This window comes from Heptranchias perlo, chromosome 10, assembly GCF_035084215.1.
Source record: "Heptranchias perlo isolate sHepPer1 chromosome 10, sHepPer1.hap1, whole genome shotgun sequence".
Taxonomy (NCBI): domain Eukaryota; kingdom Metazoa; phylum Chordata; class Chondrichthyes; order Hexanchiformes; family Hexanchidae; genus Heptranchias; species Heptranchias perlo.
Window position 1 is genome coordinate 27,168,727 of NC_090334.1, and position 144,179 is coordinate 27,312,905.

The following is a 144,179-nucleotide window of genomic DNA, read 5'->3' on the forward strand; positions in this document are numbered from 1 at the left end:
GCTGCATGGTATGTGAGACAGCTCTAAAGACATCTGCAACAGTGGCCCTCACGTCAGAGTCCTTAAGGACAATCAGGCTTTTCCTAAATGTGCCAGAGTGAAATGGGCTATCTTTTCTAGCGTCAACAGGTTTGGGGAATCAGGTAGAGAGAAGCGTGAGGCAGGGTTTCGCTGTTCTCTGCTGTCATGCTTTTCAGTAGCCATAGTGAAAGTGCCCAGAAGTAGGAACATGGCTGGGATGGACACACCTGATGGTGCTATACCTCAGATAGGATACCAGAAAGCATACAGGCCCAGGATAGCCACACAGCAGAAAATCCACCTTGGCACTTAGTTCCTGTGAGGTGGTGGCCACTCCAATCCCAAGAGCACCTCCTATTGCAGCAGTATGACATCGCCATTTCCAGCATTAGCCATTTTCGTAGCTCTGCCTAGCCAATTTAGTATCAAATTATAGTCACATTTGTACTGTACATTCACACCTACTTAGATCTGAATTGACACAGTTAAGACATTTCAACCTCTCGTAAGATACCAGAAAGGAGCAAATTTCATTCTATTAGTCTTGGATGGATTTAAACTGATTTCCAGAGAGGAGGGTTTAATCACCGTGCCAGTTAATCACCATTATTGACATCATTGGAAAGTTGAAGGAAATAATCATATTCTGGGATTGTTTCCTTGCCTTTTGAAAGTATAGGAACATACTGTGGGACTCTTTGATGATTATTTGATGGTTGGCAGCTAGTCTCTGGGACAAAGCAATTGCAGGCAGGTGAAAATCACGACTAGGAAAGCACTTGTTCCAATTTGAGGTCAAGCAGAGGGAAATACTCGTCTCATCTTAGAAATCAGAAAGCAACCAAAATATGTAACACCGTCTTGATAGCCTGAATGAAATAACATTATTCCATTTTATAAAAGGATAACTTAGGAGAACCTCGCCAGATAATTGGTGAAACAATGGGCTTCATTTTAGCACCCGCTCTCGGGTGCGTTCCTGGTGGGGGGGCTCCGAAAATCGGGGAATCCCGGAGCGGTCGGGAGCCCGGCTCCAACCCACCCACTTCCGGGTTCCCCACAGACGCGCCGACGTGCGCGCGCAGCCCCCTCATGTGGGAATCCCACAGGCAATTAAAGCCGGCGGGGTGCCACTTGAAAGTATTTATTGTGCTATTTCAGGTCTTCAACTGACCTGATTAAGGGAATATGTGAGATGGGGTGGGATTTTATAGACAACTGGGACTGTTTCCCATACTGGGGGAAACACTCCTAGTTCAAATGGACGTGTTGCAGCTATCAGCATGTGGCAGCTGCAAAGGTCCATTTGACAGGTGGTGGGGGGCGACCCTCACTCATTGCAGGAGGCCACTCTGTCACTTGGGACAAAGTTTGGCCTCCACCACCCTCCTCCTGACAAGAAAATTCACCAACTTGCACACTTACCCCGGGGTCCAGAGACATGTACCTACCTTGCGGACCCCCTCAAATGTACATCTTCCGGATGGGGGCCGCCGTAGCTGCAGTCATGACCTCCTCAGAGGGCGAACAGCATCACCAGTCTCACCAGCCTCGCCGGCCACGCCGTCTACCTCTGACACGTGGAGCGCCACAACAGACTGCTGTGACACATCCACCTGCACAGCAGGAGGGAGGGCAACCGCAGAGAGAGATACGTCGCAGAGGGCACTACCCTCGCCACAGGGTCCACAGACCGAGGCTTAGCTTCCTGGACCTCTCTGAGCAGCAGTGCACACGGAGGCTCAGAGTCACTCAACATGTAGTCGTGAACATCTGCAGCCTCCTTCATGCTGAGCTGCTCCCGGTTGGCCCGAGCACCATCTTCTTACTTGTCGCTGTCAAAGTCACCATTGCCCTCAACAACTTCTCCTCCGCATCCTTCCAGGGTGCCACCGGGGACATCGCCGACATCTCTCAGTCGTCTGCACAAAAGAGCCCTGCAAATACACCTACACCCACTCTGCAGTGACACAATGGGTGGCATCAGTTGTGGGTCTTCATTGTGATCCTCAGGAAAGGGCATTATTGCACAAACCAGACAAGATTCGCAAAGACATGGCAGTAGTGGTGCCAATATAATATGTAATGTGAGTTGGTCAGAAATTAAATATAAGTAAAAACCATAACAAACCCTCAAACACCCTTGTGCATCACCTTCATGCTCACGACACGTTTGCCTTACGCTGCCTACTGCACATATGTGATGCATGCCCTGTGGCTGCAGCACAGGTAGTGGCATGTTGAGTGAGGCTGACCGTGAAAGAGATGCACGAGAGGGTGAGTATGAGATAGAGCCATGAGATTGTATGAGGATTGGGTTGAGTGGTAGTGGCGGGATGAGTACTGGCGAGGTGAGTAAGTGCAGGTAAGATGAGGATGAGGTTTGAGTGGGTATGAGGGGTGATGTGACAGAGTAGTGTTGGCAGTGCAGAAGGAGATGTGGGGTGGGGGCGGTGATGTGGCAGACGGAGTGTAGGGGAATGAGTAAGTGTACTCACTTTGGCTGACCTACTTAGGTCATTGGAGCGCCTCCTGCACTGTATGCAGGTGGGCAATATGTTGGTGGTGCAGGTGACCTCCTCTGCCACCTCGAGCCAGGCCTTCCTGGTGGCAGAGGCAGGCCGCTTCCTCCCGCCCGCCGGGGGGGGGGGGGAAGATCTCTGTCCTCCCACTCCTCCTCACCCCATCTAATGATACCTGGAGTGAGGCATCATTAAACTGGGAGCAGCCTTCCCCCTGGGCTGCTCCATGCTGTATTTTTTCCTATTTGTTGCAGCATCTGTCAGTGGAGGACTGCCCCTTTAAATAGAGCTGCTCCAGCTGACAGAGCTTACCGCGCATGCGCAGTCCACCCAACGCGCAGATCAGCAGTGGGGAACCCGGAAGACCAGGTAAGTGGATCCAATTAGGCTGCGATCGCGTGGGGGGCAGACTGATTTCGCCTGACGCATTACCCACGCACCCAATAGCCCCCCTGCCGCGAACCCGCAGCCCTGGTAACATCGAGCCATGTCTCTGAATCCACAAAAGTCTTTTTAGATTGAGAATATATATCTTGACCATGGCTCTATGTCAGGTGTCAGTGATGAAACGTCTCATTGACCTATGAACTATCCTAGGTGTTCTGTTATTCAAATTTCCCTTAAAGGGCATCAGTGTAATGTAAAAGTGGATGGTCCCTACCTACATTAAAATTGGAGTCTGAGGCCTGACAGCAGTTCTTGGAACTTGTTGAAATTGAGACTTTATCATAAAAGAATGTGGTCTTGCCCTGGAGCCCTACAACTGACATCAAGGCATTTGGAATTTCTAAGTTGAGTATGGTGTTAGGACCCAATATGAATGATGCAGTCTAGTTCTTCCCTAAGTACCAGCACTAGGCATCAGCGTAGAGACTGATTGTTTGGTATTTAATGCTTTCTTCAAGGCGCTTAGTTTTAAGATCCCTGAAAGGAGACAGATGCTTTGAGGACAATCTGAACTCAGAATCCAATAGAGCCCTCCATGGACATGTTTTCATTGGACAGATCTCTATGCCAGGATAAAAGATCCCATGGCACTATTCAAAGAGCAAGGGAGTTCTCCCAGTTTCCTGACCAATATTTATCCATCAACCAACATCACTAAAAAGAGATTGTCCAGTCACTATCTCATTGCTGTTTGTGGAACCTTGCTGTGCGCAATTTGGCTGCCTCATTTCTCTACATTACAATGGTGACTATATTTCGAAAAGTATTTTATTGGCGGTAAAGTGCTTTGGGACACTCTGAGGTCATGAAAGATGCTATATAAATGCAAATTCTTTAATAACAAAATCGCTGAAGTCCATTTCTTTGATCTCTCCTGAAAACAGTATCAGAACTGGCATAAATCATGGTTTAGTGGGAGGTAACATACTGTGTAACAATGTGCTGTAATACAGAGCAACAAAAAGTGACCTAATTTCTAGGAATTCCCATGCAGTGAATTCCTGTGCACTTGTGCACCTTCTAATGACCTGTGGAGGGAAAGTAACTATGAAAAGTGTATGAACCACAAACTGAAAAAATATTTTTTTTTAAGAACCAGAAACATTCTGATGGAGTAGAGGTTCAGGCTGAAGTTTCCTGGTATTCCCTTTTTAAAATCCAATTAAGGTTCTTTCTCTCTTCAATTCATTCTGCACTTAGGGGAAAAACACATTTGAGCAAATGTTTGGTAAATATCTGTCCACTGTCTACAAGTTCAATAATTTGAAAGCTTTCATTTCACAAAAGTGGCCTTTTTGATCTATACTGGTACAGTCTGGCTTTCTGCTGAATATACCTCCACAGTACAAATTGTGCCTTTATAGACCTGGCATCTTTGCATACTCTTCAAAACTCCAGGACTGCTTAAACTCCTATATGCAGAAGATCTGAAGTAAGTACTTGCCACATTTCTAATGCATGACAATGGGAAACAGACTAAAATACGAAGACAAGAGTACAAAAGGTTCATGGACAGAAAAGAAATAACTACCTTCACATGAAAACTCTGGTGATAGTCAAGGATCAAACAGATTTTTGAAAAACCCGTTAATATGAAGGGTATGCAAGAGCTACCTATCCATGGGTTCTTTATGTGTTGTATGCAAAGGTAGTCATCGGAGAAGTAGCTCAGTTTTAGAAGTGTTAAGGAAATCTCAATTCTGTCTTGGCTACTGATTTCTAATTTTAGAGACTGGAAAACTAATCGATGAACTCTTCCTTCTCGGTGCTGATGAAAGAAAATCACTAGGCAGGAACCAAATAAAATGAGAGGAAGAGCTATATTTGACAATACTGTATTTACAGGAATCCATATCTTTGGCACTAAGATTGGGAAAGAAGGAGAGATGAAGCAAAGATTGAGAAATTTTCAAAAATGCCCAAATGTTTGATACATGCAATGGCTAAACCCAATGCCATGTGTGTGGAAGGCATAAGCTGAAGAATAACAACATATCATTGCCATTTATTTCATCGGGATGTCTAAAGAATAGAAAGAAATACATCGAAAATGGCAACAAATAACATTGCTTAGATGTTCAGATGGTATGTAGTCAAAAAAATTACATTTGATGATAAGTCATTATGACAATTTATGGGAAAATATATAATAAGCTCTACTTTTCTTAAATTATTTTTATAGGTCGAGGTGCTCAAAATTGGAACCTCTCAGAAAAGTACCTAATATCTGTACTAAACTTGGACAGCACAGCTGGCACCACATTTTTAAAAAATGAACAAAATAGCAAACACATGTTTTTGAATTCAAATATTCTTGGAACAAAAAAAAACTTGAATAACCCTTTTCTTCTCATGCACTCAACCCCCACCCCATAAAAAATACTGAATAAGCAAGATCAGTAATGACCTCCTACATCAACGTGGAATACACACTTTAGAGATAGTCAACACCATTATTTAAAGGTATACCATGTGCGATGGATAGGCTAGTTATTAAATCATGAAAAACACAGGAATGCTATTTTTGAGGCTGAGTGAAGTGAACTTGTCTTTCATTTTGCAGTATCCAGGCTTCCAATTAGCTAACTTCAATTTTTATGACCATTAAAGAAAAGAACTTGTATTTATATATTGCCTTTCACAACCTCAGGACATCTCAAAGCACTTTATGGCCAATGAAGTACTTTTGAAGTGTAGTTACTGTTGTAAAGTAAGCTACCTGGCAGCACAGAAAGGTCTCCCCAATAACAATGTGATAATGACCAGATAATCTGTTTTTATTAGTGATGTTGGTTGAGGGATAAATATTGGCCAGGACACCAGCAAGAACTCCTTTGCTTTTCTTCAAATAGTGCCATGGGATCTTTTATGTTCACCAGAGGGCAGACGGTTTAACGTCTCATCTGAAAGACAGCACCTCTGACAGTGCAGCACTCCCTCCATACTACACCAAAGTGTCAGCTTAGATTTTGTGCTCAAGTCTCTGGAGTGGGACTTGAACCCACGACCTTCTGACTCAGAGGAAAGAGTGCTACCAACTAAGCCATGGTTTACAGGCATAACATGATGGTAAATAATCCACAGAGGATCCTATGTCATTGTAATTAATTTGGGAATTTTATGACTATTTACAGTTTAAAGCAACATTTTGTTTTATAAGTGATAAGTAGATAATTATATACACATAATGAGCAGGACCACACCATCAATTCTTAAGTACAGAAGGAAGATCTTAAGCCAGCCATGTGAGGCATCTTCAACATAAGAATATTTCATGTGATTGACCTTAAGAACAATATGAAATGAAAAAAAAGAAAAAATTGCGTTTATATCCCAAAGTGCTTTATAGCCAATGAAGTACTTTTGAAGTGTAGCCACTGTTGTACCATAGGAAACGCGGCAGCCAATTTGCCGCACAGCAAGGTCCCACAAACAGCAATGTGATAAATGATCAGATCGTCGTCACCAGAGAGAACTCCCCTGCTCGTCTTCAAAATAGCACCATGGGATCTTTTACATTCACCTGAGGCCTCGGTTTAACGTCTCATCAGAAAGTCGGCACCTCTGACAGTGCAGTACTTCTCAGTGCTGCACTGTAGTGTCAGCTTATTCAGAAAAGACCATTCCAAACCAGCCACTGACTATGCACACAGCAAAGTTTCTCTTTCTTCATAAACTGCCTCTATCTCCCAAAGGTTGTGTTTAATGCTCAACTCATTAGCATAAAACCCTGAACCCTTTCTTTCAATAGCACTTTATTCTTTATTTTTGCATTTTTTTCTCTAGACATGGTCTCCTACTCTTGATCAGCCATGAACGTTTGCTCATATACATTCCCCTTAATGCCATACCCTCCCCTCCAAATGTAGTTTAAGTGAATTGCAATTATGCTTTCATATTTTGTGGAAACAGCATAGCTCATCTGGTTATGTGGAACCACCCTTCCTGTATAATTTCCTTCACCCAGTAAGTCTTCCTAGTCATCTATAAATTAACTATTGGTAAAGCACTTTAGGCTAGCCTGAGGATGTTATAAGTTGCTATATAAAATGCAAATTCTTTATTTCTAGTCAGATCTCCCCTGTTCACAAGTTTACTGCCGCCCTTGAACTCTCTGCTTTATATTTACCGACCATACTTTGTATTTTAGTTCCTCAGACCTGTCGATTACATCATTTGTCTTTATATGTAATATCATTGATTCAACTTCCCTCCTCTTCATTAGTTTATCAGTCTTATATCCCTTACACTGAGCCCTTGAATGTGATATATAATCTTATTACCATCCTCATCTCACTTTTCAGTCCCCTTTGACAGGTCTATTACAGATCTGCATAATAGCAAATGCACTTCAAAGTGCTGTGATATGAGATGTGAACTGCCATATAAATGTAATTTCTTAAAAATCTAATTACATCCTGTCCTTCCACTGCTTGCATCATTTCATCTTTGTTATCACTACTTCATTTGCTGTTCTTACCTTCTTCTCATTTTGGGTATTAGTCTTCACAGTCCTCACTGACCATCTCCACCTAAGAATCCAGTACTATGCACCTGTTTAAGGTCTCCACAGCATTGCCCTCTAAGGATGTACTTGTTGCAGCCTCAAGCCGCTTCTGGTTATCTTACAAACCTTTCACTCTTAAATTCAGTTTTGTGATTCAGCTATGTTAAGCTCTTCCAGCTGTATGCATTTGCAAACAATTTCTGGGATTTCCTTAATTTGTATCCCTCTTTTTTGCACAAGTCTGATTATGCACATTCTCCATTCACTGCCGTGTAATCTTGGTTCTCAGAATTAATTATTTCAATTAGCTGATTCTCTTAAGCAAATACTTTCTTTTTTAGTTAATTCTTTTAATAGCGCTGCCACCAATGCAGCCCCAACCTTCATTGTTAGCACTGTAACTTAAAGGAGTAGCACTACTGCCTTAATAATAGCAGAGAACCACCTCAAGAGATGGTATTTCAATGCTCTCCTGAGGCACTTAGTATAAGGAAATGCTGTTTCACAACAGCCCATACACCCTAATATATACCTACTTCAGAAGCTAGTACCACTGGCAACAAATATAAATGCTGTTGGTGGCTGTTACTTTTGCTGGCCATTGACAGGCTGAGCATTCAGCCCTGTACAAGCTGATGCAGTTTTCTAGCGTTGGCGTGTAGAGACCTTCTGCAAACAGCCAGAACAAGAAGTCACAATTCAGGACTTTTAATTGATTATGCATGCCTTTGATGTTGCCATGGGTATCATACTAGCTGCTTATAATACCCTCTACCAACTAGCATACAAAATGTTGCTTGGATACAAGAATCAATTACAACAATATTCTTATTTGTTTGGTGCTATCCATAGAAAAGATAAAGGCCCTTCTGCTGACCTTTTGAACAGACATATGCTGCTAGGTATGAAGAGGAATGAGTTATGAGGAAAGTCAAGAAAATCTTGGACTCTTCATTCTGGAAAGGAGGGGAATGCCAAGGGATGCTTTAGAGAAATAGAAGATAAAAGTAGAAATGATTATTCCTGAGCACTGTTCAAGCTAAACCATAACTGCAGGACATGGGGAAATAGTTTCTGAAGTAGGTATATATTAGGGTGTATGGGCTGTTGTGAAGCAGCATTTCCTTATACAAAGAACACCTGGAATTAGTACAGGCACAAACTTGTGAGACATTCAAGAAGTGGTGACGGGGAGAGGGGTTTCAATGGAGGGATGAGCTAGATGGGCCAAAAGGTCTCCTGCAGCTGCACTTATTTTTGTGATAATTATTTGAAATTCTGACACTAGACTCAATGGAGAATGGACTGGTTCTCATGTTATATGAAGTACAGAGCATCAACAAACAATGCCTGTGTAGTTCATTAGTTCTGATGGAGGTTAGTTTTACAGCTTTAGTTTATAGAAAACCATTACCTGAAAGGCAGGTTCTGTAACTATGTCTAGTGTGAATATCCAGCTGAATGCTAAATGGAGATTACAGGGTCAAGTAAAAAAAATCACCCAAGAATGTTTATTTGGCACTGCATTGTCATATTAAAGCATGCATCTTCAAGATCAGAGATCATTGGCAAATCATTGATTCTTTTCAGAGAATGAAGCATTGCACAATTTGAAACCAAAATATTGGGTATTGTGTAATCTCAGTACAATACCATATTGTGAACAGGTAACACCTTAAACTGGGAATGGATTGCTTATGCATTAACATTTGTACACCAGCTTCAACATCACCTCATAAGTTATTTTGACTATATTGCAGACCTACGTTTAAGTCAAGTACAATATTTTAAAACAACTGCACCACAAATAGAAGAGAATATTTTTTTATTTCAAATTCTGCTCCGCTCAAGCTGTAAACATATACTTGTATGCTCAAAAAATAAATTTAGAGTACGTGAATAATTTCTTACCGTTTACATTTATGCTCTTAAATCAGCCGACAATGATCTCATTGGAATAATTACAGTATTAAGTCAAACCCAACAGGACTGGTAGTAAAAAGTTGAGACATTCAGACAACTTACATATGTATTTCACAATAAAGCACAGTAATCTTAATTTATAGAGTACAACTTGAAATATTCCTGTTCATTTTAAATTAAAAATATAAACTACAGTATGATATACTGTATTAAAAATTACAGTACAAACTAAAGGTGCTTACCAGGACTTCTGGAAGGACAAGAGATTTCAATGTAGTGAGAAATCTTTTTAAATAGAATCAGCATGACAAAACAATTCATTCTAGCCAGTCAACCTGCTATACGTTTGTTAGTACAATTTTGGACACTATTGAGAAGCAGTTGAATTTTTACAATGATTCATTACTTTAAAATCTTTAAATTTAAATTTCAAAAAGGAATTTCAATTTCCCATCATACCACTAAGTTAAATGTTAATAAAGTCTTATGAAGACTCAGTAGTAAATTTAGAAAAGCATCTTTTAAACAAGTTATAGTTATAAGAAAGCTACCAACACAAAATATGACAAAACTATTAGTTGACTAATATCACTCAAAGTAAAGGGCAAGAACTCAGCTTTATAGTTTACACTACACCATAACACATGGAAATACATAGTGATAGAAAATACCCAAGTACAAAAATTGTTCAGCTTTATACATTGGAAAGTAGTTACTTAATTTCAATTTCTATCAAATTCCAGCATGCCAAGTAATTATAACCTGAAAGTCAATGTTGAAGCTAACTTTAGGAGCTCAACTTGTGCAATTAGAAGCATCAAACAGCAGCAATGCAGAATGACAAGAGAATAATCTTTTCCACACATTTAAAGGTCTATGGCTTTAGTTGTGAGTTTTGCTGATGATATAGGGCACTTTGGTGAACCTTTGTAACGATTTTTTTCCTTTTCTGAAACTTTATGCAGCATGGAAGTACAAAAGGATTTTTCTGGAGTTACACATGACATTTTCTCAACAATTACACTATGCTTTGGCAGCACACAATTAACTGAATGGATTCTTGACATTTTCCCATTCGTCAAATCTTCAAAAACTGACTGGTTGATATTCTGATCAAAGGAATTCTTCTGCTGGCTGACTAAAGTCTCTCGCTTAAAGGCAGCAGAATGTTCTACGTGTGTTGCTGGTTTGGTTTTGCAAAATCCTTCAACAGGTAAATTATTTTGTTGTACATCATTTCTGTGCTTACTTTGCTTTGTACTTACATTTTGTGTGGATGCAACTGACTCTATGTCATGCTTTAAGCATGTTTTTGGATTAAAAGACAGAGCACTTTCTTGACTTACTGACTTAACCATTGGAGAGCCAATTGCAAGTTTACATGATCTGGTCCTATTTGCTATTGATTTGTTACTGCCATACAATAATGAATTCATCCTTTTAATAGACTGGCGAACTGGGGTACGCTTGAACTTTAAAGGTGATAGGACAGTTTTGTATTTTGGAGTATGATCATTTAATGAAAGACTATTAAACCGCCGAATATGTTCAACCACTTTTAAGTGACGACCACATTCAGTCTCTGTATCAACTTCTGCCGAAATCTTCCTCAAAGGAACATCCAAAGTAGGAATCTTTGAAGAGAATTCCACATCTGGAGATCCATCTGTAGACAATGAAACGTCATCCCTTTTATTTAAAGTAGGTTCCAATTTATTAGGCAAGAGTACAGACTGGTTCAATTTAAAGGGATGATGTCTACTATCTGTATCTGCAGATTTTGGCACAGTTAAATTCTCTACAGCAATACTATGTTCATCTTGTTCTTTCAATTGTTTGTAATTTGATGGCAGCTGATCAGGAGATGGCTGTCCTGTGAATGTAAATACTGTAACATACTTAAAGGGTGTTGTTTGCTTTTTGTTTAAATTACTATGATCCTCCACTGAAGGTGGAAAAGACATGTTTTTGTCCTGTAGAACCGCAAGTCCATTTATATCTTGCTGATCCAAATTACGAATGCAATTTAGATTATTGCCTATGCCGAGTGTTTTGCTCACGCCTGTTGAGCAGGGATCTATTTTGGCATTTTGAAGCTTTATTTCAGTAACTTGCTGGGATGGCAATTCAAAGCATGACCATTTTTGGTCTGATGGATCTTCAAATGGTTTATCAGGTTTCTGAGGGGTAGCCAAATTTTGAGTCTGCAAGAAAAGCAAGTCACCTTTACCCAAATCATTCACAGTGGAAGGTCTATGGTCTCCAATTAATGAACACAGGTCACTTCCTGATTCTGAAAATGCATTTTTAATTTTCAACACCGTTTCTCCAGTCACAGTGTTTGCATCCTCGCCTAAAGAATCTCTGCTCTTTCTACTATCACTTTTCTGAGCTACACTCTGGCTCTGCAAATCGCCTGGTATGGTGGGTGGTTTTCCAATGACTAGTGCAGGTTCTGATTGATAACTTCTGGAATTTAGGTAACACTCTAATGGGGTTCCCATATCCGCATGGCCACAAACTACTTGGGACTCTGTAGGACTGGCACCATTCCAAGACATTCGATGTGTGTCTTTATTGCACACTGGAGTAAGAAGATTTTCTTCTGATTTACTTATGCATTTCGAACCTGAAAGGAAACAAAGTGAATATAAAACCCAATTTTAACTTAAGATTTACTGGCACAAGGTGGAGCGTTGCAATGTTACTTAAAACTAATTTCAGCAAAAAAACACATACCTTTACATAGAACATGCATCTCAACTATTATGTAGTCCGGACCATGTGCTGTTTTAATGGCCTACTATACTGGAATCTGTATGGTATCATGTATTTATCAGAGCAATTTATTATTGTTTCTATTTGTGAAAGGTAATGCATTATAGCACACCATTAAGGAGATGAAACTAAGATAGGTATGAGACCAGGAGTTCCTTGTTTTGCTGAGTATTTTAAATACACTTCACCATTGAAGGAAAATTCACAATCCATTTGAGAACAATGGGGATTTCCCCTCTTGAAGGAATGAACCTGTTGATTTTCTCCCGAACCATGCATCGTGTTAGTGTAGGAGGATGGATGGACATTATATTCTCAGGCCTTTGCTTATTTGAGCTGACTACTAGGAGGTGCACCACAGCGGTTCAGGGAAAAGTCTCTATTTTGCTCTTCCCTGTGGAGAGGCACTAGCCATACATTCAAAAGCATGAGATAGGCAACTCAATAGCTTGAGAAAAATCAAGCCACTATTCTGGTAGCACATCTAAAAATCAAATAAAAACTAATTAAATACAATCTTTTGGTGTGAAGATGCCGGTGATGGACTGGGGTGTACAAATGTAAGGAATCTTACCACACCAGGTTATAGTCCAACAGTTTTATTTGAAAATCACAAGCTTTCGGAGGCTTTCTCCTTCGTCAGGTGTGTGTGGGATTCCTTGAAAGTTAGCGTATATATAGTCAGAGAACAATGCCTGGTGATTACAGATAATCTTTCCAACTGCCCGTTATCAAGGCAATCAAAGGAATTGAATAGTGTTCAGACAGAGAGACATTAGATACAAGACTACTGAATATACAAACGGCCAGAACCAAAGACAGAGAGAGAGAGAAACATCCGAAAGGAAGAGAGAGAGAATGACCAGTTGTATTAAAAACAGATAACTTTTTTATCGCTGGTGGGGTTACGTGTAGCGTGACATGAACCCAAGATCCCGGTTGAGGCCGTCCTCATGGGTGCGGAACTTGGCTATCAATTTCTGCTCAACGATTTTGCGTTGTCGTGTGTCTCGAAGGCCACCTTGGAGAACGCTTACCCGAAGATCGGTGGCTGAATGTCCTTGACTGCTGAAGTGTTCCCTCACTGGGAGGGAACCCTCCTGTCTGGCGATTGTTGCGCGGTGTCCATTCATCCGTTGTCGCAGTGTCTGCATGGTCTCGCCAATGTACCATGCTCCGGGGCATCCTTTCCTGCAACGTATGAGGTAGACAACGTTGGCCGAGTCACAGGAGTATGAAGCATGTACCTGGTGGGTGGTGTCCTCTTGTGTGATGGTGTTATCTGTGTCGATGATCTGGCATGTCTTGCAGAGGTTGCCATGGCAGGGTTGTGTGGTGTCGTGGACGCTGTTCTCCTGAAAGCTGGGTAATTTGCTGCGAACGATCGTCTGTTTGAGGTTGGGTGGCTGTTTGAAGGCGAGTAGTGGAGGAGTGGGGATGGCCTTAGCGAGGTGTTCGTCGTCATCGATGACATGTTGAAGGCTGCGGAGAACATGGCGTAGCTTCTCCGCTCCGGGGAAGTACTGGACGACGAAGGGTACTCTGTTGGTTGCGTCCCGTGTTTGTCTTCTGAGGAGGTCTATGCGATTTTTCGCTGTGGCCCGTCGGAACTGTCGATCGACGAGTCGAGCGTCATATCCCGTTCTTACGAGGGCGTCTTTCAGCGTCTGTAGGTGTCCATCGCGTTCCTCCTCGTCTGAGCAGATCCTGTGTATTCGCAGGGCCTGTCCATAGGGTATGGCCTCTTTGACGTGGTTAGGGTGGAAGCTGGAAAAGTGGAGCATCGTGAGGTTGTCTGTGGGCTTGCGGTAGAGTGAGGTGCTGAGGTGCCCGTCGTTGATGGAGATTCGTGTGTCCAAGAAAGAAACCGATTCTGAGGAGTAGTCCATGATGAGTTTGATGGTGGGATGGAACTTGTTGATGTTATCGTATAGTTTCTCCAGTGATTCTTCGCCGTGGGTCCATAGGAAGAAAATGTCGTCGATGTATATGGTGTATAGCGTTGGTTGGAGGTCCTGTGCAGTGAAGAAGTCGTGCTCGAACTTGTGCATGAAAATGTTGGCGTATTGGGGTGCGAATTTGGTCCCCATGGCTGTTCCGTGTGTTTAGGTAAAGAACTGGTTATCGAAGGTGAAGACATTGTGATCCAGGATGAAGCGGATGAGTTGTAGGATGGCGTCTGGAGATTGGCTGTTGTTGGTGTTGAGTACTGAGGCTGTTGCAGCGATGCCGTCATCGTGGGGGATACTGGTGTAGAGTGCAGAGATGTCCATCGTGGTGAGAAGTGTTCCTGGTTCAACTGGTCCGTGGGTGCTGAGTTTTTGTAGGAAGTCTGTAGTGTCCCGACAGAAGCTGGGGGTTCCCTGTACGATGGGTTTCAGGATGCCCTCGACGTATCCAGAGAGGTTCTCACACAGGGTTCCGTTGCCTGATACGATAGGACGTCCGGGTGTGTTGGCTTTGTGTATCTTTGGGAGGCAGTAGAAGTCTCCCACGCGGGGAGTACGTGGGATGAGAGCGCGTAGGATGCTTTGAAGGTCTGGGTCGACGGTCTTGATCAGTTTGTTGAGCTGGTGGGTGTGTTCTTTGGTCGGATCTGCGTGTAACCGTCTGTAGTGTTCCTGGTTGTCCAGTTGTCGGTAATCTTCTTTGCAATAGTCCGTTCTGTTCTGTATGACGATGGCTCCTCCTTTGTCCGCTGGTTTGATGACGATGTTGCAGAAATTGATAGCCAAGTTCCGCACCCATGAGGATGGCCTCAACCGGGGTCTTGGGTTCATGTCACGCTACATGTAACCCCACCAGCGGGGAAAAAAAGTTATCTGTTTTTAATACAACTGGTCATTCTCTCTCTTTCTCTTCCTTTCGGATGTTTCTCTCTCTCTCTCTCTGTCTTTGGTTCTGGCCGTTTGTATATTCAGTAGTCTTGTATCTAATGTCTCTCTGTCTGAACACTATTCAATTCCTTTGATTGCCTTGATAACGGGCAGTTGGAAAGATTATCTGTAATCACCAGGCATTGCTCTCTGACTATATATGCGCTAACTTTCAAGGAATCCCACACACACCTGACGAAGGAGAAAGCCTCCGAAAGCTTGTGATTTTCAAATAAAACTGTTGGGCTATAACCTGGTGTTGTAAGATTCCTTACATTTGTACAATCTTTTGGTACAGAGGATGTATACTCCTCAGATGATTTAATCTTAATTCCAAAATTGAAGGCAGGTAGTTCTTTGTTAGATTTCTTTTCTCTTTTACATTTTTCGTGAAACTATTGTGTGCATCAAAATGGCAGGTAACAGTACTGATAAACTGTAATGTTTTTTTCCATTTTTGACACCCAGGGAGTAATTTTAAACCCCAAGGATGGGTGGGAAGGTAAAAATTGTAAAAATGTAAAATCTGACCTCAACCCGCCCATTGCCGGTTTTAACGGAGGCCGGTCAGGTGAACAATCTGCTCTCAGGAGGCGGGTCGGTCAGTAAAATCTTTTAAGGAGGCTGTCTGCTTACATTTTAATAGCTTTTTTATTTTTAACTCCTGGGGGCCGGATTCCTGGGCCTTCTGATTCCTGCCAGGTAAGAGGAGGTGAGAAGGCCCGGATCAACAGGTAAGTGCCTTTATTGCACTGCTTGTGGGCCAGAAGGAGCAGGAATGTTTCCTCCAGGCCCAAGTTTACCTGCCCCAATCTGACACAACCGATCGGCTGACCCACCCACACCCCACACCAATGACCGGCCTCAAACACCACACCTCCACCACCCCCCATATCCCACTTACCTGGCATCCACTTCCCAGCTGCTTTCCCATCCAAACAGGCAGCCAGCCTGTCAATCTGGCTGCCTGTCGGGCGGGAAACCTGTTGAAAATATTTTTAAAATGCCCTGACGTCAAAATCATCACGACCCATACTTCCAGGTTTCCCGTTCTGAAATCCTCCCCCTGCCACCCCGGCTCTCTTCATGGCCCCGAGTAAATATCGGGGCCCCAGTGTCAGCATTAAGCACTTCCAGATCATTAGTCTGCCACACGTGGAGTAAAGTTTCCTCTATCTGTCCTAACCTCGACAGTGTACCACATCAATATGAATTTTTCCAGCTTCTCTGACCAAGTGGCAACTGAGTGCAAACTATGGAAACCTGTGGACAATTTTGTGTTCCAAACCCATACCTACTGGGAACTGGGTTGAAATTCCCAAACTCATTTCACATAGGATCCTTGTAGAAGACACCTCCATCTAATCAGTCTGGCTGAATTTGAATCCATCCCAATGATGAAAGGACAGATATTCTTAGCAACAGCACCATTCAGTGCTCCATTGTAGTATTCAACATTTCACAGCTGATACTGGGCAGAGTGTTCAGCATCAATCCAAACTTTCTTCATTATCCTTCAGTTACCACAGAATGAAGAGAATGAGAAATACTCCATTATCTCACTCCTGCAAAGAGGCTGAAGACATTGCAAATCTTTTGACAATAAAAGGTCCAACTCAAGGAGCAACAAATTTTCAACTAGGGATAAATGAACTGTGCAAAAATGCAGCACCTGGGGCTTTATACAATAAAGAGAGTACTTGTAGCATCACCTACCTACAATCTCATGATATTTTTATTTGTGTACTCAGCACATGACTTTCCTAGAACCTAGTGTGTGGAGGGTGAATGATGAAAATAAATGGTCAACTTTATTAACATTTACCCTTTGCATCTTTGTGCCTTACAACTGGGTTAAATGGAAGGTCTTCTGCTGAGAACCAATTGTAGCTGTGAACATCACGCTGATTTGCAAGTCGCCAGCCAATGTTTTCTGATCCATTTGGAGCTGGGCCTCCGGAAGACAATGTATTCTGTGCAAAAGCAAAACATGTGTATAATAAAGATTTAATTTGAAACAATGCATTATATACAACACACGGTTAAAACTACTGACTTGTGCACCAGCATAACTGATGTGTAATTTACATAAAAATAGTTACTGTTTCGTACTAGGATACAATGCAAATTTTGTGAAATTGAAAAGGACACTATGGGCCAGATTTTGCTGAAAAATAATGGCGTCTGAACGACGCACACTGTTATTAATGCGCAAATCGGCCGGCAACGCACAGTAGGCTCATGACTAAGGTCAGAGCATGTGGAGTTAGGGGACAAGTAGCAGAATGGATAGCAAGCTGGCTACAAAACAGAAATCAGAGAGTAGGGGTTAAAGGTAGTTACTCAGACTGGCAAAAGGTGGGTAGTGGTGTTCCACAAGGATCGGTGCTGGGACCATTGTTGTTCACTATTTACATAAACAATTTGGACTCGGGAATCGGAAGTACAATTTCAAAATTTGAGGACAACACCAAATTGGGGGGTATAGTTAATACTAAGGAGGAATTCGACAAAATAGAGGAAGACATTAATAAACTTGCAGAATGGGCGTGTAATTGGCAAATGAATTTTAATATAGATAAGTGTGAGGTGGTACATTTTGGTACGAAGAATAAGGAGGCCACATACTCTTTAGAAAATAAGAGTCTAAATGGGGTAGAGGAGCAGAGGGATCTGGGGATACAGATACACAAATCAGTAAAGGTAGTGTCGCAGGTTAATAAGGCCATAAAAAAAGCAAACCAACCTCCAGGGTTCATTTCTAGGGGCATAGAATTGAAAAGCAGAGAAGTTATGTTAAACTTGTATAAAACCTTGGTTAGACAACACTTGGAGTACTGTGAACAGTTCTGGTCTCCATATTATAAAAAGGATATAGAAGCATGGAGAAGGTGCAAAAAAGATTTACTAGGATGATACCAGAATTGAGAGATACCAGAATATGTTTCAGGAAAGACTGAACAGGCTGGGGCTCTTTAGAAAAGAGAAGACTGAGGGGTGACCTGATAGAGGTCTTTAAGATTATGAAAGGGTTTGATAGGGTAGATATAGAGAAGATGTTTCCAATTGTGGGGGAGACCAGAACTAGGGGCCATAAATATAAGATAGTCATTAATAAATCCAATAGGGATTCAGGGAAAACTTCTTTACCCAGAGAGTGGTTAGAATGTGGAACTCGCGACCACAAGGAGTAGTTGAGGCGACTAGCATAGATGCATTTAAAGGGAAGCTAGATAAACACATGAGGGAGAAAGGAATAGAAGGATATGTTGATAGGGGTTAGATGAAGTAGGGAGGAGGAGGCTCATGTGGAGCATAAACACCAGCATGGACCTGTTGGGCCAAATGGCCTGTTTCTGTGCTGTACATTCTATGTAGCTTGTAGTAAAGAACAGACACCCCGTGAATTGAAAATCACCACAAGTTGCTGGCCAATTTGCGCTGTTCCACCATTAGCTTCACGAAAATGACATCTCACACTTAACCTGTGATTTTCATGAAGTTGCTGCATTTGCTCATTAATTGCCCATTAAACTTGCCACAGAAAGTTAAGCCTAGTAATTAACAGCTAAGTACTCTTTTAACGACATGATAATTTTTAATGTCTGCCAATGAACCTCTCTGGCCCTGAAAGTGTGGAATCTCATTCCTTCAGGTTGTGAATTGTTTTAGATTTTAAAAAAGTCAACTTTTAAACTTTAAATTTTTTCCCCCTTACTTTTCCTTTCTGTCTCTTTTTTTTCTCTCTCTCTCGTAATCCAATCTTTCTTTCCCTCTCTGTACCTGATTTGACATTGAATTCACCCACTCTAATTCATTCTCCTTCTCAGTCCTTCCTCTGTTTATTTTTCAATCCTTTAATCTCATTGGTTAAGGAGATACCCTGTTTGTCCCGTTGTTCGTCAAGGTCCCAGATGCTCCGTTGCCCTCGCTGCACCGTTATCAGCTCGCACTTCCAGCAACTTTGTGGGCAATTTTTAAAAAAAAACCTAAACATGCAATTGTAAGTCTAACTAACAAGGCTTGCCGTAAGACTCCAACAAAATCTGGCCCCAATATATGTATAATTTATCTGATCCCTTGGTACTTCAATCTTTGTGTATTCTAAAAATTACCACCTTGCAATATGTATATTTGGAAATATGCCTATTTTTCATCAACCTTGGACTTCAGCATCAACAAAACCAAGTGGCTGATTAAAAGGAACAAAAGCAAATATCAATTGCATTTTAAAAATATAAAAGATGCAAGGACCATTAGCATTTTGATAGCAATTTTTTTGAATAGCAACGATAATCTGGAAATTTAAGATGCCTCAAAATCCCTAGCTACTTCTGCTCAATTACACTGACAGCTGGTAGAATCTTCACACTAACCAAGTTGATCTTAAACACTGGCAACCTCCCCACTGCCCCCCCGCCCCCCCCCCCCCCCCACCCAGCATTGTGCAGACAACAGAGCCAGATACAGGGTGTGCTTTTACTATATCATAAAACACATTTTCCTCAAACCAAAACTTTCACAGAAGAAACAATATTACAGAAACACAAAAACAGTCTTGCAACAGCATTTCCCTCAGAAATAAAATTCTGGGATCTATTACCCATTCAAGGTAATATCAGACATCTACTGTAATGTACTTCTGATATCAAATACCTATTGCAGGTCACCCAATTGTGGGGTAAATTTTAACATCCAGCCCGGAAGGGAGCAAGGGGGCGGGTGCAAAACCCGGAAGGTAAGTAGGCGGGTCACGATCTGCAATCGCAACCTTAATGAGGCCCATCAATTGCACTTCTGGTTTCGCACCTGGCAGCCAGCCTGATTGACAGGCGGCTGGCTGTCAGCCAGGAAGGCCTGCTGCAGCAGGCCGCAGGCGGGGATCAAAGGGAGGGAGGGATCATAGGCTGGGGGGGCCGAGAAGACGATCGGAGGTCGCTGGAGGTGGGGTGAAAGGTCGGAAGTAGGTGGGGAGGGGGAAGGCCGATCACAGGGGTCCTGTCAGCCAGGTGAGCTTGTTGGGCCTGAATGAAGTACTCCTGCTCCTCCGGGCCCACAAGCAGTGCAATAAAGGCACTCACCTCATGGATCTGGCCCTTCCCGCCTGCTTTCACCTGACGTGAATCGGAAGTGATGGGAAACCCGAACAGGTAAGTTTAAATTCATTTTATTATTCCAATACACAGAATATTAAGTAACTCAAGTATCTCAATGAGGTATATTGTCCTTTTAAGTATCGGCCCGCCGGCCTTAAGTGGGGGCAGGATTTCCTGTGTCTGCTCTCCACACACAGACAAATCTGCCTGGGTTAAACCCAGAAGCAGGCATGTTGGAGCCGGGATGCGGTTCCGCTCTGAAAATGGAGTATTTTTACTCCCAACCCGACCCCAACCCACCCGTTCTTGGGGGTTAAAATTTACCTCATGATGCCTGCAAGCCTAATTTAGTGTAGAGTATTTCCAACCAGATCATGAGTCCCAGACATACCCACTTCAATTGAGCAATCAGTTTTCAGTCAGGAACATAGATCTCAATATTAAAGCAAACATAAGAACATAAGAAATAGGAGCAGGAGTAGGTCATACGGCCTCTCGAGCCTACTCCACCATTCAATCAGATCATGGTTGATCTTCGACTTCAACTCCACTTTCCCGCCTGATCCCCATATCCCTTGATTCCCCTAGAGTCTAAAAATCGATCCATCTCAGCCTCCAATATATTCAATGACTCAGCATCCACAGCCCTCTGGGGTAGAGAATTCCAACGATTCACAACCCTCTACGTGAAGAAATTCCTCCTCACCTCAGTCTTGAATGGCCGATCCCTTATTCTGCGATTATGCTCCCTAGTTCTAGATTCCATAGCCAGGGGAAACAATCTCTCAGCGGTCTACCCTGTCAAACCCCATCATAATCTTATATGTTTCAATGAGATCCCTCTCATTCTTCTAAGCTCCAGAGAGTATAGGCACATTCTACTCCATCTCTCTTCATAGGACAACCCTCTCAGCCCAGGAATTAATCTAGTGAATTTTTGTTGCACCGCCTCTAAGGCATTAGATAAGGAGACCAAAACCAAAGCATTATACCAAGAAAATTTGGGTGCAAGGACAACACAAATTGCACCTTTTGCAACAAGCAACACTATAAATTAGCAGGATACTACTTTTTAAACTTGGACAGACTTTCATTTTACTTTATGAGGGATAGTGAAAAGAGCATTTTGGCACCAATAACAGAACAGGCTCCAATCAGGCTTCTCATTTAACCCAAGACAATATTCAGCGGTGTGTTTTTTTCAATGGTGTGTATATATATTTACAGGCATAGTCTTCAAATAATGGTAACAGTAACCTAAGTTATTATTAGAAGAATATGCACTCCACCCTCATGCAGGTTATGGTGTCTGCTTTTTAAAAAGAGATTTTTAAGTAGGATCCAAATAACGCTTTCTTCCCAAGGCAGCCATCTTTAACTTGTTTGACTACACTAGTTATTTTCTATATGGTTCAGCAATAAGACTGCTAAAAACTCCACTCCCCTATGATAGGAACAGATAAAAATCTTTTGTGTATACTCAATGCACAGAGTGGAGAGAAGGGGGAAAAAAGAGCAGGGGTAGAGGGAGACTGCAAGGAGCTAGTTCCATTGGGTTGCCCACGAATGTGGTCCTTTTGAAGTTAGTGCCTATTTGGTGAAATGGCGCTTCAATAATTCCAGGCGCTCTAACTAAAACATGTGGATGAAATGGAGACAGTTTGGCAGAAAGTAATAATTGGCCAATAGCAAGTACAGTGGATACCAAGAACAGGCATACAATGCTGGAAAAAAAAACTACTGGCATGTCAATTAGCACTTGAAACTGGACATGGACAGCAAACTAGAAAAATGAAAAGTGCTGCATGGAATGGTGGGTCATGTGGGAAAAACCAGACATAAGGCCCCGATATTAGGGGGCGGGGGGGCGATTGGGGACATGGAAGTGGGGACGCCACTCAAAGCACTCCCACATCTCACCCATTGTCCCCCTCTCAACCAGTACCCGCAATGCTGCCTCCTCTCCAGGTGGCCGAGTCTGCCCCTGCACAGGTGCAGGTGGAGCAGTCTTTGGAGGGGCCCTCATGGGCACCAAAACCCAGAGGGTGTGGGCCCAAAGCATCTAATCGGTCAGGGTATGAACAAGAGCAACCTGCCTCTGCCGCAGCCATAGGGGATGCACCACGTAGAAGTAGTCGGAAGCGAAAGGCGAAGGTTTTGTAAGCACGAAGGATATGCACAAGGGTGTTTGACAGTTGGTCATGTTTTTTATTTATAGTTGCTTTTTGGTAAACTCACATTAAATATTATTATTGTCACCACTACTGCCATATCTTGGCCATTCTGGACTGGCTTCTGTAATAAGGCCCTTTCATGAGGTTCACCATGAACACCGACACTTGATGCCACTCATTGGGTCACTCTACAGTGGGTGTATGTGTAGTTGCAGGACTGTTTTGTGCAGGGAGGGGTGGGAGGGGGGTGGTGCTGGTGTGGGCACTGCTCTATCCAGATGGTGTGAGGACTGGATTCTTCACACTGTCTGATGTTAGGAGAACCGTTCACATATCAGTGACTCCCTGGCCTCGCAAGCAACCGGGTAAGCCGCTGCTCTGCCCATGGGTTGCTCCTGCTCCTGCTTCTCCTCCTCAATGTGGGTGGCAGATGTGGATGGGGCCTCCTCAAGTGGCACCCCTCTCTGTTGTGCCATGTTGTGCAGGGCACAACACACAACTATAATGCGTCCCGCTCTGTCTGGTGCGTATTGAAGCTCTCCCCCAGAACGATCAAGGCACCTGAAGCACATCTTGAGCAGTCCTATAGCATGCTCAATTATCAACCTGGTGGTGATATGTCTGTCATTGTATCGATGCTGTTGCTCAGTGATGGGGTTCCTCAGAGGTGTCATCAGCCACATGTGCAGGGGGTATCCACTGTCCCTGAGGCGCCAGCCCTTAAGGGTGTTCGGTGCATGGAAGAGGGGTGGGATGTGGGATTCCCGGAGGATGAAGGAATCGTGGCAGCTGCCTGGGAATCTGGCGCACACGTGAAGGAACCTTTTGCGGTGATCACAATCGAGCTGAGTGTTGTTGGAGTGATAGACCTTCCTGTTGATGAACAGTCCTGGCTCGTGTGGAGGTGCTCGTATTGGTATATGGGTGCAAACGATTACACCTTGCACCCGTGGGAAGCCAGCCACAGCATGGAATCCCACTGCCCTCTCCGTCAGGCTGAGGTCATCCATGGGGAAGTTGACATACTGCGAGGCCCAGTGAAACAAGCAGTCGGTGACCTGCCTTATGCACTTGTGTGCAGACGACTGAGAGATGTCCCTGGTGGCACCCTGGAATGATCCGGAGGCGAAGAAGTTGAGGGCAGTGGTGACTTTGACAGCGACAGGTAAAGAGATGCTGCTCAGCGCAGCTGGGAGCAGCTTGGCATGGAGGAGGCTGCAGATGTCTGCGACTACCTGGCGGCTGACTCTGAGCCTCCGTATGCACTGCTCTTCAGAGAAGTCCAGGAAGCTGAGCCTCGGTCTGTAGACCCTGTGGTGAGGGTAGTGCCACCTGTGACATCGCGCTCTCTGTTGTTGCCCTCTGTGCTCTTGTGCAGGTGCTTGTGGCGCAGCACTGTGTTGTGGAGCTCCACGTGGCGGAGGTGGACGCTGTGCCTGGCGAGGTAGGTGATGTTGCTCGTCCTCTGATGTGGTGGTGAATGCAGCCATGGCGCCCCCCCATCCTAACGGTGTGAGTTTGAGGGGGTCCTCAAAAGTAGTTAAATATATTTGAACGGCAGAGTTTTGGGTGGAAAGTAAGAATTTTGAATGAAAACACAAAGATGTTGCAGCCAAAACTTTGTCTGAAGTGACAGAGTGCCCTGCTGCAATAAATGACGTTTTCTCCCTACCTGTCAAATAAGCATTTGCACCTCCCACTGGCTGCTGGCTGAAACACGTCTGTTGCAACAGGGAGTGTTTCCCACAGCAAGGGAAACATCCTGAGGATGCTTCAAAATCGCACGGCTGCCAAAATGTGGTGTCAATCAAGTATTTCAACTAGCTGACAAACAATGCAAAGTATCATCTGCTGGCTTTAATTGCCCGTGGGACTCCCGCATTCGGGAGGCGCTTGTGCACCCAGACGCGTCACTGGGGAACCTGGAAGTCGTCGGGTTGGAACCGGGCTCCGAACCCGCTCGGGATTTCAGCGATTTTTGGAGCCCCCCCCCCTCACCCGAAAATCGAGCCCCAAAAGTTCAAGGTATACCATTGTCAGGATTTTGTGTGTTTGCTACCCAAGTTTGCTTCTTATGGTACTTGTGAATTGAGCAGACATATACACATATAAATAGGTTACAAATTTTAAATGGTTAACACATCAACTTACTGGGTCTCTGGTTTTTCCAAGGCTAAACCTTGAACGTAAGGACTTGCGGACCATTTCTTTTCGATTAAGCTTGGGAGAAAAGCAACCAGGTTTTCCAGACTCCACCCTACAAGACAAATAAATCCTAAATGTTTCAAATGTTCATGGAATTTTGATGTATGTTGGGAAATAATGGGCCAAAAATCGCTCCTGAAATAATGGAGGAGCTCAATAGCGCTCTCAGCTTTTAGTAGTGAATTGAAGGATCAAGTTCCCGCGTTTGCACATGTGCAGTAAAACGCGGAAATCTTGAACTTGCTCCTAGTGGTTCGCCGGCGGTATGACAGCTTTGAATTAAAGGGACATCACATGCTGCAATCAGAGAAATCATTGAAAAAGTGCCAATTAGCTTATCTGCCCAGCTGGAAATTAACTAATTATAACACCAAACAGGTACGCTTAAAAATACCAGGTCTAAACTAAGTTTCAAAAGTCTTAAATTTTAGTTGTTTGGCAGTCACTAACTTTTAAAAATGTGGAGTCTCATATTGGTCCTTGTTTTCCAACAACGTTCACCTGAGGAAGGAGGAAGCCTCCGAAAGCTTGTGAATTTAAAATAAAATTGCTGGACTATAACTTGGTGTTGTAAAATTGTTTACAATTGTCAACCCCAGTCCATCACCGGCATCTCCACATCTTGTTTTACTAGTTCTTGGTCATTAAAAAAAAAATTTTAAATTAAAAAATTTAAATTTTTTTTTACTTTTCCCTTCTGTCGCTTTAATTTAATTCAATTATTTCTTTGGCTTTTTACAAAAAAAATTTAAATTTTTATTCTTTATCAAATTTTGTGGGTGTGTCTTCTCCTCACAGACGTTTCCAGCCGCGCGGCAACTCACGCTGCACAGAGGCTGGGTCGATAGCGCACATTTTGTTTAAAATTCAAATTCAAGCAATTGGACGTCACAGAGCCCACAGTGAGTATTTTTGTTAATTAAATTCGCAGGAGCTATGGTGAGCGTTGCCTCGCCGCTCTGCGCGATTTGTGGCCCAATGATTCTAGTCTTTTAACCTATTGGCAACAGCATTTTGTTTTCTCTTTCCTTGCCAACTTTTTCCTCTCCTTGCAAAGAATCTAACCACTTTCTGGAGCCAGTACCGTACTATTTGCTGATGGGGAGCATCAGCCAAACTTGACCCTGTCTTTACATGATATCCACACATGCACGCTTCCAGCAAGATTTGCTGGATGGCAATTAGAACCAGAAACACTGGATGATTTCTATCCCCCATCTCCAACCCAGGGCGTTGAGTGCAATTGGAGTGGCCCCATTACTGACTGGCTGAAATTAGCTCACAAACCTGGAACCTTCCTGGTTTGTATGGCTAAACTGCTTGCTCATTAGCTAAAGATTTTATTAGGGAAAAGCAATCTTTGAATGCATCCAATAAGACAAAACAAAATCCTTCAAGGTGCAAATACTAATGTGCAACATATTTACAGACTAAGCGTGTCATAGTTAAATTAATAAAAAAAAGAACACGTTGACATCTCAAAAAGATCTAACTGTACTGGAGATAATCTTGCAAGAGCTCAATTATAGTTGTATCAAAACAAACGCAGTGCTAGTTTTCACTAGCTAAATAATTAACACACCTGAGGCAATTTCCAAACTACAATACAAAACAAGAAACAGTAAAAGCATCCACAGCCATTTAAAAAAAATCAGAACATTAGATTATAATTTGAATAAATGCAAGGGATCTATTAACAATTGCACAACAACTTGCCTTTAATGTTAAAAAAAAGTCCCAAGGCACTTCACTGGTAGGCGTAAGGAAAACAGACACTGAACTGGGAAAGGAGAGAATAGGGGAGGTGACCATTAGCTCGGTCAAAGAGATGGGGTTTTGAGAAGGCTTTAAAAAGAAAGTGAGGTGGAGAGGTTTAGGGAGCGAATTCCAGAGAGTAGGAACCAGGTAACTTGAAGGCTCTGGTGGGGCAAAAGAAGTGTAGCAGCACAAAAGTCAGAGGAATTGAGCATTCAAGGAAGGGGTGTGGGGCGAGGGGACAAAAAGAGAATATAGGACTGGAGAAGATTGCAGAGATAGGGTTAAGATGTATCTTAGAGGTATTGGGGGATGGGGAGCCAATGTAGGTCATGAAGACAAAGCTTATGGGCAAATAGGACTTAATGTAGGAGGAGATACATGCAACAGAGCTTTGAACAAGTTGGAGGTTATGGAGGGTGAAGGATGGGCAGTCAGAAAGGATACCATTGTAGTGGGCAAGTGTGGAGGTGATGGAGGCACGTGTGTCTTAGCAGCGAAACAGTTGAGGTAGAGGTGGAGGCGTACAACATTAGAGGTGGAAGTAAGCCGGGGGGTGGGGGGCTGAACATTGTCTGAGGGTCAAACAGGACATCAAGGTTGTGAATGGTCTAGTTCAGTCTAAAACAATGGCCAGGAAAGAGGATGGAATTTACCTTGAGCTTGCTGTCGTCACTTATAAAAACTTATTTTTATAAGTGACGGCAACATCAGGGGAGCAAGGGAGAGTCAGGAAGCAGGTACGGGTACATAAGACTAGTCAAAAGGTAGCAGTGCTGCATGGGAGGCCTGGAAGCAGTTTTGGAGGCCAGGGGAAAGACAACAGCTTGGCACACTGGGAAATGTGTACAGTGCGGAATACCTGGAAGTGGAAATGGAGACTGGAGCAGAATCAACAATAAAATTAAAACCTAAAAATAAAAATGTTAAAACTGTAAAAAAATTTTAAATGGTTCACTGTAATTGAGGTCATTAGAATTTATAATAGGAAAGGTTGATAGGAAGTGCACAGAGACCAAAATTTAACATAAATAGGTATAGATAGATACAAACATATGGTGTTGTACATAGGCTTATTTTAGCATATTGGTAACAATAAACTATAGAAAAATTTCACTTAAGTCAGTGAATTCTAACGTTATGCAATTACATTTCTTACGCTAGTTATCACCTGAAATTGATCTTCACTTTGGTGTTAGACATGACCGAAAGGAAGGAGAAAATTTATAATTGTACTGCTGCCTATTTTTCGCAGTTTAAGTGGATACTCGGAGAGAATCGTGGGCCCAGAGCCCACAATTTTAAATTAGTGGATAGAAAATCGGGGCCGCAGTCACGCAATTTCCCAAGCAGCGCTTCCGGCAAGTGTAACTCTGCACTGGGAGTGACCGATTGGGGCATCAGTGCAAATATGACTACTTCATACCTACCAATATGGACTTACTAAAATTCTAGCAGCAACATTGATTATATAATGTGTGTATATGTACCTACTTACTGTGAAAGCATATACCTAACAGAAAGCTACAGAATTTGTGCTCTATTCGTTTTTTTCCTATTTGTTAATTTTAAATCAAATTTACTTATTGGTGCACATATTTTAGGAGTAAACCAGTTATGCACTGATCTGTTTTTTTTGTTGAACTGGCTAAATTACAAACTTTGAAAAATAAAAATCACATTGGTGGTTACTCATTCCTTAAGTCAAATATGTACAAAATAAAGCCATTAATAGATTAACTAAACCTCAAGAGTATTAACTTATTGAGGCAAATACAAGTATTTGACAAATACCTCTCTACTCTTTGGTTTTCTAGTCTTTTACTTTTCCGCCGATTTGCTGATGCAGTTGACTGAAACGTAACACTTCCAGCAGAGAGGGACAGAGGACCCTGCAAGGACTCCAGTGACACTTGAGGACTACCTTCAGCAAAAGTACATTGTGTCTTGTAACAAACTAAGCAAAAAAACACGTTATCACAAATTCATTTTAATTCAATCTATAATTTCTTCAAAAGCTTTATTAAGCTCATTAGGACAGAAAGATTTGGGGTTCAAGTTTCACAAGACCTTGAAAGCAGCAGCTCAAGTAGACAAGACCATAACAAAAGCTTACAGAATACTGGGCATCACGGCTAGAGGTACAGAATATAAAAATTGACATGCAACAGTGAATCTATTTAAAGCATAGTAAGTATAGAGTTGGAATACTGTGTATAGCTTTGGGCTCCACGCTACTGGACGGTTGAGGCGATAGAGAAGATACAGCACAGATTCACTAGGATGTTGCCTGAGGAAATACAAATACGAAGTCAATGTAAAATTGGGGCTGTTTTCATTAGAATGGAGATCACAGGGTGATTTGATAGATGTGTTTAAAATTACGAAGAGCTTGGACAGGGTGGATAGAAGCAGACTATTTCCAATGATTGAGGGGGCTAGAACAAGGGGACATAGATACAAGATTAACTGTAAGAGATTTAGGACAGAGCAGGAAAAATGTATTTAACAAAGGGTTGTGAGGCTGTGGAATTCACTATTGGAGTTAGTGATTGAAGCAGAGGCCATGTCAAGTTTTAATAGGTTAGATAGGTGGTTGAAGGAAAAGGGAATACAGGGCTATGGAAATAGGGCCGACACATGGGACTACTGTTCACGTAAAGGATAAATACCAACACAGATTGGTTGGACAAAATGGTCTGTTTCTGTGTTGCAATTTCTAGGTATTTCTATGTAACACGCAATTTTGCTTTTTTGAGAAGCTTTTTCTGAATCTAAAACAACTATAGTGCCACATAATCACACAAGTACAAGCTTAACTGTGGTAACAGAAATTCTATAATTTAGCCATTGACTCTAGTCAGAGAATAAAATGTATCTATAAGCTTGTCTCTGCTCTAATACTGTACTATCCAAAATCTTCTGCTTGTACAAATATCAACTTTAATTACCGACAATACAACCAAGATTTTCCGTCCCCTTCCCACCTTCACCATCATTTTGCACTGGAAATGGGAAGAACAGATGTAGGTGGTCACCTATGTAGCTTTCAATAAATCTCTCTTCAAAAATAACCCAATGTCTAATCATGGGAAGTCAGATTTTAATTTAAAGCAGATGTGGTGTAATTTATAATTCCCCGCTTATAGGTTGCCAGGAGAGAGAGTGGTCAAAATGTACTGATTGCATATTCAAAAACAATAAACAGTTTCTTCACTATATGACAATTTTCCACATATATTAAACACTGCATCACTGTAGATGATGGTTAAACTTGTACGGTTTACCTCTAATGTAATCTACTCCTATGCTGCTCTCCCTTTCCCCATGAAAAATCCAGATTAAGTTTTTGAACACCAAAAAGGCTTTCTATCTTGTGGGAGATATTTAAAATTTAATACAATTTCTCTCCGGTAGTCCCTGCAAGCAACAGTTCCTGCAGACCATCACATTAGCCCAGTGGTTTAAAAAGGCCCTAAACTGAGAAAACTTTCTTCGAGCTTGGGAATGAAACTCATGATGTAGACAGCATAACCATTTTTGTCAGTCTCTGCAGCTTCCTCCTGCTGTTGGAGAGCATGCCCTAATCCGTTGGACGGCAGACTTCTTTCTGGGACCCTGCTAGAATTTCTCAATTGTTCAGAGCATGAGCAAGAGCCACTGTCTTTTTTTTTGATGAGGGACAGGTTAGACGCTGGCACTGTTGGTTGCCTCCTTTATCTGGATTACCTTTTGTCAGAGAAAGGTTTCTGTATTGGAGAGCTGAAATAGTGGGTCTTAGGGAGAGTGGAAATTTCACTAAATTTTAAATTAAAATTTGCACTGTGCAAATCAATTCTGAAAATGTAAGCCGTGTGAACATAGGCAAGCTTGTTTACACACTTTTAATCAAAAACAAAACACCAAAACTAAAATCTTTGCAGTTTTAAGAACTATTCAGTCAGTCCTTAGGGCATAAGGTGAAAGTTTTCTCAAACTAGCAATAGTACTGAAAGCTTACATAGAGTGGAAGACAATGCACACCTGTCGTCTGTGATGGGGAGAAGAAAAGAGAAAGAACAAGGAAAATTGATAGTCTGCCTCCAATTGAAGTTGAATCAGATCAGTAAATTTTTTTTTATTTGTTCATGGGATGTGGGCGTCGCTGGCGAGGCCAGCATTTATTGCCCATCCCTACTTGAGTGCTTTTTTAATAGTGTTACAAGTGACTTTCCCTCAAAGATGTCATGGAAATTTCTATTTGTACATGGAGGATGAACAAATGAGGAACAACAACTTGCATTTATTTAGCGTCTTCAACGTAGTAAAACATTCCAAGGCGCTTCACCGGGGCGTTAGCAGACAAAATATGACACGGAGTCACATAAGGAGATGTTAGGACAGGTGACTAAAAGCTTGGTCAAAGAGTTAGATTTCAAGGAGGGTCTTAAAGGAGGAGAGGTAGAGAGGTGGAGAGGTTTAGGGAGGGAATTGCAGAGCTCAAAGCCTAGACAGCTGAAGGTACGGCCGCCAATGGTGGGGCGAAGGAAATCAGGGATGCACAAGGGGGCGGAATTGTTGGGGAATTATAATATTTCCTACAAATCAGAGGTTTTTGTTTTTTGAAAAAAAAAAGACACACTAAGTTGTTCATATTGCAGTACTCTCCCCTACGTTTGCTTTCTTTTTTAATGAAAAGTAAGACTTTACACCAAGTGATAAGTGCAGAAGCACATATTTTATAAATGAGAGTTGAAGGCTCTATTCATACCATCAGCCTTCTTGACTCCATCTGATGAAGGTGTAGAATTCTGGCTGAGAAAACCACTGGGTAACAATTCCAAAGCTATGTTGTGTCGGAGAGATCGCCTGTGAAGATTAATATATTTTTCAATTTCTGTGCATTTCAAAAGGTCTCTTCAATTTCCAAAGACCAAAACAAAATTGTCCACCCGTGACCTAAACTGACAATTAACAAACAACAAATAATAAAACTGCCAGTGTAGTTTATGTCATGTTACATGCAAAATTGGTTTCCATATCCTACAGACATAAAGGGTCCGATTTTCAAATCAAATTGTGGGTGCGTTGGGGGCTGCGAAAATCCCGAGCCGGCCCCAACCCGCCGACTTCCGGGATTCCCAGATGCGCCTGTGTGCGCGTGCGCTTCCGAATGCGGAAGTCCCGCTGACAAATGTACTCATTGAGGTACGTAAGGTACTTTATTTCTGACATAGTAGATAGTTAAAATGATTTTAAACCAGGCGTGAAGGGCCGGATCAGGCAAAAATAAACAAAATAAATTAAATAAAAAACCATTGCACAAAGTTAAAAAACAAAATAAACCTACCTTTCCACCGATGTCATCTACACCCCTCTGCTCCGATGTCCCCCTCAGCCCCCAATCTCCCCCTCCCCCGATCTCCCCCTCTCCCCTCCCCGATCTTCAACACCCTCCACGCGCTGTTCTAGCGCCGGATGACGTCTCTCTCTCTCTTTCTCTCCCGCCCCCGCTCGGCGTTGCAGCTTCTGTCGGCAGCCAGCCTGTCAATCAAGCTGGCTGCCGGGCACAAAACCCAGAAACAACTTTAATCACCATCAATTACATCGTGATCGCATCGGAAAAGGTAAGATTTTTTTTACTCGTGTTTGCTACTGAGTTACCAAGAGTTACTAGTTTAGTAGTAGCAGTCAATCTTTAATAGTTGTAATTCAACAGTGCGTAGGGCTACTCTCATGATGCAGGATACGATTTTACCTGGCAGATTTCACAAGATTTTGAAAAGGTCAAAATAATGTATTAATATTGCATTCAAATACTTTTCAGTCAAAATTTACATGCTTGAGGTTCTTATTTCAATAAGACATGGATAAAGTTTAAAAAAATACACACATTTCAAAAGAAATAAAACTACACTTCTCTAACGCAAGAAAGAATTTGCATTTACATAGCAACTTATTGCATCATCGATATCTAAAACGATTTACAGCTAGTTTACTTTTGGACAGTAGTTGCTATTGTTAGGTAGACAAAAAAATGAAGATGATTGCAAAAGTCTTCAATAAAAGCTTTCCAAGAATGCTTAATTTCAGACCAAGTCTGAGTAGTTTGAGTGGCTTCAAATTGAGCAGAGATTCTCAACTGAGTAACAAACTTCCTTTTTACCCTTTTTCAGAAAGCAAAATGTGGCTTCTGTTTAAATCAAAAAGTAGGCTGATTTTAATTAAATGCATACGGATCAAAGCATAGAATTCAAATGTTACAAACTATTTCACATCAAGCCATTCTATAGAATTCCTGACGGGAGCATAAAAATTTCCACAAATTGGAGACAGCAGTATGGGACAGAAATCATGCAGAGCGGCAAGGCAACGCTCACTGCAGCTCCTGCAAATTAAATTAATGAATATACTTACAGTGGGCCCTGTGGCGTCGAACTGTGTGATTTTGAACTTTAAAAAAATTGTACACTACCAACCCCGTGTGAGTTGATGCTCATGGAACAGTCTGTGAGAGTAGAAGACCCGCCCACAAACAGGCAAGCAGACTTCATTCATTTAAAGTTAGTATTCTGCATGTCATTGTAAATAAAAATTTTACATTTTTTTAATAAAAAGGCAAAGAAATAATTGATTTAAATTAAAAGAGACAGAAAAGGGAAAAGTAAAAAAAAATTAAATTTTTTTAATTTGATTTTTTTTTAATGACCAAAAACTATTAAAATAGGGTATAATATAAGATTGCACATTTTTAATAGTTAATTTTTAGTTGTTTGGCAGTCATTAAGACTAACCTCACTTTTAAAACTTAGTTTAGGCCTGGTATTTTTAAGCGTACCTGTTTGGTGGCGTAATTAGTTACTTTCCAACTGGGCAGATAAGCAAGTTGCCACTTTATCAGTGATTTTTCTGATTGCGATGGCCCTTTAATTCGAAGCTATCAAATCGAAGGCGAACCAATAGGAACAAGTTCACGATTTTCACGTTTTAGTGCACATGTGCAAACGTGGGAACTTGCTCCTTCCTCCTAAAAACGGAGAGCGCTATTGAGCTCCTCTGTTATTTCGGGAGCAATTTCTGGCCCTGTATTTAAAAATGCTGACCACTTGTGTAAACATCTGCTTTTAATGCCTATTACCCATTTTTGTTCAGATTGAATTGCTGCTTGATTAAATAGACCATGAAACAGCCAATTTGCAAATCTTTATATCTGCAGTTAGTAGAAATTCTTATCCAAACTTTCTTGGCAAACACATTCTTAATTTATCTAAAATATATACTGTAACATTTACTGTTAATACTTCAAAGCTTGTCTGAGCTTCTGTTGGTATGACTGCCAGAGCTCAGGTCTTATGAGTGTGGCACCAAGGAGCCCTAGTAAAATTGAAGTCAATGGGAATCAGGGGGAAAACTCTCCAGTGGCTGGAGTCATACCTAGCACAAAGGAAGATGGTAGTGGTTGTTGGAGGTCAATCATCTCAGCCCCAGGACATTGCTGCAGGAGTTCCTCAGGGCAGTGTCCTAGGCCTAACCATCTTCAGCTGCTTCATCAATGATCTTCCCTCCATCATAAGGTCAGAAATGGGGATGTTCGCTGATGATTGCACAGTGTTCAGTTCCATTCGCAACCCCTCAGGTAATGAAGCCCGTGCCCGCATGCAGCAAGACCTGGACAACATCCAGGCTGATAAGTGGCAAGTAACATTCGCGCCAGACAAGTGCCAGGCAATGACCATCTCCAACAAGAGAGAGTTTAACCACCTCCCCTTAACATTCAACGGCATTACCATTGCCGAATTCCCCATCATCAACATCCTGGGGGTCACCATTGACCAGAAACTTAACTGGGCCAGCCACATAAATACTGTGGCTACAAGAGCAGGTCAGAGGCTGGGTATTCTGTGGCGAGTGACTCACCTCCTGACTCCCCGAAGCCTTTCCACCATCTACAAGGCACAAGTCAGGAGTGCGATGGAATACTCTCCACTTGCCTGGATAAGTGCAGCTCCAACAACACTCAAGAAGCTCGACACCATCCAGGACAAAGCAGCCCACTAGATTGGCACCCCATCCACCACCCTAAACATTCACTCCCTCCCCTCCCCCCCCCCCGGCGCACTGTGGCTGCAGCGTGTACCATCCACAGGATGCACTGCAGCAACTTGCCAAGACTTCTTCGACAGCACCTCCCAAACCCGCGACCTCTATCACCTAGAAGGACAAGGGCAGCAGGCATATGAGAACAACACCACCTGCACGTTCACCTCCAAGTCACACACCATCCCAACTTGGAAATATATTGCGGTTCCTTCATCGTCGCTGGGTCAAAATCCTGGAACTCCCTACCTAACAGCACTGTGGGAGAACCTTCACCACACGGACTGCAGCGGTTCAAGAAGGTGGCTCACCACCATCTTCTCAAGGGCAATTAGGGATGGGCAATAAATGTTGGCCTTGTCAGCGACGTCCACATCCCATGAACGAATAAAAAAAGGTGTACATTCAAAGTGCACCAAATGATGCAAATTATTTTCTAATTAATTGTACTTGGTACATACCTTAGCAACAAATGGTAGTAGTTTGTAATATTTGAGGTCTATGATTTGATCAGTATACATTAGAGATGACATGTATATTGTGATTTAGCAGGAGCCACGTTTTGTTTTCTGAAACGATTATTAAGAGCATGTGCTTCTCAGTTGAGCTCTGCTCAATCTAAAGCTGAGGTAAATAGGCTACTCAGATTTGATCTGAATTCACAATGGACCAAAATAACCTTTGACAACAAGATCCACATTTTTGGCATTTTAATCTTAAACATCTATTATTTGAACTCCCTGATTAGGCAATACTTGAACATTTTTGAAACACACTACAAAGTCAATGGTTCTAAATTACAAAAACCAAGTAGTCATTCCTACAGCTCCCAATATTTATGGATTTTAACAAGAAATGACTATTTTGCCCAGTTTCCAATCCTTAATTCTTATAGTATGAAAAAACCTCGATTCAGAATCTTTCCACCTGAAATCAGCAAGGATGTTCAATTGAAAAATGTACCGTTTTTTGTTTGAAAATCCAAGGCTTTGTGAAGAATCTACTTGTATCTTCCGTTTCCATGTCGGAGTCATAATTATTGGAGTTCCCGAAGATGTTCCTAATCAAAAAATAAGGATATTGTTGCATATATGATACTCACAAACATTAAACGCTTAAAATTTCTCTAGAAGTTTTGTTGCTGTATTCCATCTCTTTTCCTAGATTATGTATGGCACAAAGAAAAAGTTTGATATGTTGTCCCATATATTTAACGGTTATGGAAAATCTAGTATGGAGTAGTTTATCCAAAGTACTAACATTTTACATTGAAAAAATGTTCACTACAATATTTGGTTAGATCTTGTCTTGAACGGAGACCGGCCAAGTTAGGTGTCCCCTCAATTCTGGGACACTCCACGATGGGAAGGCATCCAGAAGACTCCATTTAATATAACATGGACCTGCCACTTTGTTCTTTGCCTGACCCTATAGTACAATGCAACTGCTCTAGGACACTACTCATTATTGAATTCACAGGTTGCCCCAGCAGTGAGGAGGCTCCCAAACCTAATAGGTTTCCATTCAGGCAATAGTTACTTTTTAAAAAATAATAAAAGGGTTGGGGAAGGAGGAACAAAGTATATTGAACAAAAAAGTATCCCATCCAGACTTTCCTTCCCATTTAATATTTCAGATACGCCATCTGTAATGCTCTTGGGTTTTTACCGTAGACATTGGCCTTGGGTTCAGTGTCACCAACCATTCCCACAAACAGAATTCGTAGTCCCTTCAAACTAGAATGTGCCTTTAACTGCTCAATATGTGTGCACGATTTTAGAGAGACCCACGGGTCAAACAGAGAATTCCTGTCACGGTAGTTCAACTTACTGGATACAGTACTACTGCCACAAGATATCCTTAACTTTAGTATGCAGAAGTATAAACAACATCAGGCCATGGCTTAGGCTATAAACCACAAGACAGATTTATTGAACATTTAAGTGGTAGAAGAACTGTACTCAGTATAAACAATACATTTACAATAATTACAAACTTCACTATTCTCCTCAAACTGTCAAAAACAATAAAGACACTTCCATGCTAACCCTCGACGTAAAAACAACTCATGGAACACAGCTGTTTACTTTTTACATGGCTATCCTCTATCACAGAGCCTCTTTTTGGCCTCAATGCCCTAACTACCTTTCAGATTCCCTGCTGTATACGTGACCCAAGATTTGGCTCCAAATTCCTTTGATGATAGACCACAATAAAAAGATATTAAAATATATTTCTCATGACTACATTTAGCCGGTCAGCCACTCACAGGCTTCTAGACTCCAAGGATGTTTGCTCAAGACTTGCAATTGTATGCCTTTTCTTATTCCAGATAGCTATCAGGGACACTGCTGGAACAGAAGACACTAATTAACATATTAAATCACCTTTTGTCCCACGGGAACAACCTATTTTTGTCTTTGGCATATCAGATTTTAAATGTATACTCTCTGGAATTGTGCCTTGCTAGTCACTGTACACATGGAGTTAAAATTAAGTACTGTAATGTTGATTCATCAAGCTGCAATCTCAGATGAAAATGAAACTTTTTGCCAAATTATCAAAAATCATTGCCTTATTGCTAGTAATATTGAATTATAATTCATTGCGTACCTTTGGAAGATGCATCACTTTGGCTTCTAAACTAGATACCATCACAGTATTGTTAATAAGATTTCAACAAAGTAAATATTTAAAACATATGCCATTATATGGCATAAAATGACAACCAAGTCAGTCTACAGGTCTACTAGTAATTCATATCGCAGAGTTGAGTCTTTCAGATTAGACGTTAAATCGAGGCCCCATATGCCCTCTCAGGTGGATGTTAAAGATCCCTGTTTGAAGAAGAGCAGGGGAATTCTCCCAGTGTCCGGGCCAACATTTATCCCTCAATCAACACATAAAACAGATGATTCGGTCATTTATTGCATATTTTGTGGGAGCTTGCTGTGCACAAATTGGCTGCCGCGTTTCCTACATTACAACAGTGACTACACTTCAAAAGTACTTCATTGGCTGTAAAGTACTTTGGGATGCCCTGAGGTCATGAAAAGCACTATATAAATGCAGTCTTTCTTTTTTAATCATAATTCAAACTTTCATATTTTCTTTGCGTACGAATTTATCAGCATCCAAGTACACATGCAAGAAATTCCAACTGTCAGTAAGATATAACTAGAAACAGTGTACAAACATGCACAGCTTAGAAAACAGATTCTTCATTTGTTCAACTTCTGCTTGCAAATGAGTTGAGGGGAGAAAAGAGAAAAAAACACCAATGACGCATAAACCCACTGAGTTTCAATATCCACATCCAAAACTTTCATTTATACAGCATATTTAATGTTGAAAAATAGCCATGGTGCTTCAGAGGTGTAAGGAAAAAATTAATGCCGAGCCAAAGAGATATTAGGAGGGGTGACCAAAAGCATGGTTGAAGGGATAGGTTTAAAGAAAGGTCTCAAAGGAGGAGAGATGAAGAGGCAAGGGAGATAAGGGAGGGAATTCCAGAGCATGAGACCTAGGTGATCAAAGGCATGGCTGTCAATGGTGGGGTGAAAGGAGGGTTTGAAGAAAGGGATTGCACAGCTGGAGGAGTTATACCTCATCCAAGACTGATGTCAAAGCAGTTTGACCACATAGGGCCCGATTTTACCAGGGGTGCGGGTTCCCGGCGGGTAGGCCTGCGGGCGCGTTCATAACGCGCCCGGTGAAATTAGTGGGTTGCCCGCGCGATTGCAGCAGGCAACACACTAATTGGAGCCACTTACCTGCTCCTCCGGGTTCTGCGCTGCTGATCTGCGCGTCGGGCGGGCTGCGCATGCGCAGTAAGCTCTGTCAGCTGGAGGCGCTCTATTTAAAGGGGCAGTCCTCCACTGACAGATGCTGCAACAAACAGTAAAAATGACAGCATGGAGCAGCCCAGGGGGAAGGCTGCTCCCAGTTTAATGATGCCTCACCCCAGGTATCATTAGATGGGGTGAGGAGGAGGGGGAGGACAGAGATCTTCCCCCCAGCGGCCGGGAGGAAGCGGCCTGCCTCTGCCACCAAGAAGGCCTGGCCCGAGGTGGCAGAGGGGGTCAGCTGCGCCACCAACATATTTCCACCTGCATACAGTGCAGGAGGCGCACCAATGACCTCAGTAGGTCAGCCACAGTGAGAACACGTAGTCTTTCCCCTACACTCCGCCTGCCACAACACTGCCCCCACCCCACATCTCCTTCGGCACTGCCAACACTACTCTGTCACATCACCCCTCATACCCACTCAAACCTCATCCTCATCTTACCTGCACCTACTCACCTCGCCAGTACTCACCCCGCCATTACCACGCAACCCAATCCTCATACAATCTCATGGCTCTATCCCATACTCACCCTCTCGTGCATCTCTCTCACGGCCAGCCTCACTCAACCTGCCACCACCTGTGCTGCAGCCACAGGGCATGCATCACATATGTGCAGTAGGCAGCATAAGGTAAACGTGCCGTGAGCATGAAGGGGATGTACAAGGGTGTTTGAGGGTTTGTCATGGTTCGTACTTCTATTGAATTAAAGAACAACTCACATCACACATTATATTGGCTCCACTAGTGCCATGTCTTCGCGAATCCTGTCCGGTTTGTGCGATAATGCCCGCTCCTGGGTATCCCTATGAGGACCCACCACTGATGCCACCCAGTGTGTCACTGCAGAGTGGGTGTAGGTGTATTTGCAGGGCTCATCTGCGCAGACGACTGAGAGACACCGGGGATGTCCACGGTTGCAGCCTGGAAGGCTGTGGAGGTGCCCTCACGGGCAACGAAACACAGGGGGCGTCGGCCCAAAGCATCTACCAGGTCAGGGCATGAACAGGAGCAACCTGCCACCACCTCTGCTGGAGCCACAGGGGTAGCACCACGTAGGGGTACCAGGAAACGAAAACCCAAAGTTCCTTGAGCACACAGGGATTGCACCAGGGTGTTTGTCTATTTGATATCTTTTTATTTCCAGTCTTTGAATGGCAACACGAAATAAAGTCACTTTTTCTCACCAATGCTGCCACCTTTTGTCCATAATTCTGCGGCTTGTGCAATATGTCCCTTCCGTGCGCCTCATCATCACGACGAACACCCCGTCCCACCCATTGGACATAATACAGTGGGTGCAGGTGTACAGGCACCACTCTTCTGTGGAGGGAGCCTGTATGGACCCTCGTCTGCGCACGTTATGACATGTGAACGCCTCACACAGTGTGATGTTAGGAGAACCGTTGGCATATGAGTGCCTCCCCGGCCTGACGAGCACACAGGTGAGCCGGTGTTCGGGCCATGGGTCGTTCCTCCTCCTCTCGCTCGTACTCCTCCTCTTCCTCCTCCTCATCGTCGTCCTCAATGTGGGTGGCAGGTGTGCATGGGGCCTCCTCCAGCGGCACCCCTCTCTGTAGTGCCATGTTGTGCAGGGCACAGCAGACAACTATAATTCGTCCCACTCGGAGTGGCGTGTATTGGAGCGCTCCCCCGGAACGATCAAGGCACCTGAAGCGGATCTTGAGCAGCCCTATGGCCTGCTCAATTGTAGACCTGGTAGCAATGTGGCTGTCATTATATCGACGATGCGGCTCGGTAATGGGGTTCCTCAGAGGTGTCATAAGCCACGTGTGCAGGGGATATCCCTTGTCGCCGAGCAGCCAGCCGTTGCCGGTGTTGGGTGCGTGGAAGAGGGGCGGGACGGTGGACTCCTTGAGGACGAAGGCATCGTGGCAGCTGCCAGGGTATCTGGCGCACACGTGTAGGAATCTCTGGCGGTGGTCACATATGAACTGGGCGTTCATGGAGTGATACCCTTTCCTGTTGATGAACAGCCCTGGCTCATGTGGAGGTGCCCGTGGGTGCAATCGATTACACCCTGCACCCGTGGGAAGCCAGCCACATCATGGAATCCAACCGCCCTCTCCGTCTGGCTGCGCTCATCCATGGCGAAGTTGATGTAGGTCAAGGCCCTGCGGAACAGCCCATCGGTGACCTGCTTTATGCACTTGTGTGCAGACGACTGAGAGACCCCGGTGATGTCCTCCGTGGCACCCTGGAAGGATCCGGGGGCGAAGAAGTTGAGGGCAGTGGTGACTTTGACGGCGACGGGTAAGAAGATGCTGCTTGGTCCATCCGGGAACAGCTCGTCATTAAGGAGGCTGCAGATGTCGGCGACTACCTGGCGAGTGACTCTGAGCCTACGTATGCACTGCTGCTCAGAGAGGTCCATGAAGCTGAGCCTCGGTCTGTAGACCTTGTGCAGAGGGTAGTGCCTCCTGCAACGCATCTCTCTCTGTGGTTGCCCTCCATCCTGCTGTGCAGGTGGATGTGCCACAGCACCATGTTGTGGGGATGCACGTCTCTGAGGCGGATGGCGTGGACTGCGAGGCTGCTGATGCTGTTCGTCCTCCGAGGATGTCAACGCAGCACCCATCTGGCAGGTGTAGGTCTGCGGGGTTGTGCACAGTAGAAAAGTGTGTCCTCGCACAGGGGTTGCACTTCCACGCCGGTGAATCTTCTTGCTTGGAGGAGGGTGGTGGAGGGCAGGCGTTGCCCAATGTTACGGAGTGTCCTCCTGCGTTGGGGTAGGCTCTCCCCTCCCACCTGTGGAATGCACCTTGGCAGCTGCCACAGGCTGCTGGCTGCAACACGTCCGTTTGGAGTGAGACTGTTTCCCCCAGTATGTGAAACAGTCTGAGTTGAAGGTAAAATCCCACACTTCCTAATAAGACAGCTGAATCAGGTCATTTAATTACCTCAACAAGCAAAGTAAATACACTCAAGTGGCATCCCGCTGGCTTTAATTGCCTGCGGGATTCCCACCAGCGGGGGCTGCGCACGCACCCCCGCATGTCAGCGCGGAACCCGGAAGTGGCCGGGATCGAGGCGCGATCCGGTCACGCACCTGGATATCGGGATTTTCGAGGCCCCCCCGCCGAGAACGCACCGGAAACCTGGTGCTAAAATTGGGCCCATAGTGTAAGATAGTGTATAGTAGGAAAAATACAGAAGTCAGTATTAATATCTTTGTATTATAAGAATGCATTATGTGTGATAGAGACTAATACGTGGTTTAGATTAGGCCGTTAGCGTCAGGTTAATGCAATTTAGGAAACATCAGATGGTTTGTGTAAGAATTATAGCTATTTCGGAGACAACGGGCTCGATTTTAGCACCCGCGATCGGGTGCGTTGGTGGCAGGAGGGCTACGAAAATCGGGGATTCCCGGGGCGGGTCGGGAGCCTGGCTCCAACCCGCCCCATTTCCGGGTTCCTCACTGACGCGCTGACATGCATGTGGGACTCCCGCTGGCAATTAAAGCCGGCGGGGTGCCACTTAAAGTAATTGAACAGGTACTTCAGATTGTTTACAGAACTGATTGACCTGTTATTTTAGCAGGGATGGGATTTTGCAACTGACTGGGACTGTTACCCTACTGGGGGAAAGACTCCCAGTTCAAATGGACGTGTTGCAGCCATCAGCCTGTGGCAGCTGCAAAGGTCCATTTGACAGGTGGGAGGGGAGACCCTCACTCATTGCAGGAGGCCACTCTGTCACTTTGGACAAAGTTTGGCCTCCATCACCCTCCTCCTAACAATCAAATTCACCAACTTGCATACTTACCCCGGGGTCCGGAGACATGTACCTACCTTGCGGACCCCCTCAGATGTACATCTTCTGAATTGGGGCCGCCGTAGCTGCAGTCATGACCTCCTCAGAGGGTGAACAGCTTCACCAGCCTCGCCGTCCACCTCTGACATGTTGAGCTCCACAACACAGTGCTGTGACACATCCATCTGCACAGCAGGAGGGAGGGCAACCGCAGAGAGAGATGCGTCGCAGAGGGCACTACCCTCGCCACAGGATCCACAGACAGAGGCTCAGCTTCCTGGACCTCTCTGAGGAGCAGTGCACACGGAGGCTCAACGTCACTCGACATGTAGTCGTGGACATCTGCAGCCTCCTTCATGCCGAGCTGCTCCCGGTTGGCCTGAGCACCATCTTCTTACCTGTCGCTGTCAAAGTCACCACTGCCCTCAACAACGTCCAGGGTGCCACCGGGGACATCGCCGACGTCTCTCAGTCGTCTGCACAAAAGAGGCCTGCAAATACACCTACACCCACACCCACTCTGCAGTGACACAATGGGTGGCATCAGTTGTGGGTCTTCATTGTGATCCTCAGGAAAGGGCATTATTGCACAAGCCAGACAAGATTCGCAAAGACGTGGCAGTAGTGGTGCCAATATAATATGTAATGTGAGTTGATCAGAAATTAAATATAAGTAAAAACCATGACAAACCCTCAAACACCCTTGTGCATATCCCCTTCATGCTCACGACACGTTTGCCTTACGCTTCCTACTGCACATATGTGATGCATGCCCTGTGGCTGCAGCACAGGTAGTGGCAGGTTGAGTGAGGCTGACCGTGAAAGAGATGTATGAGAGGGTGAGTACGAGATAGAGCCATGAGATTGTATGAGGATTGGGTTGAATGGTAGTGGCGGGATGAGTACTGGCAAGGTAAGTGCAGGTAAGATGAGAATGAGCTTTGAGTGGGTGTGAGGAGTGATGTGACAGAGAAGTGTTGGCTGTGCAGAATGAGATGTGGGGTGGGGGCGGTGATGTGGCAGACGGAGTGTAGGGGAATGAGTAAGTGTACTCACTTTGGCTGACCTACTTAGGTCATTGCAGCGCCTCCTGCACTGTATGCAGGTGGGCGATATGTTGGTGGTGCAGGTGACCTCCTCTGCCATCTTGAGCCAAGCCTTCTTGGTGGCAGAGGCAGGCCGCTTCCTTCCGCCCGCCGGGTGGGGTGGGGGAGATCTCTGTCCTCCCCCTCCTCCTCACCCCATCCAATAAGAGCTGGAGTGAGGCATCATTAAATCTGGGAACAGCCTTCCCCCTGGGCTGCTCCATGCTGTAATTTTTCCTATTTCTTGCAGCATCAGTCAGTGGAGGACTGCACCTTTAAATAGAGCTCCTCCAGCTGACAGACCTTACTGCGCATGCTTAGCAGCGGGGAACCCGGAAGAACAGGTAAGTGGATCCAATCAGCCTGCGATTGCACGTGGGGCAGACTGATTTCACTGGGCGCGTTACCCACGCGCCCAATCGACCCTCCCGCCGTCATGGTAATATCGGCCCCAACGTGTCTAGGTTTCAGTTGTTATTATTCTGGCACAGTCAGATGTTTATAACCACGCAAAATTGTGATATCCTCTACATAAACGCCACCTACATTCAAGTGAGAATGGATTGAATGTGATGCGTCATCTACTGATGTAGTAGCATATGACAAAGATCACATGACAATCTCAGAATTGACAGGTTCACAGCAAGTCACCTGACATTGTCCATCTAGGAGTAAACAGGGTCACTCTCAGTAATTCTTTGGTGTTCCGTGCTGTGAACTCACCTGCGTTAGTTCACAGACCCTAATGAATCTCTTTCTCGTAAGTGTAGAGATGTATAATTTGCTTATACTTTGTCGATGTTAATAAAACCAACAAGTTGACTATCTCTGGTGTCCAAACCTATATAATTTTGATTAATCTGCTCGGTTGACCAAACACACGGAAGCAGTTGAGGAGCTATGAGACTGAATGTAGATGAGAAAGAAGAAGGAACTAAGGATAAATCCTTGGGGTACTCTGACGGTAACAGTGTCGGGGCAGGATGTAAGAATTCTGGGAATTCCACCTTTTCTCTGAGTATGTAAAACTTTGGCCATTGACCAAAATCCTAAGATGGAAGGATAGGTGAGAGGTCACCAGATGAATCAACAGCACACACAGTGGAATGTGAGAGAATTACTGCTTCAGACATGTTTCTGTTTTAATGCAAAACCTACAGCAGGTGGTCAACGATCAGCACTAATTTGAGAGGCAGTAGGCCATTGAGAGGCAACTGCTCCAGACCTCGGTTCTGATGCAAAACCAATCGACACCTAGGACGTGGGATGAAAAGGGAGCCTTGTGTGGCAAGTGCTCGACAATCGGAATGAATTCGTAGAACAATGGCCCATCGAGAGAAGCAACTGCAACATGATGAGAGACCATCAAAAGCCATCAAGGACTCTTAAGGACTTTGTAAGAACTGTTTAAACAGACATGAAGTGCCTCATGTAACGACGAAAACTATTGTAAGAGAGGGGTATATAAGTGGAAGCTCGAAACCCCTCTTTCTCTTGTTTTGCAATCTTGCTTTTGGTCTCTGGTTCTTGCTCTCTTGCTTCTTAGCTCTTTTCCAGCTCTCTCTCTCTCTCTCTTCCTCTTAATTCCTGCTCTTCTCTTTTTTTTTCACCCGAGCTCTCCAGGGAGGAGAGCAGCGTCCAGCGAAACCAACGATCCCTACGTGAGAGAACCGGTCAGCCAGACCTGCAAGTGCAAAGGATTGGTGAGCCTCGACCATACGTGTGTGTGTGTGTGATAGGTGTCTCCAGGGTCCCCACCAACCTCTTAGTTTAGTGGGATAAAGTACTATGGTGGGTGTGTGTAACTCAATGTACTGTGTAGGGCCGTTTTTATCGTTATTTTCTTCGTGTTGATGGTATACTAAAACCAACATTCCAATTCAATTCAAACACAGAGTTTGTGTGTCCTCTGTGCTATTCGGCTACGTGATCCATCACCGGGTGCGTTAGCAAAGTCCAGTTTTCTTGAACCCCCAATCCGTGAGGTATAAGTGTTCCTTGGCTAGACCGGGGACCAGATATCTGCACCGATCAATAGGGTGAGAACAACCCCAAAACACCCTACAGGAAGAGAAGCTATTCCTGGAGATATGTAAAAGTGGATGCAAGTGAGAGTTGTCCCACTGAACTGGAGAATGGGGATGGGTGATGTGGTCAATTGCGTGAAAAGCTACAGGGAGGACAAGAAGGGATAATGTACCACCGTCACAGTCACAGAGGATGTCATTCATTGATTAGGGTTGTTTCAATGCTGTGGCAAGGGCGGAAACCTAAATGTAGAGGTTCAAATGTAGCAGTGGGAAAGATGGGCATGGATTTGGGAGGAGACAATACGTTCAATTATTTGAGAGGAAAGGGAGATTGGGTATGGGTGGGATTGAGGATGAGGTGATGACAGCGGTTCTGAAAGAGGGGGGACAGTACCTGAAGACAGAGAGCCATTTATAATGTCAGCCAGCATGGGGGCAAGCTAGGGAATAGGGTCAAGGGTCTCATGGACAAGATAAGCTTGGAGAGGGCATATGGGGAAATGGGAGAAATACTGGAGAGATGCAGGTTCAGGGTTAGGGAAGGGGAAGCAGTAGAGGCAGCTGAACGGATGGTTTCAATCTTGGTGACAAAGTTCATGAGCTCTTCACATTTTTAAAAAATGTATTCACTCTCAGAATGTGGGCGTTGCTGGCAAGGCCAGCCACCCTATTTGTCCTGAGAAGGTGGTGGTGGGTCTTCTTCTTGAGCCACTGAATTCTTTGTGCTTTTGGTGCAACTGAGTAGCTTGCTAGGCCACTTCAGAGGGCAGTTAAGAGGCATTGACGTTGGTGTGGGACTGGAGTCATATATAGATCAGACCAGATAAGGATGGCAGGTTTCCAGTCCCAAAGAACATTAATGAGCCAGTTGTGTTTTGTATGTCAATCTGACAGCATCATGGTCACTTTTACTGATACCTGCCTTTTTTTCTTTTAATTTCGATTTAAAAAAAACTGAATGCAAATACTCAAACTATCATGGTGAGATTTGAACTCATATTCCCTGGATTATTAGTCCAGTAACATAGCCACTATGCTACCTTGCCCTGTTGTTGGATGTGAGGGTGGAGATGGCAAGGGATGGCATGTTGAAAGGAGACAGTTGGTAATACAGAAAACAAGCCAGGAGTAGTGGATGGTTTGGCACATACATTACACACACACAAACACAAAATACAAGAACATGATGAACTAAATCTAAAATGGCCAACATTAATTAGTTACCTTTCACATGATAATGGATAATTATTTGCAAAGTAATCCTCTTTGCAAAGGAAGGATCTCTGTTTAGGATCTCAAGAAAACAATACTTTATGTAATTGTGAAGTCTGTACCCTGTAGATATTCAGCAAATGTTATTTTATATAAAATGATTGAAAATAATGCAGATGATGGCTTTTGGCGTGAGAGTGCCCTTCAACGTTTCACTTCCTAAATATCACCCATGTGCAACTGGCCGTAGCCTCACTGCAATCTAGAGTTCTGTAAAGTCAAAATTTGTGGATGATTTGATAGTAATAGATTTTTAAATTAGAGTTGAAATGTCTCTGATTTAATATGAACAACTTAAATTCGCACCCAGTAAGAATGCTCAAGAGAAGGCACTAAACATTATGCCTTTTAGCATAAGAAGTTTGCAGCAGCCAATCTGGATTTCTTTGCAAGGAGCATTTTAAGTTACAAGGATGCATAATGTGGGGTTTAAGGCTAGATACTGTGGAGTTTTATTTGATTTACCTTGGGAGAAAACAGGGAACAATCTTTCCTCAGGAGATTAAGTGGATTAGATATAGTCCATAACAGAGCACATTGCAGAAGGTTTTTGAAGGAACAGGGTTTGATGGGCTGCATTGCCTTTTCTCCTTCTATGCTTTATGCCATTCTGCAACCTTAGATAGAGTTTGGGGGAAGGGAGAGAACAAAACATTCTGAAAAGTGTTCTTCGCCATATGATACATGTATTTTATGTTTGAATTGAAATATTAAAGAAACATTCATACATTGTCCCTGCTATTCTTCCAAAAATTGCCATGGGATCTTTTATGTCCACTTGTACTCCACAACATGCTATTCTGACAAGGGAATAAAATCCAACAACCAACAATCAAGATCAGCAATATCCACTCAGATCATCTTGGTGGACTGGGGCAAGGCGGGGAGAGAGAGGGGGATGGATGGTGAGTAACTCATGGAATATTTATGATCCCAGGTTTGGTTAGAACATGTTACCAATTTGCAATAGTTTGGTAGGCCTGAAAACACAAAAAACCCATTGCAATATTTCTTGTTCTACATACCTGATGTGTCAGGCTGAGGAGTAGCAGAAGGTGTTCGATTTGCTTTAAGTTTACTTAGTGCTCCACTAACTATATCTGAAATGCAAGATATAAAATAAAGTTAAAATCCACATCAATACTTCAACTCTATGCCACTCTGCCCATTTTTGTGTTTCCCCCTCCAATTATAACAATTCACATAAGTCAGTAAAAATATTTAAATGCATTTCCCAAAATTTAAAATGTATGCAATAGTTTTTAAAGTTAAGGGGTCAAAGTACTTTAAGATATTGGAAATTAATAAAAGAGGGGTTTTGAACATCTTACCACAATATTATTCAGTTTTAACCCTAAATAGTACTTCTGGCCTTTATTCCAGGATTTCAAATGCCCAGATAAGGAGTAAACATTTTGCAAAGATACCTACCTATATTAGCATTTAAAAATTCAATATTTATTCAATATAAACCATATTGAAACAGACACCTATGTCAAGAGTGCACACTGTTGAGGGAACTAGGTTAGCCACTGGTCTTTCACCTTAGGAGACCTCTGTTCAAATTCAGATCAGATTTGTGAGATGAAAGTTCACTTTTTGATGGCTATAAACATTGTACCCGAAATGGGTTTGGGCAGTCATAATCTAGTGCTTAGTTCTCATGGGCTCAAATCACAAATCTGCCCCTAACCTAGCACTCAAATTGATCAACTGAGACCAGAAAACTCTACTTATGTACCTAGTCAATATTTTTCTCCCTAGAGATTTCCCACTGAGATGTCCTTGAGGAAGTGGGTGTCATGGTGAGCAGTTTAACTCATTATAAAATGTATGATTGCATTGCCACCACTTTTCTGATGACATCAAGCATACGCGCACACCAAACCGTATCCAACAGAGGTTCCACCAATTGGATGTGAGGAACAGCAGGTGCCTCTCTGCAAGCCAAATCATGGTACGTAATGAATCCTTGATATAACAAGATTTTGTGCTCAAACCAGCAGTGCCTTCTAGCAGTTGTCATCACAAGTCTCAAAAATTTTCTCAATAGCCACATGACAGACATCTGCTTTCAATATGGTGGAAGCATCTACATGAGACAGCTTACAACGTGTCAGTTCTTTTGATGTTCAAGACACCCCAGTCCAATGCTGCCTTATTAGTCACCAATTGCTTAATAAAAGGTCTTCATGTGAAGTGCTTTAGCCAAGAGTCCCTTGTAAGGCCGACTCATGCTACATGGTGTTTAGTGGAAAGTCAGAGTACATCTGCCGCCATTTGTAGAAGGCGGGCACAAGGTCCAGTCATCTCTGTAACCCCATGAAAGTACTCCCATTCAACTCAAACACCTTCTCCATAGCCATTAAATAGCACCACAAATCAAATGAGGTGAATCAAATTTTTAAAGACAGGTTTCATCATCCACACTAGGAACATTTGAAAAAGCCACAGATCTGGATTAGCTAGCAGTAATTACATATTACTGTACATTTCTGTTGAATATAGAAAGTAGAGATCTAAAAAAGGAAATAAGAAGGGCATAGAGAGAGTATGAGAGTAGATTAGTGGCTAACATAAAAGGGAACCCAAAAGTCTTTTATAAACTTATATGCCTTCAAACTTAGATTTGATATTTTAACGAGAAATTATCAGAGATGCACCTAGAATTGTCCATTTCATGCCAAGCTTTAGAAAATAGGTGTAGAGTGCAGGCTTGTTTTTGGGGGGGCGGGGGGGACGTTTTATTTTAACACTTGAAATTCTCAAGTAATAGTGTAGTAAACAATGTGGAGGATGCTAACAGACTTCAGGAGGACATAGCCTGGTGAAATGGGCAGACGCACAGCAGATGAAATTTAATGCAGAGAAGGTGAAGTGATACATTTTGGTCGGAAGAATAAGGAGAGGCAACATAAACTAAATGGTACAATTTTTAAGGGGGTGCAGGAACAGAGAGACCTGGTGGTTTATGTACACAAATCTTTAAAGGTGGCAGGACAAGTTGAGAAGGCTGTTAAAAAAGCATTTGGGGATCCTTGGCTTTATTAATAGAGGTACAGAGTAGAAAAGCAAGGAAGTTATGTTAAACCTTTATAAAACACTGGTTAGGCCTCAGCTGGAGTATTGTATTCAATTCTGGGCACCACACTTTAGGAAGGATGTCAAGGCCTTAGAGAGGGTGCAGAAGCAATTTACTAGAATGGTACCAGGGATTAGGGACTTCAGTTACGTGGAGAGACTGGAGAAACCTAGGGTTGTTCGCCTTAGAGCAGAGAAGGTTAAGGGGAGATTTGATAGGTGTTCAAAATCATGAACAGTTTTGATAGAGTAAATAAGGAGAAACTGTTTCCAGTGGCTGAAGGGTTGCTAACCAGAAGGCACAGATTTAAGGTGATTGGCAAAATAACCAGAAGCGACATGAAGAAACATTTTTTTACGCAGCATGTTGTTATGATCTGGAATGCATTGCCTGAAAGGGTAGGGGAAGCAGATTCAATAGTAACTTTCAAAAGGGAATTAATTTATACTTGGAAGGGAAAAAATTTACAGGCTATGGGGAAAGAGCAGTGGAATGAGACTGATTTGATAGCTCTTTCAAAGAGCCGGCACTGGCATGATAGGTCGAATGACCTCCTTCTGTGCTGTACCATACTATATTACTATGATTTCCTATTAACAATTTATGTCCGAAATGTCATGTCGTCTAGTAAACATAATGTTTGATCAATGAGCAAAGTTCAATAATCATTTAAAATGATTGGCAAAAAGCCAGGGGCAAGATGAGAACCTTTTTTAAAACACAGCGAGTTATGATGATCTGGAATGCATTGCCTGAAAGCAGATTCAAAAGTAACTTTCAAAAGGAAATTGGATCTCTACTTAGGACAAAGTAAGCTGTGAGGAGGACACAAAGGGCTCAATTTTGCAGGATGGCAGGTAACTCGACTACGAAAATCTTACCGTTCCCACATGATCGCACGTTAATCGGCGGCCCTTTACGTGGCTTCCGGGTTTTCCGTCCAAAAGCTGCGCAGTGGGCGGACTGCGCACCCGCATGACAGGCTGTCAGCTGGAGCGGTCTATTTAAAGGGCCATTGCTCGAATGGCTTTTGCTACAGCAAACACAAAGAACACACAATATGGAGCAGCACAGGGGCAAGGCTGCTCCAAGATTTAATGATGCCTCTCTGCAGCAGCTACTGGCCAGGGTGAGGAGGAGGAGGGAAGTGTTTTACCCCGCGGACGGAAGAAAGTGCCCTGCCTCTGCCACCAAGAAGGCCTGGCTCGAGGTGGCAGAGGAGGTCATCAGCAGCAGCAACATCTCCCACACCTGGGTCCAGTACACGAAGCGCTTCAATGACCTAACTAGGTCAGCAAAAGTGAGTACACTTATTGATTCTCCTGCATTCCGTGTTCCACATCACCGTGCCCTCCTCCCCCCCAACTCATTCTGCACTGCCAAGACTACTCCATCACATCACTCCTCACACCCACTTAAGGCTCATCCTCAACTTACCTGCACTTCCTCAGAACTTCCTCACCTCCCCATTAGTCACCCACCACTACCACTCACCCTAATCCTCATCCAATTTGATGGCTCTGTCTCATACTCACTCTTTGCTGCATCTCTTTCACGGTCAGCCTCACCCAAACCAATGCATTCATCGGCAGACCACTTCACCATCACTCACTCACGCGTCTACACTTTCTCCCCTTCTAGGAGAAAAGAGCGCAAAATGCACGCGAGAGGGCAGGGACTGGAGGTGGGGGCCACAACAAATTGTGGTCCTAACAGACGCGAAGCAGGAGGCGCTGGAGATCAGCCGCACCCTCACGTGCCTGTCTGTCGGGGATGCCAAGACTGGCACCCCACATGCGTCTGGTGACACAACTTTAACATTCATCGCACACAACATGAACTGCTTGCCATTTGAACACCTCAGTATGCTCATCACAACATGACACTTCTGTAATGATGCTTAATATTGCCTTCTGTTCTCTTACAGGCCATTCAATGACTGCAGTGATAGCAGGGGGCAATTCCTCAGAGCAACTCCAGGCCTCGGTGGGTCCTTGTAGTCAGTTAGTTGGGTTGGCACCTGGTGAGTCACCACATACAAGTGAGCACAAGCAGACACTGATGGCAGGGGCAGCTGTGGAGAGACTGCGACAGTGGGTGCACTCCTTTTCAGGCTCTGCTCAGCTGGACGCAGATGCTGAATCCTGGGGGCCATCCTTTAAAAAGAGAATGATCGAGGGACAGCAGCACATTTGCGAGGTGCTGGAACAGGTGCCACGCGCACTCTCCACAATAGCGCAGAGGATGGAGGAGTCCAACTCCTGCATTAGTGAAATGGTGGCACAGGTACGGGAGGGAATCTCTGAGATAGTGTCGAGGGTAAGTGCGGGAATGTCTGTGATGGAGAGAAGGCTAGCCTCCGTTGAGCCTCAAGCACGGTTCACAAATGAGTCCATTCAGGTCCTGACAACGGCCATTTGGACTCAGGGTGAACAACATTCTGCCAACGTAAATAGGCTGACAGATACTTTAGAAGTGGCCTTACAAGGCATCACACATGTCCTCTAAACTGTTGTCCAGCAGGGTGGTAGGAGTGATGTGGGCGTGGCCCCAGAAGAGGGCGATAGGGGTCATGGAAGTGGGGACGCCACTCAAAGCGCTCCCACGTCTCACCCGTTACCCCCCTTTCAACCTGTACCCACAATGCTGTCTCCTCTCCTGGTTGCCAGGCCTGCCCCTGCACAGGTGCAGGTGGAGCAATCTTTGGAAGGGCCCTCACAGGCTCCAAAACCCAGAAAGCGTAGGCCCAAAGCATCTAAGCAGTCAGGGCATGAACATGAGTAACCTCCAACTACCTCTGCTGCAGCCACAGGGGATGCACTACATAGAAGTAGTAGGAAGAGAAAGGCTAAGGTTTTGTGATCACAAAGGGTATACATAAGGGTGTCTGACAGACTGTCATTTATATTTGGTTTTTGTGAAAGTCACATTAAATGTTATCATTCTCACCACTACTGCTACGTCTTGCCCATTCTTGACTGGCTTTTGTGATAGCGCCCTTTCATGTGTTTCACCATGAACGGCGACACTTGATGCCACCCATTGGGTCACATTACAGCGGGTGTATGTGTAGTTGCAGGACTGATTTGTGCAGGGTGGAGGGGGCTGGTGTTGGCACTGGTCTTTCCAAGTGGTATGAGGACTGGACTTTCTGATGTTAGGAGAACCGTTCATATGTCAGTGACTACCTGGTCTCACGAGCAGCCAGGTGAACCGCTGCTCTGGCCATGGGTTCGTCCTCCTCCTCCTCCTCAATGTGGATGGGGCCTCCTCGAGCTGCACACCTCTCTGTTGTGCCATGTTGTGCAGGACGCAACACACTACTATAATGCGTCCCTCTCTGTCTGGTGCGTATTGAAGCGCTCCTCCAGAACGATCAAGGCACCTGAAGCGCATCTTAAGCAGCCCTATAGCATGATCAATTGTAGACCTGTTGGCGATGTGGCTGTTGGTGTATTGACGCTGTTGCTCGGTGATGGGGTTCCTTAGAGGTGTCATGAGCCACGTGTGCAGGGGGTTTCCTTTGTCCCTGAGCAGCCAGCCCTTAAGGGTGTTCGGTGCTTGGAAGAGGGGCAGGACGTTGGATTCCCTCAGAATGAAGGAATCGTGGCAGCTGCCAGGGAATCTGGCGCACATATGAAGGAATCTTTTGCGGTGGTCACAAATGAGCTGAGTGTTGATGAACAGGCCTGGCTCGTGTGGAGGTGCTCGTATTGCTATATGGGTGCAATCCGTCTGGCTGAGGTCGTCCATGGGGAAGTTGACGTACTGCACAGCTCTGCGACCTGCCTCATGCACTTATATGCAGACGACTGAGAGACCCCAGTGATGTCCCTGATGGCACCCTGGAATGATCCGGAGGCGAAGAAGTTGAGGGCAGTGGTGACTTTGACAGAGACAGGTAAGGAGATGCCGCCAGGCCCAACCAGGAGCAGCTCGGCATGAAGGAGGTTGCAGATATCTTTGACCACCTGACAACTCACTCTGAGCCTCCTTATGCACTGCTCTTCAGAGAGGTCCAGGAAGCTGAGCCTCGGTCTCTAGACCCTCTGGCGAGGGTAATGCCTCCTGCGATGGCGCTCCCTCTGTTGTTGCCCTCTGTGCTCTTGTGCAGATTCCTGTCACGCAGCACTGTGTTTTGGAGCTCCAAGTGGCAGAGGTGCACGCCGTGCCTGGCGAGGATGGTGATGTTGCTCGTCCTCGGATGTATTGGTGAATGCAGCCATGACGCCCCCCATCCTGATGGTGTCAGTTTGAGGGGGTCCAAGAAGTTGGTAACAACGCATAAACAGAAGTATTGAGTGTAAACCAAGAATTTTCAGTCTAAACACAAAGATCTCCCAGCCAAAAGTTTGGCTGAGAAAAATAAGTGCCCCGCTGCAATAATTGACTTTTTATCCCCATCTGTAAAACAGGTATTTAAATGTCCAAATGGCTGCTGCCTGAAACACGTCTCCTTGAACATGGAGTGTTTTCCATAGCACAGGAAACATAAGAAATAGGAGCAGGAGTAGGCCAATCGGCCCCTCGAGCCTGCTCTGCCATTCAATAAGATCATGGCTGATCTGATCCTAACCTCAAATCTAAATTCATGTCCAATTTCCTGCCTGCTCCCCGTAACCCCCAATTCCCTTTACTTCTAGGAAACTGTCTATTTCTGTTTTAAATTTATTTAATGATGTAGCTTCCACAGCTTCCTGGGGCAGCAAATTCCACAGACCTACTACCCTCTGGGTGAAGAAGTTTCTCCTCATTTCAGTTTTGAAAGACCAGCCCCCTATTCCTAGTTTCACCCATCCTTGGGAACATCCTTACCGCATCCACCCGATCAAGCCCCTTCACAATCTTATATGTTTCAATAAGATCGCCTCTCATTCTTCTGAACTCCAATGAGTAGAGTCCCAATCTACTCAACCTCTCCTCATATGTCCACCCCCTCATCCCCGGGATTAACCGAGTGAACCTTCTTTGTACTGCCTCGAGAGCAAGTATGTCTTTTCTTAAGTATGGACACCATACTGATTCCATGCTGAGATTGAATTAAAATCACACCCCTACCTCAAACTCCACAAAATTAACGATTTAAACAAGATCAACAATGTCAATAAGTGGTTTAACTATCGTCCTGCCGGCTTTAATTGCCGACGGGACTTCCGGATTCGTGACACGAGCGTGCGCACATAGGTGCATCTGTGGCAACCCCAGAAGTCGGCGGGTTGGAGCCGGCTTCTGAACCCACTCAGGATTTTCCTGATTTTCGCAGCCTCCAAAATTTGATTTTAAAATCGGGGCCAAAGAGTCCGCAAAGGGATATAGACAGGTTAAGTGAGTGGGTAAGAAGGTGGCAGATGGACTATAATGTGGGGAAACGTGAGGTAGTTCACCTTGGTAGGAAGAATAAAAAACGGAATATTTTTTAAATGGTGAGAAACTATTAAATGTTGGGGTCCAGAGAGACTTGGGTGTCCTGGTACAATAAACACAAAAAGTTAGCATGCAGGTACAGCAAGCAATTAGGAAAGCAAATGGCATGTTGGCCTTTATTGCAAGGGGGTTGGAGTACAAGAGTAAGGAAGTCTTACTACAATTGTACAGGGCTTTGGTGCGACCTCACCTGGAGTACTGTGTACAGTTTTGGTCTCCTTATCCAAGGAAGCATATACTTGTCTTAGAGGCGGTGCAATGAAGGCTCACTAGATTGATTCCTGGGATGAAAGGGTCATCCTATGAGGAGAGGTTGAGTAGAATGAGCCTATACTCTCTGGAGTTTAGAAGAATGAAAGGTGATCTCATTGAATTATAGAAGATTCTGAGGGGGCTTGACAGTGTAGAGGCTGAGAGGTTGTTTCCCCTGGCTGGGGAGTCTAGAACTAGAGGGCGTAGTCACAGGATAAGGGATCGGCCATTTAAGACTAAGATGAGGAGGCATTTCTTCACTCAGAGGGTTGTGAATCTTTGGAATTCTCTACCCCAGAGGACTGTGGATGCTGAGTCGTTGACTATATTCAAGGCTGAGATAGATAAATGTTTGGACTCTAGGGGAATCAAGGGATATGGGGATTGGGTAGGAAAGTGGAGTTGAGGTTGAAGATCAGCCATGATCTGATTGAATGGTGGAGCAAACTCGAGGGGCCATATGGCCTGCTCCTGTTCCTATTTCTTATGTTCTTATGTACTTAAAAAGGAAAACTTTGCACGGTAATGGGAAGAGCAGGGGAGTGGGACTAATTGGTAGCTCTTTCAGAGAGCTGGCACAGGCACGATGGGCTGACTGGCCTCCTTCTGTGCTGTATGATTCTATGATAGGAACTGTTTTCCACAGATAAACCCTGTTTATGCAGGTGAATAAGTTTGGTAATCAAATTGAGATGAGCAGCAAGATTCTGAACTCACAAATTAGTGAGAGTGGGTCTGTGAGACAATGCAAGGGACACATTTGTTTTAATCATGGTCAGAGATGCAAATACACTGTTTCAGAAAGATCCTGATAAAGCAAAATGGAGCATAAATATAAAGAAACGTTATTTGTTCACTAGTTATAGCAGACAACATGGGATGGGCAATAAATGCTGGCCTCGCCAGCGATGCCCACATCCCATGAACGAATAAAAAAAAAAGCGGAAGTGTCCAATTACAAACTTATACAAAATAATATTTTAAAAAAGCTACAGAAATAGAATTCTACAAACCTCCAACACTCCATCGCTTTCGTCTCTTGCCCTCCCCCATTGTTGAACCATCTCCATCTTCCAAATTTTCTAATGAAGGTGTGCTAGATTCTACACAAACACCAAGCATTGCTGGAATCTTTTCCAAGACAAAATCTGGAACACGACCTTAATAGATGGGAATGATTATTAAAGACTTACTGAAACTTAAAGTTAGTACAAAAATGCATTATAGATGTTGCCATTGTTTGCCTACATTAGTATTTAATTTCAGCATAAGAGGGGGAAAAAAAAAATCATACACGATTTAGTCCCAATTAGGCTAACATGTCACTGCATTTCAAAACAAATTCACTCTGTGAAGCACTTTGAGATATTTCAATGTGTTTATGAGCAAATTTTAATATCACTCATCCAACATGCATTTATATAGCAACCTTAATGTACAAAAATGTCCCAAGGCAGTTCACAGAAGCGTAATCACACAAAAATAATTACTGAGCCAAATAAGTCATTAGGAGGGGCGACTAAAAGCTTGGCCAAAGAGGTGGATTTTAAGGAGGGTCATAAAGGAGGAGAGGGAGGTGGAGAGATGCAGGGAGGAAATTTCAGAACTTAGAGCTTAAAGGGCCAATGGTGGGGTGAAGGGATTTTGGGATGCACAAGAGGCCAGTGTTGGAGGAACGCAAAGTTCTCGGGCTGGAGGAGGTTAGGGATAAATAGGGGCGAGACGATTAAGGGATTTGAACACAAGGATGAAAATTTTAAACTTGAGGTGTTGGGGGACCAGAGCCAATGCAGGTCAGCAAGCACAGGCATGATGGGTGAGTGGGACCTGGTGCAGGATAGGATACGGGCAGCAGAGTTTTGGATGAACTGAAGTTTATGGAGGGTGGAGAATGGGAGGCCGGATGGGAGAGCACAGGAATAGTTAAGTCTGGAGGTAACAACAGCATGGATAAGGGTTTCGGCAGCAGATGAGCTAAGGCCAGGGCAGAGACAGACAATGTTACGGAGGTGGTCCTTATGATGGAGAGAACATGTGGTCGGAAACTCAGCTTGGAGTCAAATGGGTTGCGAACAGTCTGGTTCAACCAGAGATATTTGACCTGAAAAATCTATGATAAATTGACCTGATAGGTTGATTATACAACCATAACATTTCTAAGGATCTAAATGACTGAGAAAAACAGCCATTGAAGTGGGACAGGGGACAAAAAGTTAAAAGTACTTCCAATTTAAAAGATTTTGTTTCAGTAAGAAGCTGTAACCTCATGAAGGCATGATGTTTTTCAATACTTTACCGTAGCAACTTTAATATCCAAAGGACTAATTTTCCTCCTAACCTAAGACTCTTCCAAGTGACAACTTTCTTAACGGTGTGAAGTAGTACATGTCTCAAAACTATTCTTACATTGATTTTGCATAATGGGTGAAGTTCACATTTAAGTTTAGGTAACAGGAATTAATAGCTTGTACACAATACCTCCACAGACAGTGGATCTAACAAGCACAAGAATAGCATAAGTCTTAAGTTTAGAAGTGGAAGCGTTTAAAAACATCCCAACTTCAAAACTTATGACTATTACCATTACTTTAAATGATATTCCTGAAAGGGTAGAATAAATAAGATAAACACACTGTTAGAGACAATACATCTGGGGCTGCCAAACTTCCATAACTTTAAAAAAAAATTGTATCTAGCAAAAGTGCTGCAAGGGGTCAGGCTCTTTTATGTTACAGTTCAGATCCTGGGACAACAATGTCATAAGTGGGTTTATGCTTCCTTCAGCTCTACAGAAGCTAGGTAATGTTTTTGTTCCGGAGGTCAGAATAGGTCAGAAGTATAGCACTGTGGGAGAACCTTCACCACACGGACTGCAGCAGTTCAAGAAAGCGGCTCACCACCACCTTCTCATGGGCAATTAGGGATGGCCAATAAATGCCGGCCTCGCCAGTGACGCCCACATCCCATGAACGAATTTTTAAAAAATTGTTAAAGAAAACCTAGTAAAAGATGATGTTAGTGCATCAGCAGCAGCTGAATCTATTTCGCTACTATTAGTTCACAGTGATGGTTCCAAATTAACTACTGACATCTGTTATAGGCACCCGGGACAAGGATCCCATGGCGATGAGGTACTTTGGTCACAAAATGCTTAAGCATCCAGACTGGGACCATTTTGAGATGGACCAAAAGGATGGCATCTAAACAACATCATCACTCCAATTGTCCCCCTCGAGAGGAGGGCACCACTAATATAAAGCATTGGGTAACGTCTGTATTAAGGGGGATTTCAATTTTCCTAGCATTAAATGGTCTGATGGTGAACCATCTAGTGTATGGAAGATTAACTGAAACATCTGTTGATACCATCAATGATTGCTTTCTAACACTGCATGTTAATGAGGAGACCACGGGTAATCAAATTCTTGATCCAGTTTTTAGCAGTGACCCTAGTGCTGTATCAGGCCTCCATGCGGGGGAACACCTGGGCACCAGCGATCACAATATAATTAGATTTGATCTTATGAACCAAGCAATGGATGCTTACAATTTAATGCTGCCTCTTGATTTCAAGGGGGCTAGTTTTACAAAAATGGTTTAAGATTTGGAAAAAGTTAATTGGACAACCTTATTAGACAGGGCAATTAATGCTGAGGAGAAACAGATAGTCATTAAAACTATTCCAAAAGGAAAAAGAAGCCATGTATGTCCCATGGGTTAAAAAAGGGCACATGGCAAAACAAAACTAAAATTGCAAACTAAATATGTGCACGGACAAAATTAGACTTGAGCAAAAATACTTGTTCAGATTAAAAGGAATATAAATCACAAGAGAATAGACACAAATATTCTTTTGCACAATTAACAGAAACAAAAACAGCTATCAAAGCAGCCAAGAGATTAATGGAGAAGATAGTAGACAACTGCAGTAGTAATAGCAAGCTTTTTTTTGCTATATAAGGAGTCAGACGACCATTAAAGACTGCATAGGGCCATTGAAGGGCACCTTAGGACAGATTCAAATCGGCTCCCAAGGTATGGCAGTAGTGTTAAATGATTACTTCGCATTAGTCTTCGCTCCTGTGGACAATGCACAATTACCAGCTATAGGTTGCACTGTAAAATAGATCAAGCTGCTGGTCCAGATGCTATCCACCAGAGGGTGATTAAAGATACGAGGTAGAACATGTGCTTCGAACTATAATATAAATATAAAATTACATTTATTAGCTCCCATCAGCTCCTAGTGTGAAACAGACTTGAAACTAACACCTTTGCTACAATGAACCTATTACTTATTTCGGTTTTCCTGGTGAATCATTACTATTACAATGGGCCAGATTTTGTTGAAAAAATAACAGCGTCTGAACGACACACAAAGTTTTTAATGCACAAATTGGCCAGGAACTGGTGGTGAGGGAGAGATACCCCGTGAATTGCGAATCGCCACAAATGGCTGGCCGATTTACGCTGCTCCGCCGTTAGCTTCGCAAAAACGGCATCTTGCGCTTAACCTCCTCGTGATTTTCATGAAGTTGCTGCAGTTACACATTAATTGTCCATTAAGCTTGCCACAGAAAGTTAAATCTAGTAATTAACAGGATAAGTACCCTTTTAATGACATGATAATTGTTAACGACTGCCAATGAACCTCTCTGGCCCAGAAAGTAAACAATTATAAGTGTGGCATCTCATTCCTTCAAGCTGTGAATTGTTTTAGGAGATTTTAAAAATGTCATTTTTAAAAAACATTCTTACTTTTCCGTTGTCTTTTTTTCTCTCTTAATCCAATTTTTCTTTCCCTCTTTATTTTTCTTTCTGTACCTGATTTGACATTGAATTCACCCACTCTAATTCGCCCTCCTTCTGTTTATTTTTCAATCCTTAATTCTCAATGGTTAAGTAGATACATTATTTGTCCCGGTGTTCACCAAGATCCCAGATGCCCTCGCTGCACCATTATCAACTCGCACTTCCAGCAACTTTGTGGCAAAAAATTTTAAAACCTAAAAGTACACGAACAAGTCTAACTAACAGGGCACGCTGCGAGATGTCCTGCTCCAGCAAAATCTGAGCCATTATCAATTAGAGGACATAGGGCTAGACTTGGCCAGATATACTTAATTGCCCTATTTATTAATTCAAGTACTATAACTGGAGTACACAATATACAAAATATTAAGTGCTATAGAGAAGGTAAACCCATGTTATTACCTCAAAGTGCACTAAGAAAGTAGAACCAGAGGACATAAATGGAAATTAGTAAATTAACAGATTTACTTACACAGAGCGATAAATGTTCAGAATAATCTACCAAACAAAATATTGGGATTCAAAATACAATTCAATATCATAATGGGCAAGCTAATGTACTAGAGGAACAAGTTTCCATAGGTAAAATGGCCTTTTTATGCCTGACGTTATGTTCTCTCCTTCTTAAATAGATTTAAAACATATTGAAGAAACTTTGTAATGCCAAAGAGAGAATTTAAAATGTAGTCATGGAAACATAAACTTCGAAGAAGGTTAAGCTAATGCCGAAGAAGCAGCTTAGAAAAGGAGAGATGCATAGACAAGAGACAGTTCAAAATCTAGAGGGAGCCAGGGAACATTTGAACCAGAAACTATTAAACCCAATTCTATTATCAAAAAACTGTTTGCTGGTGATTTTTGTTCAAGCAAACTCAGTAGTAATTTGTTCCTCCAGTGAAACATGGAAGTAAAACAATCTGATGCAAGTTATTTTGGGTACATAAAGAGCATTTATGATATATAGCAATAGAAATAGTCAGCAGGATTCATAAGGTTCTTGGTAAGTAATTGTAAGTTGTATTTTTAATAACAAGCTGCATTCTGCAGTATTGCTTCGTCTGAAAATAGTGAGTATTATTGTAGAGGTGTTTACGGTCTGTCAGTACCTCAGCCAGACCATCTAAAAGGTTGGTACAGCTCCAAAATTTCATTCTTGCGTGCTTAGAAGCACCTGGCCTTTTGATCCAGAACTGTGGGACTGGAAGAAGTTTGCAAAAAAAAAATTGGCTTAATGGGAAATAAAAGCCATTCTGAATATAAATAGAATATGATTTATATGCAAAAGATCACTGACATCGCACTGGTAATGTCATTAGTTTAAAAAAAACATAAGAAAATCTTCGATATGGATTTCTTTTCCTTTTAAGAAAAGCAAGCATTGCATAGTTTTAATGAATCACTTGGTATTCTGCAGTTTATTTGTCATCACGTAGTACTTATATCATGCGAAGTTCATCAGCAAAGGGATACTTTTACTTGCCTGACCTGCTCACAAAAGCAACAGTCGATGAAATATGGTTTTTAACAAATATATCCAAGGTGAAAAAACTTGACACTAATACAAATACAACACAGTAGATTATACAAAATGGAATGCTGGTCAGATCACACTGCAACAGGACTCCTCTTAAAAACCAGAATTACAAAAAAAGTTATTAAGACAATTAAGTAATGGCGTGATTGTGTTTTAAAATCACCAACAAGCTAAATCACTAGCGCATATCATTTTTTTGTTGTTACTGAAAAGAGGCGTAAAAATTTGACCTGTCAAGTCTACAATATGATCAGATCACACTCGGTAAGCCCAGCATTGACTGCCTATATATAAAAATAATCTGCATTTATTTCCCTAGCCCTCAAGATAGATTTTAAAAATGTGGCCCCAGGACCAAAATGGACGTGCAGTGTAAAACAGGTACTTTTTATTGTTGCACATACAATTGTCTTGAGCAGGCGATAAATAGGAACGTTGAGTCATGGAGTAGGATGATGACAGCCACTCTGCTGAGTCCCTGATCTCATCTACACTACTATGGGGAAACAGCAGATACCACCTCCAAGCAGCCAATTCAGAATGGTAATGGTAGCAGACTGCCCTTAAAGTGGGGGAAAAAAGGGGAATAAGTAGCAAAAACACACACACACCATACATACCAATGTCTTCAAAATTGTCAATAAGTGTGTGCACAACTGCAGCTTGAAGGTGGAGCCGCTTCTCTGTTAACAGAGTTATTTTTTCACTTCCATCTCCTGAATGGAACAAATTGGGTGCAAACACCACAGCAAGGTTACTGGCATCCATTTTGTTATCTTCTGACCTAAATGGAAATAAAAACTAATCAATTCATCAAATAGGCTTTAAACAACTTTTGGAACCATCTTCTCATCTCTATACCTCTTCTCCCCCTTTCCATTTTACATTGTGTTTTCTGCGTGCCTTTAAATACCTGCGCAAGGCTCTATTTCTTGATTGTGGGTCCGAATTCATACCGATCTCTTAATACTTATAATTGCTCACTACAAGATATAGATAATCTGCACTGGGTGATGTGTCTTCAAATTTGCCTTCCCTCCTTAAAGAGAAGTGCATGCCCCTCAGCTAAGCAGAAGTCAGGAATTAATGTTGTGAACCGTGGAAGTCAACTGACCGCCTACTATATTGTGCTGCAGGACATCAATGCTACAACATATTTTAAGTATGCTGCGTAGTGAGCTCTCTTCCCGATATGAAGAGAAGGCTAAAACTGATCAGTCAGATTATGGAGCAAGTAGACTGTACATTGTAGGGATCTAGAAAGGAGCACACAGTAGTGGTTATGCTGCATGACTGCAAGGACGGCGGTGATGGTTTTAGTAAGTTCCACCATGCTGGGATGGGACAGACTCGATGGACTAGCTGGCCTTTCCTGTCCTTATTCATATCTTCATATGAATCAATTAACAGCTAACAGGCAATTTGAAGTTCCAGGAAATATACAATGGTTATAATTTGACGCAAACCATTGTTATTACTTATAAGGATGATTGATGTTGTAAGGGGCATTCTTTTCAGGATGGACATTTATGCATATTAAGTTAAAGCTTACTCATGCTTACTACCTATCCCTGCCTCTCTTGCAACATGAAACTGATCCATTATTAGTACAATAATAATACATAACAGAGGTGCAGGATAGGGACTTAGATAGGAGACACAAAATTCATTGGGAGAAGTCAAAAAATGGAAGTATGGAGCAAGTAGGGAGATACAACTTACGCCATTGTCTATTAATAGACTATAAGAATAAAACTCCTATATCCTGGTATTTGCAGGACAGGTGGCAACAGCCATTGCATAAGGGGGCCAGAATTCAACCTACAGCTTCAAGTATACTGGGGAATAAGAACATCTTGATGCTCAGTGCTAACATCAAGCACTCAGAGATAAGACCCTGATGCACATTAAAGCATTCTCTACTCGATCGCAACTTCAGGAAAGCACCCCTACTGTATCAATGAAACATCTGTATTTCCAATACCAATCATCCTTTAAGGGGTTTATAGTCAGCAGAATTACTAATCTGTTCGAAATCTAGAGTAGTTTTATGCTGTGGATTCACACTTACTAGGAACCAAATTAATTTCACTTTGGACCGTTACAAGTTGCAGAGAAAAACGAGACTTTCATCACAGTCAACTTAAATCTTTCAGGCATTTAAGGAAGGCATTTAGACATATTAAATTTGGCCGTCCAAACAAGCACCCATGTACTGTTTTTGCCACTCCATTATAGGAAGGATGTAAAAGTAATGAAAAAGTTGCTGCGCAGGTTTCACTAGTCTGTTAGCAAGACGGAGGGGATAGTTATAAAAAGACGTGTGAGAAGTTAGACCTACTTTCACAAGAGCCATGAAGGTTAAAGAGTTCCCTGATAGAGGGCTTCAAGATTATAAAAGGTTATGATAAGGTAAGTAATGATAGATTGTTTTCAGAAAAAATGATAACGAGGAAGCTCATGAATTAAAGGGGAAGCTAGAAAAAAGATTCTTCATATAGAAGAGAGTTAGAATAGTGAATTCTCTGTTACAAACTATTGTTGAAGCATAAATTCTTTTTAAAGGGAATTATACAGTTGCTTGAAAAAGAGAAATATTAAAATATATGGAGAGCAAGCAGGAGATGGGATTGAACTAGGTGGCTCATGTGGAGCCAAACATCACAGACTTGATGAGTCAAATGCCCTGCTTCTGTGCTGTAAGATTCTATGAGTCTAGTCCTCAGTTTAGAGGAGGAAGGCAGTGAAAATTGGAAGAATGAATATCCACCAGTGGATTGGAGTGTGTGGCTGCAGGTAAGTTATCATATCACAATATGGTCCTTAGAAAAACATTATAAAGTACTTTGTAGAGTGAACTTGAATCTATACCTCGTCCATGTTTTTTGACCTGGGAGTGTCCAAAATTAGAATTCCATTCCCTGGTATAAAAATATTAAATAAAAATCTGATAACTGATTCAGCTCTAACAGATACATTTTTAAATATAATGGAATCAAGAGGAGTTGGAAATGATAGGCAACAGGATGGGCAAAACACACAGAAACACGTTTTGCTGTGAACAAATGCACACTAAATATTTCTTAATATTTTATACTATGTACATTGACAACTACCTTGGTTCAAATGTCAGGTATTCAGCTTACCTAATACGCTACATAGCACTTCTATAATACACACCTGAGAGACACATTTTTAAGAAAATTCAGGAAGTAGTGTAGCGTATCTGCAGTTTTCTCGGGTAATAAATAGGATAGAAGAATTGTGGCAGAAGTCCTCTCATCATTTTGTAATTGTTGTGCCCTGAAGAAGGCTTCATGCAATTCCATCGGAAGCACAGGCTCAGGTAGCTCCCTAAAAAACAGTTTCACCAGCCCTGCCACATCACAAGGGGGTGCCACAGTAATGCATTTTTCACCTCGGTCCACTTTAGCCTGGGTAGACAAACAAACAATTACAAAGCTGCATACATGTTCTATTGCACTGGGTGGAGGGAGGAGGTCAACTGCATGGGAATGACACGACTACCAACTCCTCCCCACCAATCCCCCCCACCCAAAACAATTTCTATGTATTATATATCAAAATATTTATTTTTTCAAGAACCAACCAGTTACGGCGAGAATCGTAGAATAGAATGATACAGCAAAGAAAAGGGCCATTCGGCCCATCGTGCCTGTGTCGGGTCTCTGAAAGAGCAATCCAATTAATCCCACTCCCCCCCTGCTCTTTACCTATAGTCCTGTAAATTTTCCCCCTTACGTATTTATCCAATTCCCTTTTGAAAGTTATTACTGAATCTGCATCCACCCTCCTTTCAGGCAGTGCATTCCAGTTCATAACAACTTGTTGAGGTTTCCCCTCATGTCACCTCTAGTTCTTTTGCCAATTACCTTAAATTTGTGTTCTCTGGTTACCGACCCTCCTGCCACTGGAAACAGTTTCTCCCTAACTACTCTGTCAACACCCTTCATAATTTTGAACACCTATCAAATCTCCTCTTAACCTTCTCTGCGCCAAGGAGAACAATCTCCACGTAACTGAAGTCCCTCATCCCTGGTTCCATTCTAGTAAATCTCTTCTGCACCGTCTCTAAGGCCTTGGCATCCTTCCTAAAGTGCGGTGCCCAGAATTGGACACAGTACTCCAGCTGGGGCCTAACCAGTGTTTTATAAAGGTTTAGACATTTACCTGAGGAAGGAGGAAGCCTCCGAAAGCTTGTAAATTTCAAATAAAATCGTTGGACTATAACTTGGTGTTGTAAAATTGTTTACAATTGTCAACCCCAGTCCATCACCGGCATCTCCACATTATAAAGGTTTAGCATAAGTTCCTTGCTTTTGTATTCAATACCTCAATTTATAGAGCCAAGGATCCCATATGCTTTTTAATAGCCTTCTCAACTAGTCCTGCCACCTTCAAAGATTTGTGTACATACACCCCCAATTCTCTCTGTTCCTGCACTCCCTTTAAAATTGTACCATTTAACTTATATTGCCTCTCCTCATTCTTCCTACCAAAATGTATCACTTCACACTTCTCTGCGTTAAATTTCATCCGCCATGTGACTGCCCATTTCACTAGTCTGTCTATGTCCTCCTGAAGTCTATTACTGTCCTCCTCATAGTTTACTGCATTTCCGTGTTTCGTGTTATCTACAAACTTTGAAATTATGCCTTGTATACTCAAGTCCCAGCCATTAATATATATCAAAAAGAGCAGTGGTCCTAATACCGACCCCTGGGGAACACCACCGTATGCCTCCCTCCAGTCTGAAAAACAACCGTTCCCCATTACATTGCTTTCTGTCCCTTAGCCAATTTCGTATCCATGCTGCTACTGTCCCTTTAATCATGCGTGCTTAAACTTTGCCAACAAATCTATTATGTGGCACATTATCAAACGCCTTTTGAAAGTCCACATACACATCAACCGCACTACCCTCATCAATCCTCTCCGTTACTTCATCAAAGAATTCAATAAAGTTAGTCAAACACGATTTGCCTTTAACAAATCCATGCTGGCTTTCATTTATTAACCCATACTTTTCCAAGGGATTTTAAACAATTAAGAATCATTTTTTTAAATGCCATTTTCTCCGTACCTGAACATATAAGAAAACATTCAAAAAGAAAACTAAGTGCATACCTGTTATTTCATAAAAGCACCAGTTCCTTTATTACCAAAATAGCTGAGTATTAATATAACATTCTGAATTTTGAAAGTGACAAAAAATATTAGATTACCTACCTAGGTATGGTCTTATTCATTTTAAATACGGTCTATTAACATACAAATTAATTTACGTGGCATTCAATGAATGAATACATTTGAGTACGCTGTCCCTTTAAAACACTCGTATAATAGTAGGACCACCTTCCTGCGCTTAATAAAAAGATATCGATTCTTTGAGAATGTAACAAAGAAATTTGAACATAGAAAAAGCTACAAGTTACACCAGTTCATAAAAGAGAATCATAGAATGATACAGCACAGAAGGAGGCCATTCGGAACCAAGAAAATAAGAAGGGAACAAAGTGGACTTTAATATATGGACAACTGGACAACCAGGAACACTTCAGACGGTTACCCACAGACCCGACCAAAGAACACACCCACCAGCTCAACAAACTGATCAAGACCTTCGATCCAGACCTTCAAAGCATCCTACGCACTCTCATCCCACATTTGTCCACATACACATCAACCGCACTACCCTCATCAATCCTCTATTACTTCATCAAAGAATTCAATAAAGTTAGTCAAACACAATTTGCCTTTAACAAATCCATGCTGGCTTTCATTTATTAACCCATACTTTTCCAAGGGATTTTAAACAATTAAGAATCATTTTTTTAAATGCCATTTTCTCCGTACCTGAACATATAAGAAAACATTCAAAAAGAAAATAAGAAGGGAACAAAGTGGACTTTAATATATGGACAACTGGACAACCAGGAACACTACAGACGGTTACCCACAGACCCGACCAAAGAACACACCCACCAGCTCAACAAACTGATCAAGACCTTCGATCCAGACCTTCAAAGCATCCGACGCACTCTCATCCCACGTACTCCCCGCGTGGGAGACTTCTACTGCCTCCCAAAGATACACAAAGCCAACACACCCGGACGTCCTATCGTATCAGGCAACGGAACCCTGTGTGAGAACCTCTCTGGATACATCGAGGGCATCCTGAAACCCATCGTACAGGGAACCCTCAGCTTCTGTCGCGACACTACAGACTTCCTACAAAAACTCAGTACCCACGGACCAGTTGAACCAGGAACACTTCTCACCACGATGGACGTCTCGGCACTATACACCAGTATCCCCCACGATGACGGCATCGCTGCGACAGCATCAATACTCAACACCAACAACAGCCAATCTCCGGACGCCATCCTACAACTCATCCGCTTCATCCTGGATCACAATGTCTTCACCTTCAATAACCAGTTCTTTACCCAAACACACGGAACAGCCATGGGGACCAAATTCGCACCCCAATACGCCAACATTTTCATGCACAAGTTCGAGCAGGACTTCTTCACTGCACAAGACCTCCAACCAACACTATACACCAGATACATCGACGACATTTTCTTTCTATGGACCCACGGCAAAGAATCACTGAAGAGACTACACGATAACATCAACAAGTTCCATCCCACCATCAAGCTCACCATGGACTACTCCTCAGAATCAGTTTCTTTCTTGGACACACGAATCTCCATCAAAGACGGGCACCTCAGCACCTCACTCTACCGCAAGCCCACGGACAACCTCACGATGCTCCACTTTTCCAGCTTCCACCCTAACCACGTCAAAGAGGCCATCCCCTATGGACAGGCCCTGCGAATACACAGGGTCTGCTCAGACGAGGAGGAACGCGATGGACACCTACAGACGCTGAAAGACGCCCTAGTAAGAACGGGATATGACGCTCGACTCATCGATCGACAGTTCCGACGGGCCACAGCAAAAAATCACATAGACCTCCTCAGGAGACTAACACGGGACGCAACCAACAGAGTACCCTTTGTCATCCAGTACTTCCCCGGAGCGGAAAAACTACGCCATGTTCTCCGCAGCCTTCAACATGTCATCAATGACGACGAACACCTCGCTATGGCCATCCCCACACCTCCACTACTCGCCTTTAAACAGCCACCCAACCTCAAACAGACCATCGTTCGCAGCAAATTACCCAGCTTTCAAGAGAACAGCGTCCACGACACCACACAACCCTGCCGCGACCTCTGCAAGACATGCCAGATCATCGACACACATACCACCATCACACGAGAGGACACCACCCACCAGGTGCATGGTTCATACTCCTGTGACTCGGCCAACGTTGTCTACCTCATACGTTGCAGGAAAGGATGCCCCAGAGCATGGTACATTGGCGAGACCATGCAGACACTGCGACAACGGATGAACGGACACCGCGCAACAATCGCCAAACAGGAGGGTTCCCTCCCAGTCGGGGAACACTTCAGCAGTCAAGGACATTCAGCCACCGACCTTCGGGTAAGCATACTCCAAGGCGGTCTTCGAGACACACGACAACGCAAAATCGTCGAGCAGAAATTGATTGCCAAGTTCCGCACCCATGAGGACGGCCTCAACCGGGATCTTGAGTTCATGTCACGCTACACGTTACCCCACCAGTGAACAAATGTTATCTGTTTTTAATATAACGGGTCAGTTGCTGTCTTTTCTATGTTTCTACCTCTCTATCTCTGTTTTTTTTTGTTTGTTGTTGTTTGTTTTTTTTTGGTGATTTGTATATTCTGAGACCTGGCAGGTAACACCTGTCTGTCTGCACACTGATTGCCTTGGCAACGGGCAGTTGAAAAAACTGTCTGTAATCAACAAGCATTGTTCTGTGAATTATAAATGCGACTTCATTTCGAGGATTTCATTTCCACATCGTTCACCTGAGGAAGGAGGTAGCCTCCGAAAGCTTGTGAATTTAAAATAAAATTGCTGGACTATAACTTGGTGTTGTAAAATTGTTTACAATCGACTTTAATATAGGGGATGAAGGTCACATTTACAGTAGGCAAATTAATATTTATTTTAACCTTTATATATAAATTATACTGAAAACTGGAGAGGAGGGAGGGGGTAGAAGAGATATGATGATCTATTTCCTGATCCCAATTGACGTACAGCTCTTCCATATGTTAGCTCAAGCAGCGGCCATAGCAAAAGAACCAAAGGGGAGATGAAAAGAATTTGTTTTTACGCAGTGAGTTGTTATGATCTGGAATGCATTGTCTGAAGGGGTGATGGAAGCAGATTCAATAGTAACTTTCAAAAGGGAATTGGATAAATACTTGAAAAGGAAAATTTTGCAAGGCTATTGGGGAAGAGCAGGGGAGCGAGAGTAACTCGCTAGCTCTTTCAAAGAGCCAGCACAGTCACGATGGGTTAAATGGCTGCGTTTTCTGTGCTGTACGATTCTATGATAGCATAAGAATAAACTAACTTTCCCTGTAAAATAAAAAGAAAAAACACAATGCTTGAAATCTGAAAAAATATTATACAGCGGGGTCAGTAAGCATCAGTGAAGAGAAAAGATTGGTCATGGCGTTTCAGTTCTGTAACCCTTCTACCCAAAATTTAATAACCAGTATTTCTCTTTACAAATGTTGACTGACGTGCTGCCTCTTTCCAGCATATATTTCTAACTTTCCCTAGTTGCTCTGAAGCAGAAGGAGAATAGCAGAGAGAAATAAAAGTTTGCAGCCCAATTTCCTTACCTCAGCCAACCAATAGTGCTATCTAATCCTTTCTAAACACCCTCTTTGCTGACTGTTTACTGGTGTCAAGAGAGGGACTGCTTTAGCAACCTGTTCAAGTTCTATCATATCTGCTGAAATTTCTTATTTGGCTGAGATTTATTAAAAGCCATCCATTAGGTAGCCTTGGAGAGAAACTTTTTCATTCACCAAGTTCACTGCATTGGCAGAAAGTATTACTGGCCAAAGTTAACTTCTTTTGATCCTTCTGTGAGAGGCTTGCATTAAGTAACTTTGAGATCAAATTTAATTGAGAATGGAATCTCAAACTCAACAAAACTTAGATCTATTGCTGCACCACAAGAGAGTCATGGTGCAGTTCTTGTACATAATGGAGGTAGCTAAAAAGAACCTGATCAAAATGGGCCTAGGATTACCTGAATCTCAGAGTTAGTAACCCCAGGGGCTCGATTTTAAAAGGGTGGCGGTATGGCAGTGGGATGGGGGTCAATGGGCACGCAGCAAAACCGACTAATAAAAATTTACTGCTCCCCACGCGATTGCGACTTAATTGGTGCCCCCTTAACCTTGTTTCCGAGTTTGCTGTCCGAAAGCTGCGCAGTGGGCGGACTGCACACCCATATGACAGGCTGTGAGCTGGAGCGCCTAGATTTAAAGGGACATTGTTCCAATGGATTTTGCTGGAGCAAACAGCAAGAAGACCCAATGGAGCAGCAGAGGGCAAGGCTGCTCCAAGATTCAGCGATGCCTCACTTCAGCTACTGTTGACTGGGGTGAGGAGGAGGGAACTATTTTACCCTGCCTCTGCCACCAAGAATGCCTGGCTCGAGGTGGCAGAGAAGGTCACCAGCAGCAGCAACATATCCCGCACCTGGGTCCAGTGCAGTACACGTTTCAATGACCTAACTAGGTCAGCAAAAGTAAGAACACTTACTGATTCTCCTGCATTCCATGGTGCACATCAAACCCCGCCCCCCAAATTCATTCTGCACTGCCAAGACTACTCCATCACATCACTCCTCACACCCACTTAAGGCTCATCCTCAACTTACCTGCACTTCCTGAGAACATAAGAAATAGGAGCAGGAGTAGGCCATACGGCCTCTCGAGCCTGCTTCCCCCATTCAATCAGATCATGACTGATCTTCAAACTCAACTCCACTTTCTCGCCTGATCCCATATCCCTTGATTCCCCTAGAGTCCAAAAATCTATCCATCTCAGTCTTGAATATATTCAATGACTCAGAATCCACAGCCCTCTGTGTGAAGAAATTCCTCTTCATCTCAGTCTTGAATGGCCGACCTTGTTTCCTGCGATTATGCCTGCTTGTTCTAGACTCTCTAGTCAGGGGAAACAATCTCTCAGCATCTACCCTGTCAAGCCCCCTCAGGATCTTATAGGTTTCAATGAGATCACCTCTCCATCTTCTAAACTCCAGAGAGTATAGGCCCATTCTACTCAACCTCTCTTCAAAGACAACCATCTCATCCCTGGAACTAATCTAGTGAACCTTCATTGCACTGCCTCTAAGGCAAGTATATCCTTCCTTAGATAAGGAGACCTAAACTATATGCAGTACTCCAGGTGAGCATTTCCTCACCTCCCCATTTGTGACCCCATCACTACCACTCACGCCAATCCTGATCCATTGTGATGTCTCCATCTCATACTCACCCTCTGTTGCACCTCTTTCATAGTCAGCCTCACCCAAAGCAATTCATTCATCGGTTGGCCACTTCACCATCACTCACTCACATGTCTGTACTTTCTCCCCTTCTAGAAGGGAGCGCAAAATGCACGCGAGAGGGCAAGGACTGGAGGGGGGCTACAACAGTGGTCCTCACAGACGCGGAGGAGGTCCTGCAGATCGGCCGCATCCTCGGGTGCCTGTCTGTCGGGGACGCCGAGACTGGCACCTCACAAACATCTGGTGACACAACTTTAACATTCATCACACACAACATGAATTGATGTAAACAATGCTTGCCATTTGAACACCTCAGTATGCTCATCGCAACATGCCACATCTGTGATGATGCTTAATATTGCCTTCTGTTCTCTTACAGACCGTTAAATGACCACAGTTACAGCAGAGGGCGATTCCTGAGAGGACCTGCTGGCCTCTGAGGGCGCGCTGTCATATCTTAGTGAGCCATCCACCAACGCAGATACTCACACCTCAGTGGGTCGTAGTAGTTAGTTAGTTGGGTTGGCACCTGGTGAGTCACCACACACAAGTGAGCACGAGCAGACACTGGTGGCAGAGGCAGCTGTGGAGAGTCCGCGTCAGTGGGCGCATTCCTCTCCAGGTTCTGCTCAGCTGGATGCAGATGCTGAATCCCGGGGGCCATCCTTTAAAAGGAGAATGGTCGAGGGACAGCAGCACATTTGCGAGGTACTGGAACAGGTGCCACGCACACTCTCCACAATAGCGCAGAGGATGGAGGAGTCCAACTCCTGCATTAGTGGAATGGTGGCACAGGAACGGGAGGGAATCTCTGAGATAGTGTCGCAGGGATGTGAGCAACTGTCTGAGATAGTGTCGCAGCTAACTGCGGAAATGTCTGAGATAGTGTCGCAGGTAAGTACAGGAATGTCTGCGATGGAGAGAAGGCTAGACTCCGTTGAGCTTCAAGCAAGGCTCACAAATGAGTCCATTCAGGCCCTGACAACGGCCGTTCGGACTCACAGTGAACAACAGTCTGTCGCCTGAAACAGGCTAACAGAAACTTTACAACAGGGCTTCCAAGGCATCATACATGTCCTCCAAACTGTTCTCCAGCAGGGTGGTGGAAGTGATGTGGGCCTGGCTTAGGAGAGGGATGATGGCAAAAGGGGACATGGAAGTGGGGACGCCACTCAAAGCGATCCCACGTCTCACCTGTTGCCCCCTCTCAAACAGTACCCGCAATGCTGCTTCCTCTCCAGGTGGCCGAGTCAGCCCCTGCACAGGTTCAGGTGGAGCATTCTTTGGAGTGGCCCTCACGAGCTCTAAAACTCAGAGGGCGTAGGCCAAAAGCATCTAAGCTGTCCAGCCATAGACATGAGCAACCTGCTACCATCTCTGCTGCAGCCATAGGAGATGCACCCCACATGCAAGCAGTAGGAAGAGAATGGCTTAGGATTTGTGATCTCGAAGGGTATGCGCAAGGGTGTCCGACAGACTGACATGTTTTCCATTTATATTTGTTTTTTGTGAAAGTCACATTAAATGTTATCATTCTCACCACTACTGCCACGTCTTGCCCATTCTGGACTGGCTTTTGTGATAGCACCCTTTCATGTGCTTCACTATGAACGGTGACACTTGATGCCACTCAGTGGGTCACTTTACAGTGGGGTGTATATGTAGTGCAGGACTGTTTTGTGCAGGGGGCTGGGGTGCTGGTGTTGGCGGTGGTCTTTCCAGGTGGTCTGAGGACTGGACTCTTCTCACTTTCTGATCTTATGAGAACCGTTCACATATGAGTGACTCCCTGGCCTCATGAGCTGTCAGGTGAGCCACTGCTCTGCCCATGGGTTTGTCGTCCTCCTCCTGTTCCTCCTCAATGTGGATGGCAGATGTGGATGAGGGCATGGGGCCTCCTCAACCAGTATCGCTCTCTGTTGTGCCATGTTGCACAGGACACAACACACTATTATAGTGCATCCCACTCTCGCTGATGCGTATTGAAGCACTCCCCCAGAACGATTGAGGCACCGAAATCGCTTCTTCAGCAGCCCTATTGCACGTTCAATTATAGACCTGCTGGCGATGTGGCTGTTGTTGTACTGATGCTGTTGCTCGCTGATGGGGTTCCTCAGAGGTGTCATGAGCCACGTGTGCAAGGGGTATCCCTTGTCCCTGAGGAGCCAGCCTTTATGGGTGTTCGGTGCGTGGAAAAGGCTGGGATGTTGGATTCCCTCAGAATGAACAAATCGTGGCAGCTGCCAGGGAATCTGGTGCACACGTTAAGCAATCCTTTGTAGTGGTCACAAATGAGCTGAACGTTGATGGAGTGTTACCCCTTTCTGTTCAATCGATTGCACCCTGTACACATGTGAAGCCAGCCACAGAATGGAATCCCACTGCCCTCTCCGTCTGGCTGAGGTTGTCAATGGGAAGTTAAGATATTGCGAGGCCCTGGGAAACAAGCCGTCGATGACCTGCCTTGTGCACTTGTGTGCAGACAACTGAAAGACCCTGGCGATGTCCCCGGTGGCACCCTGGAATGATCCGGAGGCGAAGAAGTTGAGGGCAGTGGTCACTTTAACGGCGACGGGTAATGAGTTACCGCCAGGTCCAGCCAGCAGCAGCTCGACATGAAGAAGGCACAGGTATGGTAGCATAGTGGTTATGTTACTGGACTAGTAATCCCGAGGCCTGGACTAATAATCCGGAGTTATGTGTTCAAATCCTACCATGGCAGCTGGGAATTTAAATTCAATTAATTCAAATAAAATCTGGAATTAAAAAAAACTAGTGTCATTAATGCATGGGCATGAAACTACTGGATGATTGTAAAAATCCACCTGGTTCACTAATGCCCTTTAGAGAAGGAAACCTGCCATCCTTACCCGGTCTGGTCTATATGTGACTCCAGACCCACAGCAATGTGCTTGATTCTGAAATGGCCTAACGAACCACTCAGTTGTTAAAAATCTCGCTTAAAAAAAGTCATAATAAGAATAAAACCGGTCGGACCACTAGGCACCGGACACGACAAAGGCCTGCCAAGTCCTCCTCATGAACATCTGGGGACTTGTGCCAAAATTGGGAGAGCAGTCCCACAGACTAGTCAAGCAACAGCCTGACATAGCCATACTCACAGAATCATACCTTTCAGCCAACGTCCCAGACTCTTCCATCACCATCCCTAGGTATGTCCTGTCCCACCAGAGATGGTGGTACAGTGATATACAGTCAGGAGGGAGTGGCCCTGGGAGTCCTCAACATTGACTCTGGACCCATGAAATCTCATGGCATCAGGCCAAACATGGGCAAGGAAACCTCCTGCTGATTACCACCTACCGTTCTCCCTTAGCTGACGAATCAGTCCTCCTCTATGTTGAGAAGCACTGAGGGTAGCACGGGCATAGAATGTACACCGGGTGGAGGACTTCAATGTCCATCACCAATAGTGGCTGGGTAGCACCCCTACTGGCCAAGTCCTGAAGGACACAGCTGCCAGACTGGGCGTGCGGTAGGTGGTGAGCGAACCAACAAGAGGATGAAACCTACTTGACCTCATCCTCACCAATCCACGCTGTCGCAGATGCATCTGTCCATGACAGTATTGGTAGGAATGACCACTGCACAGTCCTCATGGAGATGAAGTCCCGTCTTCGCACTGAGGACACCATCCAAAGTGTTGTGTGGCACTAACACCGTGCTAAATGGGATAGATTCAGAACAGGTCTAGCAGCTCAAAACTGGGCATCCATGAGGCGCTGTGGGCCATCAGCAGCAGCAGAATTGTATTCCACCACAATCTGTAACCTCATGGCCCGGCATTTTCCTCACTCTACCATTACCAACAAGCCAGGGGATCAACCTGGGCTCAACGAGGAGTGTAGAAGAGCATGCCAGGAGCAGCAGCAGGCGTACCTAAAAATGAGGAGCCAACCTGGTGAAGCTACAACTCAGGACTACATGCATGCTAAACAACGGAAGCAACATGCTATAGCCAGAGCTAAGTGATTCCACAACCAATGGATCAAAGCTCTGCAGTCCTGCCACATCCAGTCGTGATTGGTGGACAATTAAACAACTAACGGGAGGAGGAGGCTCTGTAAACATCCCCATCCTCAATGATGGCAGAGTCCAGTACGTGAGTGAAAAAGACATGGCTGAAGTGTTTGTAACCATTTTCAGCCAATAGTGCTGAGTGGATGATCCATCTCGGCCTCTTCCAGATATCCCCACCATCACAGAAGCCAGAATCAGCCAATTCAATCCACGTTATATCAAGAAATGGCTGAGTGCACTGGATACAGCAAAGGCTATGGGCCCCGACACCATCCCGGCTGTAGTGCTGAAGACTTGTGCTCCAGAACTAGCCACGCCTCTAGCCAAACTGTTCCAGTACAGCTACAACACTGGCATCTACCCAACAATGTGGAAAATTGACCAGGTATGTCCTGTCCACAAAAAGCAGGACAAATCCAATCCGGCCAATTACCACCTCATCAGCCTACTCTCAATCATCAGCATAAGTGATGGAAGGTGTCGTCGATAGTGCTATCAAGCGGCACCTGCTCACCGATGCTCAGTTCCAGGGACCACTCAGCTCCAGACCTCATTACAGCCTTGGTCCAAACATGAACAAAAGAGCTGAATTCCAGAGGTGAGGTGAGAGTGACTGCCCTTGACGTCAAAGCAGCATTTGACCAAGTGTGGCACCAAGGAGCACTGGTAAAATTGAAGTCAATGGGAATCAGGGGGAAAGCTCTCCAGTGGCTGGAGTCATACCTAGCACAAAGGAAGATGGTAGTGGTTGTTGGAGGCCAATCATCTCAGCCCCAGGACATTGCTGCAGGAGTTCCTCAGGGCAGCATCTTAGGCCCAACCATCTTCAGCTGCTTCATCAATGACCTTCCCTCCATCATAAGGTCAGAAATGGGGATGTTCGCTGATGATTGCAGTGTTCAGTTCCATCCGCAACCCCTCAGCTAATAAAGCAGTCCCCTTGACATTCAACGGCATCAACATCGCCGAATCCCCCATCATCAACATCCTGGTGGGTCACCATTGACCAGAAACTTAATTGGACCAGCCATATAAATACTGTGGCTACAAGAACAGGTCAGAGGCTGGGTATTCTGCAGTGAGTGACTCACCTCCTGACTCCCCAAAGCCTTTCCACCATCTACAAGGCACAAGTCAGGAGTGTGATGGAATACTCTCCACTTGCCTGGATGAGTGCAGCTCCAACAACACTCAAGAAGCTCGACACCATCCACGACAAAGCAGCCCACTTGATTGGCACCCCATCCACCACCATAAACATTCACTCCCTTCACCACTGGCACACTGTGGCTGCAGTGTGTACCATCCACAGGATGCATTGCAGCAACTCGCCAAGGCTTCTTCGACAGCACCTCCCAAACCCGCGACCTCTACCACCTAGAAGGACAAGGGCAGCAGGCACATGGGAACAACACCACCTGCACGTTCCACTCCAAGTCACACACCATCCCGACTTGGAAATATATCGCCGTTCCTTCATCATCGCTGGGTTAAAATCCTGGAACTCCCTTCCTAACAGCACTGTGGGAGAACCGTCACCACACGGACTGCAGCGGTTCAAGAAGGCGGCTCACCTTCTCAGGGGCAATTAGGGATGGGCAATAAATGCTGGCCTCGCCAGCGACGCCCACATCCCATGAACGGCTGCAGATGTCTGCCGCCATCTGGCGACTCACTCTCAACCTCCGTAAGCACTGCTCCCCAGAGAGGTCCAGGAAGCTGAGTCTCAGTCTATAGACCCTCTGACGAGGGTAATACCTCCTGCGATGTCGCTCCCTCTGTTGTTCTCCTCTGTGTTCTTGTGCAGGTGCCTGTGGCGCAGCAGGGTGTTGTGGAGCTGCAAGTGGCAGAAGTGAACGCCGTGCCTGGCATTGATGGTGATGTTGCTTGTCCTCAGATGTACTGGTAAATGCAGCCATCGCGCTCCCCCCATCATGATGGTGTCAGTTTGAGGTGGTTCGAAAAGTTGGAAAATATGTGTCAACAGAACAATTCTGAATGGAAACCAAGAATTTTCAGTCTAAATACAAAGATATCCCAGCCAAAAGTTTGAGACACCATCTAGGACAAAGGAGCCCACTTGATTGGCACCCCATCCACCACCATAAACATTCACTCCCTTCACCACCAGCACACTGTGGTTGCAGTGTGTACCATCCACAGGATGCACTGCAGCAACTTGCCAAGGCTTCTTCGACAGCACCTCCCAAACCTGCGACCTCTACCACCTAGAAGGACATGGGCAGCAGGCACATGGGAACAACACCACCTGCACTTTCCCCTCCAAGTCACACACCATCACAAGTCTGAGTGCCCTGCCGCAATAACTCACCTTTTATCCCCTTCTGTCAAACAGGCATTTAAATGTCCAAATGACTGCTGGCTGAAACACAACTCATTCACCATGGCGTGTTTCACACAGCATGGGAAACATACTGAGGCAGCATTGCAATCGCTAGCCTTCACTCTTAATTAGATTCACGTACATTTCAAGTACTTCAGGTACTTGAATTGCTTGTTTAAATATCATCCCGCCGGCTTTAATTGCCAGTGGGACTTCTGGGTTCGGGAACAGCACACGCACCCAGATGACTCTGGGTCCTGCGCGTTCTTAAGCGCGTTGGAGCCAGGATTTCTGCCCGCTCCTGGAAATCGCGAATTTCTTCGCTCCCCTGCCCCCGCAGTTCCGTTTTAAAATCAAGTCCCAGGTGATCCATTTCTCGTCCTCCCAAATTGGATGGAAGAATATACAGTATTCATTTGTATATTGTGAACAAGTGAGGAAGAATGCGTGTCGTGGAAATAGAAATAAATATTGTACATGCATTTTAATGGTTCAAAATTCAAAAATGCACTTTAGTGTGTAAAATACATAATATATAAAACAATCTAATTTTCTGGAGACCCAACATAAATCAATAAATGAGGTTAAAATCTGTACAATGTCCAGCACTCCTGACTAGACTGGTTCCAGCTTTCTAGATTATTTGGATAGCCTGCTGAATAAGTCACTGTACTCTGCAATGTGGGAATAAACGCAGTATTTAGGATGTCAAAATCCAATAATGTAGGTGAAAATGGCCACTTCTGTGCTCGTGAAGGACTGAGAAAAATGGTGCTAGCCCCATCTCAATATAACTCAGGTGCAAGGTTAATATTTGATATTAAGCAGAAAAAAATTTTAATATTCATACCTTTAAAGCTTTAAGGCGAATCACAGATCCTGATTTTCTGAAGAGTCCCTCTGTGTGGATGTGCTTTTCTAAATAGTCACAGACATCAACTAGAAATCTGGAAAGTCAGACCATGACTGTTCATTACAAAACCATAACTATTAGAGTCGCTACATTTGGCATCTCTTTAATAACTTTGAATTATATTTCCAAGTCATAAATTTTTAAGTTAACACAAATACCACAATATATTTGTACAGGTTAATCTCTTTTAAAATCTAGTGTTAATTGCTATTAACTTTTAAGTAAGATCAACTGTTTAAATTCAACTTTAAACTTTAAATTTTTAAGTTTCTGTCAGGCTTAAGCAGAAACAAACAAGCAAGCTCGCCTACTGGAGAGCTGCTGTAGTTAGTTAATTGGTTAGCTAGATTAAACTGGTTCCTGAAACAGTAGCAGAGCAGGGCTGACTCATCTGAGTCATAAACAGTAGAAATACAGGGGCCTGTGAGTGCAACCGGCACTGAGTGATCAACTTGAGAGTTTGGTAAGTGTGGGAGTTTGGTGAAGTGGGGGAAGGAGGTGCTGCTTTGCCTTGCTTTTCCTAACTTTTTCCGCAGAACGGCGGCGGAACTGAGCAGCAGCGGACGGAGAACGGGGATAAAAGCAGCAGCAGACCTGCAACGAGAGAAAACTGCAGTGTGATATCACAGGTGAGACAGGTAAGTGATTGGTAGTGACTGTGGGCTAAGTTTTAAGTTAACATATAGCATATAATTAAATTTTAAAAACTAAATTTAATTTAATTAATCTAATAAATTAAACGAGGTAAATAATTTGATTAACACTAAATTAATTAATTATATAAATAAAATAATGGAAGAACAGAAGATGTGTTGCTGCTGCAATATGTGGGAGCTTGTGGACATTTTGTCCAGGGCGACTACATCTGCAGTAAGTGTCTGTGACTCGAGGAACTTCAGCTCCGAGTTGAGGAGCTGGAGTCCGAGCTGCGGACATTGCAAGACATCAGGGAGGGAGAAAGCTACCTGGACCTTTTGCTCCAGGATGCAGCCACACCCCTTAGATTAAATACTTTAGAATTGACACGTGGTCAGGGACAGGAGGACATGACTGCGAGTGAGGCAGGTACAGAGATCCAGGAGGTAGTATTGCAGGAGCCTCAGTCCCTGCGCTTGTCCAGTAGATTTGAGGTTCTTGCAACCCTTGTGGACAAGTGTGGGGACTGCGGGGAGGACGAGCAAACTGACCACGGCACCGTGGTACAGAAAGACGTTCAAGTGGGGGGAGTAAAAAGGAAGGCGGTTGTCGTAGGTGACGGTATAGTTAGGGGGATAGACGCTGTTCTCTGGAGCCAGGAGCATGAGTCCCGAAGGCTAGGTTCCCTACCCGGTGCCAGGGTTAAGGACATCTCCTCCGGGCTGGAGAAGAACTTAGAATGGGAGGGGGAGGATCCAGTTGTCGTGGTCCACGTAGGTACCAACGTTATAGGTAGGACTAAGAAAAAGGTTCTGCTGAGAGAGTTTGAGCTGCTAGGGACTAAATTAAAAAGCAGAACCACAAAGGTAATAATCTCTGGATGAATGCGTGGCTCAAAGATTGGTGTGGGAGAAGTGGGTTTCGATTCGTGGGGCACTGGCACCAGTACTGGGGAGAGAGAGCTGTTCCGTTGGGACAGACTAGACCTGAAACATGCTGGGTACAGAGTTCTAGTGAATCGAATAACTAGGGAGATAGATAGGGCTTTAAACTAAATATGGGGGGGGTCCCGGTGGAGAGAAATCTAGAATGCTAAAGAGAAAAGACAAAGAAGCAGTGCAGAAAAGTGATTGGGGTAAGGATAACCAGATTGTGTCAGGAAGGGACAGAGCGTACAAACAAAAGAGTGCACTAACAAATAGGGCCCAGGTAAGAAAAAATGGTAATAAGACATGTAGAGCCATAGCACAAAAAAATGTTAAGATGTCTAAAAATGTTAAAAAGACAAATCTAAAGGCACTGTATCTGAATGCACGAAGCATTCGTAATAAGGTAGACAAATTAGCAGCAGTAAACGGATATGATGTAATTGCAATTACAGAGACATGGCTGCAGGGTGACCAAGGCTGGGAACTGAATATCCAAGGGTATTCGATATTTAGGAAGGACAGGCAAAAAGGAAAAGGAGGTGGGGTGGCGTTGTTAGTAAAGGATGAAATCAGAGCAATGGTGAGAAAGGATATTGGCTCAGAAAATCAAGATGTAGAATCAGTCTGGGTGGAGTTAAGAAGCACCATGGGGCAGAAAACACTGGTGGGAGTTGTCTACAGGCCTCCAAACAGTAGTGGCAATGTAGAGCATAGGATCAAACAGAAAATTAGAGCTGCATGTAACAAGGGTACTACAGTAATCATGGGTGACTTTAATCTACATATAGACTGGCCAAACCAAATTAGCAATAATACTGTGGAGGATGAATTCCTGGAGTGTGCACGAGATGATTTTTAGACCAGTACGTTGAGGAGCCAACCAGGGAACAGGCTATCCTAGATTGGGTATTGTGCAATGAGAAGGGGTTAATTAACAATCTTGTTGTGCGGGGTCCTTTAGGGAAGGGTGACCATAACATGATAGAATTCTTCATTAAGATAGAAAGTGAAGTAGTCCAATCCGAAACTAGGGTCCTAAATCTAAACAAAGGAAACTATGAAGGTATGAGGAGTGAGTTGGCTATGGTAGATTGGGAAGCTTCATTAAAAAGCATGATGTTGGATAGGCAATGGCTAACATTTAAGGAACAAATGCATGAATTGTAGCAATCGTACATTCTTTTCTGGTGCAAAAACACAAAAGGAAAAGAAGCCCAACCATGGCTAACAAAAGAAATTAAGGATAGTATTAGATCCAAAGAAGAGTCATATAAAGTTGCCAGAAAAAGTAGCAAGCCTGAGGATTGGGAGCAGTTTAGAATTCAGCAAAAAAGGAACAAGAGATTGATTAAGAGAGGAAAAAAAATAGTAGAAAAGTAAACATGCAAGGAACATAAAAGCGGTCTCTAAAAGCTTCTATAAGTATGTAAAAAGAAAAAGATTAATGAAGACAAATGTAGGTCCCTTGCAATCAGAAACGGGAGAATTTGTAATGGGAACAAGGAAATGGCAGAGCAATTAAACAAATACTTTGGTTCTGTCTTCATGGAAGAGGACACAAATAACTTCCCAGAAATGCTAGGGAACCAATGGAATAGTGAGAAGGAGGAATTAAAGGAAATTAGTATTTGTAAAAAAATAGTGCTGGAGAAATTAATGGGACTGAAAGACGATAAATCCCCAGGGCCTGATAATCTGCATCCCAGAGTACTAAAAGAGGTAGACATGGAAATAGTGGATGCATTAGTTGTCATCTTCCAAAATTCTATAGATTATGTAACAGTTCCTACAAATTGGAGGGTGGCAAATGTAACCCCACTATTTAAAAAAGGGAGAGAGAAAACAGGGAACTACAGACCGGTTAGCCTACCATCAGTAGTAGGGAAAATGCTAGAGTCGATTATAAAGGATGTGATAACAAGACACTTAGAAAATATCAACGGGATTAGACAACGTCAACATGGATTTATGAAAGGGAAATCGTGTTTGACAAACCTACTGGAGTTTTTCGAGGATGTAACTGGTAGAATAGATAAGGGAGAACCAGTGGATGTAGTTTATTTGGATTTTCAGAAGGCCTTTGATAAAGTCCCGTATAAGAGGTTAGTGCGCAAAATTAAAGCACATGGGATTGGTGGTAATAGACTGGCATGGGTTGAAAATTGGTTAACAGACAGGAAACAGAGAGTAGGTCTAAATGGGTCTTTTTCGGGGTGGCAGGCAGTGACTAGTGGGGTACCGCAGGGATCAGCGCTTGGGCCCCAGCTATTCACAATATATATCAATGATTTGGATGAGGGAACCAAATGTAATATTTCCAAGTTTGCTGACGACACAAAACTAGGTGGGATTGTGAGTTGTGAGGAGGATGCAAAGAGGCTTCAAGGCAATTTAGAGAAGTTGAGTGAGTGGGCACATACATGGCAGATGCAGTATAATGTGGATAAATGTGAAGTTATCCATTTCAGAAGGAAGAACAGAAAGGCAAAGTATTATTTAAATAGTGATAGATTGGGAAATGTTGATGTATAATGGGACCTGGGTGTCCTTGTACACCAGTCACTGAAAGCAAACATGCAGGTGCAGCAAGCAGTTAGGAAGGTAAATGGTATGTTGGCTTTCATTACAAGAGGATTTGTGCACAGCAGCAAGGATGTCTTACTGCAGTTATACAGAGCCTTGGTGAGACCACACCTGGAGTATTGTGTGCAGGTTTGGTCTCCTTACCTAAGAAAGGATAAACGTGCCATTGAGAGAGTGCAGCGAATGTTCACCAGACTGATTCCTGGGATGGCAGGACTGTCGTTATGAGGAGAGATTGGGTCGACTTGGCCTGTATTCATTCGAGTTTAGAAGAATGAGAGGAAATCTCATTGAAATGTATAAAATTCTGTCAGGGCTAGACAGACTGGTTGCAGGGAGGATGTTTCCCCTGGCTGGGGATGGGGGGGGGAGGAGTCCAGAACGAGGGGTCACAGTCTCAGGATACGGGGTAGGACATTTAGGACGGAGATGAGGAGAAATCTCTTCACTCAGAGGGTGGTGAACCTGTGGAACTCTATACCACAGAAGGCTGTGGAGGCCAAGTCACTGAATATATTTAAGAAGGAGCTAGATAAGGTATCAAGGGGTATGGGGAGAGAGCGGGAATATAGTATTGAGATAGAGGATCAGCCATGATCATACTGAATGGCGGAGCATACTTGAAGGGCCGAATGGCCTACTCCTGCTCCTATTTTCTTTTCTTTTTATTTGTTCATGGGATGTCGGCGTCGCTGGCAAGGCCAACATTTATTGCCCATCCCTAATTGCCCTTGAGAAGGTGGTGGTGAGCCGCCTTCTTGAACCACTGCAGTCCATGTGGTGAAGGTTCTCCCACCGTGCTGTTAGGAAGGGAGTTCCAGGATTTTGACCCAGCAACGATGAAGGAACGGCGATATATTTCCAAGTCGGGATGGTGTGTGACTTGGAGTGGAACGTGCAGGTGGTGTTGTTCCCATGTGCCTGCTGCTCTTCTCCTTCTAGCTGGTAGAGGTAGTGGGTTTGGGAGGTGCTGTCGAAGGAGCCTTGGCGAGTTGCTGCAGTGCATCCTGTGGATGGTACACACTGCAGCCACAGTGCGCTGGTGGTGAAGGGAGTGAATGTTTAGGGTGGTGGATGGGGTGCCAATCAAGCAGGCTGCTTTTCCTGGATAGTGTCGAGCTTCTTGAGTGTTGTTGGAGCTGCACTCATCCACGCAAGTGGAGAGTATTCTATCACACTCCTGACTTGTGTCTTGTAGATGGTGGAAAGGCTTTGGGGAGTCAGGAGGTGAGTCACTCGCCGCAGAATACCCAGCCTCTGACCTGCTCTTGTAGCCACAGTATTTATGTGGCTGGTCCAGTTGAGTTTCTGGTCAATGGTGACCCCCAGGATGTTGATGGTGGGGGATTCAGTGATGGTAATGCCATTGAATGTCAAGGGGAGGTGATTGGACTCTCTCTTGTTGGAGATGGTCATTGCCTGGCACTTGTCTGGCGCGAATGTTACTTGCCACATATGATCCCAAGCCTGGATGTTGTCCAGGTCTTGCTGCATGCGGGCACGGACTGCTTCATTATCTGAGGGGTTGCGAATGGAACTGAACACTGTGCAATCATCAGTGAACATCCCCATTTCTGACCTTATGATGGAGGGAAGGTCATTGATTAAGTAGCTGAAGATGGTTGGGCCTAAGACACTGTCCTGCGGAACTCCTGCAGCAATGTCCTGGGGCTGAGATGATTGGCCTCCAACAACCTCTACCATCTTCCTTTGTGCTAGGTATGATGCCAGCCACTAGAGAGTTTTCCCCCTGATTCAACATTGACTTCAATTTTACTAGGGCTCCTTGGTGCCACACTTGGTCAAATGCTGCCTTGATGTCAAGGGCAGTCACTCTCACCTCACCTCTGGAATTCAGCTCTTTTGTCCATGTTTGGACCAAGGCTGTAATGAGGTCTGGAGCCGAGTGGTCCTGGCGGAACCCAAACTGGACATCGGTGAGCAGGTTATTGGTGAGTAAGTGCCGCTTGATAGCACTGTCGACGACACCTTCCATCACTTTGCTGATGATTGAGAGTAGACTGATGGGAGCGGTAATTGGCCAGATTGGATCTGTCCTGCTTTTTGTGGACAGGACATACCTGGGCAATTTTCCACATTGTCGGGTAGATGGCAGTGTTGTAGCTGTACCGGAACAGCTTGGCTAGAGGCACAGCTAGTTCTGGAGCACAAGTCTTCAGCACTACAACCGGGATGTTGTCGGGGCCCATAGCCTTTGCTGTATCCAGTGCACTCAGACTTTTCTTGATATCACGTGGAGTGAATCGAATTGGCTGAAGACTGGCTTCTGTGATGGTGTGGATATCGGGAGGAGGCCGAGATGGATCAACCACTCGGTACTTCTGGCTGAATATGGTTGCAAACACTTCAGCCTTGTCTTTTGCACTCACGTGCTGGACTCCGCCATCATTGAGGATGGGGATGTTTACAGAGCCTCCTCCTCCCGTTAGTTGTTTAATTGTCCACCACCATTCACGACTGGATGTGGCAGGACTGCAGAGCTTTGATCTTATCCATTGGTTGTGGAATCACTTAGCTCTGTCTGTAGCATGTTGCTTCCGCTGTTTAGCATGCATGTAGTCCTGAGTTGTAGCTTCACCGGGTTGGCACCTCATTTTGAGGTATGCCTGGTGCTGCTCCTGGCATGCTCTTCTACACTCCTCATTGAACCAGGGTTGATCCCCTGGCTTGTTGGTAATGGTAGAGTGAGGAATATGCCGGGCCATGAAGTTACAAATTGTGCTGGAATACAATTCTGCTGCTGCTGATGGTCCACTGCGCCTCATGGATGCCCAGTTTTGAGCTGCTAGATCTGTTCTGAATCTATCCCATTTAGCACGGTGGTAGTGCCACACAACATGTTGGATGGTGTCCTCAGTGCGAAGACGGGACTTTGTGTCCACGAGGACCTTGCGGTGGTCACTCCTACCAATACTGTCATGGACAGATGCATTTGCGACAGGTAGACTGGTGAGGACGAGGTCAAGTAAGTTTTTCCCTCGTGTTGGTTCGCTCACCACCTGCCGCAGGCCCAATCTGGCAGCTATGTCCTTCAGGACTTGGCCAGTTTGGTCAGTAGTGGTGCTACCCAGCCACTCTTGGTGATGGACATTGAAGTCCCCCACCAAGAGTACATTCTGTGCCCTTGCTACCCTCAGTGCTTCCTCCAAGTGGTGTTCAACATGGAGGAGGACTGATTCATCAGCTGAGGGAGGGCGGTAGATGGTAATCAGCAGGAGGTTTCCTTGCCCGTGTTTGACCTATTTTCTATGTTTCTATATTTAAATGAGCTTCAACAGAGTGAAAATGGTGCAACAGAACAAATTTCACTGAAATGCTCCCATTTCATAAAGAGACTATAATAAAACAGGTAATCAAATGTACCGGGTAAAGTTCAAGACTTGAATTCTGGTGTCATGCGAGCCACAGTTTATCTGAATACCCATTCAAACAGATCAATTAACCAAAGCACCCAACGTGACATTATGAAATAAAGTCCACTGGGATAATGTAAATAGTTTCCCACTAAGTCTGTCCAAAAGTATTCTGCCTTTGTAACCAAATAAAATGATATTTAATCAAACAGTATGTAGAGGCAGGAAAAACGCCAATATGCAGGTCAGCCAAAGTGATGCAGCTTATCTAATTAGCTTGTTGCATGAAGACAAGTGTTATTTTTGGGTTTTTTTTTTTAACCTTCTTATCCTGGATTATTTTGGGTCTCATATCTTAGATCAATCTCAAGGATAAGTACCAATTTCTCAAACTTCTGAGAAAATCTACACTTGCCTTCAAATTTAGGTGAGTTATCAGTAATGCACGCTAGTAAGTGAACAGCAAACTGTTTGGTAATGGCGTTTAGGTACTGTATTATCTTATGGTCAGTGACTTTATTCAGTAAGGAGCTGAGTCTTACAGACTAGAAGGTCTCGTGTTCAATTCCCAATTTGTGCTGAGTTAAATATTTCATCAGAATAATGGCAAAGTCCTACAATTAGTACTCTTTGAGTTAAGGGGATGAAAAACAACCAGAGTTTCCATTCTTGAACAATATCAAATGATCTCTGGGGGAGATGCATATAGACACAGCAGAGGACAAGATTAGGCTCGATGTCTCACAAAGTTAAATAGCCCACTGACACGCTATTGAGACTCACAAAATAAATAACACTTGGGCAAGGAATCCTAGTAATTACACCTTCAAGAGGAAAATGGGAAACTGATGAGAGAAAAATAGTTAAAAAGAGATAACACGTAATAAAGGCTAGCTGCTGTATCTTTCTGTTGTCTGCAAATCTTACTCATTTTCAGCTGAAAAAGATTTATATCTCTAAAAGTTACTTTTTAAAAAATATGTAATCACTGAATGCCAGCAAGAAAATGAAACTAAAGAAGACACAAATGTCATGTTTTAATTTCCTCAATCACAAAACACTCATCTACTCTGATTTTAGAGGCATGTGCACTGATGGCAGTATTTAAGCATTATTAGTCATCTATGTTTTACATTGTCAGGTAGGTGGAGCCAAGTTTTCAAATTAATCAACCACCGATGTACACTTCATTTATTAAATCCCTGGAAATTTAACTTAAGTATTTCACATTCCAAAGCAGCAAAATGAAACCATTCCTCACACAACAGAAATGTGATAGAGTTTGTGTGCCGTTTTATTTTTTTTTAGTTCAGCAGCCAATACATAAAAACATATTTAGGTAACCACTGGCACATGGATAATTGATCACTTGTGGCTGCAGTCTTTGCAAGTCACTCAGTCCAATGATGTGACGTATTTTTCAAAAACCCTCTACCAAGAATATATCTTCCATAAAAAATAGCTTAAATGAGATACTTAGACCAATAAATAGCTATTGTTTACAGCACTGTCCTGTTTTGTCTAAGCTATCTCCCTTATTCTATTATAGAACTTACAGCCAGTTTATAAGAACATAGTTAACTACTGTATTTACAATAACTTGTCTGTTTTCTGGATTTGCAACAGGGACAATAATTTGAGCCATGGCAAAACGTACCAGCATAACTCTCAATTGGCCACTTCAATTTCTCCAAAAACAATATATATTTTGTAAACAGAAATGATCATGTTCATGTCCAGTCAACTCCCGATAATTCAGTCATTTTTGCGCTATAATGATGTAAATTATCCAAGTGATGTAAGTAACAAAGTGGGAAATAGTGCTAAAAATGTTTTGAATTATCAGGTAATTTGAATTGAATAACTTTAAATCAAGAGTAGACCAAGGCATAAAAAGTAGGAAAATAGAATTAGCTTCATTCTAAAATATTCAACAGCAGTGATCTATTTTTGTTTTGAAATATTTTGAAAATACAAGCACAAAATCACAAACAAGTAAATATTTCACATTCTAGGCATTTCAACCATGTGAAAAATCAATTAAACCTCTTTTTCTACTTACTGAGGAACAGTGGCATGTTCAAGGACAGTGCATTGTGGCAGAGCATGCAGAGGGGTACCAAACACTGCATTGTATATTATCTTCTTGTCCTAAAAGCAATTCATAAAGAATGTATGAGTGCACAATTTGCATCAAGTTAGACGTAATAACATTATTACCAAAATAACCCAAGGACAGTGGAAGCACATCAATTTTTAAGAGATACTGCTTACCAAATTACAGTTCTGGTTAAATTCCAGCAGTATTCCTCCACACACTTAACTTGACCAAGCTTTAGCTCTGCCAACCTGTGCCTAAACTTTCTGGACTTGGGCAAGGGTCCCTACGGAGTAACAGTATGCAACCCCACAAGTGGGTGTAGCTTGATTTGAAGATTTAAACATCTTTACCAAAGTTGTATTTTATTCTGGTTTAAAAATTAATGAAGGCTGACTCAAAAACAAGTCTTCCATGGGCTCGCCCCTCCCTATCTCTGTAACCTCCTCCAGCCCTACAACTCTCCGAGATCTCTGTGCTCCTCCAATTCTGGCCTCTTGCGCATCCCTGATTTCCTTCGCTCCACCACTGGCAGCCATGCTTTCAGGTGCCTAGGCCCTAAGCTTTGGAATTCCATTCCTAAACCACTCCACCTCTCTCTTCTCCTTTAAGTCACTCCTTAAAACTTACCTCTTTGACCAAGCTTTTGGTCACCTGTCCTAATATCTCTATGTGGCTCAGTGTCAAATTTTGTCTGATGAAGCGCCTTGGGATATTTTACAACATTAAAGGCGCTATATAAATGCAAGTTGTTGTTGTTCCTATTGAAATTCCAATCACTAACAACCAAAACCGTTCAATATATTACCAATATTTTAAAAATTGAATCTACTTGAATTTAACTATTCAAATTCTTTTCTGCTTATTGGAAAGCACATTACTCTCACATGTGTTTTATATTACACACTAAATTAAAAACAAGATGTGCAATGATAGGGGTGAATGATGCAAAATATTTTCATAGGACCATTTCTCTCATAAAAAGAGAGGAAACTGGAGAGTCAGCAACTGCACCGAAAGAAAAAATCAGGCTTTCAAATTATTACTGTAAACATAAAACTGCATTAAACTGGTACTAAACGACCGTTGGACATGCAGATCATTGAATTTGCAGTACCACTTCACTTCCTGAAATTTAACTGGGCCATTTATTTTCAAAGTTTAGCAAGGTCAATCCAAATATTATCACGAGTTTAATACAGTTACAGAGCTGCCTGACTTCCTAAATGTTAAGTCTTCAAATGGGTTGTTCATTTTCAAGTATTAACAATTTAAATGAATGCCATAAACCCACTGCATTTTCACCACCTTACCACAGTACAATGCCGCTGGGACCAAATGCTTAACCACAAGCAAAAATTGGATCAGAAATTGCTCCCGAAATAACGGCGAAATAACGGAGTACCTCAACAGCACTCTCCATTTTTATGGCGAATCGAAGGAGCAAGTTCCCGCATTTGCAAATGCGCACTAAAACCTGGAAATCATGAGCTTGCTCCTATTGGTTCGCCAGCGATTTGACAGCTGCGAATTATAGGGCCATCACGCTTTACAAGCATTGAAATCACCAAAAAATTCCAAACATGCTCTTCCATCCTGCTGAAAAATACCAGTTCTAAACTAATTGTTAAAAGCGCCATAACTCTTAATGACTGCCAAATAACTAAAATTAAATTTTAAAAATGTGGAGTCTCATATTACTCCTTATTTTAATAGTTTTTGGTTATTAAAATAAATTTAAACATTTAAAAATTAACATTTATTTTTTACTTTCCCTTCTGGCTCTTTAATTTAATTCAATTATTTCTTTGGCTTTTTATTAAAAAAAATTTTGTTACAATGACTTCCAGAATACTAACTTTAAATGAATGAAGTCTGCTTGCCTGTTTGTGGCGGTGATTTCTCTTCCTGACAGAATTTGTGAGTGTGTCTTCTATTCTCATAGACATTTCCATGCAAATCAACTTACGCTGTTCAGAGGCGGATTTATAGCGCACAATTCTTTAAAAGTTCAAAATTACACAAGTCGACACCAGGACCCGCAGTAAGTACATTTGTAAATTTATTTTGCAGGAACTGCAACGATCATTGCTATGCCGCTGGGCGCATGTTCTGGCCCATTGTCTCTACGGCTCGACTGATGGCTCATTATGCAATTTGATTGCATTGTATGGTACTGAGCCAAAGAGAGCTTTAAGATCCCAGGTTTGATCCATGGGCTGTGCTAAATTTGCAGCGCACAATTGACCTCAGTATCCTCTAGCTTAATTAAGGAGGGTTATTCTGCATACACAAAATATTTTGATTAAAAAGTTACTTTGTAAATCAATTATGACTTATTGACAAGGACCTCCTCCCAAGCCTCAACATTCCCTGCATGTTTTTTTTAGCTTTTAAAACTAAATTTGTCAATAATAAGTAGGTTTCAAATCAGAGACCTGCAAGGAATTACTTTGATCTTCTTTTTAAGACAAATTCCTAAAAGCAACATCTACTGAAGAAACCCTTTGCTATTTTAAGTGCAACTTATCAACTTCCTCAAACATGAGGAAGTTTTTACCCAATCCTATAATGCTTTATGCAATACAAGATTCTCAAGAAGCCAATTCAAGAGCAGCAACCATTCAATATTATAAAAAGGTACAACCATGTTTAAACAGAAACAGCATCCTTATACACAAATTTAAAAAGGAAAACTGAATGTTGGAAATCTGAAATAAGGTTTTCCGCAGGGATACATGCAAAATATTAAACTATCTTTGTCTTTCAAATTGTGATCAACTTCTGTGCATTAGCAGTGTTATACAATCAGGTCTTATAGTACATCATTACAACACAACTAGTCATCAACACACTCATCTACCACAAACTTATGCTCCCTTCTTTGTTGGCAGACATCCTCGAGTACGAGGGCCACACTACTACAACAACACGTCAATCCAACTATAAATCTATATGGACCTAACAAATATATCACACTCCAAATATTCTGCCACTATTTTAATTCAGCAGCGTGGAAAGGGAAACAATTCACACCTACAGCACAAATGTTAAACATGTCAAAGGATCTAGTAAGGAAATACCAAGAAAAATGCAGCCTGAGAAAGGATAGACATCGTGGGTTCTGGAAGTGGGGGTCTGGAAGCAATGGACAATCCAAAAGAGGTAGAAATATGCTCACTGCTGCCACACTCCCACACAGCAGTTTCTATTTCCCTGCCTTGGGGTGTTCCACAACAACCATTTAAAGGAAATGTCATAAAAAGTAAAAGATTAAAAACTAAATTACCATGATTGCATGTATGTAGTAAATATATTTTCAAAACAAAAATGTTGTCCACATTTCTTCAGCTGATTCCCACCAAATCAGCAAGGTAAATCGCTGTATGGGATGTGTATGCTTTGAAGTTTTTTGGGATATAAGAGACTGTGTAAAATCTGCACATATGTTTTATCATAAATCACTCCATTTCCAGTGTTGATGATTGTGCAGTAATAAAATTTATGAGCAGAGTGATAGAAATTAAACCAATCTAAAAATAGGGTTTTTTAAAAAAACTAGGTACAGTTTTTAAAAAAAAACAAAATCTGCAGGACTGAATTTTAACTCAGCGTACTATTTTAAACAGACCAAAGTATACTCTTTTGGTTCTAGAGACTGAGCAAAGTGCTATCCCATCGGATCAACAAACGTTTCCCTTTTTGCAGGGAGGGCACCAAACATATTTTGAGTTTTGGTGGAATTATGGATTTGTGAATGCAACCTTCATGTAAGTTATCGTATATAAGCATTAAAAAATTTCACAACCTCAGGACGTCCCAAAGCTTTACAACCAATGAAGTACTTTTGAAGTTGTAATGTAGGAAACGCAGTAGCCAACTTGCACACAGCAAAGTCCCACAAACAGCAATGAAATAAATGACCAGATGATCTGTTTTAGTGGTGTTGGTTGAAGGATAAACTTTGGCCAGGACACCGGAGAGATTGCCCCTGCTCCTCTTCGAAATAGGGCCATGGGATCTTTTACGTCCTCTTGAGAAGGCAGACGGAGCCACGGTTTAGCATCTCATCCAAAAGATGGTACCTCCAACAGTGCAGCACTCCCTCAGTACTGCACTCAGCCTAGATTATGTGCACAAGTCCCTGGAGTGGGATATCAGCACATAACCTGACTCGGAGGCGAAAGTGCTACCACTGAGCCAGGGATGACACTTAATGGCTCTTGGTGACAACAAAAAATGAGCAATCTTGTATGTACCTTTTAGATGGCAATACAGAAGAATGAGTTCTATATTTATGGGAAAAATAACTACGATGTGGATTCATTTATACCAACCTAATTGTCTTAGAACTCGTTTGCATATACTGGGCTATGACATACACACATCAGGGAATTATATTGTCCAAAATATGGATACACAAAGCAGAACCAGTGTCACCTGAAGAAACTGGGTTCCTTAAATTTGGTACCATTAGCAGAATTGCTCATATTGCAATTACATTGTGAACAATCTGCTAAATTGCTATTCTGGAGCATAATTTAATGCATATTCATATTCCTTCTATCTCATTAGTCAAACTGTTGTAAATGTCGGCAACTGAGCATGCATTGACTTATATAAGAAATTTTTCAATTCATATACTACCATATTATCGATGTGCATCAGAACACACCACAAATTTTGGGAAAAAAATCATGAAAAATTCCTCTGATCTGTGACTTAATATGGGCAGCTGGTAGAGTCCCTCATCAGTTCATTTACTTCATGCTGTGACCCAAATACCAGCAGTCTGATTCAGCATGTGAAGTCAAATAAAAGAACCTAGTCCACCATCCAATTTGAAATCCAAATGAAGCTGGATCAAATTCCTAACATATTACACTTTACAAACAAATAAAATCCCCCAACCTCCTAAATGCAGTTGACGCTTATCTGAATTATTTGGACAAATACCTGTGACCAACTGAATATACAAATAACCACACATTAAACATGTATAGAAATAGATGTATATGACATTGTACAACAGGGAATGCTGGGAGCTCCATTTAACTTGGTTAAGCAGTCAATTTGGAAAATATTTGAAAAAAGGCTTACAAATATGCTGCATTTAGTCCTATGTCTTGAGCTTATCCTAAACCAAGGTAAACATTGTTATTTCATTCCAGTTTTCTGCTTTACCCCTGTCCAATATAAACACTGCAGCACATTGTAAAACTTATTCAAATCCCATATAAATCATGCTATTTATTTCAATTAAATGCAGACCTCGAGTCCAATGTTGACCCACAATTCAAGATATATTGTATTTAACTGAATTCACTCCCCAACATCCAGTATTTCACTCTGACTCTCTTCCCCCGGCCTGATATTGCTGGCAAAATAACGGTGAGGCTAATGGCGCTCACCGTTATTTATGCGTAAATGGTACAGCAACTGCAGGCAAGGGGCAGATGCGAGATTAAATACCAATATCCAAACGTTGCTGTCCGAGTTGCATCGCTCCACCGTTAGCTTTGCGAAAATGGCATTTCACTGTCTGCCTCATTGTTGCCATAAATTGAATGGTGTGAAGTTGCTGTATTTGCACGGTAGATACGAACTAAATGCACCACAGATATTTAGGACTAGTAATTAGCAGTGTAAGTACCCTTTTAATGACATGTTAATGACTGCCAATCACCCTCTCTGGCACCGAAAATTAACTATTACAAGAGTCTCATTCCTTCAGGTTGTGAATTGTTTTAGGAGATTTTTTAATTGTCAGATTGTAATTTTTTTTCTTACTTTTCCTTTGTCTCTTTTTCTCTCTATCTTAATCCAATCTATCTTTCCCTCTCTTTATTTCTCTTTCTGTATCTGATTTGACATTTAATTCACTCCCTTTGATTCACCCTCCTTCTCAGTGTTGATTTCCAAATCCTTAAATCTCATTAGTTAAGGAGGTACCCTGTTGGATGCCCTGTTTCCCTCGCTGCCCCGCTATCGGCTCGCACTTTCAACAACTTAGTGGGCAATTTTTTTTTGGAGCTGAAGGGTGCAGGGACAGGTCTAAATAACAGCAGAACCCGTTAGCTGCCCTGATACAGCGAAATCTGGTCCATTGTACTTCACTGATCCTCCCAGTCCGCATTAAATATTGTATTTCACTGCCCCCCACCCAATTCAATTTAAACATTGCATTTAACTCTGGATTTCTTCTTCCTCATCCTCCAAGTCCAATGTGAACATTGTGTGTGACTGAATTCAACCTCCACCACCCCAATGTAAACACTACTGTATTTAACTCTGGCCGCGATTTTTTTTGGCCCTTTCTCACCCGGCCGTGATCCCGGCCCAGCGCCCGGTTGTTGCCGTTGGCCTTGTTCCAGTGTTTCAGTTTGATCCCATAACATCTGAGCTGCTGCACCACGGCCAGCCTCAGCAGGTTCCTATCGGGCTTCATGTCGGCGCTGGAGGCTGTAACTGCGATCAATCGAGGACCAACTCCGGCTGGCCGGTCGGGCCCCTATCCCGATCCCCTCTCCTCGGTCGATTCCCTCCTATCCCCTTTCCTCGGTCGACCCCCCTATCCCCTCTCCTCGTCGATCTCCCCTATTCTCTCTCCTCGGTCGATCCCCCCTATCCTCGGTCGATCTCCCCTATTCTTGGTCGATCCCCCCCTCTCCTCGGTCAATCACCCCCCCCCCCTTATCCTCGGTCGATCACCCCCCCTCTCCTCGGTCGATCTCCCCTATTCTTGGTCGATCCCCCCCTCTCCTCGGTCAATCACCCCCCCCCTTATCCTCGGTCGATCACCCCCCCTCTCCTCGGTCGATCTCCCCTATTCTTGGTCGATCCCCCCTCTCTCCTCGGTCGATCACCCCCCCCTCTCCTCGGTCAATCACCCCCCCCTATCCTCGGTCGATCCCCCCCTATCCTCGGTCGATCACCCCCCCCCCCTTATCCTCGGTCGATCACCCCCCCCCTTATCCTCGGTCGATCACCCCCTATCCTCGGTCGATCCCCCCCTATCCTCGGTCGATCACCCCCTATCCTCGGTCGATCACCCCCCCCCCCTTATCCTCGGTCGATCACCCCCCCCCCTTATCCTCGGTCGATCACCCCCCCCCCCTTATCCTCGGTCGATCACCCCCCTATCCTCGGTCGATCCCCCCTTATCCTCGGTCGATCACCCCCTTATCCTCGGTCGATCCCCCCCCTATCCTCGGTCGATCACCCCCCTATCCTCGGTCGATCCCCCTATCTCCCGCTTCCTTCAGTCGCTCGCTCTCCACTCGAACGGTGCCGCTTCTCAAAGGCGCACTTCTCATTGGTCAAAGCCATTTCAAATATTGGGGTCTTGAGGCGCAAGGGCGGCCACGACGCTGCCTGAAGCGAAGCCGTTGAGCTCGAGCAGCCCTGCAGTGCAATGATGGACATGAACGGCCGATTAGGAGCGAGATTTATAATCAAAAAAGTGAATAATTGTAAACTTATTGAAACAAGATGGAGCTGTGTTGACGTTTCATGAGTGACGGGTAACCAAAATAGAATTGACAATCGTTCTGAGGGAACTATTAGTAAATTGGAAATAGATCAAAGTGGTGCCCAAATTCAAAAAAGGGAACTAAACAAACACAGGCAACTATACACCCATTAATCTCACTTCCATAATTTTTTTATGGATTGGAATTGATTATCAGGAATAAACTTGAGCATTTATATAACAACAACCTGGACAAGGAAGATCTCATCTGACCAAAAGCAAAATACTGGGGATGCTGGAAATCTGAAATAAAAATAGAAAATGCTGGAAAAGCTCAGCACGTGAGGCCGCATCTGTGGAGAAAGAAACAGTTAACGTTTCAGGTCGAAGACCTTTCGTCAGAACTGGAAGAAGTTAAAGATTTAAAGTTTTTAAGCAAGTACAGAGCCAGGGAAAGGTGGGGGCGGGGCGGTGGAAAGAACAAAAGGGAAGGTCTGTGATAGGGTAGAGGACAAGAGTGATTAAATAACAAAAGGGATGATGGTGCAAGACAAGGAGGGTGGTAATGGGAGAAGTTGAGAAACAAAAGATGGGTCTAGAGGAGCTGTAAATGGAAACAGCAGAACCATTACCAGCAGTTGCTGTCTGAAAAAATTGGACAGTGGTAATGATTTTAAGTTATTGAAATCAATGTTGAGTCCAGAAAGTTGTATAGTGCCTAAACGAAAAATAAGGTGCTGTTCCTCGAGCTTACACTGAGCATCATTGGAACAGTGTATGAGGCCGAGGACTGAGAAATCAGAGTGGGAGTGGGATGGGGAATTAAAATGGCAAGCGACCGGCAGGTCAGGGTCACGCTTGCAGACAGAGCGGAGGTGTTCAGCAAAGCGATCACCCAATCTGCATTTGGTCTCACCAATATAGGGGAGACCGCATTGTGAGCAGTGAATACAGTATTCTAAATTGAAAGAAGTACAAGTAAACCATTGTTTCACCTGGAAGGAGTGTTTGGGGCCCTGGTGGGAAGGGAGGAGGTGAAGGGGCAGGTGGTGCATCTCCTGCGCTCGCAAGGGAAGGTGCCATGGGGAGGAGAACGGTTTTTGGGGTGATGGAAGAGTGGACCAGGGTGTCGCGGAGAGAGCAGTCCCATCGGAATGCTGGGAGGGGAGGGGAAAATGTGTTTGGAGGTGGCGGAGGATGATATGTTGAATGTGGAGGCTGGTGGGGTGAAAGGTGAGGACAAGGGGGACCCTACCATGATTCTGGGAGGGAAGAGAAGGGGTGAGGACAGAAGTGCGGGAAATAGGACGGCCACAGTCGAGGGCCCTGTCAACTACAGTGGAGGGGAATCCTCGGTTGAGGAAAAAGGAAGACATATCGGAAGAACTGGTGTGGAAGTTGGCATCGTCAGAATAGATGCGACGGAGAAACTGGGAGAATGCAATAGAGTCCTTACAGGAGGTGGGTTGGGAGGAAATGTAATCAAGGATGCTGTGGGAATCAGTGGGCTTATAATAGATATTGGTTGACAGCCTATCCCCAGAAAGGGAGATAGAGAAGTCGAGGAAGGGAAGGGAGGAGTCGAAGATGGACCATGTGAAGACAAGGGAATGGTGGAAATTGGAAGCAAAGCTGATTAAATTTTCCAGTTCAGGTCGAGATCAGGAAGCAGCACTGATACAGTCATCAGTGTACCGGAAAAAAAGGTGAGGGAGGGGACCTGATTAGGACTGGAACAAGGAATGTTCCACGTATCCCACAAAAAGGCAGGCATAGCTGGGACCTATATGGGTTCCCATAGCAACACCTTTTATTTGGAGGAAGTGAGTGGAGTCAAAGGAGAAGTTTCTCAACGTAAGAACAAGTTCAGCCAGGCGGAGAAGGGTTGTGGTAGATGGGGACTGGTTGGGCCTCCGTTGTAGGAAGAAGCAGAGGCCCGCAGACCGACCTGGTGGGAGATGGAGGTGTAGAGGGACTGGACGTCCATAGTGAAAAGTTAGGCCCGGGGAACTGGAAACTTAAAGTTGTGGAGGGCCTCAGAAGAGTCCCGCATGTAGGTCGGAAGAGACTGGACAAGGGGAGAAAAAATAGAGTTGAGATAGGAGGAAATAAGTTCAGTGGGGCAAGAACAGGCTGAAACAATGGGTCTCCCAGGGCAGTCCTGTTTATGGATTGGAGACCGTGGGGAGAAGATCTCCAGAGGAGATGAGGTCAGCGACGGTCTGGGAAACTGGCTTGATGTTCGGTGGCGGGTTCATGGTCTAGGGGGAGGTACAAATGTAAGGAGTCGTACAACACCAGGTTATAGTCCAGCAGCTTTATTTGAAATCACAAGCTTTTGGAGCTTTCCTCCTTCCTCCTGACGAAGGAGGAAAGCTCCGAAAGCTTGTGATTTCAAATAAAGCTGTTGGACTATAACCTGGTGTTGTACGACTCCTTACATTTGTCCACCCCAGTCCATCACCGGCATCTCCACATTAGGGGGAGGTAGGAGGAGGTGTTGGAGAGTAACAGCCCTTCAACTGTGGCAAGCCCTATGGCATTGTGTACTTAGACTTCCAAAACCAATTTGCTAAAGTTCCACATGAAAGACTACTAGTTGGTCTCAAAGCTGTGGGGTTTCATGATAAAATTTAAGAATGGATAAGAAATGAGTTGATGAGTAGAAAGCGTGGATACAGGTTAGAGCAATAATGTTAGGGGAAGTACTCAATGGGGTGCCCCAGGATTCAGTGTTCAGACCAGTATTGTTTCTAGTTTACATCAATGACTTGGGATTCATAAACTCAGTGCAAATTAGTCAAATTTACAGTTGATACCAAACTAGGAAGGGCCATGGAATTGAAAGAAGCAGCCCAGAAATTACAGAATCAGTTCAACAATATATGAGTGGGCCAAACAATGGCAGATGAAATTTAATACACAAATGTAAAGCACTGTACACGGGAAGGGAAAATGGGTAATACAGATACTCCATGAATGATGTTTAAGTAGCTAAGGCTGAAGAGGAAAACAAGCTAGGAGCCTGAGTAGACTCTTATGCTAAACATATTCAACTAATGAAGAGCAGTAATCAACAAAGCCAATAGAATTTTGACCTACATAGCCAAAACAGTAGAGTACAAATCAAAGGAAGTGATGATCAAACTGTACAGTGCTCTGGTCAGAACGCATCTTGACTGCTGTGCCTAGTTCTGATTGATGAGAAACAAGGGAGACATTTAAGCACCGGAGGTAGTGCAGAGAAGAGTTGTGACGCTGTTCGCTAGTATTGGGGGTCAGTGTTATGAGGAAATATTGGAAAGACTTGGGCTTTTCAGAATGGAAAAGTCTGAGAGGTGTTCTTACAGAGGTATATGAGAGAGTAAATGGTATAGGAAAAGTTAATCTAGAATATTCATTTAAATTAAACTGTGGGAGCAGGACAAGGGGACAGCGGTGCACAACGGAGAGATCAGGTTGGGTTGTAGGGCTGGAGGAGGTTACAGAGATAGGAAGGGCAAGATCATTGAGGGATTTAAACACGACCATGAGAATTTTAAACTTGAAGTGTTGGTGGACCTGGAGCCGATGAAGATCAGCGAGGACAGGAGTTATGGGTGAGTAGGACTTGGTGCAAGATAGGATATGGGCAACAGAGCTTTGCATGAGATGAAATATACAGAGGGTGGAGGATGGGAGGCTGGCCATTGGACTAGTCAAGTCTAGGGGTGGCAAGGGCATGGATGACGGTTTTAGCAGTAGATGGGCTGAGGCGAGCAATGTTATGAAGGTGGAAGTAGGCGATCTTTGTCATGGAGAGGATGAGATCAGAAGCTCAGCTAGGGGTCGAATAGAACACTGAGGTTTCAAAGTCTGGTTCAGCATGAGACAGTGGCCGGAGAGGGGGCTGGAATCGATGGCAAGGGTATGGAGTTCATGGCGAAGACCAAAGATGATTGCTTTGGTCTTTCCAATATTTATCTGGAGGAACAATTAGATGCAGCAGTGGGGAGGAGGGGGCTGTAGAGTCGTTCTGGATAGATGAACTAAAATGGGATGAATAACCTTCTCGTCCATAAGTATCTTGTGAGTCTCAATCACCTTGAGTGGTACCTGACAGGCCTGATTACTGAATCACTCATTTTAAATTAAAATGAGTGTTTGTTATCTCTGTGGAAAAGTGCAATCTGTGCCCAGTAAATTTTTTAAAAATACAGTAGTAAAATTGATTTTCCAAATTTAGAGTCAGTTTTATCAATGATTTGCTTGCTTGTGATGTCAATAACTGGTGACACCTAATTAATAGAAGAGTAAAACATCAGCTTTGAGTCAATGCCATCTTTGTTACAAAAAAGAAAAAGGAGAGATAGTTACAGGTAAATATGTCTGGAACTGTCAACACAGCTTAAACTTTTTGTGACATTTCCTCCCCCAAGAAACTTAAAGGGATACTGTATTTATGAAACAATGTTTGACAAACTTGGTTTACAAATGTGCGGTGCAACCACATAAAATCTTGGTATTGAAAAGAAAATCATCATTTGTTGGTAGAAGCTTTCAGATTTTCCCTTCTGGACTTTCAGAAGGCGTATGATAAAGTGCCACATAATAGACTTGTTAACAAAATTGAAGCCCATGGAATTAAAGGGGCAGTGGCAGCGTGGATATGAAATTGGCTAAGGCAGAAAGCAGTGAGTAGTGCTGAACGATTGTTTATCAAACAGGAGGAAGTATACAGTGATGTCCACCAGGGGTCGATATTAGGACACTTTTTCAATATATATATATTAATTACCTGGATTTGGGTATAAAGGGCATAATTTCAAAGTTTGCAGATGACACAAAGCTTGGAAATGTAGTAAACAGTGGGAAGGATAGTACCATAGTTCATGAGGACATAGACTGGTGAAATGGGCAGACACATGGCAAATGAAATTTAATGCAGAGAAGTGTGAAGTGATGCAATTTGGAAGGAAAAATGAGGAGAGGTACAATTTTAAAGAGGGTGCAGGAACAGAGGGACCTGGGGGTGCACATACACAAATCATTGAAGGTGGCAGAACAAGTTGAGAAGGCTGTTACAAAAGCACATGAGATCCTGGGCTTTATTAACAGAGGCATAGAGTACAAAAACAAGGAAGTTTTGCTAAACCTTTATAAAACACTGGTTAGACCTCAGCTACAGTATTGTGTCCAATTCTAGGCACCACACTTTAGCAAGGATGTCAAGGCTTTGGAGAGAATATTGAAGAGATTTACCAGCATGGTACCAGGGATGAGGGACTTCAATTATGTGGAGAGACTGGAGAAGCTGGTAATGTTCTCCTTAGAGTGGCAGGTGAGAAGATTGGTCAGAATATAAAAAACAGCAAAGAATGACTAAAAGAATAATAAGGAGGGAGAAATTAGAGTACGAGAGAAAGCTAGCTAGAAATATAAAAACAGATAGTAAGAGTTTCTACAGGTATTTAAAAAGGAAAAGAGTAAGTAAAGGAAAAGAGTATGTAAGATAAGTTGGTCCTCTAGAGAGTGAGTCTGGGGAATTAATAATGGAGAATAAGGAAATGGCGGATGAATTGAACAGATATTTTGCGTCCATCTTCACTGTAGAGGATACAAATAACATGCCAGAAATAATTGTGAATCAAGAGGTGAAAGGGAGGGAGGAACTTAAAACATCTACAATCACCAGGAAAAGGGTTTTGAAAAAATTATTAGAACTAAAAGCTGACAAGTCCCCAGGTCCTGACGGACTTCATCCTAGGTTCTTAAAAGAAGTGGCTGCAGAGATAATAGATGCATTGGTATTAATTTTCCAAAATTCCCTAGATTCTGGAAAGGTCCCATCAGATTGGAAAATAGCAAATGTAACTCCTCTATTCAAGAAAGGAGGGAGACAGAAAGCAGGAAACTACAGGCCAGTTAGCTTAACATCTGTCATAGGGAAAATGCTAGAATCTATTATTAAGGAGGTTATAGCAGGGCAGAGTCAACACGGCTTTGTGAAAGGGAAATTGTGTTTGATTAATTTATTAGAGTTCTTTGAGGAAGTAACAAGCAACGTAGATAAAGGGGATCCTGTGGATGTGGTGTACTTGGATTTTCAGAAGGCTTTGCACAAGATGCCACATCAAAGGCTACTACACATAATAAGAGCTCATGGTGTAGGGGGTAACATATTAGCATGGATAAAGGATTGGTTAGCTAACAGGAAACAGAGAGTAGGCATAAATGGGTCATTTTCAGGTTGGCAAGATGTAATGAGTGGAGTGCCACAGGGATCAGTGCTTGGGCCTCAATTATTTACAATCTATATCAATGACTTGGATGAAGGGACCAAATGTATGGTTGTTAAATTTGCTGATGACACAAAGGTAGGTAGGAAAGTAAGTTGTGAAGAGGACCTAAGGAGTCTGCAAAGGGATTATAGATAGGCTAAGTGAGCGGGCAAAAATTTGGCAGATGGAGTATAATGTGGGAAAATGTGAACTTGTCCACTTTGGCAGGAGGAATAGAAAAGCAGTATATTATTTAAATAGAGATTGCAGAACTCTGAGGTACAGAGGGATCTAGGTGTCCTAGTACATGAATCACAAAAAGTTAGTATGCAGGTACAGCAAGTGATTAGGAAGGCAAATAGAATGTTGTCATTTATTGCAAGGGGAATGGAATATAAAAGTAGAGATGTTTTGCTACAGTTGTACAGGGCATTGGTGAGACCGCATCTAGAATACTGTGTGCAGTTTTGATCTCCTTATTTAAGAAAGGACATAATTGCTTTGGAAGCGGTTCAGAGAAGGATCACTCAACTGATTCCTGGGATGAGGGGGGTTGGTTATCTTATGAGGAAAGGTTGGACAAGTTCGGCCTGTATACATTGGAGTTTAGAAGAATGAGAGGTGATCTTATTGAAACATATAAGATCCTGAGGGGACTAGAAGGGGTAGATGCTGAGGGGATGTTTCCCCTTGTGGGAGAGACTAGAACTAGGGGCCACAGTTTAAAAATAAGGGGTCTCCCATTTAAGATGGAGATGAGGAGAATTTTTTTCTCTCAGAGGGTGGTGAGGCTCCCTTCCCCAGAGAGCGGTGGAGGCAGGGTCATTGAATATTTTTAAGGCTGAGTTAGATAGATTCCTGATTAACAAGGAAGTCAAAGGTTAAAGTAGGTAGATGGGAAAGTAGGGTTGAGGTCACAATCAGATCAGCCACGATCTTATCAAATGGCGGAGCAGGTTTGAGGGGCTGAATGGCCTACTCCTGCTCTTAATTCGTATGTTCGTAGAACAGAGAATGTTAAGGGGAGATTTAATAGAGGTGTTTAAAATTATATGGGGTTTTGATAGAGTAGATAGGGAGAAACTGTCTCCATTGGCAGGAGGGTCGGTAACCAGAGGATACAGATTTAAGATAATTGGCAAAAAATTCAGGGGGGAAATGAGAATTCTTTTTACGCAGCGAGTTGTTAGGATCTGGAATGCACTGCCTGAAAGGGTAGTGGAAGCAGATTCAATAGTAACTTTCAAAAGGGAATTGGATATATACTCGAAAAGGAGAAATTTGCAGGGCTATGGGGAAAGAGCAGGGGAGTGGGACTAATTGAATAACTCTTTCAAAGAGCCGGCAACAACAACAACTTGCATTTAGAGAGCGCCTTCGATGTAGTAAAACGTAACTAGGCGCTTTACAGGAGTGTTATCAAACAAAATTTGTCACGAGCTATATAAGGAGATATTAGGACAAGTCAGTCAAAGTGGTAGGTTTTAAGGAGTGTCTTAAAGGAGGAGAGGTAGAAAGATGGAGAGGTTCAGGGAGGGAATTCCGGAGCCTAGACAGCTGAAGGCACCGCCGCCATTGGTGGAGTGATGAAAATCGGGGATATGCAAGATGCCAGAATTGGAGAAGCACAGAGATCTCGGAGGGTTGTAGGACATTAGAGATGGGGGGGGGGGGGAGGCCATAGAGGGATTTGGAAACAAGTATGAGAATTTTAAAATCAAGCCTTTGCCAGACCAGGAGCAATGTAGGTCTGTGAGCGTAAGGGTGGTGGGTGAATGGGACTTGGTGCCAGTTAAGATACAGGCAGAAGAGTTTTGGATGAGCTCAAGTTTACAGAGGGGCAAGATAGGAGGTTGGCCAAGGGAGCATTGGAATAGTCGAGTCTAGGGGTAACAAAAGAAAGGATGAGGGCTTCAGCAGCAGAGAGCTGTTAGTTTCAAAGGGAGGTAATCCACCTTTATTAGTAGAACTGATCAATTGCTTTCAGATTTTGAAATAATATTGCATGCAAGATGGAAAACAACTGGTTACATGTTATTGTTGTAATCACCATAGGAGCATCAAACCATACAAAATTCCATTAGGCTTTGTGTTAGGCATTGGGTAAGTGTCACAAACAAACATCTCAAAAGATTGCCAACAGACTGCTGTTTACACCTTATCCACTTGAACGCTGGAAATAATAAATATTCTGATTACCAAATTGTTGAGAAGAAGTCTGATTTCTTCAACCGCCTCCATTTCAAAGAAAGCCAAGAGTATATTTGGATAGCTATCTGATGATGGTCAGTTCCCTGTTAGCCTGCCAATTTTCAAATTGCAGCAGTGGGAAAGGCTCCATGGAGCTGAAGCTCTCATGTTGATCAAAGATTCAGTTAAAAGATTTTGAAAGGAGACTAGAATTTTGAACTATTTTCAGGCTACGTGGGTTTCTGCAGCTTAACATTGTAGTAAACGGGTAATTTTTAGTCCTGCGGCACGCTAACCCACGCATGACGCAAATAAGATCGTAAGTTTCAAGTCATCGGAGATGTGGATTTGCTTGTGGAAATTGTATTTTTTGCTATGAACTCTAGAGCGTGGAGAAAGCTTGGATTGCAACTTAATTTTAATGTGACATTATTATAACAACCACGAAACATGGCTCTTCTCTCTCCCCAAAAGGGTTGTCAGAAATATCTGAAGCAAGCTTTAAATGCACAGCAGCAGTACATAACAAAAGCAAAGTGAAAATACATTCCATTTTCATTTGGCACTTAAGCCATTTTGATATATTTATTATATATTAAAAATGCTGAGTGAGTCGCAACATTTAATTCCAAAATGCATTGAAAACACCTATGTCAGGCTCCGTTTATGGTAAAATCCATTGTAAAAGTGTCAACATTTGGATGGAGCACCAGTTACACCCGTAGGTGGCATGTGATAGGTATTTTAACATGGTAAATGCCTGTCATATAAGATTAGCTGCATAACCCATTACTGGTAATGTATATTTGTTTGAAAGTCAGCATGCAATTGCACTAAAAAGGCACTGAGAGGCAGTGCAAAAATCCTACAGCTTTTATCACAGTGCATCAGAGTTAGGATGGAAGATAAAAATCTGATCCGCTGAAACAAACTTTGATACAAATATATCTGCGAAAAATTAATCCTTACCTTTGCTTGAAAGTGAAATGAAACACAATTTAACCTGTCCTACTAACCTGCTGCCCAGCTGTTTACATGTTCTCAGATCCCTCTGGCCCCGATGATAAATTTTACTTGAGCCCTGTAGTCAATTTTGACTATACAATGTTCGAGACTGGCACCATAATGGTTAATAGCCATATGACTTTATTTAGTACCAGTAAGAATTAATACATTACAGTATTTAAGCAGTAGTTTACAAAGCACAATTGAGAATTATATTACCCCGTTGTCCTTTGGGTAGAGGCCGCGACTTCGTCCCACGTTCCCTCATGTACGTACTCTCGTTCTCGCTTACCCGCTTGGTACCTTCTTTTCTGTCCTCTACAACAAGCATGAGTTTTGGGCTCTTCTTTATAGTAGAAATGATGCCTAGTGATTGACAGGCATTAACCCATTCAGGTTATTTTCCCTTATCCCTTAATTGCTCAGTGGGCCAATGGGGGCCTGCCAACAGTGGACCCTGGGCTGGTGATGTTCACATACCCAAGAGACCCTTCTAAGTTGGAGACCTTTAATCTCTCTTTGTTTAACTTGGTTGCAGACCCTGCAGTTGATAAATCACCCTATAGGCTCCGAAAGTGACAAGACATACCTAGTTTCAGCATTCCAGGGTGTCGGAAGCAGTGGGGGGTTACCCATATGTTCTTCCCTTAGTTTGTAACAACAAGATTCTAATGGCTTTTATTGCCTGCAGTTGCAATAAGTTAATTTAAAAGCATTCCATGTTGCAGTACAGAACCTTCAACTAAAGTTTTAATTAATTAACCCTTTTTGAGCCGAGTTCCCCTAAAAACTTTTAAAACCTAAAACCTATATTTTCTTATACCCCCAATCAGTTCTCACAGATACCTGGTTATGGATTTCAAGTTTCGGTTGCAGATATTCCCTCGGATTATTTAATGAAAAGGTCAGCAATTCGATCTTCCAGATTGCTAAGAAAGATAAATGACCTTCTGTCAGTGCTTCAAATCACACACAAGTTTCTCAGTATCATTAAGGAATGCATTATGAAGTTAGCACCTTTCAGGTTTGATCAAAAACTGACCAAAAGGGTTGTACCATTGGCTATTTCAAAGTAACCGAAATGAATCTCAAGTTTTAGTTCCATCAGTAATACATTTTGGATTCCAGGGAGTTTGTACTATGTTACAGTTATATAAAGCTCTGGTTAGACTCCATTTAGAGTACTGGATTCAGTTCTAGGCACCACACCTCAGGAAGGATATATTGGCCTTGGAGGGGGTGCACCACAGATTCACCAGAATGATACCAGGGCTAAAAGTGTTAAATTCTGAGGATAGGTTGCATAGGCTAGGCTTATACTCCCTTGAATATAGGTGACCTAATTGAGGTGTTTATGATGATTAAAGGATTTGACAGGGAGAAACTATTTCCTCTGGTGGAGGAGTCCAGAACAAGGGGGCATAACTTTAAAATTAGAGCTAGGCCGTTCAGGGGTGATGTCAGGAAGCACTCCTTCACACAATGGGTAGTGGAAATCATAGAATCATAGAAATTTACGATTCAGAAGGAGACCATTCAGCCCATCGTGTTTGTGCCGGACGAAAAAGAGCTATCGAGCCTAATCCCACTTTCCAGCTCTTGGTCCGTAGCCTTGTAGGTTACGGCACTTCACGTGCATATCCAAGTACTTTTTAAATGTGATGAGGGTTTCTGCCTCTCCCACCCTTTCAGGCAGTGAGTTCCAGACACCCACCACCCTCTGGGTGCAAAAATTCTCCTCAACTCCCCTCTAATCCTTCTACCAATTACTTTGAATCTATGCCCCATGGTTATTGACCTGTCTGCTAAGGGAAATGGGTCCTTCCTATCCACTCTATCTAGGCCTCTCATAATTTTATACACCTCAATTAAATCTTCCCTCAGCCTCCTCTGTTCCAAGGAAAACAACCCCAGCTTACCCAATCTTTCCTCATAGCTAAAATTCTCCAGTCATGGCAACATTCTCGTACATCTCCTCTATACCCTCTCTAGTGCAATCACATCTTGTGGTGACCAGAACTATACGCAGTACTCTAACTGCGGCCTAACTAGTGTTTTATACAGTTCTAGCATAACCTCCCCGCTCTTATATTCTGTGCCTCGGCTAATAAAGGAAAGGATCCCGTATGTCTTCTTGACCACCTTATCTACTTGTCCTGCTATCTTCAGAGATCTGTGGACATGCACTCCAAGGTCCCTCTGTTCCTTTACACATCTCAGTATCCTACCATTTATTGTGTATTCTCTTGCCTTGTTTGCCCTCCCCAAATGCATTATCTCACACTTCTCTGGATTGAATTCCATTTGCCATTTTTCTGCCCACCTGACCAGTCCATTGATACCTTTCTGCAGGCTACAGCTTTCTTCCTCACTATCAACCACACAGCTAATTTTTGTATCATCTGCAAACTTCTTATTCATGCCCCCTTCATTTAAGTCTAAATCATTGACATATACCACAAAAAGCAAGGGACCTAGTACTGAGCCCTGCGGAACGCCACTGGAAACTGCCTTCCAGTCACAAAAACACCCATCGATCATTACCCTTTGCTTTTTGCCACTGAGCCAATTTTGGATCCAACTTGCCATTTTCCCTTGGATCCCATAGGCTTTTACTTTTCTGACCAGTCTGCAATGTGGGACCTTGTCAAAAGTCTTGCTAAAATCAAACTACATCAAACGCGCTACCCTCATCGACCCTCCTTGTTACCTCCTCAAAAACCTGGAACTCTCTCCCCCAAAAAGCTGCTGAGGCTATGTCAACTGTTGAGGAAATGAAAATTTCATACTGAGATTGATAGATTTTTGTTAGGCAAGGGTATTATGGGTTACGGAACCAAAGTGGGTAAATGGAGATAAGATACAGCATAGCCATGATCTAACTGAATCGTGGAACAAGCTCAGGGAGCTGAATGGCCTATTCCTGTAGCTATGAAGTAATATTGTCACTGTTTAATTTCACCTTGGCATTATATCAAGCTAATCTAGTGCCTTAAAGTATGGCCTATCATCTTTTCTGTGAAACCTCATACAAGATTATTTAGCACAGAAGTGGAATTCAAGACCACAAGCAGATTACAACCCACTAGAACATAATGAAATGTAATAATAACAACAACAACTTGCATTTACATAGCGCCTTTAACATAGTAAACCGTCCCAAGGCACTTCACAGGAGCATTATCAAACAAAATTTGGCATCGAGCCACATAGGGAGGTATTAGGACTGGTGACCAAAAGCTTGGTCAAAGCGGTAGGTTTTAAGGAGTGTCTTAAAGGAGGATAGAGAGGCCGAGAGGTTTAGGGAGGGAATTCCAGAGTTAGGGCCTAGGCAGCTGAAGGCACGGCCGCCAATGGTGGAACGATTAAAATCGGGGATACACAAGAGGCAAGAATTGGAGGAGCGCAGAGATCTCGAAGGGTTGTAGGGCTGGGGGAGGTTACAGAGATAGGGAGGGGCAAGGCCATGGAGGAATTTGAAAACAAGGATGAGAATTTTAAAATCGAGGCATTCCCAGACCGGGAGCCAATGTAGGTCAGCGAGCATAGGGGTGATGGGAGAACGGGACTTGGTGCGATTTCGGATACGGGCAACAGAATTTTGGATGAGCTCAAGTTTATGGAGGATGGAAGATGGGAAGCCAGCCAGGAGATCATTAGAATAGTCCAGTCTGGAGGTAACAAAGGCATGGATGAGGGTTTCAGCAGCAGATGAGCTGAGGCGGGGCGGAGAAGGGTGATGTTTCGGAGGCGGAAGTAGGTGGTCTTGGTGATGGAGCGGATACGTGGTTGGAAGCTCATCTCAGAGTCAAATAGAATGCCAAGGTTGTGAACGGTCTGGTTCAGCCGCAGACAGTGGTCAGGGAGAGGGATGAAATCAGTGGCTAGGGAACGGAGTTTGCAGCAGGGACCAAAGACAATGGCTTTGGTCTTTCCAGTATTTAGTTGGAGGAAATTTTTGCTCATGCAGTATTGGATGTCGGACAAGCAATGTGACTAATGAGAGACAGTGGAGGGGTCGAGGGAGGTCATTGTGAGGTAGAGCTGGGTGTCGTCAGCGTACATGTAGAATCTGACATGTTTTCGGATGATGTTGCCGCGGGGTAGCATACAGATGAGAAATAGGAGTGGGCCAAGGATAGATCTTTGGAGGACTCCAGAGGTAACAGTGCGGGAATGGGAAGAGAAGCCATTGCAGGTGATTCTCTGGCTACGACTGGATAGATAAGAATGGAACCAGGTGCGCACAGTCCCACCCAGCTGGACAACAGAGGAGAGGCGTTGGAGGAGAATGTGTGGTCAACCGTGTCAAAGGCTGCAAACAGGTCGAGAAGGATGAGGAGAGATAGTTTACCATCATCACAGTCACATAGGATGTCATTTGTGACTTTGATAAGGGTCATTTCAGTACTGTGGCAGGGGAGGAAACCTGATTGGAGGGATTCAAACATGGAGTTGCAGGAAAGGTGGGCATGGATTTGGGAGGTGACAACATGTTCAAGGACTTTGGAGAGGAAAGGGAGGTTGGAGATGGAGCGGTAGTTTGCAAGGACAGAGGGGTCAAGGGTGGGTTTTTTGTGGAGGGTTGTGATGATGGCAGATTTGAAGGGTAGGGGGACAGTACCTGAGGAGAGGGAACCGTTAACAATATCAGCTAACATGGGGGCCAGGATGGGAAGTTGGGTGGTCAGCAGTTAAGTGGGAATAGGGTCGTGGGAGCAGGAGGTGGGTCTCATGGTCAAGATGAGCTCGGAGAGGGCATGAGGGGAGATAGGAGAGAAACTAGAGAAAGATGCGAGTTCAGGGATATGGCAGGGGGAACCGTAGGGGAAATTTGGCTTGGTGGGCTATGGGAAGGGAGGGAAGTAGCAGAGGCAGCTGAACAGATGGTCTCAATCTTAGAGACAAAGAAGTCCATGAACTCCTCGCATTTTTTGTTGGAGGTGAGGGTGGAGGGGTCAGGGGCAAAGGGTTTAAGAAGACGGTTTGTAGTGCAGAAGAGAAGCCGGGGGCTATCTTTGCATTCGAGGATGATCCTGGAGTGGTGAGCAGTTTTGGCAGAGAAGAGCAGGACCCGATAGTGCTTTATGTGGCCCAGCCAGATCTGGCGATGAATGGCTAAACCGCCATAAACGTTCAAGTCTGCGTCCTTTGGACTTAAGGGAGCGGAGATGAGGGTCAAACCAGGGGGAACCATCAGGGTGAGAGAGAGTAATAGTTTTAATGGGGACAAGGGCATCAAAGGTGGAGGTGAGGGTGTGATTGAGCGGATTGGTAGTTGCAGAAATGTCATGGTGAATGGAGGGCCAAAGACTAGACAGTTGGGAATTTGAAAGTGACGTTGTAAGTGACCTGGAGGGGAATTTTTCCAGGGCCGGACACAGAAGGAAGTGGAGTTGGGAGGAGGAAGGGGGATGTGGGTGGAGAAGGATACAAGGAAGTGATCAGAGATGGCCTTATCCATGATTGACACAGTGGGAGTAAAGAGGCCATGTGAGATGGCAAGGTCGAGGGGGTGGCCGTGAATATGGGTAGGGGAGTTTATGTGGAAGGAGAGAATAAGAGAGGATAAAAGGGCAGTGAACTCAAAGGAGAGAGAGCATAATGAGATAACCTGATGAGCGGTAGTTACTTTAAAGAACTTTTCCAATTTTGTCTAGGTAGTAGTAGCTCTAGTTTCATTCCTAGGACACTTTGCATGATATTCTGCATTTGTACATACCCAGAGTTATTAGGGTAGATTTTCTGTTTGGTTTCACCTGATAATTGGGTATAAAATGATGTAACAAGATCGAAAAGGCACTAAGATCTGTCACAAGCTTATTAGTAATGAGATGACCAAACTAGACTTTTAATAAATCTGGCAGACTTGTTATTCAAAGCTTTTAACTTGTCAGCCATACACGGTGTATTACCTAAGCACACATTGTTGACTTTATGTCAATTTTGGACATTGAGTGTAATGTAAACTTATATCAAATAGAACTCAGCTGAGTTACTGTGATATACTGAAAGTACCTTTGTAACCTCAGCTAATTCCATCAGTTAATAACTTCTACTTAAGTAACTTGCATACTCTTAATGTTTAATATTAAATTGCTGCTAATCATGTTGTCAGATGGAAAACAGCATCAATGAGATAAATGACCAGATCATTTAGTGATGTTGGTTGAGGGATAAATGTGGGCCAGGTAATCCCTCCGCTGTTCTTCAAGCAGTCCCATGGGATCCTTTATGTCTATTTGAGAGAGCAGACAGGGCCTCAGTTTACAGTTTCACCCAAAAGACAGCACATCTGACACTGCAGCACTTGCTCAGAACTGCACTGAAGTACCAGCCTATTATGTGCTCAAGTCTCTGGAGTGGGGCTTGAACCCATGATCTTATGCCTACAGAGGCAGGAGTGCTGCCACTGAGCCAAGAATGCTGTGTGTTAATAAAGAAATGTTAGTTAATGATTTAATTGTCTAACTTTCTCTGATGACATTGGCAGAAAGAGGGTAAGTTATTCACTCAGTAGTGCATTGGACCTCTGAAGAGTGGTTGGTTACGTAAATGTAAGACGGTCCAAGTGAGCCAAATTTAGACATCATCTAATCGCTAGACATGGATGGTAAATCTGTAGACAGGGGTTCTTTAATGAGGAGTTAATGTGAAGGGGTTAAGGATTTGTCTGGTCCTGTTTAAGGTAATATACTTTATAAGGCATATGGGTTTACTGACCACAGCATTCTTCGTCTTATAACAAGCTTTCTGTGCAATCAGCCCTCCATTGGTTAAATTTACCATCGCTGGACACCACTTTGTGCTGATCAGAAAAGCCCAACAGTACTCTCCCAAGATGCTGACAAGGTATTTTAGAGATTTAAGTGAGAATTCTTGATTCAGGTGTTGTAGAAGATAGACTTCAGCTCCACATATATTTGATAGATTTTCCTAATTTCAAGCATCAATATGAATTTGTAGTATACGCTCCTCCAGATTTGATGCCCATAGGGGTATGTGATTGGGCTGTTCTTTCTCTTTAATATTTGCCCTGGCAATAGATCATCTGACAGTAGCATAAGGTCCTGTGACTGGTTGGAGCCTATGGGTATCTACTTGCCTTTATGCAGATAATATTTTCCTGAATATTTTTCAAACCCCAGCTATAATAATTTGAATTGTTAGCAAATAAAATTTAATGTACAACATGGCTACGAGGTCAACTGAATGAAAGAAGTGGAGGCCCTGACATTTCCTGTCAGAATCACAATGCTGGAAGATTGTTAAGCAACTGCTCTTAAGCTTTAATGACATTCTGGTCAGAACAATATACCCATCTAAGCTAATTTTATTTTTAAAGCAATTTTTCTAATTATGCATAATGGCACCACATAAAAAAATCACAAGCAAGTATACATTTAGGTGGAAGGTCTGAATAGTAAAATAGAAAAATAATAGATGGCATTGATTAATGCAATGCCGTGCTCTTTGATTTCAGACAATTACTGCTGGAGTGCCTTTGTCTCACTTGCAGCTTGGCTTTGATCTAATTGTTGGGTTTAAAGGTCTTGGAACATATTCATACCTTATTGTTGCAATACTTAAACCACTTTGGTAGGGAGGATAGAAAAGCAGAATATTTTTCAAAAGGTGAGAGACTAAGAATGTTGGTAGTCAGAGGGACTTGGGTGACCTTGTACATGAATCACAGAAAGTTAACATGCAATGGAAGAAAAAAAAGAAGGTGGGGGGGTGGCAGAATTGATTAAGGAGAATATTGCAGTGCTGGAGAGAGAGGATGTCCTTGAGGGATCAAGGACAGAATCTATTTGGTTAGAGTTAAAAAACAATAGAAGTGCCATTACACTACGGGGTGTATTCTATAGGCCACCAACTAGTGGGAAGGATATAGAGGAGCAAATTTGCAGGGAAATTACAGAGAGGTGCAAGAACTATAGAGTAATGATAAAGGGGGACTTCAACTATCCTAATATAGACTGGAATAGTAATAGTGTAAAGAGCAAAGAGGGGAGGAATTTCTGAAGTGTGTTAAGGAGAACTTTCTTGATCAGTACGTTTCTGGCTCTGAGATTTTACTCTCAGTTGCCGGTAATTGACCTGACTCCAATTTGGTAAAAAGGTGCTTTAATGAACTTCCCAAAAGAACCAACACACGAAGTGTTGGGGCAGTGGTTTACAATACAGAGCAAGAGATCATATCACCCGTTCCGCACTGGGTAGAGTTGTGTCTGTCTAGGAGTCTTGAAGAAAGTGCGCTTTCCACCCTGCCTGGGGTACCTTCGTCTTCTGTTTACTTCTCATGTCTTCTGCCCTGCCTGGGGTGACATTGGAACCCTTGTCCTCAGTCCTACTCTGCCTGGAGCTACCTTTGTTGATCCAGATCGTTCGTTGAATTGTCGAATAACTGGCTGGCTTCCAATGCCACCAGTCCCACTCCTACTAAATCTCTACAACCTGATATCAGTGTGAGGTGCTCTTTTTATGTCACTTTTGGGGCTGGGCTCAAGGTCAGCTATTGACAAGGGTCCTTGCCCTATTAGGGTCTCCCAAAAAGGCGAGGTGTCCAATGGTGCCTCGAGTTCTTTGTCTTGAAGAGAAAAAGGGGTCAGCCTCCCTGTTATCTCCCACCTTTCAGGGAACTACAAAAGCAGCTTGTGTCCCACCTGTGGCCTCAACCAATCATGACTTTACACAGTGGCTTGAGGCTGTTTTTGCCTCACCTTATCAGATCTTTCCCCTGTGTCAAGGCTGGGAATCCATGGTGCCCCCGGCCTCCCCTGACTCCCTCAGATTCCAGACCAGGTCCTCCCTTCACTCCTTCAAATTCCAAGCCAGGTTTTATGGGCCGGCCTTGTAAGGCTCCATTGTTTATGGTATCCAGTATCTGGTAAGAGTCCCAGCTTCAATCGAGTCAAAAATCTTTCAGCCTATATCATGAGCAAGCAAGAGGGTGGAATGCGAAGCCTGGGTGCTTTTCTTGCAAGCTGCTGTAATCCGAGAGCCGCCTGCCCAGATATCAGTCTTGCTTGATTCATACATCCAGCACCAGAGTATTTAATTACATACAATCATATAAAAGAAAAAGATACATGTGCGGACATCATTATAGCTATCTCACTTGCCCACTGCACTATGAGCAAGAGTACAATTTTACAGGCCCAATGAGGAAGGAGGCATAGCTAGATCTAGTTCTGGGGAATGAAATGGGTCAAGTGGAGCAAGTGTCAGTGGGGGAACATTTAGAGATCAGTGGTTTAGATTAGTTATAGAAAAGGACAAGAAGCAATCTAGAGTAAAAATACTTAATTGGAGGAGGGCCAATTTCAGTGTGTTGAGAACGGATCTGGCCCGGGTAAATTGGAATCAAAGATTGGCAGGCAAAACTGTAATCGAACAATGGGCGGCCTTTAAAGAGGAGATAGTTCGGGTACAGTCTAGGTACATTCTCACGAGGGAGAAAGGTAGGGCAACCAAAGCCAGAGCTCCCTGGATGACAAAAGAGATAAAGAGTAAGATGAAGCAGAAAAAGGGGGCCTATGACAGATGTCATGTTGATAATACAAGTGAGAACCAGGCTGAATATAGACAGTACAGAGGAGAAGTGAAAAAGGAAATTAGAAGGGCAAAGAAAGAGTATGAGAATAGACTGGCGGCTAACATAAAAGGGAATCCAAAAGTCTTCTATAGGCATATAAATAGTGAGCAGGTAGTAAGAGGAGGGATGGGGCTGATTAGGGATTAAAAAGGAGATCTACGCATGGAGGCAGAGGGCATGGCTGAGGTACTAAATGAGTACTTTGCAATTGCCTTTACCATGGAATAAGATGCTGCCTAAGTCACAGTAAAAAAGGAGGTAGTTGAAATACTGGATGGGCTAAAAATTGATAAAGAGGAGGTACTAGAAAGACTGGCTGTACTTAAAGTAGATAAGTCACACAGTCTGGATGGGATGCATCCTAGGTTGCTGAGGGAAGTAAGGGTGGAAATTGCAGAGGTACTGTCCATAATCTTCCAATCCTCCTTAAATATGTGGGAGGTGCCAGAGGACTGGAGAATTGCAAATGTTACCCCCTTGTTCAAAAAAGGGTGTAAGGATAAACCCGGCAACTATAGGCCAGTCAGTTAAACCTCGGTGGTGGGGAAGATTTTGGAAATGATAATCCAGGACAAAATTAATAGTCACTTGGACAAGTATGGATTTATAAAGGAAAGCCAGCACGGATTTTTTAAAGGAAAATCATGTTTAACTAACTTGATTGAGTTTTTTGATGAGATAACAGAGAGGGTTGATGAGGGCAAGGCGGTTGAAGTTTTGTATGTGGACTTTCAAAAGGCATTTGATAAAATGCCACATAATAGGCTTGTCAGCAAAATTGAAGCCCATGGAAAAATAGGGGCAGTGCCAGCATGGATACGAAATTGGCAAAGTGACAGGAAACAGAACGTAGTGGTGAACGGTTGTTTTTCGGACTGGAGGAAGGTATATAGTGCTGTTCCCCAGGGGTCGGTACTAGGACCACTGCTTTTGTTGATATATATCAATGACTTGGACTTGGGTGTACAGGGCACAATTTCAAAATTAGCAGACTTTCGGAAGGATGTGAAGGCCTTTGAGACGGTGAGGGTAAGATTTACTAGAATGGTTCAAGGGATGAGGGACTTCAGTTACGTGGATAGACGGGAGAAGCTGGGGTTGTTCTCTTTAGAGCAGAGAAGGTTGAGAGGAGATTTGATAGAAGTGTTCAAATTTATGAAGGATTTAGATAAAGTAAATAAAGACAAGTTGTTCCCAGTTGTGGAAGGGTCGAGAACCAGAGGACACAGATTTAAGGTGATTGGCAAAAGAACCAAAGGCGACATGAGGAAAAACTTTTTTACGCAGCAAGTAGTTATGATCTGGAATGTGCTGCCTGAAAGGATGGTGGAAGCAGATTCAATTGTGGCTTTCAAAAAGGAATTGGATAAATACTTGAAGGGAAAAAATTTAAACGGCTATGGGGAAAGAGGGTGGAATGGGACTAACTGGATTGCCCTTACAAAGAGCTGTCACAGGCTCAATGGGCCAAATGTCCTCCTTTTGTGCTGTAACCGTTCTATGATTCTATGATTCTAGGTATAGCAAGCAATTAGGAAGGCAAGTAGTATGTTAGTCTTTATTGCAAGGGGGTTGGAGTATAAGAGTAAGGAGGTCTTGCTGCAATTATATAAGGCGCTGGTGAGACGCTCCTGGAGTACTGTGTACAGTTTTAGTCTCCTTACCTAAGGAAGGATACACTTGCCTTAGAGGGGGTGCAACGAAGGTTCACTATATTAATTGTATTATGTGATTTATGTCAATTAGTGTTAATTGTATTTAGGTGGTGCGTGTCAATTGGGGACTCTGTTGTATCCTTTTTATATGAGAGCTTTTCTAGGGTGTGGCGTGTGTGTAAGGGGTATCTCTATGAATAAAGGCTTAGAAGCAACTAAAGCACAGGCTCTAGTATTCTGCCCTTCACCACTTGGCTATCCAATTTATAACACACTAGATTGAATCCTGGGATGAGAGGGTTGTCCTATGAGGAGAGGTTGAGTAGAATGGGCCTATATTCTCTGGAGTTTAGAAGAATGAGAGGTGATTTCACTGAATGTATAAAATTCTTAGAGGGCTTGACAGGGTAGATGATGAGAGGCTGTTTCCCCTGGCTGGAGAGTCTAGAACTAGGGGGTCATTGTCTCAAGAAAAGGGGTCGGCCATTTAGATCAGAGATGAGGAAAAATTTCTTCAGTCAGGGGGTTGTGAATCTTTGGAATTCCCTACCCCAGAGGGCTGTGGATGCTCAGTCATTGAGTATATTCAAGACTGAGATCGATAGATTTTTGGACACTAAGGAAATCAAGGGATATGGGGATCGAGCGGGAAAGTTGAATGGCAGAGCAGGCACGAGGGGCCGTGTGGCCTACTCCTGCTCCTATTTCTTATGTTCTTATGTAAACGTAGATGTTTACTTACTCTCAACATGAAAATGTTCTTTTTTTTGAAAAGGCTGGTATCTATGAATCTGTCTTGGAATATACTGCACTGGCGAAGGAAAAATATATATTTATTAAAACTCACTGATCAGATATATTCCTCACAATAAAAATCAGTTATGATATAAGATGTCCTACATCAACCCAAAGAATGAACATTAGCAGAAGCAAACAAATCCAAGTATTATTAAGAAAAACCTGACATAATTATTGAGTTTTATCAAGTTAATATTTTCAGCTAAAGAATGGTCTTAACAACTTTTCAGTGTTTGGATACCTCCCCGAATGGAGCAAATAACATCTGTTTTGTCTATCTGGATTATATAATGATATATTCCTCTGCTTTCCAGAAATTTTGAAGGTTCTGGGCAAAATCCTGGAATAGCTGAAACAACATAAGTTAGAGAAATGCCAATTTGGCAAGAAAATATGAATTCCTATAACATACTGTGCATTATATAAATTATGTAAACGTAGAATGTTTCACAGTAGATTATAACTGGATACGTTTATGGCTATTGTGATTTATTTCGGAATTTTATAGAAATAATTTTAAATATTATTTAGATTGTAAAGGAAAAATAAATGTTGCAATTTCATACTTGAAATTTAGGATGACATGTATCTGGTTGCAAGAAGGACTGGAGGTTCCAGGTCAGAACAGAATTAGAATTCTGCAGCACAGAAAGAGGCAATTTTGGCAATTGTGTTCATGTTGACTCTCTGAAAGAGCTATTCATTAGGTCGCATTGCCCTGCCCTTTCCTCAAATGGTTTTAAATTATTTATCCAGTGCCCTTTTGGCGCAGGAGTGCTCCTCTTGGTTCCACAAAAATGCTTCAGCCAGCTGTCAGTCCATCCTATCGCCCCTCTGGAATCAGGATCATCCATCCTCACGCTTGACCTGCCGGCAGGCTCAGCATGGGAGGCAGCCATCTCCCTGTCTTCCCATGACCAAAGAGCTGCAGTGGTTTGGCACCTTCAGCTCCCTGGCTAAATTCAAGTAAGGCCTGAAGTTCAAGGTGGTTCGGGCCTCCAGATGCCGGCTTCAGGAGGGTAGCGTGGCTGCTCGCCGGACTTTGTGCCCGTTTTGGGCAGAAATGAAAAATTCCACACATCCCCCGCCTCCTATTATCTTTCTCTTTCACATACTGACTGACCTTGCATTACCAGCATTCTCTGCTTGTTTCAGATTTGTAGCATTTACAGTTTTTCTTTTTATCTCCAGCTTTTCCCTATTCTGGTCCCAAAATGAGGAACTCATTACCTGCTAAACAGAGTAAAAAGATCATTAGTTTATTTCAAACCTGTGCTTTGCACCTATCAGAAATGACCAATTCTCATTATAACAGATATTCTGTTCTTATTCTGAAATAAACATCTTGATTCATATGTATTTTATTTTTAGTATCTAGTTACTGTTAAGTTCCTCTGATGGCTTAGTGGGTAACAGCAACACTTAGTGTGTTACTGAGCCATATAGACTAAAATATTCCAGGTTTGTGTTGAGTCAACTGATCTCAGCTGGGGCAGAACCTCAAATGCTACTGGAGGCATCCTAGTTATCAATTTGGGCAACTTACTGTACACTCTCATCAACAAATTCAAACTATAGAAATGAATTATGTTAATACTTTGTTATTTACAGAACATATTGGCACCAACTAGAAGTATTAACATTCATTTAACGGAGTTTGCTTAAAAAGAATGGTTAGAGAAAGAGGCATTTGCAGAAGAAACGCCTACTAGTATCTAAGGGTGCCAATATCAAACTATATTAATGCAGCTCCCTTGTCCAAATCTCACTTTTTGCTCACAATTATACCCATACATTTCCTAAATTGCAAATTGATATTCTTGGCTGGATTCTTAGTTTCAGCACTAAGGAGAGATAAGGTGCTAAGCTAAAATGATACCAAGGATAAGACAGACTGTTCAATCCGGAGGCATAGCCGGGGCAATAAAAAGAGTGAATCAAAAATAATAAATAGATACACATATTGTACCAAATTAATGTATAACCAAAACTTTGCATTCACTCTGCATTGTTACAGCAATAGATTAATGTTCCATCATTCATAGAGATCTTTTGGAGGTGTCTGATGGAAAGTCCAGACAAAGAAACTAATTGCAGCAAGCTGCTTGTATCAGTGATTATTTCAGTGCTGCAGTGCTCTCTTATATTCAGTAGGATTACCAGCAGCAATATTTCAACAGTAGGTTGCAGTCTCCAGCACTCGGGATAAATGTTCACAGGTGGTGTCGGAACATAGGAACACAGGAACAGGAGTAGGCTATTTAGCCCCTTGAGCCTGTTCCGCCATTCAATGAGATCATGGCTGATTTGTGACCTAACTCCGTGTACCCGCCTTAGCCCTATATCCCATAATACCTTTGGTTAACAAAAATCTATCAATCCCAGATTTAAAATTAACAATTGAGCTAACATTGACTGCCGTTTGCAGAAGAGAGTTCCAAACTTCTACCACTCTTTGCGTGTAGAAGTGTTTCCTAACATCACTCCTGAAAGTCCTGGCTCTAATTTTTAGGCTATGTCCCCTAGTCCTAGACTCCCCAACCAGCGGAAATAGTTTCTCTCTATCTACCCTATCAGTTCCACTTAATATCTTGAAAACTTCGATCAAATCACCCCTTAATCTTCTAAATCTCAAGGAATACAACCCTAGTTTGTGTACTTGCGCCTCGTAATTTAATCATTGGAGTCTAGGTATCATTCTAGTAAATCTACATTGCACTCCCTCCAAGGCCAATATATCCTTCCTAAGGTGCAGTGCCCAGAACTGAACACAGTATTCCAAATGTGGTCTAACCAGGGCTTTGTATAGCTGTAGCAAAACTTCTACCCCCTAGTATTCTAGTCCTCTAGGTATAAAGGTGAGCATTCCATTAGCCTTTTTGATTATTTTCTGTAGCTGTCCATGAAATTTTAATTATCTACATACACGGACCCCTGAGTCTCTTTGGACCTCCACTGTTTCAAGCTTTTCACCACTTACAAAGTACTCTGATCTTTCCTTTTTAGGTCCAAAGTGGATGACATGACACTTGCCTACATTGAAATCCATTTGCCACAGTTTTGTCCATTCACTTAATCTACTAATATCTCTCTATAATTTTATGCTTCCATCTACACTGCTTACAATGCTGCCTATCTTTATGTCATCAGCAAACTTGGATATGTGGCTCTCTATCCCGCCATCTAAATCGTTAATAAATACAGCGAATAGTTGAGGCCCCAACACAGATCTCCGTAGGACACCACTAGTCACATCCTGCCAATTTGAGTATCTGTCCATTATCCCGACTCTCTGTCTCCTGCCGCTCAGCCAATTTCCTAACCAGGTCAATAATTTACCCTCAATTCCATGAGCTTCAACTTTAGCTAACAGGGTCTTATGAGAGGCTTAATCGAATGCCTTCTGGAAGTCCATATAAACAACATCCATAGACATTCCCCTGTCCACTACTTTAGTCACCACTTCAAAAAATTCAATCAGGTTCATCAGCCATGACCTACCCTTTACAAATCCATGCTGGCTCTCTCTGATCAGCTGAAAATTTTCATATTCTTATTAATATCAAGAATAAGTCTTTGATTGCTTGTGACAACAGAAACTTTGTACCTGTGGCTAAAACTATTCTGCGTAAGTCTGCTGGCGAGGAGTGAATGCAGCAGAATAATTCAAAACTGTTAATAATACTGTTCAAGTTTAACTTAGGAACTTCTTCCACATGTCAGTTCAACACAGCACATAATAAGAACTCTGACACTATGCACAGGAACTGATGATATTTCTGATCATGGGATCCTAGTGCACAAAAGATTAATTGGGCATCAGGTGCCCTAAAAAGAGGTAGAAACAACAGGTTTGTCTGTTCAGCACCCTTTTCGTGCTAATGATAACAGTGCATAAGTTTTCTGCAGACAATAAATATTAAATGTAGTTGCACCTGTTCCCTCACCATGTTATCATATCTCCCAGTATTTTAGGTCTTAATTTCCATTAAAATAGCTGAGATAGTAGACAGCCAACCGGATCTCAGACCTCTCCTCTGCCATCTCTGCTTCGTAACAAGTCACTTGAAGGGCACAAGTATGATATGACTTGACCTTTTCCCGCTGCCTCTCTTCTACAGTTTAGCTGAAATTGAAAACTCCCTATGTGGGGAGTTGCACCCCCATGGTACAGGATGTCCGTACTCCACCATATTACACCACCAAGTCATCAAGTAAGTCTGCAAATTGATACTATGTAATCTGCTATTCAGCAGTCCCAAAGTATCAGTTTGATTTTCTTCCACTTCTAAATAAAGAAATCATGTTGATGGGTTCATACGCATAATGGTGCTGATAAAATTAGCATTACTTTAGCAGCACAATTCCAGAATCCCATTTTGTGACAAAACTTCAGAACTCAGCTGCCAGAAATGAAAGGGTAAATTCTTGAAGGAAAGAGAAACTTTTATGAGAAAGGAAGAGGTCAAATGAAAAACTGCTAATAATTGAAATCTGAAAGAAAAAGACAGTTTATTGGTTTGGATAGGTATCTCATTCAGCATTAACCTGCCTTTTCTCTAGATGTTGTGGGATCGGTTGTGTATTTGGAGCTGTTTCTGTTTTTATAAGATAATTAAGAATTATTCCAAAATTAAATTTTGAAATTAACAGTTTGTGCTCATACTTCCAGATTAAACTCTCACCAATTGGCTGTGACTCTGAGTAAATTCTTATGATGGTGCTAAGTTTTCACAGTTGCAAAGTTGTCTATTAAATAACGCTTATCTTAATTTAGCTAAAATCCCTATTCTTATAAAATGAATTTTAGCACATCCTATACTTACATGTTGTAAGGTACTTGCCCCATCCCAATGATCGGTGTGACTCCAATATGGTACAATGGTGTTTTATTAAGTTTTACACAATGGTCAGCACTTATACGTGCCTAAGCAGTAGTTAACAGTACAGAACGAGAATTATATCACCCGTTCTGTGCTGGGTAGAGTTCGTGCCCACTTTGTAGGAGTCTTGAAGGAAAGTTCAACCCCGCCTGGGGTCTCTTCTGTTCAGATCCGGATCCTGTTCTTGTTTGGCCGCTGCTGCCTGGTTCCCCTCCAGGGTCAGCTCATGCTCCTGTCCTGGTTCTCTACAGTCTAACTCTTGCAATGAGGCTCTCTAATGCCACTTTTGAGGGCGGGCACAGGCTGGTATTGACACAGGTCATCACCCTATCAGGGTCTTTCCAAAGGGCGAGGTGACCAGTAAGACATCTTGTACCTTCTTGACAAAGGGAGAAGAGTCAGCCTACTCCTTATCTCTACCTTTCGTGGGCAGAGGATGATTGAGTGGTCCCCAAGACGCCATATCCCAGAGTTGGCCAATCGTCAGCTTACAACTTCAGAAAGGGGTTGCCTCTCCATCCTATCTCGTTGTGCTTCTCCCAAGGCTGGAGTTAGCAACTTTGGGCCTATTATCTCACATTCTATGTCTGTTCTCAAGTTATTAATTCTAAGGTCCCATTATCATGTTAAGGTTGACCTTTGGCAGTTTGGACAGCTACCTCATCTTGTGGCTACAACTGCATAACCGTGTTAGTGCGGCTACAACTACTGCCACATTAGCAATTTCACTATTCTGTTAACTACGTTAGAAGCAAAATGCTTTGTTTCTCATATGTACACTCAATGGCTTTGTAAAACTTACAAAACACACTTGTGTAAGTTAGCTACTATATACTGTCTGATTAATACAAAAGACGATCATATAGAAACAGTAACGGTTGCATATCAAAGATACATGTGGTACATTGGGTCAAAATATATATAAGGATACAGCAATACTTCCCATCTGCTAACAGCCATCTATGCATGATTAATAAAAGGGTGACTATATAACATACACATGTGATACAGGCTTGACATGTAGCGGTATAGTCTTTCAGTCCCCACCTTGAGGGGGAGGAGTCGTCTCTGACCCCTCACTTTGTTTCCCTTATAAACTGAGCCACTTCTAAATGACCGGTGCAGTGTTCAAGCTTTTTCAATATGTTTGTAACCAGCTGAGATACATACATCAAATAAACAATCATCACGAGCTGAAGTATTACTAGAACGTGTGAGGCAATACGAACCCAAGGGTGAGTAGATGTATTGAGACCTAAATCCCACCAATGGGAGTTGTCTCCAAGTTATCAATTTTGCCATCTAGCCTCGAGTTGTCTTGTTCAAGTAGGTAGAAATGTTTCAAGGAGGTATTCAAGCACAACACTAACTGACTGAAGTCCTCAGACAACAGGGGAATGTCATACCTAAAACGGGCCACGTAGTTGTGCAGCTCGGCCTTAAGGGTGTCATTTATGGTCACGTTTATCTGTGTATGGGTTTTGACATTGAGCAAGACATGCTAATTCCATAATCTTATTCCCAAAAACTATCACCTGTTGGGAACTTCCGTTATTACCTGTCCCACCACACCTGCACTGTATGCATACCCCGGTGCCTGCCTTAATCAGGTGTGTTTTAATGGACATCTGGGTGACACTGCATCTTCTGAGAAATAACCCTTCCCGGGTGTGCAAGCTAGAAATGGTATAGGAGCCTGTCTAGTTCCCTTTGTTTACCCCGACTCCCTCCACCCTTGGCTTACAGTCCTGTTACTTAGTGTAGTTGATGGTCTCCACACTCCAAACAGGAGTCACCACCATAACCACCTCATGATGGATTCGTATTGCTCCTTTTCACATTATTTTACCTATAAAACACAAGCGTAGCATCTGGTCAACATGTGTCTGTAATATCTGATCGTATCATGAGCGTACTATTCCTTAACTGATTTAAACTGATTAATGTTGTACCACTAATTTATTCTGAACAACAAAAGCAAAGCTCACCCGGGTGACGTTCAGGGCATTGTTGTATTCTGGCGCCAGCGCAGTTGTTCCAGACTGTCGCACCTTAGTCGCGCTATTTCTCTACAACAAGCATGAGTTTTGGGCTTATCTTTATATTAGATTAACTAGATGCAGGGAGGATGTTCCCGATGGCTGGGGAGTCCAGAACCAGGGGTCACAGTCTCAGGATATGGGGTATGCCATTTAGAACCGAGATGAGGACAAATTTCTTCACTCAGAGGGTGGTGAACCTGTGGAATTCTCTACCACAGAAGGCAGTGGAGGCCAAGTCATTAGACATATTCAAGAAGGAGGTAGATATGTTTCTTAATGCTAAAGGGATCAAGGGATATGGGGAAAAAGCGGGAACAGGAAACTGAGTTAGACGATCAGCCATGATCATTTTGAATGGCGGAGCAGGCCCGAAGGGCCGAATGGTCTACTCTTGCTCCTGTTTTCTATGTTTCTATATTAGAAATGATACCTGATGATCGACAGGCATTAACCCATTCAGGTTACTTTCCCCTATCTCTAGTTAGAGTGGGCCAATGGAGGGCTGTCAACAGTGGGCCCTGGGCTGGTGATGTTCACATGGGTTACCTCCTTCCAAGTTGGAGACCTTTAACCTTTCTTTGTTCAACTTTCTTGCAGACCCTGCAGTTTTCGTACCAGTATGAAGCATGTATCCATTCCTGTTCCCAGACATAGGCTTCTGTGAGTTACTGTATTAGTCAAGGTCTCTCTTGACAGCTGCGTGCCCTATCTCTGTTGCTGTCTTTTCCCAGACTGTTATGTTCAAGGAACTTACAAAGAAACCTTATGCTTATGAATGCATTACAGAGGTATCTGAAAGCATGTGCAACTACATTAATGATTATATGGTTCAAGCTACTGAAAGCTATCTTGATCAAGTTTAAATCACACATCGATTGTTTGACCAAACTGCCTACACAATTGTCTTAACATACTAACGATTCAGAAATATTGTGGTTATGTGTACATCGAGTGCAGTAGAAACAAAGATAACTGCGATTAAATATAAGTAAATGAAAAGTATAAATGTACACCCAATAACAGAGGGTCTCATTTCTCTTCAATGTATTATTTTAGACTAAGCTACCATCAACTCTATTTGTGGGTAGAGTGTATAACAATTAAAATTATGTATATTACTTTGCCTTCACAATCTCTGAGATTAAATAAGTGATAAACATCTCAGAGTTTGTATGGAGATTTTTTCAGACATTAATGTCTTACAGACAAAAACTTTGTGACTAATTTTGGATAAACAATCATCACTGTAGGTATGCTTAACTGCACTGTTCTGATCTGTCCAGTAAGCGGTGTGTTTGCGATGGTTATTTCTCTATTAAAATTGGAGCTTTTAAAGCACCATTTTCTTGTTCCATTGACATGATGCCAATTTCCACATCCCTTATGACCTTAACAGCCTTTACTTCAATCCTTGCAGAGATAATACAGCCCACATCCACCAATTAACCCCGATAGCAGTTAATAGCGCTAACAGAATTTACGTAGGATTACGATTACATAGATCTGGGTTACAGTATATTTTAAGCATACATACAATTCTAACAGGACAAAATTCCTTTGCTTGTCATAGCTTAATAACACAGGAATTTGTAAGTGAAAACCTCTTTCCCATGATATGTGAAAAGTATATAGTAAGTTTCCAATTTAAAAATCTTACATTCTTAGGTGGAAAAGAGATTGGTTGATGTGAAAGTAATAAATTACTTTTAGAGAGTGCACTCATTTATCTTTAATTTTAAATACTTAAAGCCTTCCTCAATAGCTTGGTGGAAAAATGTACTGTCTGGTGTGCTACTGCGGCACACAGACCAGGAAAGTCCCCACATCAGCAGGCTGTGCTGTGTTAACCAATCTCAGCTGGGGAAACAATTAAGGAGTTATAATTGGCTCAGAGCCCCTGAGCTATGTAGAGGGGAAAAAATTCAGCCTTGATTATTATTTAGTGAGGCCCTGAAGGGCTACTGGCACCCATAGAATTGTACTTCAGTAAGAATCAGCTGCAGGAGATGATGGAGGAGAAAAAGGGAAGACATTTTAAAGCAAAATCCTTACAATCTTTTCTACAACATTCATGCATATATTTGAAGTATGAAGTGCACCAGTAAAGAAATCTAATTCGCACAATGAAATGGTATCAACTCTTTCTAAATGTTATTAGCAATACTATAACAAACTTGAAACTCTTCACCTACATATTATTAGTATAATTAATTGTATTTTGTGTACATCAAAACTTGCTAACTACTTAACATTCTACTACACGTAAAGCATGCAACAAATAATGTTCAAATAACTGACATTTCTATTATTTATATTAGTGGGGATACTTCAAGTTTAATGCTGTGGTGATAACACAAAGGTCGTTTCATGTGGGTAGTTAAAACCGTGTGAAGATTTCAGGTCAGGGCAGGGGGAGCAGAGAAGAGGAGGGGGAAGGGGAAAGGAAGGAAGGGGGAGGGGAGTGGGTGAGAGGAGAGGGGGAGAGAGAGTGAAGGGGTAGAGAGGGTGAGGGGAGGGAGAGAGGGTGAGGGGGGAGATGGTGAGGAGGGGTTATAGGTGGAGATGGAGGGGGTGAAAGTGGAGTCAGATGGGGATAGGAGGACAGGGAGGTCTTTGATGTAAGAGGAGAGGGAGCGAGAAGAAGGGACAGCCAGGAAACATGCTCATGTGGGGAGGAGGTTAGGGAACAAAAGGCTGCTCCATTGAGGTGTATTGCTATTCACTCCAATGCTACGCAGATGGGGTCCAACCACATATTGCAAAATGAGGGAAGGCATTCACAAAATGCTACACAGAGGGCTGGGAAAGCCATGCCAGGTATCCTATCTACAAAATGCAATGGAGAGATGATAAGTCAAATTTCAGGAGGACTGTCAAGCTGAAGTGCCGCAGGGCCATCGAGTGAAAATTCTGAAGGGCCTTCAGGCTGAAGTTCAGGAGGGTTGTCAGGCAGAAATGTAGCAGCGCCAGCAGGTCGAAGTGCAGCAGCGTCATGATTCAGCTAGCGTGTTTGTGGGGTTGATAAATTTTTTGGTTGGTAGGATGGACAGGAGGGCCAGGGAGAAGACAACAAAATAATGATTAAAATAATAAGTAAGTAAAAAAAGCTTACCTTTACTCATCTTTACTACGGTGCCCATCGTGTTCCAGCAAATGCATTGGGACAGTGCTGCTCAATGACAAATGTTAGGAATTGCAGAGCAGATTCAAATAAACAGATTCTTAGTGATTGGCAGTTGCGCAAATTGGCTGCCGTGTTTCCTATATTACAACAATGACTACACTTCAAAAGTACTTAATTGGGTGTAAAGCGCTTTGGGATGTCCTGAGGTCATGAAAGGCACCATATAAATGCAAGTCTTTCTTCCTTTGATCCAGCTTTGTGTATAATAACCTTTTCTCCTACTTCAGCCAATTTCCAATCCATTTCAAAAGCACTTCACCTACTGTGCCTTCCAACTGCCTGGAAAAACTTTGCTGACATTGAAATAAACAACATCCATGGAATTCCCCTGTCCAATTGGTTTGATATCTCCAGGAGTTTCAGCAGGCTAAAGCTAAAGGATAGCTTTATCCTTCCCATACAGCTATGCTGGCTTCCCCTTATAACTCCATATTTCACCAGGTGGTTCGTGATTCATTCTTTTTACCTACAATGGATGTCAGGCTAACTGACGTGTAGTTCCCAGGGATATCTCTCTGCCCCTTTTTATAGATTTGCGTCAAATTCTTTTTCTCCAATCGCGAAGCACAGCTCCCATTTCCAAAGATTCATTAAAGATGCCCGACAGAACATATCCAATTTCATTAGTTATTTGCTTAAGTAACTAATGAAATTAGCTTTTGAGAAATTGAGCTTCGAGGAAATATAAAAGGATGTTTTAAGAACGTAAAAAATAGGAGCAGGAGTAGGCCAATACGGCCACTTGAGCCTGCTTCGCCATTCAATAAGATCATGGCTGATCTTCGACCTCAACTCCACTTCCCCCTATCCCCATATCCCTTGATTCCCTTAGAGTCTAAAATTCCAATGATCTCAGCCTTTAAAATACTCAATGACTGAGCATCTACAGCCCTTTGGGGTAGACAATTCCAAAGATTCACAACACTCTGAGTGAAGAAATTTCTCCTCATCTCAGTCCTAAATGGCCGACCCCCTATCCTGAGAGTATGCCCCCTAGTTCTAGACTCCCCAGCCAGGGGAAACAGCCTCTCAGCATCTACCCTGTCAAGCCCTCTCAGAATCTTATATGTTCCAATGAGATCACCTCTCATTCTTCTAAACTCCAGGGAGTATAGGCCCATTCGACTCAACCTCTCCTCGTAAGACAACTCTCTCATCTCAGGAATCAATCTAGTGAACCTTCGATACACCGGCTCTAAGGCAAATATATCCTTCCTTAGGTAAGGAGACCAAAATTGTACAAAGTACTCCAGGTGTGGCCTCACCAAAGCCCTGTACAATTGCAGCAAGACTTCCTTAATTTTGTACTCCAACTCCCTTGCAGTAAAGTCCAACGTACCATTTGCATTCTGCACTGCTTGCTGTACCTGAATGTTAACTTTTTGTGTTTCGTGTACAAGGACACCCAAATCCCAATAAAAACCAGCATTTAATAGTTTCTCACTATTAAAAAATATTCTGCTTTTCTATTGTTCCTACCAAAGTGAATAACCACACATTTCCCCACATTATAGTCTATCTGCCACCAACTTGCCCACTCACTTAACCTGTATATATCCCTTTGCAGACTCTTTGTATCCTCCTCACAGCTTGCTTTCCCACCTAGCTTTGTATCGTCAGCAAACTTGGATACATTACACTAGGTCCCTTCATCTAAGTCATTAATATAGATTGTAAATAGCTGAGGCCCCAGCACTGATCCTTGAGGCATTCCAGTAGTTACAGCCTGCCAACTTGAAAATGACCCATTTATTCCTATTCTCTGTTTTTTGTCCGTTAAACAATCCTCTATCCATGCTAATATATTACCCCCAACCCCATGAGCCCTTATCTTGTGTAACAACCTTTCATGTGGCATCTTATCGAATGCCTTTTGAAAATCCAAATATACTACATCCATTGGTTTCCCTTTATCTACCCTGTTAGTTACATCCTCAAAAAAACTCTAATAATTTGTCAAACACAATTTCCCTTTCATAAAACCATGTTGACTCTGCCTAATCATATGATGATTTCCATGTGCCCTGTTACCACTTCCTTAATAATGGATTCCAACAATATCCCGACAACTGATGTCAGGCTAACTGGCCTGTAATTCCCTGTTTTCTCTCTCCCTCCTTTCTTGAATAGCAGTGTTACATTTGCTACCTTCCAATCCACTGGGACCATTCCAGAATCTAGGGAATTTTGGAAGATCACAACCAATGCATCCACTATCTCTGCAGCCACCTTTTTTAGAACTCTAGGATGTAGGCCATCAGGTCCAAGGGATTTGTTGCTTTTAGTCCCATTAATTTCTCCAGTACATTTTCTTTACAAATATTAATTACTTTAAGTTCCTCGCTCTCATTAGATCCTTGGTTCCCCACTATTTCTGGTATGTTTTTTGTATCTTCTACTGTGAAGACAGATACAAAATATTTGTTTATCATCTCTGCCATTTCCTTATTCCCCATTATAATTTCTCCTGTCTCAGCCTCTAAGGGATCCACATTCACTTTTGCTACTCTCATCCTTTATACATACGTGTAGAAGCTCGTACAATCTGTTTTTATATTTCTTGCTAGTTTATTCTCATATTCTATTTTCTCCCTCTTTATCAATTTTTTGGTTATCCTTTGCTGGTCTCTAAAGATCTCCCAAGCCTCAGGCTTACTACTCTTCTTGACATTATAAACCGTTTCTTTTAATCTAATACTATCCTTAACTTCTTTAGTTAGCCACGGATGGATCACTTTTCCCGTGGAGTTTTTATTTCTTAATGGAATATATATTTGTTGAGAATTATGAAATATTTCTTTAAATGTTCGCCATTGCTTATCTACCGTCATATCTTTTAATCTAATTTCCCAAACAACCTTAGCCAACTCGCCCCTCATACCTATGTAATTGGCTTTGTTTAAATTTAAGACTCTAGTTTCAGACTTAAGTACGTCACTCTCCAAATCAACATGAAATTCTATCATATTATGATCACTCTTCCCCAGAGGATCCCTTACTATGAGATTACTAATTAACCCTGTTTCATTACACATAGCCTGTTCCCTGGTTGGTTCCTTGATGTATTATTCTAGGAAACTATCACAAATGCATTCCATGAACTCGTCCTCCAAACTACTTTTGCTAATTTGATTTGCCCGGTCTATGTGAAGATTAAAGTCCCTCATAATTATTGTATTACCTTTGTTACAAGCTCCTCTTATTTCTTGATTAATACTCTGTCCAACAGTATTACTACTGTTAGTGGGCCTATAAACTACTCCCACCAGTGTTTTCTGCCCCTTGTTATTTCTTATCTCCACCCATACTGATTCTACTTCCAGATCTTCTGAACCAAGATCCTTTCTCACTACTGAGCTCCTCTGTGGTGGCAGTGGATGAGGAAGAAAGCTGTGAAGGTGAAAAAAAGTGGTCTTGGTAACAGAAATATTTAATATAGAAACATTTACATGACACTAAGATTAGCATCTAAAGGGGGTAAAATAAATATAGTAGATAAAATGTTTGCAATCCATATTAATTTGCTAATGTTTACCTGATATTAAGTAATATTAAGAAATCATTTTGTTACACAATCTGAGACTCATAGCCACAAATTTCTATATATCCAGGACCCATCCAATGCTCCTCCCTAAGTGTTAAATTATTAATGGGGTAGAAATTGGTAAGTGTTTCACCTGTTTCTCAGGTCTAAAATGGGCACCACAAGGTCAAATTTTGCAGCGTGACGCTCTGCAATGGAACAGCGTCCAACACCGTATTGGTTCGGGGACTCATTAGGCGTTGCTGGCGGCAGCCTGAAACAAACACAGGCATCATTAAAATATACTAATAAGGGTCCTGAGCCTGAATCTGGACCCTTTTGAAAAATTGGTAGCTACTCATGCCCACTCAGGAAACCCTGGCAGGAACAGTCAAGAAGTAGGTTGACGCAATCCATTTAAAGGGATCCTCACCTCTATTAAGGTAAGTCTCTGGTTAGTCGTTTTAGGCTTCCAGGGTGCTTTTTGGCAAATTTGTTTGGTTATTTTGGCAAGTGTTTGGCTGTGAAATATTTTTGAAGAGTGAATTTTAGGAGGCACTGAACACTTTCACATGATTGACTTCAGCAAAATTGGTGAACATGGGGATGCTACTGGGGTTAGCGTGAGGCTGCCAAATCAGGAGGAAGAGCAGCAGCAAAGAAGGCAGCAAAGTTCTGCAGAGGCTGCAAGAAAAGGACGAAGGAGGGAAGGGCACAGGAGGCCTTATAGCATGTGGATCCTATGAAATGGGACATTATAGCGTAATCTCACAAAGGAGTAGTGTGTAGGACGTCTCCGCTTCAACAGGAAGGCAGTGACTCACCTATGTCACATGCTGCAGCTAGAATTGGACCCCAGCACCAGGGCACGCAACGCACTGCCTGTGGCAGTGAAGTTCACCGTGGCTCCTACCAAACTGCATCAGGTGTCATTAGTAATATCAGTCAGTTTGCTCTGCATCCGGTGATCAGCTACGTGACACATGCGCTATTTGCCAGGCTCCACAATTCATTAGCTTCCCCATTGAGGCTGACAAAGGAGGAATGAGCACTACGAGTTGCCCACATTGCTGGATTTCCGCAGATGCAGGACGTCATAGACTGCACGCACATAGCCTTGCGTGCTCCCCATCAGAAACCTACACTATTTTTCAACAGGGAGGGCTTCCATTCATTGAATGTTCAACTTGTTTGTGACCATAGACAGCAAGTCATGCAGATCTGTGCACGGTTTCCTGGCAGTAGTCATGGCACTTTTATACTATGCCAGCCCTCAATACTCCCTCTGTTCCACCCAGACCATCAGGTGGCCGGCTGGCTGCTGGGGGACAATGACTCCTGTCAGGAACCACATATGTGGAGTGTCGATACAATTAGAACTATGCAGCAACCAGAGTTCTCATAGAGCAAACAACTGGCATCTTGAAACAAAGGTTGTGCTGCCTGGAGAGCTTGGGAAGAGTCCTTCAGTACAGCCTAGAGCAATGCCTAGATTTGTTGTAGTTTGCTGCATGTTCCACAATGTTGCCATCGAAAGGGGAGTAGCCTCGGAGCTTCCTGAGGAGAAAGAAGTAGAGTGGGAAGATGAAGAAGGGGACGAGGAACCAAAGGATGCAGTGGAAGAGCATGACCCAGCAGTGCTGTGAGCTGCCAGAGCTGTAAGGCAGAAAATTATTGAGGCGAGATTCTCTTGAACAATCACTCACCTCCCCAAAGCACCAACAGTCCCTCCTTCCATCTGACGCAGCCCTTACACCTACCCTCACAATGCCCTCAGTACAACTTCATAGGTGTTCCTCTTACAGAACTAAGATTATGAAGACCTACAGCAATCGAAAAAAACATTTTACTTCACTACTCCAACATACTCCAGTCATGATTTGACAAATGCTTACATTGATCATGGATAACTAAAAATCACCCTTGTGCAAAGCCTTAGTGCCTGTCTTCCATGCTTGTTTGCCTATTTTAGTGCTGGTACGAGGAGGTTCCCCAATGGCTACAGCTTGGGGAGGCGGAAGAGTGCTAAACTTCCAATGAGGGCACTCGAGATGGCTATGGTCGGCGACCTTAAGGAGCTCAGCCATTGAGGGTCCTGCTATGGACTTCTGGAATTCAGCTTCAGCCGGGGAAGTCTGGGTCAGCTGGCTGTCTGGCACCCGTCGGGGCACTGTTTGAGAGGTAGGTGGAGGAGCAGACATATTGTCCTCCTGAGAGTCCTCCTCTGGAACCATTGCCACTCTCAAGGGGCTGTGCCTTTGCACTCTCACTACATTGAGCTAGAACAGAGTGCAGGTGTGTTAGGAGGCTCTCAAAGCCCTGACTGACACTTTCCTTCAGGCTTTGTTAGCCTGAGGAGATGGTGGACCCCAGGGCCAAGTTGGCAGCAGACTGGGCTCCCATCAAATCTGTCAGAGCTGTCACCAAAGGCTCCATCGCTGTGGGACCCCTTGCAGTGCTCATAGAGCTGACCACTCGTTCCATGGTTGACTGTATGATCTCGATGCCCTGCATTAAGACAACACACAATGTGGAGCTGGACTCCTCCATGCTCTCCGACACTGTGCAAGCTTGCTGGTAGGCAGGCTGTGCACGTAATCTTCTTATGTATAGTGGGCACTCGATGAAAATGGATGAAAGGGACAAGGGTTAGCATTTAGTGGCAAGAGCAAGCAGAGACAGATGGGTGGCTTCTGAAAGCAGCAACAATTTGTCATGCATAGTGTGTGAGAGTGAGATTTACGTGAGAAGGAAATGAAGGATGAAGGAAAGATGGGGGGAGACCCTGTGCGACATGTCCTCCAGCTTCGCCAATTAACACGTTCCTGGTGCACTCCCTGCCCACAATGTCCATCGTTTTTTCTTCTACTGGATCAGCACTTGGATAAACAGTCTCCCTCCTCCTGTGGCTGTCTGCTCCCTCTTATTGCGGCGAGCAATAAGAAAGCAAGGGAATGTGTTAGTGTTTGCCTAGTGAAATGTTTTGACCACGTGCATGTCAGGCTAGAATAGTGTTACTGGCATGTGAAAGGTGGCAGAGGCGTGAGGAAGTGAGGGAAGTAAGAGTGAGGACAGTTGCAAATGCAGAGTGCTCCAGTAGGAGCAGAAGGAGATGGAGATGGAGTGAAGTATGTTGCAGTGATTGGAATGATTGGAAGTAGGCGAGGGAATGGTAAGTGCTGGGACTACAGGTAGTGCAGGGGTAAGCAGAAACTAATGGGAAATATAAGTTAGGAGGCTTACCTTAGCTAGCCTTGGGAGATCATTAAACTTTTTTCAGCATTGCAGCCATGTCCTGGGCGTGATGCTTCTGGCACTCACCTGCTCAGCCACCTTGGACTACTTGTGCTGGACAGCTTGCCTGGATATCTTCGTAGCACCTGGTGGATAGAAGATGTCCCCACCTGCCATGCTCCAACAATACCTCCAATGCCAGTCAGAAAACCGGGGAGCCTTTACAGCTTCTCCTTCATCTGCCATTGTCAGAAACCTTCACTAACAGTTGTCTGCAGCCAAAGTCTACCTCCCTTTAAGAGGTGCAGGCTGCCTTTAAATAACATCAGCAATGCGCGATATTGAAAACCCCCATTAGGCAAGCTGCCAATGAACAGCACCAGTAGTGTTGATCGCCCGGCCATTCCATTTAGATTAGGCAGTGGAACCAATTTGAGGCCTTAATTAGGTCCACATGATCTGGCATGTACTCCAAGCATAGCACCCATTCTTGCGCCCGAAAAAAGGCTTAAACCATTTTGTACATCATTGTTTCCTAATCTGAGTTGTCCAAGCTTGATAAATAATGCTTTCTGCGGTAATTTGATATATTTTTTTCACAAACCACTTTTGAAAGTTCTCAACCAATACTGTATTAACTTCTGTGATTTACAAAAATATGGGATTAATTGAATAAGAATATCTTTACCAATTCAAATTTCCACATTAGTGTTCCTAGTTTCAAAGCCCAGCTGAGACTACTAAGTCTGATTTTACAAAGTAATGATTTTAAAATGAGCTGTGTTCTTCCCCATTTTTGACCATAAAGCCAGGCCCTTGTGATCTGTTTTTATAAAAATCAAAATTTGTAGTTATTTGATCTCTGCTTGATAGTTTTAGAATACAGAGACTGTGCTTAGAAATAGAACGGACATAGACTGATTCCACTTGTTTATACCATAATGTTATCAACAGCAGTGATTGGGGTTTCTCCCGAAAGATGGGCAACATAATACAACAAACAAAATAAACACAACACAGAGCAACATAGCATTTTAAATTCTTTACCTAAATATTGCTGTTTCAAATTAGTAACTTCATAAAATCATAGAATGATACAGCACAGAAGGAGGCCATTCAGCCCATTGTGCTTGTGCCGGCTCTCTGAAGGAGCTACCAATTAGTCTCATTTCTCTATAAATAGAGATCCAATTCTCTTTTGGAAGTTGTTTGTTTTCTTATTAAAAAATTGCAAGGCTTTCCATCTCTAACCTGTTGAAAGTGTATTGCTTTCAGAGTTAACTACACTGAGAGTGAGAACATATTGCCTCCCACCTGAGTTCCAAGCTGTCACTCCCACCTCCTGAGTCTTAAGAGCATAAGAAATAGGAGCTGGAGTAGGCCACACGGCCCCTCGAGCCTGCTCCGCCATTCAATATGATCATGGCTGATCTTCTACCTCAACTCCACTTTCCCGCCCTATCCCCATATCCCTTGATTCCCTTAGTGTCCAAAAATCTGTCGATCTCAGTCTTGAATATACTCAACAACTGAGTATACACAGTCCTCTGGGGTAGAGAATTCCAAAGATTCACAACCCTCTGAGTGAAGAAGTTTTTTCTTCTCATCTCGGTCCTAAATGGCCGACCCCTTATCCTGAGACTATGAACACTAGTCCGAGACTCTCCAGCCAGGGGAAACAGCTTCTCAGCATCAACCCTATCAAGCCCTCTAAGAATTTTATATGTTTTGATGGCGCCACCTCTCATTCTTCTAAACTCCAGAGAACATAGGCCCATTCTACTAATCTTTCCTCACAGGACAACCCTCTCATTCCTGGAATCAATCTAATGAACCTTCATTGCACCCCCTCTAAGGCAAGTATATCCTTCCTTGGGTAAGGAGACCAAAACTGTACACAGCACTCCAGGTGTGGTCTCACCTGAGTACTCTATAATTGCAGCAAGACCTCCTTCCTCTTATACTCCAACCCCTTTGCAATGAAGGTCAACATACCATTTGCCTTCCTAATTGCTTGCTGTACCTGCATATTAACTTTCTGTGATTTGTCTACAAGGTGTGGGGAAGTGCAAATATGCTAAGAAACTATGAAATATGAAACCAGCTGTAAATGGGTTAAGGACTGAGATTAAGTAGCAGGACCAGGCAGTGTACAAAGCGTAACCTTGTTAAAAGAGGCAGCATGGAGAAATACTAACCATGTCAAAAGAGGAGTCACAGGACCGGGCATGCCCCAGACAGTGATAGTGTATAAAAGATTGGCCCGCAGCCACCAGACTCACATTCGGAACGTCAGAGGACTAGATATATCCAGGGGACGTAAATGCTGGCTGGAGCCTAACCCTGTGTAGTCTTCAGAAGCAGAAGTAAAATGAATTAGATGTAGCGAGAAACAAAGAAGTGCCATCTGCACTGGCTGTCCAATCCTAGATGGGTAATATGCTCCTAGTTTGGGGTTGTTAGTTATCGCTTGATGACATGTGTATCATTTGCAGTCTGTGAACAATAAAGCCTTAATTCTTTACCAAAAGGGTGTCGGGTCGAATTGATTAAAGGAACTACTTGTATCTCAGTAAGGGATTCCAACAAAGGACGCCCAAATCCCTCTGACTACCAACATTTCCTCGTCTCTCACCTTTTAAAAAATATTCTGCTTTTCTATTCTTCTTCCTAAAGTGGATAATTTCACATTTCCCCACATTGTACTCCATCTGCCACCTTCTCACCCACTCACTTAACCTGTCGATATCCCTTTACAGCCTCTTTGCATCCTCCTCACAACTTACTTTCCCACTTAGCTTTGTATCGTCAGCAAACTTGGATACATACCCTCATCTAAGTCATTGATATTTATTGTAAACAGCTGAGGCCCAAGCACTGATCCTTGTGGCACTCCACTAGTCACAACCCGAAAATGACCCGTTTATTCCTACTCTCTGTATTCTGTCTGTTAACGAATCCTCAATCCTAATATATTACCCCCAATCCCTTGAGCCCTAATCTTGTGTAACAACCTCTTGTGTGGCAAGAATAAAACCAGACGGACCACCCGGCATCGGACCACAACGCATCGGACACGACATAGGGAAACCAAGCCCAGTCGACGCTGCAAAGTCCTCCTCACTAACATCTGGGGACTTGTGCCAAAATGGGGAGAGCTGTCCCACAGACTAGTCAAGCAACAGCCTGACATAGCCATTCTCACAGAATCGTACCTTTCAGCCAACATCCCAGACTCTTCCGTCACCATCCCTGGGTATGTACTGTCCGACCGGTAGGACAGACCCACCAGAGGTGGCGGTACAGTGATATACAGTCAGGAGGGAGTGGCCCTGGGACTCCTTAACATTGACTCTGGACCCCATGAAATCTCATGGCATCAAGTGGGCAAGGAAACCTCCTGCTGATTACCACCTACCGCCCTCCCTCAGCTGATGAATCAGTCTTCCTCCATGTTGAACACCACTTGGAGGAAGCACTGAGGATAGCAAGGGCACAGAATGTACTCTGGGTGGGGGACTTCAATGTCCATCACCAAGAGTGGCTCGGTAGCACCACTACTGACCGAGCTGGCCGAGTCCTGAAGGACATAGCTGCTAGACTGGGCCTGCGGCAGGTGGTGGGCGAACTAACACGAGGGAAAAACTTAATTGACCTTGTCCTCACCAATCTACCTGTCGCAAATGCATCTGTCCATGTCAGTATTGGTAGGAGTGACCACCGCACAGTCCTCGTGGAGACGAAGTCCCGTCTTTGCACTGAGGACACCATCCAACGTGTTGTGTGGCACTACCATCGTGCTAAATGGGATAGATTCAGAACAGATCTAGCAGCTCAAAACTGGGCATCCATGAGGCGCTGTGGGCCATCAGCAGCAGCAGCATTGTATTCCAGCACAATCTGTAACCTCATGGTCCGGCATATTCCTCACTCTACCATTACGAACAAGCCAGGGGATCAACCCGGGTTCAATGAGGAGTGTAGAAGAGCATGCCAGGAGCAGCACCAGGCGTACCTAAAAATGAGGTGCCAACCTGATGAAGCTACAACTCAGGACTACATGCATGCTAAACAGCGGAAGTAACATGCTATAGACAGAGCTAAGCGATTCCACAACCAACGGATCAGATCAAAGCTCTGCAGTCCTACCACATCCAGTCATGAATGGTGGTGGATAATTAAACAACTAACGGGAGGAGGAGGCTCTGTAAACATTCCCATTCTCAATGATGGCGGAGTCCAGCACGTGAGTGCAAAAGACAAGGCTGAAGCATTTGCAACCATCTTCAGCCAGAAGTGCCGAGTGGATGATCCATCTCGGCCTCCTCCCAATATCCCCACCATCACAGAAGCTAATCTTCAGCCAATTCAATTCACTCCACGTGACATCAAGAAACGGCTGAGTGCACTGGATACAGCAAAGGCTATGGGCCCCGACAACATCCCAGCTGTAGTGCTGAAGTCTTGTGCTCCAGAACTAGTTGCGCCTCTAGCCATGCTGTTCCAGTACAGCTGCAACACTGGCATCTACCCGACAATGTGGAAAATTGCCCAGGACAAATCCAATCCGGCCAATTACCGCCCCATCAATCTACTCTCAATCATCAGCAAAGTGATGGAAGATGTCGTCGACAGTGCTATCAAGCAGCACTTACTCACCAATAACCTGCTCCCGGATGCTCAGTTTGGGTTCTGCCAGGACCACTCAGCACCAGACCTCATTACAGCCTTGGTCCAAACATGGACAAAAGAGCTGAATTCCAGAGATGAGGTGAGAGTGACTGCCCTTGACATCAAGGCAGCATTTGACCGAGTATGGCACCAAGGAGCCCTTGTAAAATTGAAGTCAATGGGAATCAGGCGGAAAACTCTCCAGTGGCTGCAGACATACCTAACACAAAGGAAGATGGTAGTGGTTGTTGGAGGCCAAACATCTCAGCCCCAGGACATTGCTGCAGGAGTTCCTCAGGGCGGTGTCCCAGGCCCAACCATCTTCAGCTGCTTCATCAATGATCTTCCCTCCATCATAAGGTCAGAAATGGGGATGTTCGCTGATGATTGCACAGTGTTCAGTTCCATTCGCAACCCCTCAGATAATGAAGCAGTCCATGCCCGCATGCAGCAAGACCTGGGCTGATAAGTGGCAAGTGACATTCGTGTCAGACAAGTGCCAGGCAATGACTATCTCCCACAAGAGAGTGTCTAACCACCTCCCCTTGACATTCAACGGCATTACCATCGCCAAATCCCCCACCATCAATATCCTGGGGGTCACCATTGATCAGAAACTTAACTGGACCAGCCATATAAATACTGTGGCTACAAGAGCAGGTCAGAGGCTGGGTATTCTGCGGCGAGTGACTCACCTCCTGACTCCCCAAAGCCTTTCCACCATCTACAAGGCACAAGTCAGGAGTGTGTTGGAATACTCGCCACTTGCCTGGATGAGTGCAGCTCCAACAACACTCAAGAACTCAACACCATCCAGGAAAAGCAGCCCACTTGATTGGCACCCCATCCACCACCCTAAACATTCACTCCCTTCACCACCGGCGCACAGTGGCTGCAGTGTGTATCATCCACAGGATGCACTGCATCAACTCGCCAAGGCTTCTTCGACAACACCTCCCAAACCTCCGACTTCTACCACCTAGAAGGACAAGAGCAGCATGCACATGGGAATAACACCACCTGCACGTTCCCCTCCAAGTCACACACCAACCTGACTTGGAAATATATCGTCTTTCCTTCTTTGTCGCTGGGTCAAAATCCTGGAACTCCCTTCCTAACAGCACTGTGGGAGAACCTTCACCACACGGACTACAGCGGTTCAAGAAGGCAGCTCACCACCACCTTCTCAAGGGCAATTAGGGATGGGCAATAAATGCTGGCCTTGCCAGCGACGCCCACATCCCATGAACGAATAAAAAAAACCTTGGCCTACTGTTACTGCCTCCTGTCCCATCTGCTGCGGTGTGCACCAACTCAGAGAAGTAGGTATGTGGGTATTCTCCATGCTCGGAGTCTTCTTATAAAGTAATACATTAAATTATTTTAAAATCCTATTATGATACTTATGGAAGAACCCCAGACAAGGCTTCAAATCCCCTATTTGTCAGCAGGGAGTTATTTTAATACCAGCATGAGATGTGTGAAAAAATGATTTTTAAAAATGATGTATTTTCAAATTTTATTCCCCGAAAGCAGCAAATGAGCTTTTACTGGGGAATAAAACTTTAGTATATTCTTTTTAAAGATGTTGCCCTGTCGTAGATCATGGCTGTTACAGGAGGAATGACAGATAAAAATAGACAAGCCTATTTTTGAACATATATAATATGCCTTAATATCAAATAGGGAGTGAAGCCCTGAGGATGCCAAAGGCCAGAAACTTGAGTCCCAATTGCCATCGAGGGTTTAACAGCAAATTGTTAATTTCTTTTCAGTTAAAAAATTTCTCCAGCATTCTGAGAGGCAAGTGGGTTAGATACTGATCTTTCATCTTGGGGACTTGGATTCAAATCCAGCCCAGAGATGGAATGAAAGTGCTCGCTGGCTGTGAGGGTGCTCTGTGAAATAATTTTGGGCAGTCCTAGTCCAGTTCCTAGCAGGTATGGGGTTGCAGCATAAAACAGTCTCTAATTTGACACTAATTGGCAACTCATTCAGAGATGCTGGTGTAGGAAATGGAAAATAATGTCACACCGATGCTTTCCTGAGGTTGGGGTTGAGCATGTTGTTGGAGCAGAGTAGAGATAGCTTGACTCTGCATCTGGCTGAGCTGTACCTGACCTGGGAATGCGTGATGCTGACAGCGGAGGAGCAATTTTAACCCTACCCGCCTGGTGGAAACCAGGCAGGTGGCCAATTTAAGTTGGTCGGGTGACTTACCCCTCGGTGTCCCACACCAATCCCGCTGCCTTCTATTTTAACCTGCTGTTCTGAGCAGGCAGGAAGTACACCCGCTTGAAGCTGGCGAAATTCTTCTTTAAATATGCAGATTGGGGCCCGATGATGTCATCGGGCCCCAACTGCAATTTTAACTGTAATCTGAGTAGGGAAGTCGTTGTGGCTTTCCTGCCAGGTGCAGATTGTGGGAAGAGGATCCTGGACCAGAAGATATCCAAACAGGTACATTTTTAAACTTTATTTCTGCTCCTCCAAGCCCCACAAAGAAAGTTTAGGATGCTCCTCACCATCCCTCCCATGAGACCCTCCGGAAACCCCCTCCCTGTGACTAACCTTGTTGCCAACGGCCGTTCCTTTGGTACCGGCTGGCAATTTCTTGCCACCTGAAATTCCGCTCCCACCTACAGGCCACTTCCCGCCCATTTTGGATGACTGGTGACATGCAGGTGAGGCTCAGGTGTTAAAATCGCCCCTACCCACCCGCTTTTGGTTTAAATCGGGATCTGGGTGTATGAAATGGGATGAGTTCCATGTAGTTTGGGCTCTCCAGTCATGCTGCTCCTGCAGTGTTCCATTTGTTTGCTTATGCATTATTGCACACAGGCACAGAAGACTTGACTTGCATTGTTACAGACGGTTTAAGGAACCCAGGCCAGTGTCGCCTGCAGGATGGTGAGATTGGAATGCTTAAATACAGAACACGTCAGTTCAAAATGAGTTATCTCATCAATTGATCTCTCATTACATTGCACTGGTATTACATTAATAGTTAGAGATCTATGCTTATGTCAGTGAAAAATATAGGAGAGGACAATGGAAGGCTGTAGGGCCCCTATTAGCATGACTGGAGCATGGAGAGGTTTTCCCTCCACACAGTGTTTTTAGGATGTTGAGGCATGGAGGTACATACAACAGCAGCTGTTGTATGATCTTCTATTGAGAGGGCCATACACTGAAGGAGCAGCAGAACTCTTTCCAATGTGCTCAGCAATTTCTCATTTGAGAGCAGAAAATTCTTTCAGTGAAGACTTTGCCATGTTAAAAATTCTATACTTGCAGCTGATGCCACACACACACACACACACACACACACACCTCCAGACAGGAATGCTGTGATGAAAAGCCAGGGGAGTGAAATAGCGAATATTATGAAATTATCAAAAATAGACCTCGTAATGACACGGATATGGTTTGTTCTCTAAACCTGATACTTTAGTTATTAAGAAAATTCATGATATGATTCTTTCAAAGAGATAGTGGATGTTAGTCTGTTTGATTTGAACGAAGAGTGGATTGAAAGCTGCATCCGCCTGCATTGGTTCTGGGATCAGTATAATAGCTGCTGAGTTTTTTGTTCAGTTTCTGACCACTTAAATCTATTTCTCATGAGCAGATAGCAAGGTAGGAACACCTGTTATTCTGCCTTAGTCATTCTCACATAAATCCTAGCAGGGTTAGTAACAAGGCTCCTCCAGTTCAGCGCAGAGTGAGAGCTTAGGTTTGTAATAAGAACCATGCACCGGAAACATACAGTGTCAAGACAGCATGTAATCCCAGGGGAACATCAACTCCTCTGAGAGTAGGCAATTTATAGCAATGTCAGTACAATATGCAAAGTATCTGAAGCTAACAACAAAGCTCTTTGCTTACTTTAAAATATGATAATGTGGTTCTTGTCAAGTAGCTATGATGCCTTTCTCACATCAGGTCTTCAATCCATTCTTGGAGAATATTTTTGCTGGCTCCCTGCTATGCTAGAGTGGGGAAAGAGCCCATATACCAATAGTAGTTTCAATAATATACATACCTTCTTCCAGACTGCCTAGGTTAGTACTATTATGGGGTGCTTCTCAACCCCTTTCACACTATTATGAGGGTCATTAGCAGCTAAATTGTGCGGGGATACTGACAGGAAGTCTTGGGTTTGCATGTTCAGTGAGGTGTTTGGGAGGACATCTCGTTTCAGGTGGCATTCCCTCAGAGTTTGGTTGCTCAGTAATAGTGCCTAAGATTCAGGAATTTGAAATTGGCCTGCTGTTTAAGGAGTTACAGGGTCTTGAGCCATATATGCAGTCGTTTTCAGGCCCAAGGTAATTTGGAGATGGGTTTGTCAAAGTCCTGAAAATGGGATTTTGACAGGAACATATATGCTGACTAGGAATAGGGAATAGTTTCTTCCGTAGAAAGTTAGGAGCTTGAATGTTAATATGCCTAAAGCTTGTCTTAGACCATGGAAAGGGGTCAGGATCACATATGTGGGTGGGAATATTATGGGTGAGGAACATGTCCTCTGTTTTGAAGTAGTTCAGTGTGTACGCCAAGAGTTGCCTGAAGTCCTCAATGTTTTGGAAGAAAGTCTTGGCTGCTTCGTCTGTCCAGGGTGACCACATGTACAGGAAGTATTTCCAACTGCTTACTCTCAAGCTCAAAGTTTCTGGAGACCATCCACCAAGAAGGTAAGTGAGACTGGTACTTTGAATTGGATGGTCAGAGACAATGGATGAGCCCGATCTAGATCCAGGGATTCATGGGTAGGCTTGGGCCTT

The 144,179-nt window shown here is 43.4% G+C and overlaps 1 protein-coding gene across 2 annotated transcripts; it reads right to left on the bottom strand.

The window, feature by feature from the left end:
* Positions 1–9,305: 9,305 nt before the first annotated feature.
* On the bottom strand, positions 9,306–95,424 carry LOC137326362 (rho GTPase-activating protein 11A-like). Of its 2 annotated transcripts, none has more exons than XM_067991368.1 (13): positions 95,201–95,424; positions 88,843–88,931; positions 79,196–79,292; positions 64,676–64,929; positions 62,116–62,279; positions 56,163–56,309; positions 47,417–47,491; positions 35,344–35,440; positions 31,055–31,152; positions 28,099–28,228; positions 24,496–24,601; positions 16,900–17,047; positions 9,306–12,049 (listed from the first exon to the last, which is right to left on the bottom strand). In XM_067991368.1, the coding sequence occupies exons 1-13, from the start codon at positions 95,324–95,326 to the stop codon at positions 10,287–10,289; spliced, it is 3,294 nt and encodes a 1,097-aa protein (XP_067847469.1). In that variant the 5' UTR covers positions 95,327–95,424; the 3' UTR covers positions 9,306–10,286. The 2 variants fall into 2 exon arrangements, with proteins under 2 accessions (XP_067847469.1, XP_067847468.1); XM_067991367.1 differs by having other exon boundaries at positions 28,099–28,261.
* Between the last annotated feature and the right edge of the window lie 48,755 nt (positions 95,425–144,179).

Bases quoted from the DNA above. Each gene is read 5' to 3' on its own strand.
- LOC137326362 (XM_067991367.1), bottom strand. From the start codon at position 95,326: ATGAAGCCCGATAGGAACCTGCTGAGGCTGGCCGTGGTGCAGCAGCTC. The intron at 56,310-62,115 runs GTATGTATGGTG...CCATCTATTAAG, and splicing joins TGACAATTTTGAAGACATTG to GTCGTGTTCCAGATTTTGTC. The intron at 24,602-28,098 runs GTATTTGTCAAA...TTTGTCTTGTAG, and splicing joins GAAAACCAAAGAGTAGAGAG to GGTGGAGTCTGGAAAACCTG.